This window comes from Homo sapiens, chromosome 2 (assembly GCF_000001405.40).
Source record: "Homo sapiens chromosome 2, GRCh38.p14 Primary Assembly".
Classification (NCBI taxonomy): Eukaryota; Metazoa; Chordata; class Mammalia; order Primates; family Hominidae; genus Homo; species Homo sapiens.
Genome location: NC_000002.12, coordinates 34,671,628 through 34,815,806, shown reverse-complemented (window position 1 = coordinate 34,815,806; position 144,179 = coordinate 34,671,628). Strand labels below are relative to the sequence as shown.

The 144,179-nt window shown below is 37.3% G+C and overlaps 4 long non-coding RNA genes and 1 pseudogene across 7 annotated transcripts, besides 1 other annotated feature; 3 read left to right on the top strand and 2 right to left on the bottom strand.

The window, feature by feature from the left end:
* Positions 6,251 to 6,574, top strand: RN7SL602P (RNA, 7SL, cytoplasmic 602, pseudogene; annotated as a pseudogene).
* Positions 25,572 to 26,129: an enhancer, noted in NCBI's record as "NANOG hESC enhancer chr2:35014745-35015302 (GRCh37/hg19 assembly coordinates)". NCBI's record gives its function as "activates a minimal SCP1, AML or CMV promoter by ChIP-STARR-seq in naive H9 embryonic stem cells {active_cell/tissue: H9 hESC(naive)}" and the evidence as "EXISTENCE:reporter gene assay evidence [ECO:0000049][PMID:30033119]".
* Positions 77,576 to 84,078, bottom strand: LOC124907752 (uncharacterized). 2 transcript variants are annotated; one of them, XR_007086279.1, is made up of 2 exons: positions 83,250 to 84,078; positions 77,576 to 78,486 (listed from the first exon to the last, which is right to left on the bottom strand). It is a non-coding gene; the product is annotated as an uncharacterized LOC124907752 (long non-coding RNA). The 2 variants fall into 2 exon arrangements; XR_007086280.1 differs by lacking the exon at positions 83,250 to 84,078 and adding an exon at positions 78,580 to 78,597.
* LOC105374458 (uncharacterized) lies at positions 78,340 to 112,277 on the top strand. 3 transcript variants are annotated; one of them, XR_007086277.1, is made up of 6 exons: positions 78,340 to 78,690; positions 80,700 to 80,832; positions 86,560 to 86,646; positions 109,957 to 110,063; positions 110,461 to 110,710; positions 112,193 to 112,277. It is a non-coding gene; the product is annotated as an uncharacterized LOC105374458 (long non-coding RNA). The 3 variants fall into 3 exon arrangements; XR_002959378.2 differs by having other exon boundaries at positions 78,340 to 78,726; XR_007086278.1 differs by lacking the exons at positions 109,957 to 110,063; positions 110,461 to 110,710; positions 112,193 to 112,277 and adding an exon at positions 86,969 to 87,058 and having other exon boundaries at positions 78,340 to 78,726.
* On the bottom strand, positions 93,244 to 138,250 carry LINC01320 (long intergenic non-protein coding RNA 1320). Its single transcript, NR_126404.1, has 3 exons — positions 137,880 to 138,250; positions 102,034 to 102,228; positions 93,244 to 93,808 (listed from the first exon to the last, which is right to left on the bottom strand). It is a non-coding gene; the product is annotated as a long intergenic non-protein coding RNA 1320 (long non-coding RNA).
* On the top strand, positions 115,321 to 121,941 carry LOC107985865 (uncharacterized). The gene is made up of 3 exons (XR_001739399.2): positions 115,321 to 115,531; positions 121,509 to 121,607; positions 121,701 to 121,941. It is a non-coding gene; the product is annotated as an uncharacterized LOC107985865 (long non-coding RNA).
* Positions 138,251 to 144,179: the final 5,929 nt, after the last annotated feature.

Here is a 144,179-nt window from a genome sequence, read left to right as displayed (position 1 = left end):
CTTACACTTACAGGAATGAACAAATTGCAGTCTGAAGAAACTATAAAATGTTATTAGAAAGTTAGCCCTTTGTTGTCTACAACTGTGCATTACATTCTAACAAAGACAACTACCTTTTTCATGAAAACATAGCACTCAAATGAACTGTTCCCTTTATCTGGACACACAAATCAAAGTGTATGCAAGATAAAAAGTAGATATCATTAGCCCCAAAACAAACAATGGATGTTGACCGCTCTCTCTGAGCATATCACTCTTCATGATTTCTTTGTGCAATAAGACAGGCCATGTTCTGTGGCAAAAGTCAGTAACAAAACAAGGAAGCAATATCTTCCAGGACTTCAAATACCCTGTATTCCCAATTCCACTTCTTAGTGGAAACAGACTTGCAAACATAGATCAAGTACTTTTTCACATCAGTGAGGACAAGAAGTTAAGACAGTCTTTGGAAACAATGGCATTATACCTGCGTTTAGAATCCAAAAGCTTATGTGAAATTTCCCACGAACTAGTGACACAAGAAGTCTTTATCTCTCCCTGCCACACTACCTGCCTCCTGCCATCCTGTATTCAAATTGCCAAATCCAAGGTAAATATTTACACTTTTTCATAGGAAGTGTTGGGACTTCCTTATTCTTGTTTGATGGAAAATCAATTTTCTGTGTGAAATCACTCCGGAATATTCCCTTAGCTATCATTATCCCTCTTCCTGCTTTAATTTTCTGCATAGCACTTAAAATTATCTAACATACTGTGAATTACTTCTCGCTTCTCATATATATATGTATATATATAATGTATATATATACATTTTTTCTCTGATAGAATGTAGGTTATGTAAAAGTAGTAATTGTTTTATCTTTTTTGGTTTTGTTCTTTCTTGTTCTTTGATATCCAAATTCTAAGAAAATACAGGTGCATAATAGGTACTTTAAAAATTGTTGAATGCATGAATGCATGTCTGAAAAGGCTTTCCCTGTTTACTTAGTGTGGAGAAACTAGAAGCTTGTATCAGAATATTTCTGTTCACTGATTTTAGTTTGTTATATATGTATAATTTGACTGTTCAAAAATGCCAGTTATCATTTCATAAATGTATTCAGCCATTAATTTGGTGAACACTTACTGAACACCACAGGGAAATAGTCGTTCTTTCTCAAATAATTATTCTGCTGTCTTTATAAAAGCTTTTGAAAAGAACAACTCAAAATATTATTACAAAACATATCACCTCCTCTAGTGAAGATTCAGATGCCCAGTGTGAGAAATCCAGCCTGAGTATCATCCTTAGGGAATGTTGCTTTGACAAAGGCGGTTTCTTAGGATGCTACATGAGATGCAAGTCTGCTCAGTGAGAATCTGCTTGGTCAGTCCTGTAGCCATTTGGCAAATTATAGCCACTGAGTGATAAGCATAAATGCCAGTAGGCAGCTTCCTGGAACTTTCCTTAACTGACTTCTAGAGTAAACCTTTTGTTCCCTCTTAGACCATTCTTTTTTTCTCCAGCTGCCTACAATGTGCTGCCACCTAAATATGAGGATGTGTGAACTACGCCTAAGATGACAGAAAGGTAAGGATTAAAGGAGTCTGGATGTCTGAGGACATTGTAAGCACATTTTCCATCTTAACTCTGGATTACGTATTAATAGGATTTTACAATAAAAGAGAAATAAAACTACATCTGGATGCCAGTTTTTTAATTGGCAATTTAATAACACTCATGAATAAATTATTTCTAACAAATACAGATTCAAATCTTGGCCGGGCGCTGTGGCTCACACCTGTAATCCCAGCACTTTGGTAGGCCAAGGTTGGTGGACCACGAGGTCAGGAGATCGAGACCATCCTGGCTACATGGTGAAACCCCGTCTCTACTAAAAAAAAAAAAAAAAAAAAAATTATATATATATATATATATATATATATATATATATATATATATATATATATAGCCGGGTGTGGTGCCACACACCTGTAGGCCCAGCTACTCGGGAGGCTGAGGCAGCAGAATCACTTGAACCCAGGAGGTGGAGGTTGCTGTGAGCCGAGATTGCGCCACAGCACTCTGGCCTGGGTGACAGAGTGAGACTCTGTCTCAAAAAACAAAAAAAAAAAAAAAAAAAAAATCTTAGCTCTACCATGTGTTAACTTTATGAACACGCACATATATTTATCACTGGGTCTTTAGTTTTCTCATTTTTAAAATAAAGGAATACTCAATAAACAAGTTTCTGGTGGAGATTAAATAAGGCAATTGATAAAATGCGTTTAGCATTGTGTCTGATGCAAAGCAAACATTCAATAAGTGATAGATGTCATCTTTAGTGCACACATTGCATTCCTCACAGCTTTAATGAAGGCTGAAGAAATTTTTTCAAGATTACTAATAAAGGAATATATACTATTCTTTTGCTTGTAAAGTATATGCACTGTCTCTATATCCAAGAAGACTATATACAGTTCATCACAGTGAAGGATAAATGAAAAGATTCTTCTATTTCTCACAGAAGAAATGACTGTAGCAAATTAGTAATTCTATCTGGACTTAAGTCACATGATTAAGAAAATCAATGAAGCACTGCAGTTGATGTACTTTTAAGCACATATTCTTGTCTTAAGATCCAAAATCTTTAAGATAGAGTAATGAAAGACATAAGGTTAATTGTTTATTATGACTATAATATTCCAAAACAAAATTTTAGGTTAATTATGTATATTAAAATTAGCAGGACATAGAAAATATGGCTAGAATAAAAATAGGCCAAATATTGAAAGTTAGTATGTAGGCCATGAGATTCTATCCAGGCAATAATTTGGGACAGCAGATATCTCTCTTAGTTTCTCAGCAGACAAATTGTAATGGGAAACAAGAGCAGTTAAAGTGTTCATTGTCTGTGAGAGGAAGAATATCAAGTTCCCAGAAGAAAAAAAGAGACCTATCACGAAAGAAATTTATTTTACAATTAAGAATCAAGAAAAAAATCTTACTTCCCAAGGATAAGGCTGCAAGTCATGACCAACCTCAAATGAAATTCAAAATCATTCAAAATACATTTCAAAAAGTGCTTTTGAAAGTACATTTCAAAGTCACCAAGAGTAAAGTTCAAATGTTATCATCTAAGGAAGAGAAGTATTTGAGGGGATTAATATATTAATTAGCTTTATTTATTTCATATTATATTCATAAATCATAATATCAGTTTGTGTCTCCTAAATATACTAGCTATACTTTATCAATTTAAAATTTAAAAATACATTTTTTTTTTTTTTGAGATGGAGTCTTGCTCTGTGGCCCAGGCTGGAGCGATCTGGGCTCACTGCAAGCTCCCCCTCCCAGGTTCACGCCATTCTCCTGCCTCAGCCTCCCGAGTAGCTGGGACTGCAAGCGGCCGCCACTACGCCCAGCTAATTTTTTGTATTTTTAGTAGAGATGGGATTTCACTGTGTTAGCCAGGATGGTCTCGATCTCCTGACCTCGTGATTCGCCAGCCTCAGCCTCCCAAAGTGCTGGGATTACAGGCGTAAGCCACCACGCCCGGTCTAAAAATATAAATTAAACAAAAAGAATTGCAACCCAACTTGGGTGTCTCTTTGTTCACCTAACACTGCTAATTAATCTCAATTATCTCTGGGAAAAATAATGTTTCTCCATTAACTAAGAAAAGTATTAATAAAGATGTGTACTCACAGGGATGTCTATGTGGAATCTGTATGTGTGTGCATGTGTGTGTGCATATGTGTGTTGTGTGAAAAGATGGGAAAATATAAAGATTATAGTAACATTGAATGTTAGTATATGTGCTGAGATTTCCCTTCCAATACTACTTCTGAAAACACATAAACACATACACACACACCCCTACACCAAACAAGCATACTAACTTCTATGATTATCAGCATAATTGAATTCAAGTTAGTCATTAATTTATATTTAAACAACAAAAATAAAGTCATGATCATCTCTAGAACACAGACAATGTAGTTAATAAAACTACAGGTAAGTAGCCAAACTAATCCAGGCTTCAAGATTTGACTGAATTTATATAGTAAGTATATGCCTTGAAACCAAAAGTTGGAAGTTGTATTAATTTTAAAACCCATATGGGTTCCTTACAGATTAGGAAATGTTTAAATATATATTATTAATATTCATCCATGTTTCATTAAATTTACATATAGAGAGTGACAGATTACTTCCAAAAGTTATTTTTTAACAAAGTGGTTAACAACCCTAAAGGAAACTGGACTCGGTTATTTATCTGAATTATAACAATACTTTATATTTATTTGGGCTTGTGTTTTTCTTTTGGGACTTGATAAAATTCTCAAGATAAAATGCATACGTCAATTCCTGAGTTCCTATTCACATATAAAAACTGGAAATTCGTTTGGGGAAGTGTTTTCATCACATTCAAAAGGAGACGAAACTCCTCAAGCCAGCATGAGAATAATAAATCTGCTCAGAATATTTTCCATTTACTGTCTCCTGTTAGCAGTTTTGGAAAAGCTTTCCACTGTCTTCTCCATTTGATTTTGGCACAAGAAGCCAAAACCAAAACAAAACCAACCAACCAAACAACAACAACAACAAACAATCTACTGCTTAGGGAGAAATCATAGCAACAAATTCAGAAACTTCTATTAACCTCATAAGGGAAATAAACAGAAACACACACAAAGTAAATAAGAGAAGAGAGCCATTTCCCCTAGAGACAATCATGTATGCCAGTGTCAGGTAAACCCCAAAATTCACATTCTCAATGCATTTCCAATGTAATGTGTATGAGGGACAAAGCAAACCATCTTTTAATTGTAGAATTCAAAGGGTCAACATTTGCTGACCTATTTAAACTCTGGAATTTCTCAAGAGATGATAGAGACAATGAAACTTGCAGACAATCCTGAGTCTTATGTTTTATAAGGGATATGTTGGCTCATCTTTATCTTTAAGTTGAATTACTGCCCCAGGCACACTGGTACTTCCAGCTACAAGGCTGGAAGAACTATTTTGCTCATGCATTCAAGGATCGGGTAGACATCTGAGCACAGGCAGCCAGAATTATGCTTGTATGTTGTTCTGGAGCTTTGGCCTAAAGCCACCTAGCCATTAAAAAAAAAAATGAAACAACATACATCTGTTTACTGTCCATCTCAGTTCTGCTTTTGTCAGAATGCCTGGACTGGTCAACAAATGTTTTGAATACATGATGGCATGTTCAAATCTGAGACTGCATATGTCCCGTCCATTCTAGATCAACTGTTTAGTTTAACAAAGGACTTACATGTGGCTTAGAAAAGACACTCTAAGCAGCATTCCCTGAAAGAAAGCTTGGTCTTTCCTTCTCCATGTTTGGTTGATTGCATGAGAATGTACTTAGCCCAGGGTTTAAGCATCTTATTAAGCCCACTGACCACCACAAATGTACTTAAAGCACAAATGGAGAAAGAAAAGGAGTATGGTAATCTCATAAACAGAGACCTAATTTCAAACCAAGTACAGGTTAGTTGCGGGATCTTAAACAAACGTGATTTCTCTAAATTAAATGTCCTCATCTATAAGATATTGGAAACAATACTTTCCCTATTGCTTTCACTCACCTGAAAACAAATACTCTTTAAAACTGAGTAACATATAGCCCAAGTCTATAGACATTACAGAGTGATATAGTCTGTTGTCTTAGATAAAGTAAGTACTCATTCAATATATGCCAACATAAATGAAAACCCCTGAGGTATAAAGCCTAATTTAATGTTCTACATTATGTGCTGCCTTAACATCTAGTGAAACCAGAAGAGCTTCAAATGGCCTAACAACATGTTTTCCTCCTGACTTTGCTCCCATGGATCACGTCTCTTGTCAAGCAACCTTCCTTATCATGGGACCAGCACCGTGCTTGCTTATCCCTGAGGAGCAGGTTTCAATTCCTTCCCAGCCTGCAGAGCTATTCAAACAAGCTAATCACATCCTTCCCTGGGATTCAGGGGTCACTTTGCCACAGCTTCTACTTGTCCACTGTTCCTAAATGCAATATCCATGTGGTTCTTCATGGCATGCACTGCCCTTCCCCCCAGACTGTGAGTGGATGTGATTAATAATTGCTATCTCATCTTCCTAGTGTCTAGTGTAGTGTGTGTGCCATTCTCTCATAGCCAGAGGGTGTGAATCCCTCTCTCATCAAAAGGGTAAGTTATCGAGACCATCCCGGCTAAAACGGTGAAACCCCGTCTCTACTAAAAATACAAAAAATTAGCCGGGCGTAGTGGCGGGCGCCTGTAGTCCCAGCTACTTGGGAGGCTGAGGCAGGAGAATGGCGTGAACCCGGGAGGCGGAGCTTGCAGTGAGCCGAGATCCCGCCACTGCACTCCAGCCTGGGCGACAGAGCAAGACTCCGTCTCAAAAAAAAAAAAAAAAAAAAAAAAAAAAAAGGGTAAGTTAGAGGTGATTAAAACAATGGACAATTTTTTTTTTTTTTGAGACTGAGTTTCGCTCTTGTTATCCAGGCTGGAGTGCACTGGCACAATCTCAGCTCACTGCAACCTCTGCCTCCTGGGTTCAAGCAATTCTCCTGCCTCAGCCTCCCGAGTAGCTGGGATTACAGGCATGTGCCACCACGCCCAGCTAATTTTTGTATTTTTAGTTGAGACAGGGTTTCACCATATTGGCCAGGCTGGTCTCAAACTCCTGACCTCAGGTGATCTTCCCACCTCTGCCTCCCAAAGTGCTGGGATTACAGGCGTGAGCCACCGCACCTGGCAACAATGAATAATTTTTTAATGGAGAAAAAAAAAGGAATAAAACTACGATAATGCAAGTAAAAAGCTAATTGGAGATAGAATAAAATGTTAGACTCACAGGTGGAAGAGTATAATATGATCCGTCACAATTTCTTCAAAAGTTGCCTTTTCCCCAACACTTGTCATATTCAAATGAAAAAGGAGAGAGCCCCAGTAATATTTTTCAACATACATTTGTATATAGGTTGATGAGAACAGTTTTTCAAATGTGCAATTGAAAATTGGCAATTTTATAACTTTCTAGATGAGAAGAAAATAAATAGAAGTAAGGCCTTGTGTGCATTTATTTTAAGACATATTGCATAAGATCAGCAATAACACTGGTGTCCTTTGGTGTATAAGTGTAGGCTGGAGAATGTGGGCAGAAAGCCTGGTTCTCATGAAGAAATCTCACTTCTCTGGAGGCTGACATTTAGATTTTGTATTAGTTATGTCTTCCTCGAATTGCTGTGGGGACAGGAAGCCTTCATAAATACAAACTTAATTAAATGTGAAAATGTAGTGGTAGATTTGAGATGAAGACGTGGAAAGAGCTCAAACTGCCATGTTCTTCAACGAAGCAGTTTGCTTAAATAAATGGGGAAGTCATGATAAATCCTTTGCTAAAGTTCACTCTCTATTTTAGGAAGGTGCTGCATATAATTAAAATACTTATGAAACCATTCTCTGTTTCTCTATAAGAAATAATCATAGGAGCAGCAGAATTTTCTTTACCCCGATTTCCTTAGAACCAAGTTATATATAGTAAATAACTTTTTTTGTACTTATAAAAATATGGCTTATTGTATTGATAAAAATAACTGTCCTCTGAGTTTAAAAGCCTTGCATTTGTATTCCTAATCTGCTATCATGCCATGAATTGACTATGGGCAAGTAGCAAACTCCTTAATGTACCAGAAGAAAAGGGCAAAACAATTACATCTCTATAGTTAATTGTTTTGCTGTATTTGAACATATGTATACCTATTTATTTATTTATCAATATCATCCAGCACATCTGGCACTCAAGAAGTATTACTTCTTTTCTCCTCGTATCACTAATTCCATTTTTAAAGGATTCTAAAATGAAAAATATTGAGATATTCTAGTTCCAAAGGATCACCCTATATTTCCAAATGGTGCCTTTCTCATTCTCTGAGCTCTCCTGTGATATGGAATTTTCATTCTCCTTTTATGAGGTCTGAGATCCTATTTCTATAAATAGGGCATTTCAATAAAATTGATCTGGACTATGGAGTGATAGTGCTGAATACAGGTCTGATCTTTTAACTGCTCACATCGTGTGAGTTAAGTTTCAAAGACAGCATTACCCAATTTTATTCTTTGATTGTTGATACATTATAATTTTTCAGTTTGTATAGATTTTATTGAATCAGCCCAACAGAAAGCAAGGCCTTGTGAGGAAACAGAATGTTAGCCAAGTGAGTTTTTATTGTACTCATCAATCCTGTGTGCCTGTGTGTGTTTGTTGAGGAACGGCTGTGTATGGTTTTGAAATGAAAGAAAGAATAATGAAAGCAGGCTGGAAAAGCATAAAAGACCAACATGAATCACAATGTTAGTTTGCATAGGAGAAACTCTTACTTTGAATCTTGTTTGTGAGGTTTCTTTTGATAAAATCTCCAATAATTATATCAACACTCTCAGCATTATCTATATCTGTTTGTCTTTTCTGCTATTATTACCCTGTCCCTACCACAAACCTCAAGTCATCCTTCCATCCAGTGTTTATCTTATAAACATGGTTGAAATCCATTTATTAAAAAAAAAAACAAGAATAAGAACAAAATGAACAGCCCTCCCCACTGCTTTCCAACTTAATGCCAGTTACTATTCTGTTGGAAACAGTCCTTCCACTTGCTTTTTGTCTGTTTTTAACCTGTCTGGTCATGTATAAGAAAGACCCAGATACAGTCATTCTTTTCTTCTTTTGTGTTTCATACTTTAGAGAAACCAGAATGCAACAAGATCCTCACATAAGTAGTGGTAAACTAAGTATATGACAGAGTTGGAAAAAAATGTAAAGGAAAATCAAAGTTTCATGGGGAAACAGAAATGGAAATAATCCCTCTTCTTGTTTGATTTTTCTTATTTTGTTATTGAACAACAAAAAGTTCCTTTCCAATACAATTTTTAAAAACTGACCAACGTTTCTTGAAAATAACTATAGTGGGACACGGTTTTAGTGTTCTTTGAACCATTTCACTGTATAAAGTGGGAATAAAGGTTATTATTATTTGAGGCCAGATTTAGTGTTTGATAAAGATTATTTAATCCAGTAGTATGTGTCAGGCCTCTGAGCCTAAGCTAAGCCATCATAGCCTTTGGGACTTGCACGTACACATCTAGATGGCCAGTTCTTGCCTTAACTGATGACATTCCACTACAAAAGAAATGAAAATGGCCTGTTCGTGCCTTAACTGATGACAGTATCTTGTGAAAGTCTTTCTCCTGACTCATCCTGGCTTAAAAGCTCCTTTACTGAGCACCTTGTGACCTCTACTCCTGCCCCCCAGAGAACAACCTTTCTTTGACTGTAACTTTTTTTTTACTTACCTAAATCTTATAAAATGGCCTCACTTTTATCTCTTTTTGCTGACTCTCTTTTCGGACTCAGCCTGCCTGCACCTAGGTGAAATAAATAGCTGTATTGCTTACACAAAGCCTGTTTGGTGGTCTTTTCACACGGACGTGAGTGAAATTTGGTGCCGTGACTTGGATTGGGGGACCTCCCTTAGGAGATCAATCCTCTGTCCTCTTGCTCTTTGCTCTGTGAAAAAGATCCACCTACAACCTCAGATCCTCAGACCCACCAGCCCAAGGAACATCTCTCCAATTTTAAATCCGGTAAGCGGCCTCTTCTTACTCTCTTCTCCAACCTCTCTCACTATCCCTTAACCACTTTCTCCTTTCAATCTTGGTGCCACCCTTCAATCTCTCCTTTCTCTTAATTTCAGGTCCTTTCCTTTTCTAGTAGAGACAGGAGATGCGTTTTATCCGTGGACCCAAAACTCCGGTGCTGGTCATGGACTCAGGAAGACAGTCTTCCCTTGGTGTTTAATCACACAAGGACACCTGCCTGATTATTCGCCCATGTTTCAGAGGTATCTGACGACGCGGGGATGCCTACCTTCGTTCTTCACCCTTAGCAGCAAGTACTGCTTTTCTAGGGGGCAAGAACCCCCCAACCCCTTCTCTCCATGTCTCTACCCCTTCTCTGCTTTTCTGGAAGGCAAGAACCCCCCAACCCCTTCTCCTTCATCCTTAGCGGCAAGTACCACTTTTCTAAGGGGCAAGAAGCCCCCAACCCCTTCTGTCCATGTCTCTACACCTTCTCTGCTTTTCTAGGGGCAAGAACCCCCGATCCCTTATTTCTATGCCTGAACCTCTTATCTCTACGCCCCGATCCCTTATTTCCGTGCCCCAACCACTTATTTCCGTGCCACGACCTCTTATCTCTGTGCCCTGATCCCTTATTTCCTCACCCCGACCTCTTATCTCTGTGTCCCAACCCCTTTTTCCGTGCCCCAACCTCTTATCTCTGCACCCTAAACCCTTATTTCCATGCCCTGAACCCTTTCCCCTTTTCTAGAAGGTAAGAACCCCTGAACCCCTTCCATGTCTCTACCCTTCTCTTTAAACTTGCCTCCTTCACTATAGGCAAGCTTCCACCCTCCATTCCTCCTTCTTCTCCCTTAGCCTGTGTTCTTAAGAACTTAAAACCTCTTCAACTCTCGCCTGACCTAAAATCTAAGCATCTTATTTTCTTCTGCAATGCTGCTTGACCCCAATACAAACTTGACAGTAGCTCCAAACAGCCAGAAAACGGCACTTTCAATTTTTCCATCCTACAAGATCTAAATAATTCTTGTCGTAAAATAGGCAAACAGTCTGAGTTGCCCGACGTCCAGGCATTCTTTTACACATCAGTCCCTCCCAAATCTCTGTTCCCAATGCAACCCGTCCCAAATCCTCCTTCTTTCCCTCCCTCCTGTCCCCTCAGTCCCAACCCCAAGCGTCGCTAAGTCTTTCTACTCTTCCTTTTCTACAGACCCATCTGACCTCTCCCCTCCTTGCCAGGCTGAGCTAGGTCCCAATTCTTCCTCAGCCTCTGCTCCTCCACCCTATAATCCTTTTATCACCTCCCTTCCTCACACCAGGTCCGGCTTACAGTTTTGTTCCACGACTAGCCCTCCCCCACCTGCCCAGCAATTTCCTCTTAAAAAGGTGGCTGAAGCTAAAGGCATAATCAAGGTTAATGCTCCTTTTTCTTTATCCGACCTCTCCCAAATCAGTTAGCTTTTAGGCTCTTTCAACAAATATGAAAAACCCAGCACAGTTCATGGCTCATTCGGCAGCAACTCTGAGACGCTTTACAGCCCTAGACCCTAAAAAGTCAAAAGGCCGTCTTATTCTCAATATACATTTTATTACCCAATCCGCTCCTGACATTAAATAAAACTCCAAAAATTAAATTCCGGCCCTCAAACCCCACAACAAGGCTTAATTAACCTCACCTTCAAGGTGTACAATAACAGAGTAGAGGCAACCAAGTAGCAATGTATTTCTAAGTTGCAATTCCTTACCTCCACTGTAAGACAAACCCCAGCCACATCTCCAGCACACAAGAACTCCAAATGCCCGAACCGCAGCTGCCAGAGGTTGCAGGACCCCACTGAAAATCAGACCGTTCAACTCACCTGGCAGCCACTCCCAGAGCCCCTGGAACTCTGGCCCAAGGCTCTCTGACTGAATCCTTCCCAGATCTTCTCGGCTTAGCAGCTGAAGACTGACACTGCCCGATCGCCTCAGAAGCCTACGAGACCATCACAGACACACTAGGTAACTCTCATAGTGGAAAGTAAGTCCACCCCCTTCTTAGTCAATACGTAGGCTACCCACTCCACATTACCTTCTTTTCAAAGGCCTATTTCCCTTGCCTCCATAACTGTTGTAGGTATTGACGGCCAGGCTTCTAAGCCTCTTAAAACTCCCCAGTTCTGGTGCCAACTTAGACAATACTCTTTTATGCACTCTTTTTTTTAGTTATCCCCACCTGCCCAGTTCCCTTATTAGGCCAAGACATTTTAACTAAATTATCTGCTTCCCTCACTATTCCTGGACTACAGCTGCATCTCATTGCTGCCCTTCTCCCCAACCCAAAGCCTCCTTTGCGTCTTCCTCTCATATCCCCCCAACTTAACCCACAAGTATAGGACATCTCTACTCCTTCCCTGGCAACTGATCACATGCCTATTACCATCCCATTAAAACCTCATCACCCTTACCCTGCTCATTGCCAATATCCCATCCCACAGCACGATTTAAAAGGAATAAAGCCTGTTATCACTCACCTGCTACAGCATAGGCTTCTAAAACCTATACACTCCCCTTATAATTCCCCTATTTCACCTGTCCTAAAACCAGACAAGGCTTATAGGTTAGTTCAAGATCTGCGCCTTATCAACCAAATTGTTTTGCCTATCCACCCCATGGTGCCAAACCCATATACTCTCCTATCCTCAACACCTCCCTCCACAATCCATTATTCTGTTTTAGATCTCAAACATGCTTTCTTTATTATTCATTTGCACCCTTCATCCCAGCCTCTCTTTGCTTTCACTTGGACTGACCCTGACACCCATCAGGCTCAGCAAATTACCTAGGCTGTATTGCCGCAAGTCTTCACAGACAGCCCCCATTACTTCAGTCAAGACCAAATGTCTTCCTCATCTGTTACCTATCTCGGCATAATTCTCATAAAAACACATGTGCTCTCCCTGCTGATCCTGTCTGGCTAATCTCCCAAACCCCAATCCCTTCTACAAAACAACTCCTTTCCTTTCTAGGCATGGTTAGTAAGGTCAGAGTTCTTAACAAGAGCCAGGACCGCACCCTGTAGGCTTTCTGCCCAAACAACTTGACCTTTCTGTTTTAGCCTAGGCCTCATGTCTGCGTGCAGTGGCTGCCACTGCTTTGACACTTTTAGAGGCCCTTAAAATCACAAACTATGCTCAACTCACTCTACCTTTCTCATAACTTCCAAAATCTATTTTCTTCCTCACACCTGACGCATATACTTTCTGCTCTCTGGCTCCTTCAGCTGTGCTCACTCTTTGTTGAGTCCCACAATTACCATTGTTCTTGGCCGGGACTTCAATCCGGCTTCCCACATTATTCCAGATACCACACCTGACCCTCATGAGTGCATCTCTCTGATCCACCTGACATTCACCCCATTTCCCCATATGTCCTTCTTCCCTGTTTCTCACCCTGATCACACTTGGTTTATTGATGGCAGTTCCAACTGGCCTAATTGCCACTCACCAGCAAAGGCAGGCTATGCTATAGTACTAGCCACTAGCCCGCCTCTTAAAACCTCTCATTTCCTTTCCATCGTGGAAATCTATCCTCAAAGAAATCACTTCTCAGTGTTCCATCTGCTATTCTACTACTCCTCAGGTATTATTTAGGCCCCTTCCCTTCCCTACACATCAAGCTCGAGGATTTGCCCCCACCCAGGACTGGCAAATTGGCTTTACTCAACATGCCCCAAGTCAGAAAACTAAAATACCTCTTAGTCTGGGTAGACACTTTCACTAGATGGGTAGAGGCCTTTCCTACAGGGTCTGACAAGGCCACCACGGTCATTTCTTCCCTTCTGTCAGACATAATTCCTTGGTTTGGCCTTCCCACCTCTATACAGTCTGATAACGGACCAGCCTTTATTAGTCAAATCAGCCAAGCATTTTTTTTGGCTCTTGGTATTCAGTGAAACCTTTATATCCTTTTCAGTCCTCAGTCTTCAAGAAAGGTAGAACGGACTAATGGTCTTTTAAAAACACACCTCACCAAGCTCAGCCACCAACTTAAAAAGGACCGCACAAGGCTTTCACAACTTTCCCTTCTCAGAATTCAGGCCTGTCCTTGGAATGCTACAGGGTACAATTTGAGCTCCTGTATGGATGCTCCTTTTTATTAAGCCCCAGTTTCATTCCAGACACCAGACCAACTTGGACTGTGCCCCAAAAAACTTGTTATCCCTACGGTCTTCTGTCTAGTCATACTCCTATTCACCATTCTCAACTACTCATACATGCCCTGCTCTTGTTTACTCTGCCGGTTTACACTGTTTCTCCAAGCCATCACAGCTGATAACTCCTGGTGCTATCCCCAAACTGCCACTCTTAACTCTTGAAGTAAATAAATAATCTTTGCTGGCAGGACTATGATGAATCTCCTTAAGCACTCTCTAATTAAATGTCCTAAGTCCTCCCAATTCTTAGACCTTTAACACCTGTTTTTCTCCTTCTCTTATTCCATTTAGTTTTTCAATTCATACAAAACTGTATCCAGGCCATCACCAATAATTCTACATGACAAATGTTTCTTCTAGCAGTCCCACAATATCACCCCTTACCACAAAATCTTCCTTCAGCTTAATCTCTCCCACTCTAGGTTCCCACGCCGCCCCTAATCCCGCTTGAAGCAGCCCTGAGAAATATTGCCCATTATCTCTCCATGCCATCCCCAAAAATTTTCGCCGTCCCGACACTTTACCACCACTTCGTTTTATTTTTCTTATTAATATAAGAAGACAGGAATGTCAGGCCTCTGAGCCCAAGCTAAGCCATCATATCCCCTGTGACCTGCACATACACATCCAGATGGCCGGTACCTGCCTTAACTGATGACATTCCACCACAAAAGAAATGAAAATGGCCTGTTCCTGCCTTAACTGATGACATTATCTCGTGAAATTCCTTCTCCTGGCTCATCCTGGCTCAGAAGCTCCCCTACTGAGCACCTTGTGACCCCCCACTCCTGCCCACCAGAGAACAACCCCCCTTTAACTGTAATTTTCCTTTACCTACCCAAATCTTATAAAACAGCCCCACCCCTATCGCCCTTCACTGACTCTTTTCGGACTCAGCCCGCCTGCACCCAGGTGAAATAAAGCTTTATTGCTCACACAAAACCTGTTTGGTGGTCTCTTCACACAGACGCGAGTGAAAGTATGCATGTCGTTGTTTCCATTTTTGAAAAGGTAACTGACCCCCACAAAGGTTAAACCACACCTCCAAAGTCCCATGAAGCCAAGGTATTAAACCCAGATCTTGGGATTTCAGAGCTCATGCTCTTGCTGCTACCCCATTAATGCTGCTTTATCAGATACTGAAAAGTTATTGTTCTTACCTCTGTCTAGCCCGTCAATCCTTTTGACACTGGCCTAATGACGCACTTACTGGCAAAGGTGGATGTCCCTGAGAATTTGTAAATATATTAAGCACATTTCTGCTATTGCAATATGGTTCTAAGCAGAGCAAAAAACTCATCTATTTTCACCCTGAATTGGATTCTTTCCCAACTGAAGGCTGATTATTTGAGGGCTTGAAGATTGATGTCAGGGTGTCCTCCTGAAAAAAGACTGAAGTAATTACAATTAAATATATGGTTGATGGTCTCATTCTTGCCTACATGTTTGCATCTCCACTTCCAAGATTTTCTTAAGCAGTTCCTCGGAAACATTTCAATCCCTGTTAATGCTTCTTTCAATTGAAATCTCTTCTTAAATCCTATATTGAAATGGATATATTGCACTCTACTGAGCAAAGTGGAGGATATTAAAAAATAAATAAGAATAGGACCTTCTGTTCAAAGAGTTACAATTTAGTGGAAGAGTTTCTTGTTCACAGTCACTAAACAATTTCCTTGGAATTCAGTTTCATATCATTCACATCTTATGCCTTCTTTCCAGAGCAAAACTCACCAATCTCATAAATAAATAATTTGTTATAATACATCAACCCTCTTTTGCAAGCTTACAATAATTTTTAACAAAAGCTCTCTGGAGACAATAACCCAAATGAACAATTCAAAAGAAGAAATTTCAGGGACTTCAGCACACTGTCTGTGGAAGTTTGGTGTAGATAGCTAATACCACAGCATCTTTCAAGTGGCATCCACCTATTTTTATCTACATGTATAACCAACCTTGATATGTAATATGTCATTCCCTGGCAATCAACTTACTTTAATTCAGAAAACCTGACCCACCTTCTGGATGAGACAATGGCATTATTTTAATATTCATCTTTTACTTATAACTTACCATTTTCTCTATCTTTACAAGGTGGTATTTCAGGAGGAAAGCAGTTATGTGGCCTGAATAACATTAGACTTTTCACATTATTAGTATTCAGGCTTTGGGTTAAGGAACAAAGTTGCCAGCAGACCTGAAGATGTGTTTAGAATACACTCAGTGTTAAGGGCCCTTTCAATGATTCAGCACAGTTACAATTTTTGCTTTTATTAAGCTAGAGGAATTGAAGAGGAAAGATGCCTGCTTTTTCTTTAGGGAGGAGGGAAGGTCTTAATATCTTAACCCAAAACCAAAATGATGAGAGTATGCAAATTTGCCCTTTTACAATATGAACCAAATTGTCTATCTCCACAGAAAGAAAGAAAAAATAGGGCATTCCCAAGGTCATGTTTCCCGAATGCTTTATTGTACAATGACAATTCAGTGACCTTTCTGAAATAAAGATATAATAAGATCAATCTGATTTGTTTAGTCACTGGTAATGTTATCATGGTCATACATACAAATCAATGAGGTGAAAAGAAGAAGAAAAGAAACATACTAGAGGCCAATTCAACTATTTAAAACAAACCATTGTCATGTCCATTTTAGTAAAGTTGATGTGAATATCTGAATAATCAATTTTTTCTTTTGACATTAATAATTGAAGTTTGATAACATTAATGATTGTAGTTTGATAATCTTCTGAAATGAAAATAATAAGATGGGAAAGGCAAATGTTTTCATGGCCTCTTTTGGAAGCTAATAATTTAGGAAGCACTTTGAAGATACTGGGACAGAGAATATATTGTATAAAGAGAAACCATGTGGATATTGGTGTTAATATTTTGGGAAAATTAGAAATACATATATGCTAGATTAGGACTACTTTTCAACTATTGTATATGGATATGGTTTAACTATCATTATGAGCAAGTATCAGAATAAAGAAGTTAAAAATACCTTAATAAAATATTCAGAAATAAGAATATTTGTGCCACAAACATTAACTTTAAATACTAAAATTTAGCAGTTTTTTTTCTAGTGAGACTTCAGGATTGTTTATCTTCTAGAAGGGTGTCTAGGAGTCCCTTTGGTTCAGAAATCACTTAAAACTATCACTTAACGACAGGATACATTCTGAAAAATGCATTATTGTGCTAACACCACAGAACGTACTTACACAAACATAGGTGTTATAGCCTACTACACACGTAGGCTGTCTTGTATGACCTATGGATCCTAGGTTACAAACTTGTACAGCATGTTCCTATACTGAATGTTGTAGGCGAATATAACATAATGGTATCTGTGTATCTAAACATATCTAAATATAGAAAAGGTAATGTTTTGCACTGCCATATTACCACAGCTACTAGGTAATAGAAAATTTTCAGCTCAATTATAATCTTATGGGGCTTCATTTAATATGTGGTCCATCATTGACCAAAATGACTTTATGATGTGCATGACTGAGTTGCAGAAAAGAGGGAGCATTTGCTGAAAATGTGATGTCAGAATGTTTACCTTATTATAAGAGCATAAGGGTCCATTTTGGTTTATGTATGCATGGCTCTAATTAAATATATATTTTCTACAACTAAAAATGGCCATTATTAATATTTTAATTTTATCCTTTATCCTTTGATCCTAGCTGAAATCCTATAATAAATTAATACATTTTTCATTTAACTGTAAATAACAACTATTTCCTTATCAATCAAGGTTTTAAGACAAATACAAAGAGATCTCAAATTTATGTTTTTCTTAAAGGACTGAGGAATAAAAGCTCACTCTCCATTTTGCTTTAGACTTAAGCAGCATCCTTGATCCTAGTTACCAGAAGCTGATAGGAGGTCATTACCATCCCTGAACTTTCAACAAATAGAACTGCAAGAGTTCGGAAAATGTAAGAAAGAAACCGGGGAGAAATCCAAAAGCATATCCTAGTAAAATACATTCCTGTAGTAAAAGACCTATTTTGGTTTGCACTTCAGATATCAGAAACTGGTTTAGAAATTGTTCAGCTGAATAAAATGAAAACAATCTCATTCTCTACTTCTTGTAAATGAAAGCTGCATTTGAGTGGGTGCATCTGTCATGTGCTGTGACAGGAATTTTTATAAATATGATTTATTAATTTAATTCCCAAACAACCCATATAAATGAGAATATTATTCCTAATGCTAATCTGGCTCCCAATAGCTAATAATAATAATAGCAACCATGTTAATACTTGCCACTTAAGTACTAAATCAGGTACTTAATATGTGTTTGGAATGTATAATCTCATTTAAAAATTCTTCTCAAAGCTATATATCATGGAGGTATATATTTATTACTATTTTACAGAAAACAGAGGCTCAGAAACACAGCTACTAGATAGAATAAAATGTCAGAATTCAAGCTCAGGTCTGTCTGTTGTCAACATCTGTACTTTCCTTTCTAAAGCATCCTGGTGCATAACTGTCCTGGAAAGTCAACAGAGTAGGCAAAGTCTACAAGCCTGGATGGGAATTCTGTGTGAAAAATAGAGATCAATGAGCCTGCCTGAAATCCTGCTCCCCTAGCATGATCGCTTTTCATTTTTTTACCTTGGCTTTTGATCCTCACAAAAATTCTAATTTTAATATGAATTACCTTAAAACACAAATAATTGTAACAAGCAACAGTTAGAGGTGGGAAGAGGCCGATAATTGTAATCGACAGGAAGCTAAAAGAACCCCATGAAAAGTAACCAGCAAGGGGACATTAAAAGTGAATATGGGCACCAGAAAGAAGGCCATCAGAAACATAATTGTCTACTTTGTTTTGGCTTAGTCTCGTGCTGTGTTTGTGTGTGTGTGTGTGTATGTGTGTGTGGTGTGTGTGTAGATAAAATAAGTGAAATGGAGCCCTCCAAGCATTATTTAGATAGACAAATTCACACAGCATATAAAATAAATAATTATTTATTTTGCCTCGAGATATTTCCAAGAGGCCATTTGCATGAATCTCATTTATTGGCTAATCAATCATGTCCTTCCCACTTTGCCTGGATGAGCACAGTCTGCAGCTCAGCAACTGATGTGCCACGCTGAAGACAGTGCAGGTAATAAGAAACCACCATGTGAGATTCTTTTATGGGTTGTTCATGCTACAAAGACACCAGCAGAAGTTGATTTTTCTTTCCTTTATTTTCAAGTTAACATCTTTCTTTTCTTGCCATCACATTTTTGTTGGTCTTGCCTTACAGTTCCTTGTATCTGCCAACATTTGGCTGTGCCAAGTAAATTTATTGTTCTCCCTGCTATTCATTTTATTCTCTATTTCCTTGATATTTTCAGACAAAAATTTTTTTTAATCAAAAAACGTATTTCTGGGTTTCACTTCTGTTGATTTCAAAGATAACTGCCATGCATTTTATTCTCAAACTTGCAGAACTGTATATATCAGTAATTTTAAAAGTTAGTCTCACATAAAAAGCTTTTATACATTTATTTTTCCTTGAGTAATATTGGTAGTATATATATAAAACATCAATAATCTATCTACCAACCTACAAATATGTGTATATAGTATATGTATATATAAGCACAGAATTATCTTTATATATAACACAAATGTATATATACTATATATGTATGCATATATATATAATGTGTGTATATATATACACAATTGTAAGATAGTATAATAAATAACTTAGAACTGAAAATAAACGTTTAATGAAATTTTGCTTGCAAAGCCCCACATGCGATAATACTAGGTAGAAATTTTTTTTGAGTACACATTATGTATGTCCATTTTAGAAAAGATGTGGTATGAAGTTGCAAAGAAACAACATTAAGGAAAAACACAATTTGAAGCAAAGATTTGTTGCTTTTATTGCTTTCACTTGCGTCCCTGTGAAGAGACCACCAAACAGGGTTTGTGTGCGCAATAAAGCTTTTTAATCACCTGGGTGCAGGCAGGCTGAGTCCAAAAAGAGAGTCAGTGAAGGGAGATAAGGGTAGGGCGCTTTTATAAGATTTGGGTAGGTAAAGGAAAATTACAGTCAAAGGGGGGTTGTTCTCTGGCAGGCAGGAGTGGGGCTGACAAGGTGCTCAGTAGGGGAGCTTTTGAGCCAGGATGAGCCAGGAGAAGGAATTTCACAAGATAACGTCATCACTTAAGGCAAGGACCGGCCATTTTCACTTCTTTTGTGGTGGAATGTCATAAGTTAAGGCAAGGAACAGTCCATCTGGATGAGTAGGAGCAGGTCACAGGGGATATGATGGCTTAGCTTGGGCTCAGAGGCCTGACATTCCGGTCTTATATTAATAAGAAAAATAAAACAAAATAGTGTTGAAGTGTTGGGGCGGTGAAAATTTTGGGGGTGGTATGGAGAGATAATGGGCGATGTTTCTCAGGGTTGCTTCTAGTGGGATTAGGGGTGGCGTGGGAACCTAGAGTGGGAGAGATTAAGCTGAAGGAAGATTTTGTGGTAAGGGGTGATATTGCGGGGTTGTTAGAAGGAACACTTGTCGTGTAGAATTATTGGTGATGGCCTGGATATGGTTTTGTATGAATCAATAAACTAAATGGAATAAGAGGAGAAAAACAGGTATTAAAGGACTAAGAATTGGGAGGATCTAAGACATCTAATTAGAGAGTGTCCAAGGGGCGTCAGTGTAATTACTTGCTTGGTTGGCAAGTTTTTAGACTCTATCCTTGAGTTTTTTATGTTGTTATACACCAGGCCAGATTGATTTAGGTAAAAACAACACTCTTCATTTAAGAATATACAGAGTCCTCCATTTTCAGCAGTAAGTCAAGGCCTTGGCGGTTTTGGAGGACAACTGCAGCTAAAGAGTCACCTTGGGCCTGGAGGACTGATAAAGTTTGTGATATGTCTGTGATGCTAGCAGAGAAATCATTAGAGAGGCTATGGAAGGTCCTGACAGAGGTTGAAATGCCTGCTATTCCAGTACCGAGAGCAATAGTGGAGGCAGAAAGTCTTAAACTGACAAGCAAGGGAATTAGTGGAATAACTCTTTTTTGGCGTATCGGTGTCATGAGGGGAAGAGGGAGCTCTTCAGTCCTATTTGCAAATTGAATTTTGGGAGTAAGTAAAACTAGTGTGCATGTACCTGCCTAATTAGCAGGTAGACACATGTAGGTAGAGGATCCACAGAGGAAGAAGAGACCTTGTGCGAGGCAAACCTGGAGATGCAAAGTAAAAAGATGAGAAGGAGTGCTGAAAGGGGTGTCTTGTACCTAGAGTTCCTAGGGATCCAGCTAGGGCGGCAGCCATCAGAGGGTGTAATGGGGACCGATGAGGTTACTGCTTAGAAGGGAAGGATCGATTTTCATGGTGTATGAGAAAACATAGGTGCAACCTTTCACTGTTATTTTCAGGGCTGGGTACAAGTAAACAAGAAGAGAGCTATGGAGATGAAGAGTAAAGGAACATCGAGAAGGTGAAAGGTTACCTAGGGGGATTGCAGTGGGTCTTTGATGAAAGATACATAAAGGAGCAGCCACAGGAATAATAGTTTGTGTTGTGAGAGGTCTAAATATGGGGGGAGTAGAGTGGATATAAGGAGAAAGGTTTTTTAATTAAGTGCGGAGGAGGGCGGCTGCTTGCTGATGTGAAATGTCTGGGGAGGTCTTGCTGGACCTGTCTAGAAAGTAAATGAGTTCTTCAGGAGGGTAAAGGTGAGGGCTATTAAAGGAAGTTCAGAGGTGTAGGGAGACAGGAGATGTTGTCTAGTCTGCATGTAAGGCGGGGACAGCTGTGTAAGCTCTGGAAGAAAGGGAAATGCAAAGCTAGTGGTTGTTCACTAAGGAAGGATTAGAAATGGCTAGGAGAGAATGAGTAAGGTTGATGGTGTGGTGGAGATGGCGGGGGAGAGGTAGAGGGTGGCATAAGAATGGGAATGAGAATAAGAGTGACTATAAATGTAAAGAATAGAACTTCATCAGGGTGAAAGTATTGGAAGGTCCCCTGCCAGCAAAGATCATCTATCCACTCTAAGAGGGAGTTAAGAGTTGCCAGTCCTGGGTGAGGGCAAATCCACCAGCTTTGCAGGGAAGGGAGGGGGCCTGAATAATCCCTGAGGAGTAGTAGAATAGCACATGGAACACTGAGAAGTTATTTCCTTGAGGATAGATTTCTAGGATGGAAAGGAAATGAGAAGTTCTAAGAGACGGGCTGGTGGCTTGTACTATAGCATAGCCTGCCTTTGCTGGTGTGTGGTGATTAGGCCTGGTGGAACTACTATCAATAAACCAAGTGTGTTCAGGGTGAGGAACAGGAAAGAAGGGGAAATGGGGTAAATGTCAGGTGGATCAGAGAGATACAGTCATGGGGGTCAGGTGTGGTATCCAGAATACTGTGGGAGGCCAGATTGAAGTCTGGACCAGGAACAATGGTAATCGTGGGAGACTCAACAAAGAGTGAGTACAGCTGAAGGAGCCAGGAGCAGAAAGTATAAGTGTCAGGTGTGAGGAAGAAAATAGATTTTGGAAGTTAGGAGAACTGTAGAGAGTAAGTTGAGCATAGTTTGTGATTTTTGGGGCTTCTAAAAGTATTAAAGCAGTGGCAGCCGCTGCATGCAGACATGAGGGCTAGGCTAAAATAGTAAGGTCAAGTTGTTTGGACAGAAAGGCTACAGGGCGTGGTCCTGGCTCTTGTGTAAGAATTCTGACTGCATTAACCATGCCTAGGAAGGAAAGGAGTTGCTGTTTTGTAGAAGGGATTGAGGTTTGGGAGATTAGCGGGACACAATCAGCAGGGAGAGCACGTGTGTTTTTATGAGAATTATGCCGAGATAGGTAACAGATGAGGATGAAATTTGGGCTTGACTGAAGTAATGGGAGCTGTCTGTAAAGCCTTGCGGCAGTACAGCCCAGGTAATTTGCTGAGCCTGATGGGTGTCAGGGTCAGTCCAAGTGAAAGCAAAGAGAGGCTCAGATGAAGAGTGCAAAGGAATAGTAAAGAAAGCATGTTTGAGATCCAGAATAGAATACTGGGTTGTGGAGGGAGGTATTGAGGCTAGGAGAGTATATGGGTTTGGCACCATGGGGTGGATAGGCAAAACAATTTGGATGATAAGGCGCAGAGCCTGAACTAACCTGTAAGCCTTGTCTGGTTTTAGGACATCTGAGATGGGGGAATTGTAAGGGGAGTTTATAGGTTTTAAACGGCCATGCTATAGCAGGCGAGTGATAACAGATTTTAATCCTTTTAAATTATGCTGTGGGATGGGATATTGGCATTGAGCGGGGTAAGAGTGATTAGGTTTCAGTGGGATGGTAAGGGGTGCATGATCGGTCACTAACGAGGGAGTAGAGGTGTCTTATACTTGTGGGTTAAGGTGGGGAGATACAAGGGGGAGAATATGAAGGAGGCTTTGAACTGGGGGAAAAGGCAGCAATGAGGTGTGGCTGTAGCCCAGGAATAGTCAGGGAAGCAAACAATTTAGTTAAAGTGTCTTGGCCTAACAAGGGAACTGGGCAGGTGGAGATAACTAAAAAGGAGTGCTTAAAAGAGTTTTGTCTAAGTTGGCACCAGAATTGGGGAGTTTTAAGAGGTTTAGAAGCCTGGCCATCCATACCCACAATAGTTATGGAGGCAAGGGAAACAGACCCTTGAAAAGAAGGTAATGTGGAGTGGGTAGCCTCCGTATTGATTAAGGGGACGGACTTACCTTCTGCTGTGAGAGATACCCGAAGCTTGGCGTCCGTGATGGTTTAGGGGGCTTCTGAGGCGAACTGGCAGCGTCAGTCTTCAGCCGCTAAGCCAAGAAGATCTGGGAAGGAGTCAGAGAGCCTTGGGCCAGAGTTCCAGGGGCTCTGGGAGTGGCTGCCAGGTGAGTTGAAGAGTCCGATTTTCATTGGGGTTCCGCACAGACGGGACGCAGCTTAGGAGGAATCCCAGGCTGCGGGCATTCCTTGGCCCAGTGGCCAGATTTCCAGCACTTGTAGCAAGCTCCTGGGGGAGGAGGTTCTGGAGGAATGCCTGGCCGCTATGGTTCAGGCGTTTGGAAGTTCTTGTGTGCTGGAGATGTGGCTGGGGTTTGTCTCACAGTGGAGACAAGGAATTGCAACTTTTTTCTGTTACTGTACACCTTGAAGGCGATGTTAATTAAGTCCTGTTGTGGGGTTTGAGGGTCAGAATTTAATTTTTGGAGCTTTATTTAAAGTCGGGAGCGAATTGGGTAATAAAATGTACATTGAGAATAAGACGGCCTTTTGACCTTTTAGGGTCTAGGGCTGTAAAGCATCTCAGGGTGGCTGCCAAATGAGCCATGAACTGGGCTGGGTTTTTCATATTTGAAGAAAAAGAGCCTAAACGCTAACTGATTTGGGAGAGGTCAGATAAAGAAAAAGGAGCATTAACTTTGACTATGCCTTTAGCTCCAGCCATCTTTTTAAGAGGAAATTCCTGGGTAGGTGGGGGAGGGCTAGTCACAGAACGAAACTGTAAGCCGGACCCGGTGTGAGGAGGGGAAGTGATTAAAAGATTATAGGGTGGAGGTGGGGAGGCTGAGGAAGAATTGGGACCTAGCTCAGCCTGGCAAGGAGCAGCCTGGGGAGGAGGGGAGAGGTCAGATGGGTCTGCAGAAAAGGAAGATTAGAAAAACTCAGCGACACTTGGGGTTGGGACTGAGGGGACAGGCAAGAGGGAAAGAAGGAGGATTTGGGACGAGTCGCATTGGGAACAGAGGCTAGGGAGGGACCAATGTGTAAAAGAATGCCTGGACATCAGGCACCTCAGACTGTTTGCCTATTTTACGACAAGAATTATTTAGATCTTGTAGGATGGAAAAATCGAAAGTGCCATTTTCTGGCTATTTGGAACTGCTGTTGAGTTTGTACTGGGGTCAAGCAGCATTGCAGAAGAAAATAAGGCATTTAGGTTTAGGTCAGGTGTGAGTTGAAGTGGTTTTAAGTTCTTGACAACAGAGGCTAAGGGGGAAGAGGGAGGAATGGAGGGTGGAAGGTTGCCCATAGTGAAGGAGGCAAGCCCAGTAAAAAGAGAGAGTAGAGACACGGAGAGAAGGGGTTGGGGGGTTCTTGCCCTCCAGAAAAGTGGAGAAGGGGTAGAGAAATGGAGACAAGGGGCTGGGGGGGATTCTTGCCCCCCAGAAAAGCGGTACTTGCTGCTAAGGGTGAAGGAGAAGAGGTTGGGGGGTTCTTGCCCCCCAGAAAAGCAGAGAAGGGGTAGAGACACGAAGAGAAGGGATTGGGGGCTTATTGCCCCCTAGAAAAGTGGTACTTACCACTAAGGGTGAAGGACCAAGGCAGGTGTCCCTGCGTGGTCAGACACCTCTGAAACGTGGATGAATAATCAGGCAGGCATCCCCGCGTGATTAAACACCAAGGGAAGACTGTCTTCCCGAGTCTGTGACCAGCACCGGAGTTTTGTGTCTACGGATAAAATGCGTCTCCTTCGTCTCTACCAGGAAAGGAAAGGAACTGAAATTAAGAGAAGGGAGAGATTGAAGTGTGGCACCAAAACTGAAAGAAGAAAGAGGTTGAGGGATAGTGAGAGAGTTTGAAGAAGAGAGTAAAAAGAGGTCGCTTACCGGATTTAAAATTGGTGAGATGTTCCTTGGGCTGGTTGGTCTGAGGACCAGAGGTCGTAGGTGGATCTTCCTCACGAAACAAAGAGCAGGAGGACAGGGGATTGATCTCCTAAGGGAGGTTCCCCGATCCGAGTCACGGCACCAAATTTCACTGGCATCCCTGTGAAGAGACCACCAAACAGGCTTTGTGTGAGCAATAAAGCTTTTTAATCACCTGGGTACAGGCAGGCTGAGTCCGAAATGAATCAGTGAAGGAAGATAAGGATAGGGCTGTTTTATAAGATTTGGGTAGGTAAAGGAAAATTACAGTCAAAGGGGGGTTGTTCTCTGGGGGGAGGAGCAGGGGTCACAAGGTGCTCAGTAGGGGAGCTTTTGAGGCAGGATGAGCCAGGAGAAGGAATTTCACAAGATAATGTCATCACTTAAGGCAAGGAACGGCCATTTTCACTTCTTTTGTGGTGGAATGTCATCAGTTAAGGCAAGGAACAGGCCATCTGGATGTTTAGGAGCAGGTCACAGGGGATATGATGGCTTAGCTTGGGCTCAGAGGCCTGACAATTGCCATTTGGCGTTGTTGTTTTAAACTGAGTCTCCACTAAAGTAGCTTAGATGAATGCATTAGCCAAGGTTCTTCAGAGTAGGACATATACATATAGATTTAAATATTAATATAGATATAGTTATATATGTATTTATTTATAAATAAGAATATTTTTATAAGGAATTGGCTGATGTGATTATGGAGGCCAAGAAGAAACAAGATCTGCAGTTGGCAAACTGCAGACCCAGGAGAGTTAATTGTATAATTCTTGTCTGCTTCCAAAGTCGTAAGAACGTGAAGAGCTGACGGTGTAAATTCTAGTCCATGTGTAAAAGACCAATGTCCCAGATCATTTTGTCAGGCAGATAAAGTTCCCTCTTACTCAGCCTTTTTGTTCTATTCAGTTCTTCAGTTGATTGGATAAGGGCTACACACACAGGGAAGACAATCTCTTTTACTGCTTTCATGGGTCGATCAATCCAAATGCTAATCTTATCCAAAAACACTCTCAGGGAAACACCCAGAATAATGTTTGACCAAATGTCTGGCCACTCCCTGGGTGGCCCAGTCAAATTGACACATAAAATTAACTATTACAGAAGGCAAAATATTTCCAGAGGAACTAAAGTATATAAAGAAAGAAAAAAGTAATCTGAACTGTATTATCTTGAAAGCTTGGGGGTAATAATGTCACTATCAAAGGCATTTTTTATTTTGTTCTTGTTAAAGAAACTAGCAACTATTTAAAAAAAATTTCCAAGCATTTATTGTGTAGAGGGATACTTGCGGTAGAAACATGAATATAACACAGCTCTCTCTTTCAGGGAACTCACAACCTAATATATGTGGTAAAATGTGGCTCTTGGGGCCATCTATGGCAAAGTTCCTGAAATCTGGTGAAAATGCAGATTTCTGGGTGTCACTACAGGCCTATTGAACCAGAAAGTAGGAGATATTGTGCATCTGAAAGGAAAATGAATACTTCATTTTCAGGAATCATCAGTTTTGTAGGGTTACCATATAGATCAATAACCACCATACCACATGATGGAGTTTCTGAGGTGGCAACATAGAAGTGCATGTAACTAACTTTGCTTAAACTGGCAAATTATACAAAATGTGTGCAGAAAAAGACATCTAATATCTAATTCATTGATGATCTCACCATGATTAAATCAATCATCAAAGCCTAAATGCCCCCTAGAGTATGTGGTCACAGAGTCATAAACAGTCAAAAAGAATCTCTCTTGTCTTTATCCATGTCAGTCCTGTTTTACTGTAATATCTGTACAGTTTCATTTTTTCATTTAAATCTCTAACCCATTTGGACTTGAAGTTTATTATTGTATATTGAATGGGGAAATAATATTTTTCTGCAGTACTATTTGTAATTACATAATATAACTAACTTTCTAAATGTTCAAACTAGATTTGTTGCATAAACTATAGTACATAGACACAATAAAGTAATAGGCAGCTATAAAAACTGAACCATCTATAAACTGATATGGAATGGTATCTAAAAGATACTGAGCAAAAAAAACTTTAAGTTATGTATATGTGTATATTTATATGTATACACAAACCACACATTTATGTATATACATGACTTGAATGAAATTCAGAATCAGAATGTTTCAACTTAGTGGTAAAATACAAGCATATGTTTCACTGTTGAAGTAGCTGAGACTCAGAATCAGGTAACGTCCTGACCCCAGGGTACAGATCAAGTCAGAAAAAATATCTCCCACAACCCAATACTAAAGGGCTTGGAATGAACATAAAGAATGCTAGCATGTGTCATCGGGTGCGGTGGCTCATGCCTGTAATCCCAGCACGTTGGGAGGCCAAGGCGGGTGGATCACGAGGTCAGGAGATCGAGACCATCCTGGCTAACATGGTGAAACCCTGTCTCTACTAAAAATACAAAAAATTAGCCGGGCATGGTGGCGGTCACCTGTAGTCCCAGCTACTCAGGAGGCTGAGGCAGGAGAATGGCATGAGCCCAGGAGGCAGAGCTTGCAGTGAGCTGAGATTGTGCCACTGCACTCCAGCCTCGGCGACAGAGCGAGACTCCCAAAAAAAAAAAAAAAAAAGAATGCTTCCATGTGTCCTACTGGAATGAATATTAACTACAGTGTCTTTATTGTGCTGAAACTCCAGAAGAAGGTGCTCTGCCATACAGTCCCCATTGCCTTTGCAATAAACTGACTTACTCCATAAGTTATCTCCTCCCTCCACTGTTTTCAGAGAATAAACCAGGGAAGTGATTCTGAAAGGCAGGTGGGAATGAGTCCCACAGGCTTCCTCACCTGAAAACTATGAGAAGCAGGATCACCATCACAACATTCTTCTCTGGTAAGTCATTTATTATTCTACATGTTAGGTCCAGTTATAAGATTTTGCACCTTACTTGAATTTAGAGATAAAATTGGAAATCAGAGAACTGTTGGAGTTGCTGAACCCAGCTCCCAGTTGTAAAGGAAGGTGTATTGATTACTCCCTTGGATACACACATAAAATTATTCAGAGTACATCATAAATTAGTTTCTGAAAACTCTCAAACACTCAGTGTAATGAAATTCACAAAAGGTAGAACTTGTCTCATTTTTAGTATGTAGTAAAGGGAAGAAGAATAAATGAAGCCACACAAAACATTAAGAGATAATATTAACTCATTCGCCATAGGTGTGATTATAGTAGTTTATTAGAACTTCATTCATCCCAGCATGTTAAAAATGTCTTTCTTATTGACTCTATAGTTCCATATCCAGAATTAGTTTTCTGTTAAGGTATCCAGGTGGATAAAACATATTAAACATATAGAAGATGAAGTTGGATTGTGAAGTCAATAACCATTACAATTGTGTGTGTGTGTGTGTATGTATGAGAGAGAGAAAAACATGTTATCCATGTTATTTCCTCCTTTTTCCTCAGATAATTTCAAATGTAGTGATGAATGATGAATAATTACAGCATTTGTTTCTCCATCACTCCACATACTTCCATAAGCATACAGTTTCATTACTGGGATTCTAGCTCCTTCCCTACCCAACTAAGTTTATAGAATCCTTTTCTCCAGTCTCCAGAGCAGAGCCTTTTTCACAATTTCCCTTTCCTAATTCATGGTAGGTAACATGGTTTCTGCTCTCCTGCCCTGCAGGTTGTTCTCTTACCATCAACTGAAGATTTTGTAGCCTTTATACAAACCTACTCGAATGGTCTGATCTCCAAGTGAGTCCGTTTATCATAGGATAAATAGAGGCAGTCTTTGCTTTTCAGTAAGATAGTGCAATACTATAAAAATGACTATAAAAGCAAAACATATGCCAAATGATCTCAACAATCAATGAGAAAAATTACAAATTTCCTGTTACCCTTGAAAACGTTTTCTTAATACATTAAAAACTCTCTTACTGTTGGATTATAAATCTATAGAGAAATGAAGAAAATAGAAAAATTAATATTTATTTAGCACATAGTACTTGTAGACAATAGAAACATTGAGAATTTAAGGATGTTCTTTTTTATTGTTTTTTAAGAGGATGAAACTTTAATCATTTATTTGTACTAACATACCACATTATTTTTCTCTAAAATATGTACAAAAGGAACATTTGAAACTTTATAATAAGTTTAAAGACATTTTCTGTTACACTAGTGCTTTTGGTATATATTATCTTCTGTGCTTTAGTTTTCTTTCAGAAACTATACTACACACCAAAATACTGACAACCATGAATGTACAATAAATTATAATCAGAATGTACAATAAATCATGAATGTACAATAAGTTATAATCAGAATGTACAATAAATTATAATCAGAATGAATTTTTTGATGAGGGAGGTTACACAAATCTACACGTAATAAAATTGTATAGAATTACACACACACACACACACACTCACAGAGAGAAGATGTGAGCATGTAAAACTGGTAAAATCTGAATAAGTTCTATGGATGTCACAGTTTACCAATGTCAGTTTCCTTGTTTGGACAGAGTACTATGGTTATATAAGGATATTCTTTTTAAAAATAAACTATCAAGGATAGTTTGAACAGTGTTTGCCTTCTTGTTATAAAAATTACAAAACTAAACACACATCTTTTCTATGACATAGTAAATTGCCTTGCTTCTTTCTAAGTTGGGATCAGCTTCTAACATTTTACTCATTGTGTATTCAATGTGACGAAATATCTCTGAGAGTTCTTTTACTGCAAAGATTTCAGTTCCTGTTACTTCCTCTGGGATATCTACAGTCTTCTCATCACAACTGTGTTTCTTATTTGTGTAGATAAATCTACATTCACTAATTTCCTCTGGCTATATCTAGAACAATGGCAGTATTATTTCTATAGATAGCCTTTTTGTTCTCCAAATCCATTTATATTCTATTTAGATTTCACTTTCAGCATTACTTTTTATTTATTTGTCGCACTTTTATCTTTGTTGGCCACTGCCCTCTTTTGCCCATTTTTGTAAAATGTCATGGGCGTTTATCACTGGGAGACAAGGAGACAACAAGGAAACAACACAACTACACATTTTGCTGTCTGTGAGCAAACTGAGTAACATAAAAATGTGCAATGAACAATAGCTGACAGGCTTTGAAAGAAGTGAATCCCAGGCATGATGTGCTTCTGTCCCTCACATGATATCTGATGGACTAAAGAGCTAGCAGAGATGTTGGTACTTCCTGTAACTACTAATAGTTAATATATGATGGTAAGTGAAATTTGGACCATATTGTTGAGAGACTGGTGTTATTTCACTATAACTATGATAACTGAAATACATGCATATCAAAATGTGCACAGCAAGAACTGCCTGTATAGTTTTATATATGAATATGTATGTATTTATGCATGAAAGATTTCTTTATATATGAAAAAACTAGTACAAAAATAATTTACGGCAGATGGTCCCAAAAATTAGTTTTGATCTTTAAGATTCCTTTTTCACTTCTCCTGAAAATTGCCATAACAGGCATCATTCCAATTTGAAGTTCTAGGCAATCTGGAACTTCAAAGCATATGACAGGAACTGCCTTTGCTGGCCAACTGCTCCTTGGCCACCATTAGCATCAAATAAAGATGTTTTGTGTAAACTAAGGTTAGGGCATCTCTTTTCTCCTGTAAATAATAGATGTTAGTGCCCCTTAAATGTGCAAAATTCCATTTGGCCTGTTAAATGTATTTAATCCGAAAATGGAGTTAGTGACTATCAATACACATTACACAATTGTCATTAAAATAATAAAATGCAATTATATGGCATTGAGCTGTATGTTCTTATGACAGCAATGCAACATACAATGGCAAAACACAACATACAACAGCAAAATACAACATGATAATTATAAATAGTCATCATAGTAATGATTGCTTGCTTTTCAGTAGTGCTTTCATAACTCTTTCTAATGAATTGGAGCAACTACAGAATATTGGAGAAAACTGCAAGATAGGCTGCCAAAAAGGTGAGAGGGCTCTGAGTTCATGAATACATAATTTTTAATAGTCCTGAAAGTGCTGCTGTTTGTTCATCTTCATTTCATTTTTGTCCTCTTCCTTTTGACATCTCTGAAGCACATGTGGCACAAAGCAATTATCTGTTAGCTGAGTGTCAACAATATATTCCAGTGAGCAGATCACCTGTGTCAGACAGTGGTAATATGGGCCACTCTGGGAAAGGTAAATCCAAGCCAGGAGTTTGGCAGTAAGTGAATGGTTGGAAATAAATCTAAGAGCTACCGAAATTCTGCTAAGGAATTGGCATTAGAGAGAATGATAGACAGAATATTGCTGCCACAGGCCCAAGTCATACAAACATGTTATCCATGTTATTTCCTCCTTACTGTTGGATTATAAATGTATAGAGAAATAAGATAGAAAAATTAATATTTATTTAGCACATAGTACTTTTAGACAATAGAAACATTGAGAATTTAAGGATGTTCTTTTAAAAAATAAACTATCAAGGATAGTTTGAGGCTGAAAATATTAAGTGAAGAGCTAACATCAACAAAAGTGGTCTAATGGAGAAGGCAAATGCAGGTTTTAAGAACAGGTTAATTTGTGTGTGTGTGTGTGTGTTTAATCAATAGTGGATTAAAAATGGGAGATGACTTTAGCTCCAGTAATATCTAGCAATAGGATTCAGAGACAAACCCCCAAAAATGTAATTCAAAACTACCTAAGATCTTCAGTTGTCAGCCCCTCCTGGAGGTTTGGAGTAACACTTTTGGTCTTCATTTCTTCTGGAGATTGAAAGTGATATGGCATACCCTTAAAAACACGCAAAAGCTATCTTTGAAATGCACAGAAAAACAAAGTCACCTTGCAACAGACACGAAAGTAGGTTTTACCTGAGAACAACTGACATGTAGTTTCCCATTCCCTAAAGTTGCGGATCCCTCTTAGCTTTGAAGGCGGAAAGACACCTGCTAAGGAAAATAAGCTACATCTGGGGTGGGCATTATGAGAAAATGGTAATAGCTGTGTAGTTTGCTGTAATAAAAATTGTGAGGCTGCACTCCACTTCAGGGGGAAATTGAACTGTGATAGATTCTGAAAGAAATTGCACTCTGATTGATGTGGAATATCTGTCATAGGCATGACAAGCATGAGTTGTAGCACATGTAGAGTGTATTTCTCAATCCATGGCTAACCCTGTAGTGGGGGATAGAAAGCCTGTCTCCAAATGAGCTCATTTGGATAGCTGGAGGAGCAGAAGCCAGACAGGCTTTCATAATTAATCTTGCTCAGGGGATCTCATTCTCTGCCTTTTGTTGCTTAGGTCCTTTCTCTTTCATTGTCTAGTGGAGCATTACAAGTACCTTAGCCATAAGTAGAGAACTTCAGAAATGCTTACGTCTGGGGTGAGTTAGAACCTATTCATAGGCTATACCAAGATTACAGAAACCGACTTAGCCTTGTCCTGTCGACAAAAAAGAAAAAATCTAGGCGGTTCTTACCACAAATATAAGGACAGGACATTTTCTATTGATTTTTCCTTGGACCTACCATACCAACCCTGTACCTATATCACTACCTTCTTATTATCTCTATGGTACATGTATGACTTATTTTTTACTAGTTTTTTAATGTTATTTATATAGCATAGTTATACATATGTTGGGGATACACATGATATTTTGATACATGTATACTATGTGTAATGTTCAAATCAGGGTAATTGTTATATCTATTACCTCAAAAATTGATATTTTCTTTGTGTTCAGAATATTACAATTCTTTTTTCTAGCTGTTTTGAAATGTACAATTATTCTTAACCATAATTTTCCTATAGTACTATTGAATATTAGAACCTACTATTTCTATCTAACTGTATATTTTTACACATTAACCAACTCCTCTTCACCTCCCACTGCCTTCCTATTCCAGCCTCTTCTAACCATAATTCTACTCTCTATTTCCATTAGATTCATTTTTTTAGCTTCCACATATGAGTAAGACATACAATATTTGTCTTTCTCTACCTGACTTATTTCACTTAACATAATGTCAGTTCCCATCCATGTTGCCGCAAAAGACAGGATTTCATTCCTTTTTAATGGCTGAATAATATTCCATTGTGTATATATACATTTTCTTTATTCATCCATGGGTGGACACTTAGGTTCATTTCATATCTTGGCTATTTCAAACAGCACTGCAGTAAGCATCGTTGTGCAGATACCTTTTTGAAATATTAATTTCCTTTGGTTATATCCCTAGCAGTGAATATCTGGATCTTATGGTACTTTTATTATGAGTTTTTTGAGGAAACTTCATACTGTTTTCCATAATGGCTGCAGTGCTTTACATTCCCACTACCAGGGTATGTGAATTTTAACTTTTAAGTTATCTTTCCCTGCCTGTGTTTCTGACTTACGCTATTCCATTCCTATTGTATTTGTTCCTTATTCTTGCTATAGCAAATTACCACAAACTAAGCATGGTAAAGCAACATAAATTTGTGATCTTGCTGTTGTAAAGATCACACATTTAAAATAGTTTGATATGGCTATGTTGCTTCTGGAAGTGCTAGGGAAAAAATTGTTTTCTTGTCTCTTCCAGTTTCTGGAGGCTTCTCATGTTCCTCAACTGTAGCCCTGCATCATTCTGACCCCTGCTTCTGCCATCATATATCCTGCCATCACATCACTTTCTCTGACTCTCACCTGCATTCCTCTTTTTTATACGGACCCTAGTGGTTACATTGAACTCACCCAGATAAACCAGGATAATCTCCCCATCTCTTGAAACTTGATTTAGTCACATCTTTGAAGACCCATTGGCCATGTAAGGTAACATATTGACAGATTCTGGGTATTAGGACACGGACATTTTGCAGGGCCATTGTTCAACCTAATACACCTATATGAACCATCTGTTTGATCTTGTCATTTAACATATTTTAGTCTATGTCTTGGACCTTGTAACTTGAAGTTGTTCTTACACCTGAATTTCTTGGCTCTGTAATTTGATACCTCATGTTGTCCTCACTTGAGTTTGGTTTACCAGTTTGGATTCTCTCCACCTCCATTGTTTCACTTAGGATTCTTAAATCCAACCATTCTGTTGAAAACTGGCATTTCCTTCTTTCTTGCATTAAACTTTGAGCCCTTAGATTCAGCCAATGTAGTGGCTTGGTAGGAAAACCAAGCATCCTTCTAACAGTGAAATGTAGAAATTCTTCATCAACTTGGAGCTTCTAAGTCCATGTCCTCCCCCCGTTTACAGCCCTCCACATTCCTATGGAAAGAATACGTTTTTGCCACATAATCATTAACTTAGTCCAAGCCTAGTACCCCTGGGTCCAGCATTTGCAGTAATGACCTGTCCTATGACTGAAAGCCTGTCTGTGACACTTTGGATTGGCATCTTAGACAAGCTGAATTTCTTAGATGCTTTTGTTGTCATGTAAACCAGACAACCAGGAAAAAGGAAAGGGGGAAAAAAGAACAAAAAAAAAAAAAAACAAGCAAACAAAACTCTTCCCTGTTTGAGTTTATCGTTTATATGGCTTGGCTTTGTCCCCACCCAAATCTCACCTTGAATTATATCTCCCAGAATTCCCATGTGTTTTGGGAAGGACCCAGGGAGAGGTAATTGAATCATGGGGGCTGGTCTTTCCCATACTATTCTCATGATAGTGAATAAGTCTCACGAGATCTGATGGGTGTATCAGGGGTTTCTGCTTTTGCTGCTGCTTCATTTTCTCTTGCTGCCACCATGTAAGAAGGTGCCTTTCATCTCCACCATGATTCTGAGGCCTCCCCAGCCATGTGGAACTGTAAGTCCAATTAAACCTCTTTTTCTTCCCAGTCTCAGGTATTTCTTTATCAGCAGCCTGAAAATGGACTGATACAATTGTTTTGTTGAGGTTTTCCTTACATTTTAACCCTTACCTATTCCTTTAGCACCTGCAATGCAGCAGAGAGTCACAGGAACTACAGTGAGTTCTTAGTCAATAAAGTTCCTGGCCCATAAATGATTGTTTGCTATTTGTCCCTATAGATTTCATAGGATTCATACTGGCTTGCGATTATTAATCTATTCGGTTACAGATATGGCTTCGGTTTGCACAATTTAAAGATTTAAAGAAATCCCCCTACAGATGTAATGTTTTCATTTACATTTGGATTTCCATTTCAAATATTTGTCCCATATTTTCACAAGGGGATTTCTAAACTGCAATGCAGGGACCTAAATATAGAAAAATAATTCCTTGTTCAATTGCTTGTAAAATTTGGTAAAGTACTTGTCTAGTAGGGGAAAGCATCATGAATAACACATCAAATGAGGAAAAATTTGAAGGAGGGTTTGGGTAATTAGAAAAAACCTATTCAATATAAAACTTTGTTTTACAATATAATTCGATTTGTTTAAACCACACAAAATATACCTTGAAATTTTAAATAACACTAAAGAAAGTCTTATGATTTTTAAGGGCACATGATTTTTTTTTTTTTTTTTTTTGAGATGGGGTCTTGCTCTGTCACCTAGGCTGGAGTACAGTGGAATGACCTCAGCTCACTGCAGCCTCCACCTCCTGGCTTCAAGCGGTTCTCAGCCTCCTGAGTAGCTAGGATTACAGGCACCTGCCACCATGCCCGGCTAGTTTTTGTATTTTTAGTAGAGATGGGTTTCACCATGTTGGTCAGGCTGGTCTTGAACTCCCAACCTCAAGCAATCCACCCGCCTCGGCCTCCCAAAGTGCTGGTATTACAGGCGAGAGGCACCGCACCCGGCCTGGGCCCATGAATTAAAGAGCCTGAGACATGCTGTTTTTTCTAAAATTTTGTAACTCTTCGCATAAACTTAAATGCTATTTTTCCATTTTTGTAAATGGATTTTTAAATTATTTTGTTTACCTGTATTGTCTCAGTCTTTCATGGTTTCCATGTTAGGGCATGTGGGCAGAGCTAGAAAGCCATATAAAGGAAGATAGTAAAAATAATATTGTAGAAGACATATGGAAACAGTGAAAACTTGGGACTGAGAGATTTGAGAAAGATGTAACAGCCATTGGAAGGAAGAAGTAGATTTGGGAAATCTCAAAATAGAGAATAGCATACTTAAGAGGGAAGATTTGTTCTTTTACATTTAAATGTAGAGACTTTCCCTGTTTTAAAAGTGAGTCGTTTCCTGGGTGCTGAATCAAATATACCCTAAATTCTTACGTTTCTGTTGTCCTCTGCTCCCAGACTTTCTGTACTTTGTATGATTCAAAATCATCGGGTGGCAATTAGACAATAAAAGCATTAGAAAATATTGTTTACCTAAAATACATTAAATGTGAAAACTCAATTTAATTTTGTTCTGTTTTTAAAAGTGCTATATTCAAATTAGTTTGATTAATGACAAGAAAAATTTAGGGAAAGAAAATTGATTTACTCGTATTTTATTTTATTCTATTTTCCTGTTGACCTAGATGTACAAAAATTTATATCTCTGGGGCTAATTCACTTTTCAGGAGTCTAGGTGTTGAGTATTATTTAGATAGGTAACGTTATTAAATAACAATTATAATTTTCATTTAAAAACATATTTCCAGCCGGGCACGGTGACTCACGCCTGTAATCCCAGCAATCTGGGAGGCCAAGTCAGGCAGATCACTTGATCGCAGGAGTTCGAGACCAGCCTGGCCAACACGGTGAAACCCTGTCTCTACTAAAAAAATACAAAAATTAGCCGGACATGGTGGCGTAGTCTGTAATCTCAGCTACTTGGGAGGCTGAGGAAGGAGAATTGCATGAATTCATGAGGCAGAGGTTGCAGCAAGCCCAGATCGTACCACTGAATTCCAGCCTTGGCAACATAGCGAGACTCCATCTCAAAAAAAAAAAAAATTCCAGAGTACTCATTTCATTTCTGAATGGTGTCATAAGGAATATTAAATGGAAGATCATGAAGAATGGCTATTTTGTCTAGAATTTTCATCAAATATATTAGAGATAAAATTGTTATGGTTTAGTCTATGTCAGCAATGGGGTTTCTCATCATTCTCTAGAACAGGCAGTCATCTAGAGCCAAATCATTTTCTCCATGGAAACCAACACTTTCCCACTCACCCAGAGATCTTTTCAATTCTTTTCTGAAAGTTTCACAACTGACAGGAGGTTGCAGAGCTGTGACTTTACAGAGGAGCCATTTGAAATAATTAGCCTTTCCCTTAGATAAGCCCTCTTAGAAATTTTCCACACATGGTATAGAAAGCACAGGTCGGGTGTGGTGGCTCACGCCTATAATCCCAGCACTTTGGGAGGCTGAGGTGGGCGGATCACCTGAGGTCAGGAGTTTGAGACCAGCTTGACCAACATGGAGAAACCCTGTCTCTATTAAAAATACAAAAAATTAGCCGGGTGTGGTAGTGCATGCCTGTAATCCCAGCTACTCAGGAGGCTGAGGCAGGAGAATCACTTGAGCCTGGGAGGCGGAGGTTGCAGTGAGCCAAGATCACACCATTGCATGCCAGCCTGGGCAACAAGAGCAAAACTCCATCTCAAAAAAATAAAAAAGAAAAATAAAAAAAAGAAAGCACAGGCATTTTAGATTACTTCTCCATTGGCATTTGCCTCTTTTATCACTAAAATTAATTATCCAAATGTTGGTAGAGTCTGATCTCTTAGTAGTCAGAGACTGTCAACTGCATATAGTTCATATTTAAATATTTGCTTATTAAATTGCTTTCTACAATTAAGAAGAATCTTTGGTCATTTTTAAAAAAAGACACAAACCACAATTGAAGGTTATTCTAATGGGTTTGGTTTACTAAAGTATATTGAAAAAGCATCAGAATCCCATTAAGAAAGCTTAATTTACTATAACTGATCTTAGGCATCAACAAATACACATAGTGACTACTTTTAGTTCTAGCATATAATGTTCCTTTTCATTCTATTTTTGCTGTCGTCAATGTTGTCTGTTATCTTCATGCTTTAAAATGTATAAGCCTTTATTCAAACTTAGGTATTATCTCTAATCAATTCCCAATCTAATGAATACCACGGAAAAGACCAATTGTAATGATTCCAGTGTCTATGGAATTTATAATGATTGAGTTATTGCAGCATCAAGAATAGTTCTATCACTTTGAAACAGAGTCAAAGCCACTATTTCATAAAACAGTAAGCCTTAGATAATGACATCTCCCCATCTAAGTTGACTTGAGTAGTCATACTGTATTCTTTCATTTGTTGATTAGCAAATATATAACAATTGCCAGACATATGCCAGATATATTATACTCTGGGAGGTGTCTGTGGAGGATTAGGATGAATTTGAGGATCTCCTTTCCAACCCATGAATCATTAATTTGGAATATGGAATTTAATTTGTACCAAACATCATTAATGAGTTAGTTACTTAAACCTACTTCTTCAAATTTAATAAAGTAAGGGGCTATATAATGTAATAGGTAAGAAAATGAGCTCTAAGAGGCTGTAGTTGAGATTCAAAGACCATCCCTACTCTTTACTCATTGGGTGGCCTTAGCAAGTTATTCTATGCTTCAGTTTTCTCACTGATAAAATATTTTAAAATTCTGTTGTTATGAGAGAAGATAACATTTAAAAAGCATCGAGCACAACTCCTGGCATATGGCCAGGTTTTATATATGTAAAAAGAAAGATTATGATAAAAGAAAACAAATTTTTGGCTGAGGTATTTATTGACATAATTGTTTAATTGGTTTCTTCAAACAGATGATAAAGTGATTGGGAGCTTTAGCTTTTTGTGATCCTGCCTTTATATCTCAGAACTTACTGTTTATGCCTTCAGAAGTTTATGACTTTTGAAATTAGAATTTTTATAATAAAGTGCACATGCTGTAGATAGGGATCTATATGCTCACTTGGTTTGGAAAATCTTAGGGTACCAAAGTTTACTTAGCCCATGACTTGAAAGAGATCAGAACAATCTTCCCACAAGAATAAATACAGTATTGCATTTATGTAATTGAAATAAGATTATGTCTCTTCAACATAATGGATTCAATGTACCCTAGTCATCCATCATAGAGATTTTAGCATGAGAGGATATTAAGAAAATACATGTAATTCTGAATAAACATATATGGAATTAATGTGTCTCCATGAGAGTGTGTGCCTGTGTGTGTGTATAATTCCAATATTAATAAAAATGTTATCTTCTTTGAAACCATCAGTGCTGACTCTATCCAGCCTCTCTCCACACAGTATAAAATGTGGAAAATGTAAGTATTATGGTATGGAATTGACTCTTGCTCATATGTTGCACACCTAGGTGCTATTTCTATTATGGAGAACTAGAATTATATAATTTAGTTTAATTGTGCCCCCTTTTCCCCAAAGTTCATGTGTATTTATGCCATCTGTTTGGCCTTGTTTATTTTGTTATCACAGATAAAATAGAAGTTAAAATCTGAATTAACGTGCTGATATGTTTCATGGTGATAAAATATAATTGCTTATATACATATGCAGGTATTTAGTCTATAGCCTGTGTGTGTGTGTGTGTGTGATAACTTATGACCCTGTGCACATTGTTCTGTGGTTATTTTTTGGAATATGTAATTGAGTTGGACAGAGATACAGGCTCACAGCTTATGATTTACTTAGCCCTTACATGTATTGTTCTTAGACATTAAAAATTTTTTTAGTGATACGTCAATTTTTCTGTAAGTTCACACTCAACCTTCTTACCAGTGATGCCTTCCTTATGGCTCCTCATAAGCTTAACGTGCCCCTGAGTACATTTCTTTTTCCAGATGATGTATTGTGGAGTAAATAAGCAAAAAAAAGGTGAAAAAGTTGTTTATGTCCATTGTGTTTGAGCTAGAATGGATATTGATAGAAGTCATTTTCCCCTGGCCTAAAACAAGTCTATGTCTTCTTGAGGAGAAACAAATTTATGTTACTTCTAAAATTTGATTTCCCCGTGCTTCATTTAATTGAATGCAATATCAATATAGTCTTTCAAATGGCTAAAATAATGCCAAAATATAAATCACTATTTTCTATCCAACTATCATTTTCTCACTTTTTTTATGCTACTTTGATTTGCCTATTTTTGGCTTGATATTTTAACATGCATCCATGAACATCAGAAAATTTGTGGGTAGCCACAATCATCAATATGAGATTGGACAGCCTAGAAATTAAATACAAATAGATGTTGAGATTTGATGAAGTCTACTGTAAAAGCATTGCTGAAGCTTCCCTTTAATAAATGACCTTCATTCTAAATGGCTTATATTATTTTCCATACAGTAGATAGGCAATCATCTCTTTTCTAGTTTCATTTCCTTCAAGAGACGTTTTCTCCACCATTGTTCCTTCCTGGCTTTCCTCACCTTGTATCGATAGGGTAGTATATTTCCATTGCCCTCACTGTCTTTTTCCATTCCCCTTAAAATTGAATTAAACATAGTCTGTTGTTCCAGACATGAAGTGTTGACCCAACTGGGTTATTTAAGCTAAAACAAAGCACAAGATTGTTATTATTCCAATTGAAGCTTTATATGTTACAAGTTTGTCAAAGATGGAAAGTTCTTAAAAAGGAAATAATCTTCTTCTTCTTGTGATTTTGGAAAATGCACATAGTGGAACTGATAACCATTCTTACCCCTGGCCCCTGTATTTTCAGACCATCTTGCAGCTGATAATCAATTGATTTTGATATCAACTGTATAAGAAATTTAACATACATATTTTCTCTTGTCTTAACCTTGCATTAAATGTTTTCTGCAATTGTACATATTAGAATTATTCAAAAAAACAGTATTAAAATTTTGATGATACATAGGCAATTTTAGCACAGAAAAGATGGTTTATACCTCTACACGTTACCAACGTGATTCTCTACTTCAACTTTGGCAGCCAAATTGGTTAGTAGTTTATAATTTGGTTGTAAGTGAGTTGTAACATTCTTATTAGGTTTACCTTTGCTCTTTAGGTAATTGAGAGTTGGATCAGTGTTGATTGAAACTTTGATTTTCATTCTCTTTAAACTCACTAAAGCTGGGATAGAAGGAGGTGTATATTTGCCAAAAAAGGGATAAAGAAGTGACTATTAACATGTGATAAGCAATTTGGCCACAATATTACATAGTACTTATTTTAGAAGTTTCAGAACTTAAAAAAATAAATTATAATAAAACACTATCTGCAAAGTGAATCCTGTAAGTTCAAATTTCTGTGACCTTTCACTTACTCACTGGCGTATTAGAAGACAGAACCAGCAATTGTCATTCCGGAAGTTAGAAAAAAATTGCTGTTAGATTTTATAGATAGTAACTAAATTTCATTTATTTTTATGTAATTGTAAACATAAAGTTTATTTTTAGTATAGTTTTAATATGTATCCATAATTCTAAAAATATAAAATACTTAGAATAAAAATAGAATTGAAAGTTTGACAATTCTCAGATAAAAGCTACCTAAATGTTTAATTTATTTAATACTAACCCCCTTTTAATGCGTATTTTTGCTTAATTATAACATACTTACACATTAAAGATGTTTCTGACTCCTGAATGCTTTACTTATCATAGCAAAAGCATTTCTCATGACATAAACTTAGAGAAAAGTTTATATTATTGGCTGCATTAATGCCTGGTCATTGCCTAGCTATAGTATTATTTGCTTCCTGATTTTTTATTATGTTTGCCACCATAACACTAATTTGAAGATCACTTGTGTAAACCTATTTCTTATAATATAGTCCGGGTGTTTTCCTTAGGAAAGGCTCCAAAAGCGAAATTACTCTTTCAATCGTTAGGGCCAGATCTTGTAACTTCTAATTATTCTGAGTTTAAAGCACATTAATTTGCAGACAATATATTAGAAAATATTTCATTACATTTATTTATTGTTATAAGAAACTTCAGGTCACTTTAACAATATAATATTTTGCATTATAAACTGGCTATTTGTTATCTATGGTACTTAGTCTAAGGTAATCCTTGAGGATTACAAATCAGAATGCTAGAACCTGTCTAATAACTGAGTGTTCATGAGTGAGTGAAATAAAAATTGAGTACAGGTGTTCCTAAGAGAACAATATACCTAAAGCCCAGATACTTGGACATTTAGCCTATTTTAGTCTGTGTTTGCATATCTTCCCTTCCTCTGCCCCACACACCTAAAAATGTCCAAATTCTTTAGTACAGAATTCATGCCTTACAACTTTGGTGCTTCGTCAAATTCTCTCTATAGATAGATAGATAGATACACACATATGTGTATATGTGTATACATTACATATGTGTATGCATTACCTGTGTGTATGCATTACATATATACACATATGGAATGTATACATATGTGTATACATTCCATGTGTGTGTATATATTTTCTTTCCAGAAATTTGCAATTAGATTTGTAAATTAACAAAATCATGCTAGTGAATTAATATAATATGCACAAATGAACTTTACAGATTCCAGAGGGCATTTGTAGAACTAATAATAATCATAACTCAGAAAGGACTATTGCCTCTCACCAAAAAGAAATTGTAAATGGTATCATAGCTATTTCCATAAGCTGCACAACGTAAAAGAAAAAAATAATAGATGATGCTCAGAGCACCTCTTAGAAAAGTGACAGTAGCTTTCTGTCCTCCTAATGAGGCTATATGCAACTCATTTCCTAATTCCCCTGAAGAAGTAGGCAACGTATTATCTCCTAGAGATTGTAATCCCTATGTGTGTTCTTAACTTTATTCCCCTGGGAACTTAGCTGTGTCCTGAGCTATTTAAATGAATGTCTCCTGAGAATGCATAACTCAGCACATGTTTTTCAAGAAATTATGTAATTGTAAATATCTAGCTATTCAGAGAATTAAAGACTAACTATCCTTCAAGAATATTATTATTATTTTTAGGGTTAGGTCTCATTTTGTAAGAAAAAGTGGAAATAGGTAACAGTAGAAATGGGAAGGGTATAATAAAAAGTAATCACCTCTCCCAAGAAAGATAAAATAGAAGTATTTTCTGTGTGTTTCTTGCAATTATATCTTTACTTAATATTTGTTTAACAATTAGTTTACTGGACTCAGTAATAAATGCTAGAGATTTAAAATTAATAAAGCAGAGCTCCTGCCCTCAAAGAGCTTAGGCCATAAAGGGGACAGACAAATGAATGATTGAGCACATTGAAGTGTGAATACTTCTCACATACTCTTATGTAAGAAGAATATGCAGAATCCTCTGAGAGCACAGATTAAGGGCTGTGGACATTTGGCTGTGGCTTAAGAAATATTTTTTGAAGGCTATGTTCAAGTTAATTTTTCTTTTCTTTTTTTTTTTTTTTTTTTTTTTTGAGACAGAGTCTCGCTCTGTCGCCCAAGATGGAGTTCAGTGGCGCGATCTCGGCTCACTGCAAACTCCGCCCCCCGGGGGGTTCATGCCATTCTCCTGCCTCAGCCACCCAAGTAGCTGGGACTACCGGCGCCCGCCACCATGCCCGGCTAATTTTTTGTATTTTTAGTAGAGACAGGGTTTCACCGTGTTAGCCAGGATGGTCTCGATCTCCTGACCTCGTGATCCACCCGCCTCAGCCTCCCAAAGTGCTGGGATTACAGGCGTGAGCCGCTGTGCCCGGCCAGGTCAATTTTTAATAAAAGATGAAAGACGGAAAAGATGGGGAAGAGAGAATCACATTTCAAGCAAAAGAATTGCATGTATAATGCACAGACATAAAACATGAGAAGGAAGCTGGAGCAGTGGGCAGGTTCCAGATCTTGAATGGGTATCATGAAAATTCTATGCTGAATAAAATCCTGAAGGAGCTTTAAGATTATTTTAATGGAAATGATATGATGAGATTTGCAGCAATTTGGAGCCTTTTATGCCTGTTTGGCAAAGGATATGAGGATAAGATCACAGCCAAGCAAAATAAGAGATTCCTTATTCTGTTTGAAAAAATTTCAGGAGTCTGAACTAAGTGGGTGGCAAGAATTCTAGAAAACAGAGCTGATAAGCTATCAAAGCTGTAGAATCAGCGGAATTTGATGGCCATCAGATGGGGCAAGGTAGAGGACAGTGCTGTTAAAAAAACAAAAGTGAATTTGTCTTAGGTGGCTTGCTTGGTGGCTAATGATGTCATTTAAAAAACTGACAAATGTTAAAAGGCTAAGGTTGTTTCTTTGTTATTTGTTTTAATTATTTCCATTTTAGCATGAATTATTTCATTTTGACATGAAAGCAAAGATGTCTGACAGACCACTGGAGATAGAGTTCTGGATTATACAAGAGATAGGTCTGTTTTTATTGATTAGCAAACACATAGTAGTTGAACACTGAATAAAGGTATTTTGAAGAAGTTATGACTTCAAAAGAGCAGAGGGCTGAGGACACAATTTTTTTATTAAAAACAGAAATTGAAAAAATCTATAAATGTTAAATTAAAAAGGAAAGGTAAAGGACATAAGGTAAGGGACACAAAGGTACGGGAAAAGTAAGGTCCCACAAAAACTGAAGAAAGAGAGAAATATAAAGCAAAATCTAGAGAAGAAAAACTGAAAAGATTAAAGAGTTAAGTAGTAACTTCTTTGTGATTAAGTTGATAGAATTGCCATGACCTAATCTGCAACAGTATCTTAATCTGTCTAAGGGAGTGAGGATGGAATGAGATCACTAAGAAGGGCAAGATGTTACTTTTGGATATTCTAACCTGCGTGGATAGTCTTTACAATCTTTAGAAATGATAGCCAGAGGAAAGTAGTATGTGCTGTAACAAAAAAATGGAAAAATATTCTATGTTTATGGATTGGAAGAAGCAATACAGTTAAAGTATCCACACTGTCCAAAGCAATCTAGATATTCAAATCAATCTCTCTATTAAAATATGAGTGATTATTCACAGAAATAGAAAAAATAATTCTAAAATTTACATGGGACCACAAAAAACATGGAATAGCCAAAGCCATCCTGAGCAAGAAGAATAAAACTGGAAGAATTACATTACCTGACTTCAAATTATACTACAGAGCTACACTAAACCAAACAGCATGATACGGGCATAAAAACAAACTTACAGACCAATGGATCAGAATAGAGAACCCAGACATAAATCTATACATCTACAGTGAACTCATTTTTTACAAAGGTGCCAAGAGCACACATTGGAGAAAGGACAGTCTTCAGTAAATAGGTCTGAAATAATTGGATATCCATATGCAAAATAATGACATTAGACCACTACCTCTCACCATAGACAAAAATCAAATCAAAATGGATTAAATACTCAAATCTGAGAGCCCAAGCTACGAAACCACTACAAAAAAATGTTGGGGAAGCTCTCCAGAACATTAGGCTGGGCAGAGGTTTTTTTTTTTTTAATACCCCACAAGCATAAGCAACCAAAGCAAAACTGGACAAATGGGATCACCTCAAGTTAAAAAGTTTCTGCACAGCAAAGAAAGCAATCAACAAAGTGAAGACACAACCCACAGAATGGGAGAGAAATATTTGCAAACTATCCATCTGACAAGGGATTAACCAGAATGTATAAGGAGCTCAAACAAGTCAATAAGAAAAAAACTAATATTCTGATTTAAAAATGGGCAAAAGTTCTGAATAGACATTTCTAAAAAGAAGATATACAAATGGCAATCGTGTATGAAAAGGTGCTCAACATCATTGATCATCAGAGAAATACAAACCAAAACTGATGAGGTATCAATTTATCTCAGTTAAAAGTTAAAATACCCCAGCTTATTTACAAAAGACAGGCAATAACAAATGCTGGTGAGGATGTGGAGAAAAGGGTACCTTCCTGCACTGTTCATAGAAATGCAAATTAGTGCAACCACTATTGAAAACAGTTTGGGGGTTCTTCAAGAAACTAAAATTAGAACTACCAATATGATGCAGCAACCCCACTGCTAGTTATACAGAAAGGAAATCAGAAATCTGGAAATCAAAGAAATATTTGCACTCCCATATTTACTGCATCACTATTCAGAATAGCCGAGATTTGGAAGCAACTTAATTGTTCATCAAAAGATTCATGGATAATAAAAATTTGGTACATATACACAATAGAGTACTATAGCCACAAGAAAGAATGAGATCCGATGGTCTGCAACAACATGGATGAAACTGGAGATAATTATGTTAAATGAGCCAGGCACAGAAAGACAAACTTCGCATGTTCTCACTTATTTGTGGGAGCTAAAAAATTTTAAACAATTGAAGTCATGGAGATAAAGAATAGAATGATGGTTGCCAGAGGCTGGGAAAGCTAGTGAAGATGGGAGAATAGAGATGGTTAATAGATACAAAAACATAATTAGATAGGATGAATAAAAACTAGTATTTGACAGCATAACAGGGTAACTACAGTTTATTGTACATTTTAAAATAACTAAAAGTATAATCAGATTGTTTGTAACACAAGAAAGGATAAATGCTTGAGGTGATGGATACCCCATTTACCCTGAGGTAATTATTATGCATTCTATGCCTGTATCAAAATATCTCATGTGCCCCATGAATATATACACCTACTATGTACCCAGTAAAATAAAAATAAACTGTTTAATATTTTATATATATGTTTGTGTGTGAATTTTCTGCCTGCGTGTGTACGTGCATGCACATGTGTGTATGTCTGTATATCTGTATACATAGTAGGTATATATATATATATATGCGTGTCTATATATGTGTATACGTAGTAAGTGCATATATTTATGGGATACATTAGATATATATATGCATGCACATACATACACACGCAGGCAAAAAATTCACACTTTCTTTTTTTTATTATACTTTAAGTTCTAGGGTACATGTGCACAACGTGCAGGTTTGATACATAGGTATACATGTGCCATGTTGGTTTGCCGCACCCATCAACTCATCATTTACATTAGGTATTTGTCCTAATGCTATCCCTCCCCCAGCCCCCCACCCCCCGACAGGCCCCAGTGTGTGATGTTCCCCTCCCTGTGTCTATGTGCTCTCATTGTTCAACTCCCACTTATGAGTGAGAACATGCGGTGTTTGGTTTTTTGTTCCTGTGTTAGTTTGCTGAGAATGATTGTTTACAGCTTCATCCATGTTGCTGTAAAGGACATGAACTCATCCTTTTTTATGGCTGCATAGTATTCCATGGTGTATGTGTGCCACATTTTCTTAATCCAGTCTATCATTGATGGACATTTGGGTTGGTTCCAAGTCTTTGCTATTGAAAATTCACACTTTCTATGTAAGAGAGGCTTATAGGTAGCAGTCCAATTGAAACACAAGGTTAAAGAACACTTTGGGAGTTGTATTTCTATTAATACAAGCACTTGATTTTTACTTGGAGATTGTGTTTTATCAGAAGTGGTGAATGGAGGCTTGGGAAATGAAGTTTTGAAATGTGATACTTATCCTACCTGATTGCTAGCTCTTGGTACTATATTAGATATGTGGAATCATACTACTTTATATGTTTTTCCTGCGTAAATTGTCATTGACTTTAATGAGGAACCAAAAACAGGTAATTGAATATTTCCATTTGTTACAGGTATAATTACCCATTTAAATGAAGTCTTCCTTAGAAGGTGAATACTAGCATGATACTCTTTTGAAATGTCTTACAGTGTTGCTAGTTGTAGTTTCTGTAATCAAAGCTCCAATGTGTGCGTGTGTGTGTGTATATATATATATATATATATTTAAAAGATGGACAAAGATAAATAGTAATCAATGTTTTAAAATAGTGTAGCTTAACCAGTCAGAGTGACTATTATTTAAAGAAAAATCAAAAAACAACAGATGCTGGTGACGCTACAGAGAAAAGAGAATGCTTATACCTTTAGCGGGAATGTAAATTAGTTTAGTGACTGTGGAAAAGAGTTTGGAGGTTTCTCAAACAACTTAAAACAGAACTACCATTTGGCCCAGCGATCCCATTACTGAGTACATTAAAAAATTGTTCAACTAAAATAAATCATTCAACCAAAAACACACATGCACTCATATATTCATGACGGCACTATTCAAAATATCAAAGACAGGGAATCAACCTAGGTTCCCATCAATAGTGCACTGAATAAAGAAAATGTGGCTTGTATATACCATGGAATACTACACAGCCATAAAAAATAACAAATCGGCCAGGCGCGGTGGCTCACACCTTTAATCCCAGCACTTTGGGAGGCCGAGGTGGGCAGATCACGAGGTCAGGAGTTCAAGACTAGCCTAGCCAACATGGTGAAACCCCATCTCTACTAAAAATACAAAAATTAGCTGGGTATGGTGGTGGGCGCCTGTAATCCCAGCTACTTGGGAGGCTCAGTCAGGAGAATTGTTTGAACCCAGGAGGCGAAGGTTGCAGTGAGCCAAGATTGCACCATTGCACTCCAGCCTCGGTGACAGGGCGAGACTGCATCTCAAAAAAATAAGTAAACAAAGAAAGATAACAAATCATGTCCTTTGCAGCAACTTGGATGCAGCTGAAGGCCATTATCTTAAGTGAATAAGCACAGAAGAGAAAACCAAATACTGCCTGTTATCACTTATAAGTGGGAGCTAAATATTGTATACTCATTAACATAAAGATAACAACAGTAGACACTGGGGACTACCAGGGGATGGAAGAAGGGAGAGGGGCAAGGGTTGAGAACTAACTATTGGATACTATTCTTACTACCCGGGCAACGGGATCAACCTACCCTGAACTTCAGGATCAGGCAATATAGCTGTATAACAAAACTGCATATATACCCCCTGAATCTAAAATAAAAATCAAAATTTCAGGACTCTTTCAATTAAATAATGTTATTTATTCTACTCATTCCTCAGACCCTAACATAGTTGATGATGTTGGAGGTATTTCAGAGTTGACATAGCTGGTATAATTTCTGTGAAAGTTTCAGTGAGTGATTGAAACATGAGGATCCTTTGAAAAGCCATTCTCCCTTATCTTAAAAAAAAATTTTTATATCCTCTCAAAGGAAGACTTCTCAAACATTACCATTTTATGAGTAAAGATAAGTAAAATCACTTCATCCAAGTGTAAGTAACATGCATAAGAAAATTCTCATAAAAATTTTCTAGAGCCTTTTCATTTAGTTCAATAACACTCAAAAGGCAATAGTGATAAACTTGAAAGTTGGCAGTAGTAGAATATTCCTCCATATAACACCCAGCCAATACTGAAGAAAACTGCTGCCATATTTTCTACATTATTAACCTTTACAATGAGATATATATTTTTATGCATAAATAAAAATGTTCTCCTTAATGTGAACTTAAGTTGGAAATACTAATCAAATAAATGTAAATTAAGTTACATTGGTCAAAGCTGCTTCATTTTATCCTTTGTACATTTGCCTTTAAGTTACATCCTGGAAAAATAATCTTAAGAAATGTTTTAATCTCTTGTATTGATCGTAACAATAGCATTCTATTATATAGAAACAGGTGAAAGTATTAGTTAAGGTAGACACCTTTTTCTTAGAAGCATGCTATAGAATCCGGATGCTCTGAAAACCCCTCAAAAATCTTAATCTATATCTGATTCCTTCATTAATCTTCCCATTTTCACTGTGGTTCTAGAAAACTTCATCCAAAGTAATTCCAAATGCTTTTTCTTTTTCTTTTTTTTTTTTAAGTTCTGGGATACATGTGCTGAACATGCAGATTCGTTACACAAGTATACATGTGCCATGGTGGTTTGCTGCACCTATCAACCCATCATAGGTTTTAGGCTCAGCTTGCATTAGGTATTTGTCCTGATGCTCTCCCTCCTCTTTCCCCTCACCCACCAATAGGCCCTGGTGTGTGATGTTTCCCTCCCTGTGTCCATGTGTTCTCATGGTTCAGCTCCCACTTATAAGTGAGAACATGGGGCATTTGGTTTTCTGTTCCTGTGGTAGTTTGCTGAGGATGATAGTTTCCAGCTTCATCCATGTCCCTGCAAAGGACATGAACTCATTCTTTTTTATGGCGCATAGTATTACATGGTGTATATGTGCCATGTTTTCTTTATCCAGTCTATCATTGATGGGCATTTGGGTTGGTTCCAAGTCTTTGCTATTGTAAATAGTTCTGTAATAAACATTTATATGCATATGTCCTTGTAGTGGAATGACGTATAATCCTTTGCGTATATACCCAGTAATGGGATTGCTGGGTCAAGTGGTATTTCTTGTTCTAGATCCTTGAAGAATCGCCACACTGTCTTCCACAATGGTTGAACTAATTTACACTCCCACCAACAGTGTAAAAGTGATCCTATTTCTGAGCATCCTTGCCAGCATCTGTTGTTTCTAGAATTTTTAATGATTGCCATTTTAACTGGCATGAGATGGTATCTCACTGTGGTTTTGATTTGCATTTCTCTAATGACCAGTGATGATGAGGTTTTTTTCATACGTACTTTGGCCACGTAAATGTCTTCTTATGAGGAGGGTCTGTTTATTTCCTTCACCCACTTTTTAATGGGGTTGTTTTTTTCTTGTAAATTTGTTTAAATTCCTTGTAGATTCTACAACCATATGATCTTCGACAAATTTGACAAAAACAAGCAGTGGGGAAATGATTCCCTATTTAATAAATGGTGCTGGGAAACCTGGAGAGCCTTATGCAGAAAACTGAAATTGGACCCCTTCCTTATGCCTTATACAAAAATTAACTCAAGATGAATTAAAGACTTAAACATAAAATGTAAAACCATAAAAACCCTGGAAGAAAACCTAGGCAATACCATTCAGGGCTTAGGCACGAGCAAAGACTTCATGACGAAAACACCAAAAGCAATTGCAACAAAAGCCAAAACTGACAAATCAGATCTAATTAAACTAAAGAGCTTCTGTACAGCAAAATAAACTATCATCAGAGTGGACAGGGAACCTACAGAATGGGAGCAAATTTTTGCAATTTATCCATCTGACAAAGGTCTAATATTCCAAATGCTTTTATCCATTCATTTATCTTCTATGTTAAAGCATTTACATAGAACTGGTTATGTGAGTTGACCCAATTCCCTCCGAAGAGCTGGATTTTCATAAATGATTTCAAAATGTAACCTCCCCTAAAGAAAACCTCTGTCAGGTTTATCAAGGTAGTATGGAGTACTTCTCATCATATGTAGATATAGCACATTTGTAGCTAAACTCTACGAACTCTCTCAGTTTATGTACTTACCTTGATTAAAATCTTCCCTTGTAAATAATTCATCTCCAATCTTATTTTGATAGTCTTTTGTCCCATTCATGTTTACCCGTATGGTTAAACATGTGAATTTGAGATAAGGCAGCCAGGGGATAAAATTTAGTTTTGCCATTAACGTTTTCAGAGCATATGGCTTGATTCTCTGAGGCTTAACTTATGATGTGTATTAAAGGAACAATAATAATATTTATTACAGGGTATTCTTGTAAATATTGCATAACATAAATAATGTGAAACCAATACATTAGAATAGCACATTGAAAGAATTTAATATGTGTTAACTATTCTCATTTTCAATAATTTTATTATTCTACTGTTTTTGCATCTCTTTAAGCAATGTAAAATGAAATGAGATAGAGCAAAATAAGCATAGGGTTTTAAGTTAAACAGTCCTGAATTAGTGACCTGATTCATATCTTATTTGCTGTGTGACTTTAGGTTTGTATCCTAACCTCTTTAAGTCACATATTAGTGATTCAACGACACGATGCGTATATAGCAGCTGACATGAATTGTGTCCTTATCAAATGCCTGTTGAATAAATATATGAGTTATATGAATGATGTACATTTCAGTGTTGGTCTTAACAGTTTCAAAACAGCCTTTATTAAATCATTTAGCATAGGTTTATTTCTTACATATGAACAGTATACTATGGAAGGCACTAGGATAAGTTCAAATAGGCCTGGTAAGGACCATTACCTACCTTTATGGTATGTAATATAACACTGCATGCTATTGAATTGGTTAATAATTCTCTGGAAACAGTAACATCTGTCTTTGCTCAGGCCTAAATTATAATTCATGTACATCTGAGTGTGCCTAGAAAACTGATGGGGCAGGCCTTCTCAAAATCGATTCCCATAACCCCTTATCTTTTCCTCTAGAAGCCTAACAAGACACCTGAAGCAGTGATGGGTGTGGCCACAAGAGCAAAAAGTCGAGAGTAAGATATTAAGAGAAAACATTCAAGGTCAGCAATGAGAATACTTGCAAGGCGGACTCTGAAATAAGCACTGGGGAAACGGAGATTTTGGAGCTAAGTGGCGTGGCTAAAAAGGATCCATGGGTCCAGGTTGAGGACCAGGATATGGTCACTGGGATTTTCAGTGTCAGCTGAGAAGCAACAAATCTGAATTACCTAAGAGATAATGGGTGAGGCCATCTCGGTTATGTAATCTAGACATAAATTTATTTCCCTACATCAGGGTTCAATCTTGGTAAGAAGAAAACTTAATTTAGTGTTTACATATAAGTCATTCAACCACAGTAGTCAAAACAATAATAGTTAATTCTAATGTTTACCAGATGAACTATGCCTATCTATAATCAAATTCTTATTACTTATTGGCTTCTCAGGGGTTGGTCTTTAAATTAATTTTATAAAGTCATTAGAATATGCATTATGACCAAATACACACAAAATGCATTAATAAATTATTTCTGTTTTTAGACATATGGTTTCTCCGGTGGTTTCTATTATTTTCCAAAATCATGTAGTAATAAAATTCCCCATAAATAAGAAGTAAAACAACACTTTTGATTGTACATGTGCTATTTTAAAACTCAATTATAAAAGTTAATGGTCCACAGAGCTTTTTTTTAGTTCATAAAAGGTGCTTATTTAACCCAGTCTTGGAATCCCAGACAATTACAAGGATGATATTATATTGGATTAAAATTCAATTAAACTACAAAGCTACATCTCTTCCTCCAGAAACTCTCAGAGAAACAAGAAACAACTTTGAATATAGGTTATTTCCAGATTTGATTTTAAACAATATATTTGCAATAGAATTATGTAGACAATATGATGGAAAATAGTTAATTGAAAAACAAAATTGAAATATTGTAGTGTTATTTCCAGAAACAGATAAGATGACTCACACATGCCCAAGAACTTTTCAAATGAAAGTAGATGGAAATCTCTTGCCACTTGACATTAAAATTTCAATAGAAAATGTATCTGGCTATATTCCAAGCTGAGTAATTATATTTGGTCCAGGGCATAGACATTTGATGCCTCAGAATACTTCAATCTAACTTTGGGGGGGACAAAAAACCTAGGTCCAGGACGTTCTAGCATAGTTTTGGTTCTTGGAATTGGTTATCAGGCATGAAGCTTAATAACTCCAGAGGTTCCTTTAGATATCTGGCTAATTCAGAATCAAGAGAAGGTATGGCTGAATTGTTTTCAATCACTCAATCAATTTTGGCATGTTCACTTGTTTTAATGTACAGTGTTGAAAAATAATTAATAGAATTGGGGGCTAAGATTAAGAAATGGGATTTAGAAAAAAATAAACCTCTAAGAGGATGTGCCAGAGAAAGTGAAGAAGTAATTCATCCATATCAAGCCTTGGTCACACACTCAATTACGAGAAAATGGCCAACAGTTTCTATTACATATAAAGCAGCTATCATTGTTACAGCTTGCCCTATTGCAAGGTAGACAGAGGGAGGCTAAGGAGCAAATTCTGCCTGAGTTGTTCTTCACAGAGTGGCAGCCCATTAACAAGCTCTTTTGGCATATTCAGTGAGCAAGGAAAAGGCAGGCTCCTGGGTCTTATTGTATTATTCTAAGTTCATTGCACATTCTGGAAGTATGAGAGAACAATATAATTTGTGAGGTCATGCCCTTTGCCCTCATATATGTGGGTTCTTGCAGTAAGCCTCCACTGCAGAAGATAATCTGTGTAACCCTAGAAACGCTGATGTGCTTGATCTCTTATAAGAGATCAAGCACAGTAATATAAGCATCCAGAATCAGAAACTGTTGTATTATGAAAGGCCATTGTAAAATCAGGCTGAATTTGAAGCAGAGTTTTTAAAATTAAGGACTGTTTCAATAAAAATGTAGTTTAGTTTTGAAGAGAGGTTTACACTTTATAGAACACTATATATAGATGCTATCTTATTTAACCTTCAAAATAGCCCTAATAAAAAGTAGATATTTAATTTAAAGATAAAGAAATTTAACCCCATAAAGACTGAGAGATTTTTTTTTTCTATTTATTAGAATGGAAGGGCAGAGTTAGGAGTTGACACACAGGTGTACTGAATTTCATTCCAGTTGTATGCACATGGGCATACTATATATTCCTCTTTGGAACAGTCCTCATTATGCGGTGTTATTCAATTGAATGTCTATTACTCATAAATGATTCACCATTGCAGTAAACATTGTCATGTAATTAATAAGAGTTAGAAGCCCAGGTAAAGTTATTCTAGCTTAAAGCAATTTTCTATTTTAAATTTTTGATCAAATCTGCAAGGCTATTATGGGAAGACTGAAATTCCATTTGATTTGCAGAATTCCATTTGAAACAAGAACCGTACTATTGTCATGCCAAGTGAACAGTAATAAAAAGACATATTTGATGCAATCAGACCACATCTATATATGAGGTGATTTTAGTCTCATGGCTCTCTTTTTTTTTTTTTTTTTTTAAGTATTTACTGTTACATATTTAGAGGGTACAAGTACAGGTTTCTTATATGCAAATATAGCATAGAACTGAAGTCTAGAATTTTAGGGTACCCATCACCTGAATAGTGAACATTGTAGCCAATAGGACTCTCTTTTTGAAATAAGAATAAAGTTAAGAATAATAGCAGTGAGTAACACTGAAGGCATGCTTTTATATCAGGCATTATCGTAAGCAACTTATGTATATTAATTTTTTGAAACCTTACAATAACCATATGAAGGAAAAACAATTATTTTCCCCTTTTACCATCAAACTGAGGCACAGGGCCTAGACTAGAATAACTTCTTAAGGATTGCATAGCAGGCCAGGCTGCCTCCAGGCAGGCTGGTTCCAGAATGCATGCATTTAAGGAAGATACTATACTACCTCCTACAAGAGTAGGATTATACAATGGAGGGAAACTGGAGTCACACAGAATCAAGTGGATTCCTGGCTCCGTTGCTGCCCAGCTGTGTTACCCTGAACCAGATGTTTACCTCATTTCTGCCATGGTTTATTCTCTGTAAAATGGAGATGCTGGAAAAGCCTTTTCCCTAGGATCATTAGAAGGCTCAAGAGAGACGGTGTGAGTTAAGTCTACTTTCTTGCACATTAAGTAACGAACAAATGGTAATTGTAGAGGAACAGCATAAATTGTACTTTAAAAATAATCTACCCTAAGCTCTTAATTTTAAAAGGAAGTGAAAAAACTGAATTCCAAAGGGCTAAATGGCTGATTTTATATCGTGTCAATGTCAGAATGAAGAGTAGAAGCCAGGCCTCTCAACCCTTTTAGGGTTCTTTGAACAAAAAAGCAGTAAAGAATTTTATCTCACGTGTCATTTCTCCCATTAAAAAGAAATTATTCAATCTTCTGACCTCATGATCCACCCGCTTCGGCCTCCCAAAGTGCTGGGATTACAGGCGTGAGCCACCGCGCCCGGTCAACACGGTGAAACCCCGACACTACTAAAAATACAAAAAATTAGCCTCCAAAAAATTGGCGGGCACCTGTAGTCCCAGCTACTGGGAGGCTGAGGCAGGAGAATGGCGTGAACCCGCAAGGCGGAGCTTGCAATGAGCTGAGATCGCGTCACTGCACTCCAGCCTGGGTGACAGAGCGAGACTCAGTGTCAAAAAAAAAAAATTATTATTGAAATATTTTAATCATTTTCCTCTGTTTAAGATGAGTCTACTGATGGTGACTGTCATTGGAATATCTTTTCAGTCTTGTCCATATATCATAACTATTTGCAAGTAAACTGTAAAAATGTTTCTTCTATCAAATGTCGATAATAAATTGCCTTGAAAAAAATAAGAAATAGCAAGCATAATCCCAAATTTTGTGGTTTTGAGGCAATAAATTCACAGAGGAATCATTTTTCTTGCTTCGCAGAGTTAGGATGTCTGCTTACTTATGTATTTGACAGCAGCCGTGGTTTGAAGCAAATTCAAGAACTAAGAGGTCAGGAGATCCACAAAAATATTATAAAAAATAAAAAGCCCAAGCAAATACAAAACAAACTCTGAAAGCAAGAAAACCTTCAACTTTGGCTTACTTGTCCATCAGAAAAATTCCTAAGCCAATCACGTGGAACATTTTACCAAGACAATGAGCGTACAAGCTGTCAAACTGATCGTTCTGTCTTAACTTACCGCTTTCGAATAAAGCAGTCCCTGATGCCAGAACTGCTACTAGTAAGGCAAGGATTGAAATGAACTGTATCATATTTGATAGTTTTATATGGGTACCGTAAGTAATCAAAGAGAATTCAAGTTATCTAAAGGCAGGAGTCCTACAAATCTTAAAAATATTCTCATAGTTGCCTAGAATTAACTAAAGAGATTTTTTTAAAAAAGAAGAAAAGAAAAATAACATAGTTATTAATTGAATTGAAATATGGTTCCTAAGACTATTAACAGCAAACAAGGGTAAATGTATTTGTTCATTTGATATTGTAGGGTTACTACCTTCCAGCAGTAAAATCTACAGATAGACGAAAGAAAGGTACAAAGATAAATGAAGATTAAATGTAGTGATGATCCAGCTTTATGCAAAATGACAGCTGAATTCTCCCTGCACTCAGCCTATGATGGAGGTGCTTTAAGTTATCATTCTTTCATTTTTTTAATCTGAATAATAGATGTCACTTACAAAACAAGCCTTGGCCATATAATCTTTTTCATTATTGGCCATATTAATCTTTTTCAAGCTGACTCAGTTGTAAAGTTGCAGCAGGAGAAACTCTGAACTTATAGCCTGGAAAGAAAGAAATCACAGTTTAGCAGTCTAAGATACCAACACTGTTTTGATGAGGTTTTCCTTAATAGCATATTATTTGACACTCATGGTAGTATAAAAATTGACAAGTGGAAGAAATTTAGAAAACAGCCAAAGGAGATACTTTAGATTTTACTTGGGCAAATACAAAATAGGCAAAATTCTAACAGTGAACAGACTAAAGATGCTCCATTTATTTTCCTGATTATTAAGTATCTATACATTGAGCTGAATAAAAGATAGAAGTACTTAATGAGACATACAAAAAAAAAAGAAGCTGGTGGAAAAATGTAAATCATATGTAAAAACCAGTAATAACTGTGCTCAATATGGTTCTATTTTCTATCTCAACTTTTCTTTGTTTTCATCTGTCTTGCTAGACTTTTGGTTTATCCACTGAAATGCACCAATCTCTTCTAGAAAACAGCATATTATACATTTAAAATAAGAAAACAAAAACACATATAATCAAATGAAAAAAACACGCTGTTAATATGTGTGGGTGTTTCTTAAGCTTAATGTAATTCAGAAAACTTTTACAAAACATCTATTAGCATCTACTGGTAATACTTCCACTGATGTAAGTATATATGCAGACACATGTACATAAGTGTACAGCTCAATGACTTTTTATGAAATAGACATCTCTGTAACAGTACCAATATCAAGAAAAAAGACATTACCAGCACCATGAGCAGCACTTCTGTGCTGCCTTCCAGTTTCTATCCTACCAAGAGTACTGGCTGTCCTGACTTCTATCACAGTACATCAAGTTGGCCTGTTTTCATACATTATATAGTATAATCATAACATATGTATTCTTGTGACTTCTTTGATTCAAATATTTATTTACATCATCATATTTATACCGTTCAGTATGTAAACTCATAATAATATTCATAAATTCCTTGAAAAGATACTATATAGGTAATTTGTCTATTTTAAAATTGGGTTATTTGTCTTTTTGTTTTTGGATATTTTTTTACTTCTTTGTATATTCTAGATATAATTTTCTAAAAAGCAGTAAAGAATTTTCTCATGTGTCATTTTTTCCACTAAAAATATTTACAAATATTGTCTCCCATTATGTAAGATGTCTTTTAACTCTTTTGATGGTATCCTTTGGACAAAAATTTTAAATTCAGATGGTGTTCATTTTATGTACTTTTATCTCTTTTTTGTTCTTGCTCAAGTTTTTGGAGTCATAGTTCATAGCCTTTTGCTAAATCCAAGGACACAAAGATTTACTCCCATATTTTATTCTTAAAGTTTTATAATTTTAGTTCCTACATTTATGTCTTTGATCTGTTTTGAGTTAACATGTGTATATGGTGTGATATAAGGTCCAACTTCATTCCTTTGCATATGGCTACCCAGTTGTATCAGTAATATTTGTTGAAAATACTATTTTTTTCTTTATTGAATTGTCTTGGCACAACAATCAAAAATTATTTGAATAGCTGTATGTATATGCTTATATCTGGACTCAATTTTTTCCCATTAATCTATATGTCTATTCTTCATCAAGTATTACACTGTCTTGATTACCACTGCTTTGTAGTGAAATCAATAAGTTTAAGTACTTAGAATTTATTCTTCTTTTTCAAGATTTTTTTAACAATTCTGGATTTTTTGGAATTCCATATGAAATTTAGAATCATCTTACCAATTTGTACAAAGAAGTCATTTAGAATTCTGATAGGGATTATGCTGATTTTGTAGATCAATTGGTGAGTATTGTCTCAACAATGTTAAATTTTCAAATATATGCACATAGATTATTTTCCATTTAGATCTTCTTTAATGTATTTCAACAATGCCTTGTAAACTTCAGGGTATAAATTTTGCACTTCTTTTGTTATATTTATTTCAATGTTATTTTTAAATTGCTATAGTAAATAGAATTGTTTTCTCAATTTTATGTTTAGATAGTTTCTTGTAAGTATGAAAATACAATTGATTTTTTATAATAATTTTGTATTCTGATACCATGCTGAACCTATTTATTAGTTTAATAGCTATTTACTGGATCTTTTAGGATTTTCTATATACCAAGTTATGTTATCTTCAAATAGAACTTTTTTCTTTCTCTCCAATGCAGATACTTTTTATTTACTTCTCTTGTCTATTTGCTTAAGCTAAAACCTCCTGTACAAATAGAAACATCAAGAGTGCACATTCTTGTCTTGTTCTTGATCTTAGGAGGAAAGTATCCAATCTCTCACCATTAAATACAATGTTAGCTGTGGAATGTTAGCTGTAGGCACCTTTTATGAGACTGAGGATGTTTCCCTCTGTTCCTAATTTATTCAGTGTGTATTATCATGAAAGGGTTGTAGATTTGTTAAATTCTCTATTTAGATGATCATGTGAATGTTGTCTTTTATTCTATAGAGATAATGTATTAATTGATTTTCAAATATTAAACCAATATTACATTCCTGGAATAAATAATAATTGGTCATGATGTATATTTATTATATGTTGCTGGTTTGGGTTTGTAGTATTTTGTTGAGTATTTTTACATCTATATTCATAAAATGTATCAGTCTATAGTATTCTTATATTGTGATATCTTTGTCTGGTTTTCATATCAAGGTAACACTGTCCCCATAAAATGAGTTAGGAAGTGCCTCCACTCATATATTTTGCAGGAGTTTGTGAAGAATCATTATTAATTTATAATTAATTGAGAATCAATAATTTATGAAATAGAGTTTGGGAACTATTGTTTTTGACAAGCTTCTCTCTAGATAGAATAAAAATACCAGCTTTTTTTTTTTTTTATCTTGGGTTCCCTTTTGATTTTTTTAAACAGTTTTAGAAAGTAGTTTTGAAGACTACAACTAGAATTACTTTTTGTTTTCAAGTTCAATTTTCTGGTGCCTGAAGATATAGAATGCTGAAGTATGCTAGAAATAATTCACTGATTGAGACTCAAGATAATAACTAGGTATGAACTCTGAAGTTATTATATATCTTGATTTTATTAGGTTGTTATTTTGCTGTGTGTGTGTGTGTGTGTGTGTGTGTGTGTGTGTGTATGTGTATGTGTTTTAAGGACACAAACCAAGGTTGTAATGAATGGGTCAGAATGTCCTCTAGAAAGAGATACGCAGAAACACACCAGTAAAACAAGTTGGACTTATTGGGCATTACAGGGAAGGAAAACATACATCATAGGGGATTATGGGCTGTGTCGGTAAGAGGGTATGAGAAAGGACTTACTACAAGGTCCTTTCAAGATTCTGCCTTTTGTTAGGTGATTTGGGGGAGGGTTCAAACAAGTAAGGCTTTTGTCTGCATTGAATGTTATCAGGAACTGCACATAATTTTAAGAGCCATAATTTTTAAATCTTATTGGAAGAAGAGAAGATGAGAGCAACTTTAAAGCTGTAATTCGTAAATAGATACCAGTCACTCATTTTAGTTGGAAAGGAAGGATGTTTGATATTTTAGGGTTTGTACAGTAATGTGGTTTTTCTCTTTACTTAGTCAACATCATGAATTGTTGTTGGTTTTTGTCCCACTGCATCATGTCACGGAGTGACCTTGTCTGAAACAGAGCTTCTCTGAAATTTTTCCTGTTTAACAGAGGTACATCATGGACTACTGAAGGTGCTGGCACAGCTCTTAAAAATACCAAGAAAGACCTAACTGTAAAGGTCAAGCAAGTGGATTTTATCAGATGATTTTCTCTTTCTCGTGGATGAACCATATAAAAAATGGCACATTTGATATAAAATCTATAGATAGAGGGTAATTAAAATGGAGAAAAGGACCATGATACTGTAATTAAACTTCAAATGTTACATTCTATACATCAAAACAAAGAAATTCTATGTGACTGTTTTTCCCTTGCAATTGTCCAAAATAAAAGATATTTAAAGCACCATAGAATCTAGCAGGAGAGGTTGGGAAAAAAATGTAAATAAAACTCTGACTAAATCTCGTGTTTGCACAAACAATCAATACTATAAAAAATGGGGTCTAATGATTACAACCCCACATGACAAATAATTTGTCATTGAAAAAGCAGTAGCTTTCTAATAATGTGACAAATATTATTTCCAAATCTCAAGGTCAGCAGTAAAGTTTGAGGACCTCTATTTATATTCAAATCTTTCACTAGGTTCTACACTATCAATTTACCAAGTTCCCTGTTAACCTCAGAGATTTAAAGGACACTCTTTGGAGTAAATCAGCTGTGTGTCCTTCAGAGCAGTGAATTCAACTTAAATGCACACACATGGGAAGATCCATTTTTATAACAGGGCCAGTGTTTTAAAATTTGCATGTTCCTTTACTCACAAAAATCACTTTTTTAAAGGTATTTTATGATTTCTATTCATATTATACTATTAAAATAACCTGGCATTGGCATCACTGATTAACTGGAAATATAATACGTTCATTGAGGCTCCTTGTGCTGTTTCTGAATTTTATTATATCTGTAAAAATTGTCAGTAAATTTTTAAATTTGTTTTATCTATTATTTTGACTTATTAATGTAAACCAGTGTTATTAAGGCTTTTAGATTTATTTGGCATACAAAAAAATATATGTTATCTAATGCAACTTTAACCAGAGCAAAAAGGACCAGATTATTCTGACATCATTTCAAAAACATGGGTCTGCCGCATGAAACACATTGATCAATAACCTGTGTGTAGAATTCCTCCATCTAGTGGACCTGAACAGCCAAGCCTAAAGTGAGGATAACTGGGGCAAAATATATTGTGAAGTTCTTGGTGAGCAGGATTCATATGAAAAAGGATGAAGCTCAGAGGGAAGCAAATTACTCATTCTCTTCTCCATGTTAAATTTGATTTCTGAAATGAAAAAAAACCAAGTATCTAAGACCCACCTCAGAATACTAAAACAGAGATGATCCTAAAAGTGAGTCTGGGTAGAGGATTTTTTTTTTTTTTTTTTTTTTTTTTTTTTGACAGAGTCTCGCTCTGTTGCCCAGGCTGGAGTACAGTGGCGTGATCTCGGCTCACTGCAAGCTCCACCTCCCGGGTTCATGCCATTCTCCTGCCTCAGCCTCCCGAGTAGCTGGAACACAGGCGCCGGCCACCATGCCCAGCTAATTTTTTTTGTGTGTGTGTATTTTTTAGTAGAGACTGGATTTCACCGTGTTAGCCAGGATGGTTTCGATCTCCTGACCTCGTGATCCGCCCGCCTCGGCCTCCCAAAGTGCTGGGATTACACGCGTGAGCCACCGCCTCCGGCCTGGGTAGATTTTTTGCACCAATTAAAGCTCCCATCCTTTCAGATTTAGACCTCAAATTACAATCTTATTCACACACATGAGCTTAGGTAGGTAAGGTAAATGTGTGGCTTTATATAAAGATGATATGAAGTGGTAAGGCTGTTGTGAACATTCTCTCTCTCTAATGAAATTCACCTTCACAAGTTTCTTAAATTCTGGACTAGACAAATTATATGGATATAATTCAACTCATGGAAGATTAGTTTGCCACCCATGTTTAGACAAACCACTGGACGCTAAAATGCACTATGAAAAACTGTGATTACAAATGTATGAAGTTTGGCATAGGTACAGCAATTTGAAAGTTAACTACGCTTACTTCAATTGTGTTCACACTGATTTATAGGCTTCCCTTTGTCAGTCCCTGAACACTTTCCAAGATACTTTTCTACCTAGCTTAAGCTATTAAACCTTGAGCCTGCCTTTTCAACACTGGACTAGAGGAACACTCCAAAAAGAAATCCAAGAGCACTTCTGTTAAATTTTGCTTTTAAATGTAATCTGCTGGGAGAAATTTGAATGTTTTAGATAAAACTTATGATCTAATGTTTTACAGGAACACTGAACTTCAATTTTTAGGATGAGATTATATCTCTGAGTATTCTATTCTGCTCCATAGAATATATAATATGTATTATACCATATATATGATATATATGGCAACATATTTGAACTAATGTTATTGAGCCAATATCACACAGTATGTATAACTATATTTTGTTATATTTCTTCTATTTTAGCAAATACCTCTGCTTTACTCCTAATTATTTAAGATCAGTTTATTCATGAATTGTGCTTCCATAGAAGTTGTAGATTTTTAAGCTTATCTAAATATAAAATTTGAAATAGAACAACTGATTCATTTATAATAGTAAACCATCCCTTCTTAAAACATGAAATGTCTCTTAAAAATTAAGATCTTCTTTTATACCCTTAATTTTATAGCTTTTCCTCCATAGGGTATGCATGATAAGCTAAGTTACTATATGAGTTAAAGTTTTAGGTGCTGGTGTGATGGTTTCCTACTTTCTAGGTGGTGTCAAGCTCTGAGATTCTTACCTGACATGCAAGCTAATAAGTTAGCCTATCACAGTTTCATGGATGCTGGCAGAAGACACATGACTCTTGGTTCAGAGAAACAGGACAATTCATTACACACAGTGATAACATTAGCCAGAATATCCGTTTTTTGCACTCATTCTCTGAAGTCCAGTTTCTATGAGGAAATGTGAAGAAGGCTAGATGATGCCTGCACATGCAGTGGGGGAGGAGGGGGGCTTTTAGGAGCTAAAACCTCGGCTTAGAGAGTTCAAACATTTTATAATGGAAAACTGACAAACCTTTTCTTACTCTGGACACCAACATCCTCAACAAATGTATGAAAGTGCTGTCGGCAATCATATCCCTTCAGATGGTAATTGTTTAGAAAAAGTGTAGAGAAATGCTGTTGCCTTTTACAGACATATCTTGTGTCCAGCGCCAGGCAACTCACAGGGCTCTCATTTATTCTTTTTTGTTTCTATGTTTATTCTATTGTTCTGTTTTCCTTAGGTAGATAAATATCTTCATATAATGAGATCTATATATTTCCATTTCTAATCCTTGCACTTCTTAATTATTGTTCTTTCTGTTCTTTCTGTTTCTATTGTTCTTTCTGTTACCATTAGGCAGGACTTCCAATACTATGCTAAATATGTCTTTGTTCCCAATAGTAAAAGAAGTATGTCTAAAATTTCCTTGTCAAGTATACTGTTTACTATTGGTTTTGGTGCACAATTTTTATCAAGTTAAGGAAGTTTTCTGCTAGTCTTCATTTACTGAGTGTTTTTTTAGAGATAACTAAAAAATATTTTTATAGAGATAACAAAAAATATTGTTTTCTTTTAATGGGTTGACTGTCATTGAAACATTTTTCTTATACTGAATCATTCTTATATTTACATCCAATCTTATGATTATAAGACAAAACTTGAAATTTGGTAAGCTTATGTATTATTTTAAGATTTAATGCCAGCCGGGCACAGTGGCTCACACCTGTAATCCCAGCACTTTGGGAAGCCGAGGCAAGTGGATCACCTGAGGTTGGGAGTTTGAGACCAGCTTTACCAATAGGGAGAAACCCCATCTCTACTAAAAATACAAAAATTCGCAGGGCATGGTGACACATGCCTGTAATCCCAGCTACTTGGAAGGCTGAGGCAGAAGAACTGCTTGAACCCGCGAGGCGGAGGTTGCAGTGAGCCGAGATTGTGCCACTACACTCTAGCATGGGCAGCAAGAGCAAAACTCCATCTCAAAAAAAAAAAAAAAAGAAGAAAAAGATTTAATGCTACATGTGTATATTTTAATATCTAATGATATATATTCAAATATTTAATGCTACACATACATTCCTAAGCATGTGTGTGTATATTCCTATGTAAAATAAGCCTATACTTTTCTTATATTGTCATTATCTTTATGGTAATCAAAAACACACTAGCTTCATAAAATGAACTAGGCATCTTTGTCTTTTATTGCATTTTGTCAGACAACTTGTATAAAATAGGTATTTATTTATTATTATACTTTAAGTTTTAGGGTATATGTGCACAATGTGCAGGTTTATTACATATGTATACATGTGCCATGTTGGTGTGCTGCACTCATTAACTCGTCATTTAGCATTAGGTTTATCTCCTAATGCTATCCCTCCCCCCTCCCCCCACCCCACAACAGTCCCTGGTGTGTGATATTCCCCTTCCTGTGTCCATGTGTTGTCATTGTTCAATTCCCACCCATGAGTGAGAACATGCGGTGTTTGGTTTTTTGTCCTTGAGATAGTTTGCTGAGAATGATGGTTTCCAGCTTCATCCATGTCCCTACAAAGGACATGAACTCATCATTTTTTATGGCTGCATAGTATTCCATGGTGTAAATGTGCCACATTTTCTTAATCCAGTCTATCATTGTTGGACATTTGGGTTGGTTCCAAGTCTTTGCTATTGTGAATAGTGCTGCAATAAACATACGTGTGCATGTGTCTTTATAGCAGCATGATTTATAGTCCTTTGGGTATATACCCAGTAATGGGATGGCTGGGTCAAATGGTATTTCTAGTTCTAGATCCCTAAGAAATCGCCACACTGACTTCCACAATGATTGAACTAGTTTACAGTCCCACCAACAGTGTAAAAGTTTCATATTTCTCCACATCCTCTCCAGCACCTGTTGTTTCCTGACTTTTTAATGATCACCATTCTAACTGGTGTGAGATGGTATCTCATTGTGGTTTTGATTTGCATTTCTCTGATGGCCAGTGATGATGAGCATTTTTTCATGTGTTTTTTGGCTGTATAAATGTCTTCTTTTGAGAAGTGTCTGTTCATATCCTTTGCCCACTTTTTGATGGGGTTGTTTGTTTTTTTCTTGTAAATTTGTTTGAGTTCATTGTAGATTCTGGATATTAGCCCTTTGTCAGGCTGAGTAGATGCAAAAATTTTCTCCCATTCTGTAGGTTGCCTGTTCACTCTGATGGTGGTTTCTTTTGCTGTGCAGAAGCTCTTTAGTTTAATTAGATCCCATTTGTCAATTTTGTCTTTTGTTGCCATTGCTTTTGGTGTTTTAGACATGAAGTCCTTGCCCATGCCTATGTCCTGAATGGTATTGCCTAGGTTTTCTTCTAGGGTTTTTATGGTTTTAGGTCTAACATGTAAGTCTTTAATCCATCTTGAATTAATTTTTGTATAAGGTGTAAGGAAGGGATCCAGTTTCAGCTTTCTACATATGGCTAGCCAGTTTTCCCAGCACCATTTATTAAATAGGGAATCCTTTCCCCATTTCTTCTTTTTGTCAGGTCTGTCAAGGATGTGGTGGCTTATTCCTGTAATAGCAGCATTTTGCGAGGCCAAGGCAGAAGGATAATTTGAGGCCAGGAGTTACCAGCCTGGGCAGCATCCTCTTTTTAAAATGAGAGATAAGAAATGATGCCCCAAGTTTCTCTTTGGGACAATAGGCATACAACATAGAAACCAATAGACTGAAATTCCAGTCCCCATGGGGCTTTTGCCACGGTGGAACTTTTGAGATAATCAATCTCATCTATTGAATCTGTAAGTATTGTTTTTGTATGTTTGTTTAGGCTGGATGTGGTGGCTCATTCCTGTAATAGCAGCATTTCGCAAGGCCAAGGCAGAAGGATAATTGGAGGCCAGGAGTTACCAGCCTGGGCAGCATAGCAAGACTCTGAATCTACAAATAATAGTAATAATAATAATAAATTAGCCAGATGTGGTGGTGCACTCCTTTGGTCCCAGCTACTTGGGAAGCTGAAGTGGGAAGATTGCTTGAGCCTAGGAATTTGAGGCTGCAGTGAGCAATGATCACACCACTGCATTCCAGCCTGGATGACAGCAAGACCCTGTGTCTAAATAAATAAAAAGTTTGTTTAGATTAAATACTGCTTAAAACAGTAAAATATTATTCTTTTCTCTAGAAAGCTTCAGGGAGTTTTTTATTCAAAAATTAATCATGCTTCTAATAAACTGTCATACAAAAAAATAATTAAACAAGCACACATGATGGAACCAATAGGTAAAGCATCCACTTAACTAACTCATTAATATTATGGAACTTATTGTAACTATTTTCTTTTTCTTTACTATTATTTTAGGTTCAGGGGTACATGTGCATGTCCTTATATAGGTAAATTGCATGTTGCAGCAGTTTTGTGTAGGGATCATTTGTCACCCCGGTAATCAGTACCTGATACATAGTTTTTGATCATCACCCTCATCCCACCCTTCACCCTCAAGTAGGCCTTGATGTGTGTTGTTCCCTTGTGTTCATATGTACTCATTGTTTAGCTCCCACTTACAAGTAAGAACATACAGTATTTGTGTTTCTGTCCCTGTATTAGTTGGTGTACAATAACAGCCTCCAGCTTCATCCATGTTCCCACAAAGGACATGATCTCATTTTTTATGGCTGCATAGTATTCCATGGTATATATGTACCACATTATTTTATTTGTCCATTGTACTATTGATAGGCATTTAGGTTAATTCCGTGATTTTGTTATTGTGAACAGTGCTGTGATGAATGTACACATATATGTGACTTTACGGTAGAATAATTTATATTTCTCTATAATGGGATTGCTGGGTCATATGGTAATTCTGTTTTAGTTTTTTGAGAAATCCTTAAACTGCTTTCCAAAGTGACTGAACTAATTTACATTTCAATCAGCAGTGTATAAGCATTCCCTTTTTTGCACAACCTCTCCAGCATCTGTTAATTTTTTACATTTTAGTAATAGCCATTGTGACTAGTGTGAGATGGTATCTCCTTGTGGTTTTGATTTGCATTTCTCTAACGATTGGTGATGTTGAGCTTTTCATATGCTTGTTGGCCACTTCTATGTCTTCTTTTGAAAAGTGTCTGTTCATGTGCTTGGTCACTTTTTAAGGGGGTTGTTTTCGCTTGTAGATTTAAGTTCCTTATAGATCCTGTATATTAGACGTTTGTTAGATGCATAGCTTGAAAATATTTTTTCCCATTCTGTAGGTTGTCTGTTTACTCTCTTAATAGTTACTTTTATGGTGCAGAAGCTCTTTAATTAGGTCCCATTTGTCAATTTTTTTTGTTTTTGTTGCAGTTGCTTTTGGCATTTTCATCATGAAATGTTTGCCAGGTCTTATGTCCAGAATGTCCTAGGTTATCATCCAGGGTTTTTATAGTTTAGGCTTTACATTTAGGTCTTAAATCCATCTTGAGTTGATTTTTGTATATGATGTAAGAAACAATTATAATTTTGGTCTTTTTATCATTGATTTACCACTATCTTATTAATTTTGAGTTTTAGACTTGTAAGAATAAAGATGAGGCCAAAGTAAAAAAAAAATTAAAAAGTAATGAGTCATCAACAATTGTGACATCATAGACTAATTAATATGGCATATTACTTTTAGTATGTTTATAACAAGCTAAGGTACAAATATTCTATTATTGTGGGGAAAACATTGTTTTGAGCTTTGTTTGGTTTTGGCTTAGTTTTGATCCTCAAAGCAAGACTGACTCTATTGATTGAATTAATTGAATCATTGTTAACAGGTGGTGTTTATGTTGTCTATTTATGGAAAGAAAATGATGTATTCTACTTAAGAGAAAATAATCCAATAGGTTTCTGATTCAATTGCTTAGATATTTTTGACAAGTCTTCCTGGAAATCTGATTTTTATTCTATACTAAATTTTGAAGGAATTTCAAGTCTCATTAGTGGTAAGTCCCAAGAACTTAAACTAAGTGAAGAGCTTTTGATTTAGGATTCCCAATGTTCATGCTAGTTTTGTACTACAATCTTGTACAGATTCATCTGCCTGTTTTTTAATGGAAGATTTCTGGTATATTTTTTCCTTAACTTTTTCTGTACATCTATTTCTTTGTAGTTCATTGAAATGGTTGACAATGATTTCTCCTACCACCGTTACAAAAGACTAGGAAGTAATATGAACATAGATTATATGAAAAGCTACTATATATCAAATTGTCACTTAAAGATCAACTGTAAAATGGGATCTAGAGAAACGGTGCAATTTTAAACCTAGAATCAATACCAGAAATTCATTGGATCAGGATTTGAAAACTAGTTGACATGTTTTGTAAGTTCTGCAATTTAATACACAGCAGAGAAATTTGAATGATTAAGGACTCAGATACCACCACTTTCTAGACTCAATAACGAGACATTAACAAACAAGGTCAAGCTGAGGTTTGGTGATAGTTTTCTGGTAGCCCAAAATAGATTATTTTACCATTCTGTGCAGAAATGGATAATTCTAATTGGGAAGAGGGTGTGGAAGTGAGACACTGTAGAAAACATGACAAACTGCCAAAAGACTTCTCCTCTCCCCCTTATATTCATCTGGTTCCTATTGGAGATATTATGATTTTATATAATCATATTACTTTAGCTAAAATTGATAGACCCAAGGGACTAGACCTAATTTTTCCCTAGAATAATAGTTTTTTCTTTAGGATTGTGGACTCAGAAGTTCAAAAGATCCAAAGTTGTCTCAGGTGATAGAACCTGGCTATCAGATCTGTAAGTTCGGGGCTATTAGAGGCTATGTGGAGAAAGTAGGTCTGTATTGACAGAGCAATAATGCCAACAGGCATGGTAGAAAAGACTTTCCTCCCTGGGAGCAGTTCTCTTGGCAAAAGGAGCATAGATCAACTTCGGCTCTTAGAGAATAGAAGTGATACTGTTCCTCTGCTAGTACCCAAAATTACCAATAAAAAAAGCTACTAATGAGTCATATCCTTTTCCATTAAGCCAACAGGAGTGCCTCTGAATATACCTTTAGTTTAATAAAAATAAAATATTATCCCTTTCCTCCACTATCTCCTCCACCAAAGGTTTTTGAACACTTCAGGATAAGCTAATGTATAAGAATAAATGTAGAAGGTCTCAGATGGTCCTTCTCTTTTTGTTGAAGCAATATTGCTATTACTGGAATTAGAGTCATCAGGGAGCTAGTGCTGATTTGGAGTTAAAAATCATCATCCTGTACTGGGTAATCAGTGGGTATCGGATGAAGTCATGGACCTGAACTGTTTCGCTGGCTGCAAGTGCTGTCAGCAAAAGAAATACAGGACAGCTTAGTTACAAATTGCACTTTATATAATAAACAGATAAAGAAAATTCTTATAAGGAGACTTCAGAAATGGCTGGCTTTTCCCAATACAGTTCTCAATGACACTTAGAAGCCATGTTGACAATCAAAAGGATGGCATAGAAATGAACCCAATGCTTGATTAAGGTTTGAAATTAAAGTGTATCAAATCTAGTGAGTACTTTGATTAAAAAAGTATGATAATAATAAGAAGGGACAGTTGGGATGACTTTCATAGATTAAAATCCAGGAAACAAACGATTGGTAGGAAGAAAAACAACTTCTTACCAGGCAATTTTATCCCCATATAGGGAACTGCATTTGGCACTTCCATCTAAATTCCCACTGTATTTAAGGAAGGAAAAGTAAAAAAAGGGACAAAAATGTTTCCTGGGATTAAACTTCTTTCTCACTTAATTTAGGTTTTCAAGATTTATCTGTATCAAATCTGTTCCAAATCCAACCGAACTATAAAAATGCTAACCTAAAACTCTGTCATAATTATCCAGTGATAAAAAAATTTATTTTCTAATGTGTATCAAAATAATTGACAAATTTGTATATAAATAAAATAATAGTAAATGATATAAATTCCTGACAGGCCTGATGTTTAAAGCAGTAATAGTTCTCTCTGTCCAAAAAAAATCTTGTCATGCAGTTGAATATTTTTAATACAAATAATAAAAGCTACTATTGATTGAGGACTTACTATACATCAGGTACTTTCTCTATCCAGTGTTTAGTGGACGTTATTTAATTCCCACGAATTTATAAAGAATTTTTATTCCCATTTTAAATAGGAAAGAGAACATGAAGTTAAAAAATACCATTTGCTTTTTCAATATGCATTTCTTGTGTGATTGTTTCATACACACTCTGTGGTGGGTGCTATTGATTAAATAACAAATAAGGAACAGGCCTTAACATTAAAGAATGTGTGCCCAGAGTCACATAGCATATGTCACTTGTAGGAATTAAACCTGTTTGTCTATAACATGTATTCTTGATCTTTGTGAATGTTACAGCATCCTTCTCCCACTCCCCCTACTAAAAACAAAATTAAAACACAATATGCTATATATAATATGCTATATAAAATCAGATCTAACTGTAAATGAAGTTGTCTCATTTTGCAATACCAACATGTGGGATTCTTTAGTTTCAACGGAATGAAAGGTCAGGAGTAAGGCCAATAAATTGAAAACCTTCTTTCTGATTAATAAGCAATGTGAACTAGGACCTCTGATCGTATAGGAACAAATAGAAGCATTAGATCACCTGTTGTCTGCATACTCCAAAACATCTTTCTCATAAGTTATAATACCTGGTGTTTGCAATTCAAAAGACATAATGATCTTGTAGACCTTTTCCAATTACAGATTTCATTTTTAGCCCCTGAATCTTATTTTATTTTTTTTCCCAGCTGACTCTTTTTTTTTTTTCCCCAGCTGACTTTTTATTTCCCAGCTGACTCTTCTCCATCTCCAAACTCGCTGTAAGGTGCTATGTCATCTAAAAGTCTATATCCTTTATGAAGTGAATTTTCTTTGAGGTCTCTTGTTAATTTTCTTCCCTTAACCAAAACCCTATTTATTAAAAGTGCTCCAACAGTGGAAAAGCTTTCCTGAAAGATCTTGAAGAGGATAATTTTCATATAGATAAAACTGCTAAAGAAAAACAAAAACAGAAGCCTAATTCGGTCGCCTCTTTGATTAGATTAGCATAGTCTACTTAGTTGTAATCTATTTAACTGCTTGCAAAGCTGTTATAAACCCAAACACCATAAAATGAAACAAAAATTTACATAATTGTAAATTGTAAACGTCTTTAATGGGGGCTATACCAAAAACGTCAAAGCACAGCTAATATTTTAAAACGTACTAGTTTTCATTTATTGAAAGCTTTAGTCTGTGCCAATGTTCTATCTTATATATTATTTGATTCAATCTTTAAAAAAATCATAGGAGATGAGTATTATTATTATCTTTATTTCATAAGTGAGGCAAATGAGTTGAAAGAAAGGTATAATAGATAACTTGCCTAATTCTCAAGAAGTTATGCAATTATATTTAGTCTGCACAAATATTCATGTGATAATAATGTTTTGAATAAAGATAATATGGTAAGCTCTGTGACTCAGTATATGACCATAAAAATAAAGTCTTTTGGGGTCATTTCTGAATGCCCATCTGCTTTGATTACTTTGGCTGAAATCACTGCCAGACTCTGATAGACTAGCTCACCACGGTATTTCCTTTTCCAGTTCAGAAAATGCACTAATTTTAATTAACCTACTCTTTCAGTCACCTATTTCCTAATTTATTCATGCTATAAATATGATTTATTCTACAAGTTAGGTATTTCAGAAAGCATTGCCTTGATTATTAAATGTAATACTACTAAGTCTGTCTCCTGCATATTATGATTTTTAATTGATTGCACATTATTTTTTAAATTTTATTTCATCAAAAATAAAATCATTCCTTTTGAATATATAAAATCAGCTCACAACTAGTTATCTCTGCCTGCAAGTGCTTTTCATCTATGGCATTAGCTAGTTACCTAAGTGGCTCTGGATCACTTGATACATTCCATTTTAAAACTTTAATCATGTTTTTAGACAATATCCTAAAATACGGATATTTCCAACAAATTTTATTTTCTAGATTTAGGAAATGCTGTGACAGTGTTCTTTAACATACTACCCATATCAAAAGAGATAAGATTTTTATGCATGGCTTTTCTTTTCTACAGACAATAGCTTTTTAAATAATAATCTGGAAATTTACCCTGCTGACTGCCTTAGTCATAAGGTATATTATTGGCATAATATATTTTTCAGAAGAGGCATTCAATTAGTTTTTAGATTAAAAAAATGTTAAGGGAAATAATAAATGACCATGCCAATCCTTTCTATTTTCAAATAGCTGTATTGTGATTTGGGACAGTTCTGTGGACTCATAGTTAAAAGTTCCCATTTCTTTCTTTCTAGCTACACCTACATGCACACACACATACAAACATTCATATGCAAACACACATATAAACACACACAAATACAACAATATATATTCAGAGATAGCTCTTTCCCACTCTATGTATGCATGTGTGTATACAAGCATATATGCATACACATGAAAAACTAAAACTGAATTTGATAGAAGCATGAATATACATTATTGAACAAAGGAGACAGGATGGTGGAATTAAAAGGGTTTCATCTCAGTGCTTTCCTAAGTATAAAATGCATATATTTATAATTTTTACTTATCGCAGGGTAAACATAAAACTGATTCATTAAAACATGATCTTTTTTAAGAATTCAAAGGACATAGAATGTTGTGAAATCTAGTATTTTTACTTAAGTGCCTTTTTTCTTTCTAATTCCACCTCCCAATCTCTTATTTTATAAACCAGTTGATACTTAAGTGGTTACTCGGCAGATGATATATCACTTACACATTTTCTATGTAGTAAACATTCATGTGTATATATATATATAATTTTATATTATATAAAATATAATTTTATATTATATAAAAATATTTTTATATAATATATATTATATTATATAAAAATATATATATTATATATATATATATATATATATAAATTCATCCAACTACTTTGTTGGAATGATTCCTATGGATTGAAACTGCCAGGGCAAAGAATATGCAAAATCTATATTTTGACTAAATTTCTCATGACAGGAGTAAATTTTCCCAGTATTTGAGAATTCCTCATTTCCTACAGCCATACAAACATTAGGTATCAATATTTGTAAGCATTGATAATATAATTTATAATGAAATTGCCTTTTATCTATTAACATTAGGCTATATCATCTTTACATAACCTTATAAGTCATTTGTGCTATTTCATTTTCCTCTTTTTCTTTTTCATTTCCCTTGTAAAGTTAATCTCTTTGTTACTAAGAGCTCATTTATGATTAAGGATGTTAACATTTTGTCAAGCATTTTAAATATTATGTTTCTCCCATTATTTTACTGTGGTGTTTTATTTTTTGGCTGTACAGAAATTATATATTGAAATATAATCGTGTTCTGTTCTTTAAAAACATGAATATACTTCAAATGGTAATCGATGGATTAAAGTCTTGCATTTTAAATATTATAAGCCACATTCAATGATTTGTTTGATTAATCAGACAATGTTCTTTGGCTTTATCACTTCTCTTTCTCTCGCTCTGCACAGCATATTTGTTCTGCATTTGCACTGCCTCTTAAGATATCAGTTGTAAAGTTACATTCCAACTCTACAGGCACACAGAATGAGAGAAGTAGAGCCTACACAACTGCAATGACTGTAATTTTATAATTTTGGCTGTCATGATCCTGTCTTGAAACCATAATTAATGCAATAGATTTGTTAGTTTCTCTCAGGGGTAAAAAGAAAGATCTAATTGAAACCTTGTAAAGCAGCTTCATAAGTGAAATGGAAAGGGTATTTGCCTTTTATCTCCCAGCCCCACCTTGACATAGTCACAGATTATTAATGTTTCATAAAAATGTTGTAAATCTTTATGTTAGTATCACTACAACTGGTGAATTTAGGTCAGTAACGACAACTGCATCTTTAATTGCTAATGTTTAATAGCATTTCATTTCTGGAATCGCAAGCTATAGATTCTGAAAATGACTCTACAGTTGGTCATAGCCATTTTATAATTCTCAAGAAGTTTTGCACCAGCATATATAAATTTAAGACAAAAGAAATATTTCATATTCTAATAAAGTAGCAAGTTGATTCATAAAAAATAGCAGTGACATCTAGATAAAATAATAAGCACACTCCTCCTTCTCCCACACTGACTGGTATCACCCTTTGAACACTGTGAATACGGCATGTTGAAATCTTAGTTTTAGATACGAAAAATACTATCTTCTCCTTTTCCTCTTCCTCCTTTTCCTCTTCTTCCTCATTTCCTTGTTCCTCCTCTTCTCCTGATGCTGCTGCAAAATAGGACAACCTGAATTCTGAGCTATGCTTATATTGTCTAATTGAAAAAGTATTACCTGTTATCGGCTGACTTATGGCACTGATTTAAATCTCTCATCATCAAATAATTCCATGAAGTTACTCTAGGATGTATTTACTCAACAAATATTTACTGAACACCTACTATGTGCCTAACTTTAATATTCATGATGACTAGGCTTAGTATATGAGACAGACTTAGCTTTTCTCTTTATGGAGCTTATCTTCATAATCACAGTTTAAAAAAAAGTTGACTGATAAGTATTTGGTTATTAACTTATAGCTTAACCTCAAAGGGACTAAGTGTCCAGTGCCAGTATATCAAGTGACTATTAAGGATATTATTGGTGCTACTAATTATAAATTGGGAATTATCAACCTATCAAATAATGAAGTTGTATAGGCACAATATAAATCCACCATATGATAGCAATGACAAAAATTAGGCCTACAGCCTAATCAGAATTCAGAGACATGAATTCAGAGATGACAAGTAAGTTACAAAAAGAGGTGACCAAGACTCCAAGTACCAAATTCTGTTGTTCCAGTATCTCATCCTCAGCTCACAGCTATGACTTCATATGGAATTCCTTATGTCCAGCCTGTGGACGTAAATCTGGCCCAGATTTATGAAGAGGCTAGTTACTATAAACCAATGTATTGATACCAGCCAAAAATAGAAATGGCTTCAGAAAACAGCATTGAGGGAAAATCTTACTAATGGACAGAATTTTGAACAAAGCTTTAGGTTATCACTTTGACGTAGAAGAAGACGCTTGCACTGAGGGTATTAATAAATTTTGGGGCAGAGATGAAAGACCTAGTTTCTTCGTCAAGAACCAGCTGGGTGCGGTGGCTCATGCCTGTAATCCCAGCACTTTGGGAGGCCGAGGTGGACAGATCACAAGGTCAGGAGATCGGGACCATCCTGGCCAACATGGTGAAACCCCGTCTCTACTAAAAATACAAAAAAATTAGCTGGGCGTGGTGGCACATGCCCGTAGTCCCAGCTACTTGGGAGGCTGAGGTAGGAGAATCACTTGAACCCAGGAGGCAGAGGTTGCTGTGAACTGAGATTGCACCACTGCACTCCAGCCTTATGAGAGAATGAGACTCAGTCAAAAAGAAAAAAAAAAACAGTACAGAGTAAGACTGGAAGAGCAGACATTTGAAGAAAAGTATGCAGATTTTACTATGAGAAAGTAAATAAAATGTGAGGATTTTTGTGTCTCATGGCGGTGCCCACCAACATTCATCACAGAGAAAGCACAGACAACTAGGTTAGAAAGACTCATCTAACAGTGGCTAGCCACCCTTTGACTTCAGCCACTCCAGTGCTTGCATATAATCCCACAATTGTAGTTGCCAGCATTGGAGAAAGTCAGGCCACAAGTGGGACCTTCACTATGGGCTCCTTCTCACTAAGCGGCCAGTGCTGCTACTGAATGTGTGACCAGTCAGAAATTTAGACCAACACTGACCCCTTGATATGACACTGGTTATTAATTTATTGTCTGTAAACTCCTAGTTCACCTTTCTTTGACCTGATCTGTGATACTGGCCCTTAATCCCGTGAACATTTCTCCTTTGCCAGCTGGTGCAATGTTAAGCTTTGTCAACAGGGGGCAATGGAAGGACATTGAAAGGTTATAGTAAGAGGAAGGGGCTTCTCTCCTTGGTACTGGTGTACTTTTGTTTTCCTGTGATGTAGCTACTAGGAAATTAGTGTGCCAGAGACCTAGTGGCAAACACTCTGTAGTAATTTTTTGACCACCCCACACGACTTTTCTACCCAACAATCCAAGCCCACATGTTCCAGCAAACTTCTTCCCCACTGATCTTTTGCATATTTTTGGGGTAGCAACACTCTTTCTAATAAGATCTGATTCTCAGGCTGGGGGATGGTGTCTCTTCTAAGTTCTTATTCCTTCCTTGTTCTTGCTCTCTCAGTCTTACATGTACAACACTCTTTCACTCCTGTTAGTAGTTAATAATACCTTACATTAATTTTTCTTGTTTAAATTGTTGCTATGATTTCTATGTCCTGACTGGATCCAGATTAATACGCATGCCATCCCCTCAAGGAAACCAACCAGGTACTTTTTGGCTAATTGACTACAACTAGCTGCCTTCCATGGTGGCAGAACAATGATTCATCTTTACTGAGATTCTTGCATTTTCTAGATGAAGGTTGTGTTTCTATTTTTCAGTGTCTTGGACAATAACACTCTCTGAAGGCAGTCAGAGAAAAAATACACATGACAAGTTAGGCAAGGAAGACTTTATTCAACACTATTGCAATAGATGAAAGAGATTGGACTCAACTCTAGTAAAACAAAAGACAGGAGAGTTTTTAAGCACTGTGGTGAGCTGGTGGAAAGTACTAGACATTTTAGTGGGAAAGTGGGTCAGTATGATCAGCCCCTCTGTGTTTGCTAATTGGTGATTAGTTTACTGAAGTTAGGTTCCAACCCTCCCACAGAGACTAGGAGATTGGAGCACTATCTTCTTTGATGATTGTATTTCAAAAGGATGACTCCCAGGACCTCAAAGTCCTGGACTGTAAACCTTGCAAGAGGCTGGAGAAAATTTACATCTGTTTTCCAATGTAAATTTTCTAAGAAAAGAAAGGTGAGGAGTCTGTGGTCAGGAAAAAACCTAACTGTCAAAAGTTTAGTCAAGTTTTGATCAGGGTTCACAGAATAACTGATTTATTGTCATTGGATCCCATACCATGTCACCTTGGATCAAAGAGCTCCTTTTACAGAAAAGGAAGTGAGCACGGGATCCTCCAGTCCCCCCATATCCCTCATCACTTAGAAGCTGCTAGACTAATAGAATATTAAAATGGCCTCTTAAATGTATAGCAGAATACCAGCTTGTAGTTGATGCCATTCGTTGAGTTCTGTGATTCAAGATGTGGAGTCTAGTTGAAGCCATGGCCATTACATGATTTTATAGGCCTGATAAATAGAATAAATAGATCTTGGAAACAGTGGTTCTTCTCATCACACTTCCAGGGATCCACATAAGGAATTTGTACTTCCTGTAACTATAACTTTAAGCTCTGCTGGAGGGGGTCCTGGTATCCAGGGGGAATTCCAATAAATAGATGACATAGTAAAAGTTCCACAAAACCTAATTGTTGGACTGCTGCCTAATTATCTGACGCTTCTCCTGCCAAAAGACCAGCAAGCAAAACAAACAAAGTTACTATATTAGCAAGAATAATAGAACTTGATTATCATCAAGAGCTAGGAATGCTACTACCTGATGGGGTTAAGAAGAATTATGTCTAAACTTTAAGATAGTCCTTGGGGAATCTCCTGGTGTTACTGTCATGCGCGTCCATGTGAAGAGAGTCCACCAAACAGGCTTTGTGTGAGCAACAAGGCTGTTTATTTCACCTGGGCGCAGGTGGGCTGAGTCCAAAAAAGGAGTCAGCAAAGGGTGGTGGGATTATCATTAGTTCTTATAGATTTGGGATAGGCGTACAAAGTACATTCTCAAGGGTGGGGAAAATATTACAAAGTACCTTCTTAAGGGCAGGGGAGAATATATCGTATCAGTTAGGGTGGGGCAGGAACAAATCACAATGGTGGAATGTCATCAGTTAAGGCTATTTTCACTTCTTTTGTGGATCTTCAGTTGCTTCAGGCCATCTGGATGTATACGTGCATGTCACAGGGGATACGATGGCTTAGCTTAGACTCAGAGGCCTGACAGTTACCATGTTGAGTGATATCTGTTAATGGGTAATTATAGAAAGCATGGCCTTACAAGGGCATGCTATTCTTTCTTTCTTAAGTTACCATGTTGAGTGATATCTGTTAATGGGTAATTATAGCAAGGATGGCCTTATAAGGATATGCTATCCAGTGGCACAGACTTCTGAATGATTAAATTCTATATTTATCTACTGGATAGGCAACCCATAACAGTGAGAGGGCTGGTTGAGAATGAAGGGAATGTAAAATTGGAGAAAGAGGTGGAGAAATACTAAATATAAATTTCAGCTTCAGAATCAATGAAGCAGTGCTGACTATAGTCCCACCTCTTCTATTGTGTTTTTTTCAGTGAAACACTGACCAACTGCCACATGAAGAAACAGTGATAGATTAAACTTAATACCAGACAAGCGGGGATCTGGTTAGGGCAAGGAGTAAACTGTAGCAGAAGCTCTTGGTGCCCCATCCATATCTCTACAGCCCTTATCATTTAAGTGCATAATAATTAGTAATTACTTTGGAGGGCAGGTACAGATAAAAAGGCATAATGAGGGCTTTTGGTGGGTTGAAAATGTTCTCTTTTTAGATCCAGGTATTGGTTGCACAGGGGTGTTCAGTTTGTGAAAATTTAATAAACTTATGTGCATGTGTGTGTCTGTACAAAATTAAGGAAAGCAGAATGGAGTTAAAATCAGAAATATTGTTCTAGAAGTTATCAGGTTTAACCAGGTTTTACAAACAGCCAATTTTGTTATTTAAATAATCAAAATATTTCCTTTAACATTTATCATGATTTCAACTGAAATACTTTATTACAGCCAGGAAACTGATTTCTATTGTATCATTATTTCTTAGGTAGTTCTGTTGTATTTAAAACTCTAATGTCCATACAATAGCGTCAGAATGCTTTTTTTTAAAACTCAGTTAAAATGCATGCCAGGCTTGACAGGTTATGATTCAAAACATTAAATGTATCCTTCAAATTAATTTCTGTGATATTACTTTGAAATGCTTTAAAACTGGCTTTCGACTTTTTAATTTCATTACATAAATCAAAACAGTCAATATTTCTTGGATACTTACATTCTCATTATATCCCCTTTCTTCTTCCTTCTTCTTTGGACTATTTTTTTTAATTCAGAAAAAAAAAAATCTTATCTTTATACCTTAACATCAGATGGTAAACCATTTTATTTAATATTCAGCCTGGTTAGAGATTTGAATGGCTATAATAGTTGGGGAGAGGTGGTAATAGTAGAGACTGGAAGATGCCTTTTTTCAGTTTAATATCAAGGTCATGTTGTTATTATCAAACTTGGTTGCATAAGGCAATTTTTTATGTTCATAAACTCTATTTTGATAAATCGATCCACTCATTCAACATTTATAGAAACAAAACTATTACAACCAAATAGGTGGATCCTGCTCTCAGAGAACTCATTGTCTAGCTACATTTTGGGATAGTGTGTCCTGAACCCCATTAGGGTGTAGCATAAGCTTGACAAAGGTAATCTAACCAGCCTTATTTTTCTATTCTCGGTCAATATTCTGTCTCTATACACAGACTAAAGATAAGTATGGAATGAGAGTTCCTACATATAGGTTATATGGTAAAATTTGTGGAATATGCAAAGAGATAAATGAGATGTATTTGCTTTACAGCATTCACCAGGGCTTAGAAGACCCTGTGGCACCTGAAAGTGAATGTGCAATTGGATTGGAGTTATGCTGCAACAATTAGCTGCTCAATTGTGTGTTTATTACATATACCAAGATCACTTAAATAACACTACAGGTAAGACTTGAAGATTTAACCTAAACTATATTCTCTCACAACAATTTGTGAACTGACTAGTTAAGGAAGAATAGAAGTGAAAGCTGCTGAGAATTGGAAACAATGATTTCATTCTTCCCTTTCAATCTTCTAGTTAAGTGTTTCTCATTTGCTGGTGAATACCCCAGTGTGAATGCTTCCAGGAGAATTACTTTCTGACTGCCAAACTGAGTCATTATTTTGAATAGCTTTACCTTGCTAAAATGTTTTAATTTACATCTAGAATGTTCCTACTACTGAAGTTGCCCCAAGGCTAGTCAGAAGAGGGCTGTAAGAGTTTCAGAATTTAAGTATTTCTCAAAAACATCACAAACCGAAACCTGAGAACTATAGAAAATATGTAATGCCTTTTTAGGCAAAATTCATCCCAAAGAATTTTTACAGGATTGAAATTCACCAGATAATTGTTTCTTTTTCAACAATGAATAAAACAGATGAAACAGCTAAAGAATAATCTTAAAATTAAACTCTAACTAAGCTATATGACTCTTCTTTCTTATTTAGTGTATTCTCCCCGAATTTAATGTCAAAACACTAAAAAAATTATTGTAGAATTATTGACCCAATTTGTCCTATCAAGATAATTTGTTGACTCTTTAGTAACTAAATTGGCTCAACCATACCAAAAACATGTTAGTTTCTCTGTCATTATGAAACCTAAAACCATTGAATTAGCCCACAGAGTCTTATTCAGCATAGACTTGCCTAAAGCCCATATTGATTAACAGCTACATTACATGTAAACAGTTTTGCCCTGTGGATAGTGAGTTACTCTAAGGAGGACTGTGATATTTTATCAAAAGTTAAGAGCATACAAAAGACTATTTGCAATATATGCCCAGTGGTTCTCAACTGATACAACTTTACACCTCCAGTGCTCTCACTCATGGACATTTGACAATATCTGGAGACATTTTAGGTTGTTGCAACTGGTTAGCATCTAGTGGATAGAAGCCAGGAATCTTGCTAAATATCCTACAGTATAAGGACAGTCCCCCACAACAAAGAATTATCTAGTTCAAAAGGCAATAATGCCAAGGTTTAAAAAACCCTGTTATATACCTCTTGTTGAAGATGTTTTATTTGGATTATAAACATACAAGTAATAATTTATATATTTGCTCCTATGCTTTCAACTTTTAGGTGACATATTTTATTTAAGCAAATGCAGAATATTTAATGAGCTTGAATAAAATTGTTTCTTAAAATGGAGAATATTTATTAAACCACTTAAGTTCAAAAAGGCAATTAAAAAACACAAGGTTTAGGCAAATAGAAATGAGTGATATTTATATCCGAAGCTTTCTTGGAAAAGCGACCAGGCATAAGCTAACTGGAAGGATATTGAGAAGATTAATTTGATATGCTTTGTGAAATAGTTTCTTAACTCCTCTTGGAAAAGCTGCCCCCATGTAAGGAGATATAAAGGTGATGATCTCCAGCACTATTCCCTAGAAGCAGAGAGTGTAGCTTAGGTGAAAGCAAATGCTTGACTTCCACTTTCTTCATTTCAACAAATAAATTAAGGATCTACTGGAAAAACAATCTAAAGACTTGATAGAATTAAAAGAAAAAAAAACAAAGAAAAAACAGAAGGGGAACGAAAGGAAGGAAGGAAGGGAGGGAGGGAAGGAGGGAGGGAGGGAGGGAAAGAAGAGAAAGAAAATTTTTTTTAAAAAAAGGAAAGGAAAGGAAAAAAGTGAGAGAAACAAGGAAGTCCCAACCGTTAATGTTAAGTCTCTGTTAGTGAGAGACAGGACTAGCTGGATTTCCTAGGTCGACTAAGAATCCCTAAGCCTAGCTGGGAAGGTGATCGCATCAACCTTTAAACACGGGGCTTGCAACTGAGCTCACACCTGACCAATCAGAGAGCTCACCAAATGCTAATTAGGCAAAAACAGGAGGTAAAGAAATAGCCAATCATCTATTGCCTGAGAGCACAGCGGTAGGGACAATGATCAGGATATAAACCCAGGCATTCGAGCCAGCAACGGCAACCCCATTTGGGTCCCCTCCTTGTATGGGAGCTCTGTTTTCACCCTGTTTCACTCTATTAAATCTTGCAACTGCAAGATTTAATACTCTACTGGTACGTGTTTGTTACAGCTCGAACTGAGCTTTCGCTGGCAGTGCACCACTGCTGTTTTGACGCCGTGGCAGACACTCTGCTGACTTCCATCCCTCTGGATCCAGCAGGGTGCCCACTGTGCTCCTAATCCAGCGAGGCGCCCATTGCTGCTCCACATCAAGTTAAAGGCTTGCCATTGTTCCTGCAGGCCTAAGTGCCTGGGTTCGTCCTAATCGAGTTGAACACTAGTCACTGGGGTCCATGGTTCCCTTCCGCGACCCACGACTTCTAATAGAGTTATAACACTCACCACATGGCGCAAGATTCCATTCCTTGGAATCCATGAGACCAAGAACCCCAGGTCAGAGAATACGACTCTTGCCACCATCTTGGAAGTGGCCCACCACCATCTTGGGAGCTCTGGAAGCAAGGACCCCCGGTAACATTAGGGACAGTACTTGAGAAATCTACCTTATGGCTGTGGTTCTGTGTTGTATTCTGTACTTGCTTCTCTCTACCTTATGACTTAAATGAACTAACCTTGAAAGCAGATGAGTCTTTTGTATAAAAGACTAGAAAATGGATTGGAAGAGAAAGTTGTAAATAAATTCCTAATTGTAAAAAGGCAGTTAGTTACCTTTTTACAGTAATCCAAAAATGACTGTGAATTACAAGCATTTTGAATTTGGAGAAAGCTCATTTTATAATTTAAGGTAAGCAATATAGCTCTATATTTTAAATGTAATTTTAATAGTATAGATAAATCCTATATAATTATTCCATTAACCTCGGTAAATATTTTGACTTTATCCTGCAACTCAGTAGCTGAATAAAAATATACCCTCAGGACCTCATTTACTTGCTATACCTGTCTCATTTACAAGCCAATTAATTTATATTTTCAGCATTACAATTACAAGCCTCCATTAATGCCCCCACATAATTACAGTAATAGCTTTCTAAATTCAAATTATTCTGAAACTCTAAAATTCTGTAATTTGATATAAACCAGGAAGTACATGTTAATAAAACATATGACATGAGCCCAAATAGGTACTATTATATATTTTTATAATCCAAATGGAACAACTTAATTGTTATCAAAAAACTATACAATTAGTATTCTATATTTGGTTTCTCAAAAAAAAAAAAATGATACTCAAATGTGTATGTTCTACTTTCTGGATCACTGCCTTGCCCATAGTAAAAGTTCAATGAGCATGTTCTATTCTAATGAGGCAAATTGCTATCTGTTCTCAAAATCAGACTTGTCTTCTTCCTGGGCACATGGCTGTATTACACGTAGCCATATAATGGAGATCTACTTACTGGAATGTGAGGAAAAGAGAAATGTGCATTTCCAGTCCTGGCCTGTGAAAACCTCCCCAGGCGTGCTCCTCCTTGTTTGTTTCCCTTTCAGTTGGAAGGAATGGAGATGATCCCTGGGTAACTAGATCCTCTAATCTCTTCCTGCAGGACTGACTGTGAACACCTACTTGGGTCTAATACATTGAGTGAGGAATGAACTTGTTAGAGTGCAAGTCATGAAGAGTGAGAGCTTTTCTGCTTTTATCTGTAAAAGCAGCCAGTATTATCCTAGCACATTCTGACAATACAGAGAAATCATGAAAATAAGCTTTTTGGGAAATATATGTGTGTATGCTCACACATACATATATATACATGCACATATAATGAAACACACTCATAAGCATACACATATGTTTTGATAACTTTCTTCAACAGATATTCTCCCTTTTTTTTTTTTGTTTGAGACAGACTCTCACTCCGTCGCCCAGGCTGGATTGCAGTGGCACAATCTCGGCTCACTGCAAGCTCTGCCTCCCACGTTCACGCCATTCTCCTGCCTCAGCCTCCCAGTAGCTGGGACTACAGGCGCCTGCCACCACGCCCGGCTAATTTTTTTTGTATTTTTAGTAGAGGCGGGTTTCACCCTGTTAGCCAGGATGGTCTCGATCTCCTGATCTTGTGATCCGCCTGCCTCGGCCTCCCAAAGTGCTGGGATTATAGGCGTGAGCCACCGCGCCTGGCCAACAGATATTCTTTTTATGGAATTTTTTATTACTCACTGTGAGAAGTTTAACAAATCTCAAATCTAAAATCAACGAGCTAAGGCTTAAAATCCTTTTTCACCTTTTTCTCCTTTCCATCATGAGTTCTCAAAAACTCTTGTTCACATAAATCTTGGACTGACATAGGAAGCAAAGATTCCTATTAAATCATTACACTGTTCTTTCTGCTCTGATTTTCCTTCATTCCTAATGACTCAAATTCTAGCAATTCCACTTGGTTTCACGTTTTATTTCGACTTTATCATTGCAGTCCTTGACTTTTCTGCCATTAGTATTCAAGAATCATAAAACTTTTACCACAAAAGTACTAAGCATTTGACTTGTTCTAAATATTACATAAACCTGGACTACATTCATTTTGAATGTTCTCTTTTGATTAGATCAATAGGCAATATTTCAGACTACTAACCTGATATTCACTTTTATACAGCCTTTTTTTTTTTACATTTGAAGCAACTGAACTGAACACAGTGATTGTGTCTTTCTTTTATTGTCTCAGAACTGTTAACCCAAGTAGTGTGTATAAAAATATAGGTAAGAATTTAAAAATTATATGCATCTGGTGACATTTCTCTTCATGATGTGAACATTGCTGCATGTTCTTTTCCACTATGATAGCTTTTACAAGGTACACCATGTCATTGGCCTTTTCTTTCAGTGAGAAGCTTGCCTTGTTCACAAAAGGCTGACAGCTCCACTCCAACTAGTGAGATTTTAAAGGAGCTTGTGACAGCGTGGCTAAGCCAGGCTTCACAATGGGTCGTCTTTGCAGTGTTAACATGAAAAGTCAGAGAGTGAAAGGAAGATTGAATAGAGTCCCAGATAAAAGGAAAATAAAGACCTAAGGACCTGTCACATAACACTTATTTTCTGAGTAAAAGTAACTAAGATATAATAAAGAATAATAGCTTTGAAGTCAGAAAGACCTAGATTCACATATTTTACCCTCTGTCAGTTTCAGTATCTTCACCTTAAAAAGGGGGGGGATACAAATATCAGCATAATAGAGCTATTAGGAAGATAAAGTGAAAAAATATGTGTAAACAGTTCAATTCTGCATCTGTCTCCCAGAAGGACTAACATTTATAGAAACTTCTTATGTGCCAAGCACTGCTCTAGACACAGGCAAAAATCCCTGCCCTATAGGACATTCATTCTAGTGGGAGAAATTGAGATCAATTCAAAAGACAATTAAAATGTATAGTATATTAGATGATGAGAGTGGGAAGGGGATAAAAAATGCAAGGAAGAGGGACAGGAAGGATCATATGTAGAATAATAGATAGGATGGCTCGAAGAATCAGCACAATTTCATGAAAAGGTGACATTCCAGTAAAGTGAATGAGTGAGCCAGGTAGACTCTTGAGGACAAGCATTCTAAAGATAAGAAAAAGCAAATGCATAAAAACTAAGGCAGACGCAAATGGCTCATCCCTGGAACAATGAGGAAGCACTAGCTCATGCACAGTGAGGGAAGGTAAAATTAGTGTAAAATGAATGTCAGAAATATCATATATGACCCTGTAGGTCTTCCTCAATGGTGATTTTTATTCTGATGGAGAAGACATGCCTGAAGTGTATTGAGCAGAAGAGTGACAAGATCTGACTAACCTGGTAAGATTACTCTGGCTGTTGTTTTGAGAATACTTGGAGCGGAGATAAGTAGTGAAGCTGATATATCAACTTATAAGCTTTTTACTAATCCAGGTAAGAGATGAAGGTAGCTTGATCTGCAGTGGTGGCAGTACAGATGAGAAGAAGTGGTTAAATTTTGTATATAACTTGAAGACAAAGTGGGCAAGATGATCTGAGTGATTGGACTGGGAGTGTGAGAGGCAGAAAGGGGTCAATGATGACTCCAAGGTTTTATATGAACAATTGGAAAAATATTACGTTCTTTTTGTCTTTTTCTCCTTTTCCTTTTTCTTTCTTATAGTTTGAGGCTTATCGTTTGACAACAACAAATGATCAGTTTATCTTCTAGAAAGTAGATTGTCAACAATTTATAAATGAAGAGTCTGCTAGTCAGTGATAAGCAAAGGACTCTGTGTGGGAACTGGAGGGAAGAAAGACCCTCAATCATGTTCTAAGGCCAGTATTTAAGAAATATTCATAAATATGTTTTAAAAAATTTTCCAGGAGTCAAATGATACAATGTTAATGGAAGGAATTCATTCTTTGTCTGCTCAAAAATCCATTTGACAATACTTCTGTCTATATTCAGGCTCCAGTTTTTGTAGGTTAAATTGTAACAACATTTGTTGGCATACTCATTCTCCAAACACCATTCTTAGTACTCTATTGGGTGTAGTAGATCGCCCAGGGTCTCCAGCTTGCAGGCAGACCACTGTGGGACTTCTTAGCCTCCAGAACTGGTATAAGCCAGTTTCCCTAATTCATCTTCTCTCAAATATCTATCCATCTCTCTGTATATATCCTACTGTTTCTATCTTTCTGAAGAACCCTAATGCTTGTTCCTTGTGTATTAATATGTATTAGTATGTATTATTACTCATACATGCTCCAGGTTTAGTATGTTTTTTTATTTAAAAAAATTCATAAGATTGAAGGCTGCATTATTGATTTGCCATCTTTCTTCTTTTTAAAAATAGGCCTGTAAAATCTCCTTCTGAGCACTGCTTCAGCTGCATTCTATAAATTTTTGTATAATTTGTTTTCATTTTCATTTATAATTTCATTGAAAACAAAAACAAAACACATCATATAGTATAACCATTCCAACTCTCTTTTGGGCATTTTATGAATGGTACATCTTTTTTAATCCTTACTTATTTGTGTCTTTGAAAGTAAATTTTGTTTCATTTATCCAACATCTAGTTGGATCATATGTTTTTTAAACTAATCTTCCAATCTCTGCCTTTTGATTGAAATGTTTAGTTCATTCATTTTAAGTCTCATTACTGGTTAGGTAGGATTTATTTATGCCAAATTGGTACGTGTATATTTTATTTCTTTTTTTCTGTTTTCTTCCATTACTTCTTTCTTTTGTTTTAAATAGACATATTCTAGTATATCATTTTTATTTCCATGTTGTTTTCTTTACTTCCTATTTTTGGATTATTTCATAGTGATTGCCCTGGGAATTACATTTGCAACTTAACTTAAAACAATCTACTTCATATAACATCAACTTAGTTTCAACAGTATACAATTTTTTCCTCATTAACTCTATAACTTTCTTCCTTCCATGTGTTATTATTACAATACAAATTATATCTGTATACATTATAAACCCATCCCTAAATAAAATCTAAATAAGTACTTATTTATAGTAAAGTGAACTTCAGGAGAGGTTTTGACCTCCGAAGCCATGGGGAATGTAATGAACTCTCCGAAACTAATTTGGTCTAGTATGTCCCAAAGACGACAACGGATTTTTAGTTTGACTCAAAGTACATTAAAAATCACCACATAACCTAAAAGTTATCATCAAGGTCCAGAAAATTCCACTGGACGTTAGGAAAAGGGAATGTTAAATTGAAACCATGCAAGAAAATTTCCACCGTTTGACCCACTCACAAGTGGGCAATTCTTTCTCTGAAACAAAACAGACTTGTAGTAAACCCCATAAGCCATCCATACAATAAATGTTTACTATGTGTCTACTTATTGGCTACTGGGAAGTAAGAATGCAGTTTCTCTTCTCAAAGAAGTCGCAAGCAAGTGTAGAAAATGTTGAGAAAAAAAAAAATCAAGTTCTTAAGTATAACAAATGTAGGTGATGTGAAAAGGATAGCACAGGACACAATGTGTACAAAGAATAGTCCCCTAACTCCCTGAGCTCGGTGAGGGCAGGCAGGGATCACTGCTAATAAGAAGTAACACAGAAGCCAAATCTTTAAGGATAAACAAGAAAAGGAAAAAAGCAGAAAAATGCATTATTGTCAAAAAGCAGTCCTACATTCAAGGAGTCATGAGATAAAATGAAGTGCCTGGGGGAAACTTTGAGAAGCTTAGTTTGAATGAACAGAGGAGAATTGGGACTTCTTAAAGAGCGATAACACTGGAAATGTGTGGAAGAGTCCAAACCACACACTATCCAAGGACAATCCACTGTCTGACATACTCAACTTTTTAACTGTGTTTTTCTCTCACAATCCACAAGTGGAAATACAAACAATAAAAACAAGGTTGAAACTGAATAATAATAGAATATTTTAAAGCACAGTCTTTTTACTTTGTTTCTTAATTTAGTTCATGATTTTATTCTGGAGTATTGCATTTTCCTTTTGCTGACATTTAAGCAAACAAATGTAAGAAAACTCCAGTAAGTATTAGTGAAATTTACGTAAATTAGTGATCAAAGCCCAATGAAATACAGAAAGTTGAGGCTCAGGGGACTAAAATAGGGGCCAGTAAAGTCACATCGAAGGTATTTTGTTTGAGTCTGTGAAAGACAAAGTCAACAGAGACTCTCACTTCACAGCCCCTCTGCTCTTCCAATGTTACACTCCATATTATACATTAGATGAATTTTTTGTAGCATTTTGCAGTTTCTGTATCTGATAGGTACAGAATTTCATAAATAATTGAAGTCCACTCAAATATTACTACTTGTGAATGCATTTTTAACTATTTCCATTTTAGAAATGGACAAATATGCCTCCTGGTGGCAAACTGCAGGTGCATTTCAATTGTAGCTTGCACTTTACAGACATGACAAGGGTAAAGCCAATGTCAAAATTGTCCCTGAAGCATCAACTCTTCAATAACTTTCCCATAATAATGTGAACAGAAGGTTAGAACTCAAGGAAGATGCTACACTTGACATGAGGAAAATCAGACGCCACAACCATGAAGCTATGACCATTTTTGCAAACCAACTAAAGAAACATTATAAAGTATCTACCAATAAAAAGCCTGAAAATTGGCCAGGCGCAGTGGCTCACGCCTGTAATCCCAGCACTTTGGGAGGCTGAGGCGGGCAGATTACGAGGTCAGGAGATCGAGACCATCCTGGCTAACACGGTGAAACCCCGTCTCTACTAAAAAAAAAAAAAAAAAAAAATATGCCGGGCATGGTATGCACCTGTAGTCCCAGTTACTTGGGAGGCTGAGGCAGGAGAATGGCGTGAACCTGGGAGGTGGAGCTTGTAGTGAGCCGAGATCGTGCCACTGCACTCCAGCCTGGGCGACAGAGCAAGACTCCATCTCAAAAAAAAAGCATGAAAATTGTTAGGATTCCTAAGAAGACTTTGGAGATATTCAGTAGTTACTTACAAAATTTGGGATAGAGTGCCTTTGGTTTAAGATCCTTGTTTTTCTTTTAAGAGACTCAAAATTGCACTATAACGTGGATTCTTCTAAATCTGCACAATAATTTGAGAAATACTGACAACATTCTTGGTATGACTAAAAAGTGACAGAGTAAGGAAATCGTTTTACTTGGCTAATAAAACTGGAATATAAAGAATAAGCTCCTACAATTATTCCTCCATTATATGTTCTTAAATTATGTTTTTTGAAACCTGCTTCCTATTTCTGTCTTTAATTCATGTAGTTGATCCCATTATACTCAAAATTGCAATATAAACACAAGATACATGAAGGGACATCTCTGAACCTGGTCACACCAAAGGATGAAGAGTTTGAAAATGTATTTTCTTAGCAAAAAGTTAGGTAATGTCTATTGCAAGATTATAGTCTTTCTGAAATGAATCTTAAATGACTGTCAGAATGTATTTTGGAAATATGCTTGTGCTAGTCCGTTCTCACACTGCTATGAAGAAATATCCAAGACTGGGTAATTTATACAGAAAAGACGTTTAATTGACTCACAGTTCCACATGGCTAGGAAGCCTCAGGAAACTCACAATCATGGCAAAGGCATCTCTCCAGAGGCCATCAGGAGAGACAATGAGTAACAGCAGCGGAAATGACAGACGCTTATAAAACCATCATATGTTGTGAGAACTCACTCACTATCATGAGAACAGCATGAGGGAAACCGTTCCCATGATTCAGTTACCTCCACCTGGTCCCGCCCTTGACACGTGGGGATTATGGGAACTGATTCAAGATGAGATTTGGTTGAGGACACAGCCAAACCATATCAGTGCTCAATGCCTCTACTTTAGATAACAATTAGAATAAGTTAATCCATTCTGTATACTCCAATCCAACTCCTGCCATAGCTCTGGAAAGATTTAAACATAATGAAGAATACGTTTTAACTAATATAAATAATTCTCCTTATTAATCTTTAAATAAATATATGCTGTCAGCTGGATTCAGTGGCCGTTTGCTGTTTGTGAAAGCCAGAGATTAATAATTGCCTGCTAGAAAGAATAGATTTATTCTCTGGCCTTACTGGCAGAATAAAAATGTTAAAAGCTAAATGTTGAATTCATTGCTAACGATTAATTCCCCTGTATAATCCATGTGTTGTGGGCATGTTGTGAGGGCAAACGGTCAGCATTCATATTAATCTGAAATATCAGCTGTGTAAGTAACGTTAGCACTTGGCTCAAAATATCCCCAATATATACAAGGGATGGAGTAGAAGACAGAAGTGCATGATGGAGACAGGAACAACCCTCTAATTTAGCCACTTCTGCTATAATGTATAAGGAAAGTAAATGGTTTTGGATGGATTCTATTTAATCCCATACCTGTCAAAATTATTACCTGTCAGTTCTATACACACTACCTAACACTTGAAATGTGATGATTTTTATAGAAAAACAATGAGTATCACAGGATTTAATATAAAAATTATGTGACCAAAACAATCAAGATTTAATAAAAACTTAAGAAGGCTGGCTTGTAGCAGCATGTGTTAAATCATTTTGGAGTCATATGACTCTCTGAAACACATACAGTTAATTTATTACGAACAAAGCTGATGAAAGAGTCATCACTATAGGCCTTCCATACAATCTCCTGTACTCTGTTAGTAATACAATTTTAAGGTGCTGCTATACTAGAGAACAGGAATAGACCAGAACATGTATAGCTGTCTGTATTCTCTTTCTGTTTTTAAAATCTCCAGTGAAGGAATTACTGTTTAGAACAAAATTTTGCAAACTATGGCTCAAGGACCAAAGCTTTCCCACTGGCTGTTTTTGAAAATAGCTTTTTTTGAACACAGCCACACTAATTCATTTTATGTTTCATCTATAACTGCTTTTCCACTACAAATGTGGAGCTGAGTAGTTGCAGCAGAGACTTCATGGCCCAAAAAACCTAATATATTTATTATCTGGCCTATTTTGGAAAAAGTTTGTTGGCTGTAGTCTAGAACTTGTAGATAACATTGGATTTTACCTACCCTCCATCACTGCATCCACTGATAGTAATCAAGACCCAAGGAAGTTGAGGCCATAAACTTCAGTGAAGCATCTCTAAACTAGAAACTTCTGTGAGAGTCTCTCTAAGATAAAAACATTTCGTCTCTGCATTATTGATTGCCTACCATGGTTCTCATATCACATGATGTACCAGAATTAGAAGAGACAAGCATAGACTTGTATCATAGACTTATATGCTTGTAAAGAGGAGGTATATTCAACACATAATTACATAAATATTTACTCATTTTTAAAGTGGCATTTTGAAATGATTCAGTGCACAATAACCTTGTCTGGGTTGGGTTAAGGGGTAGTGACAGGAATGAAAATGATACCTGAAGAATGAGTAGACCAGAGTGGGAGTATGTCAAACAGGTCAGCATATGCAAGGACCTTAGTTAGGGAGAAGTTTGATAACTTCCAAGAAGAAAAGCCATATGATACACAGTCAAACCAAAAAGAAAAAGATGTATTAAAATAATATCTATAGAGATCTAAAATATTATCTCTAGAAATGTACCCACATCGTGAGATCCCCAGAGTTTTTAGCCTCTAAGAAAGAGTTTTACTGTAAAATCTCACTATGCATTCTTTTCTTTCTTTCTTTCTCTCTCTTTCTCTCTTTTTCTTTCTTTTTTTTTTTCTTTTTTTTTTTTTTTTTTTTTTTGACAGGGTCTCATTCTCATTCTGTTGCCCAAGGTCAAGTGCAGTGGCACCATCAGGGCTCACTGCAGCCTTGGCCTTCCTGGGCTCAGGTGATCCTTCTGCCTCAGCCTCCCAAGTAGAGTAGCTGGGACTTGGGACTACAGGCATGCACACCACACCCAGACAATTTTTGTATTTTTTTTTTTTTTTTTTGGTAGAGATTGGGGTCTTGCCATGTTACCCCGGCTGGTCTCGAACTCCTGTGGTCAAACAATCTGCCCACCTCGGCCTCCCAAACTGCTGGGATTACAGGCATGAGCCACCACTCCCAGCCACTATGCATTCAGAAAGATGAGAAATCGTGAAGTCATGACCACTCACCTCTAATACCAACCTGACAACGTCTCTAAGATAATTTATAAAGCGGTGTTGAAGTAAAGGGAATGGGCTTTGAGTGTCTGCTGGTAACATTGACCCACATGCTCTTGCAGTTGCTGCTTGGCAGAGATCTCTCTCTTTGCGGATTTAAAGTTAACAGAAGACCTTTGGGGACTGTGGAGAGGGAACTGGGCCTAAAATACCCCACTAAACTGCTTGATGAAAACTGGAGACTAATCTTACAAAAAGGAATCTTCCTGCCCAGTCCAGTTTCCAACCTCTAAGAAAAGTTGCAGAAATAAAAATATTCGCCATTGTACCTTGAACCAGTTGTCATTTTAGCACCCAACAGTTTTCCCCTTTCTACCTTCCGCAGATTAGTTACATGAAAAAGCTTGTTGAAATAGTTCAAAGGATGAGTTCATGAATCCAATCCCAGAAACCTGTGAGGAACAAAGGAATAAGAACTGTAGTAGTAATTCAAGCAACATGTCTTTAATCTTATCTGAACTGTCAGGTTAGGCAAGCTTATTTGCTGTACTTGGAAAGAGAGCTTCCAAAAGTGATTGCCTTCTTCAGGTATAATTCTCTCTTCACATTTGTTTAAAAGATAATGTTAAGTGAAATAAAACAGGTACAGAAAGACAAGTACCACATAATTTCACTTGCATGTGGAATCTAGAAAAGTTGATCTCATGGAGGTAGAGAGTAGAATGTTGGTTAACAGGGTCTGGGGCAGTGGTGATGGAGGGGGTAAGAAAGATGTTGGTCCAAAGACACAACATTTTTGTTAGCCAAAAGGAATAAATTCAAAAGATCTATTCTACAACAGAGTGACTACAGTTAATAACAATATATTATATTCCTGAAAAATGCTAAGATATTAGTAAGTGTTCTCACCACAAAAATGACAACTGTGATGTATTGGCTTTGTTTGGCCATTCTGCAAGGTATATGTGTTTCAGAATGTCATGTTTTATATGACAAATATATATAATTGTATCAATCTCTTTAAAAAAACAAATTTAATTTAAAAATACAGAAATATCCTAATTCAGATACATTTTATTTTCATATTGAATTCTCACAATTTTGGACTTTAATTACAGCTACTTTGAAAGAACTTGTCTATGTTATAACTGCATCATACCAATCTGGTTTAACTGTCATGTAGCAAAGTTGAAAGTTGTTTTTTTGGTCGCCAGGGACCTCCAAGTTGAAGATGACATGAGCTAAGCATGCCCAGATGAACCATGTGCAGAACCTAAGTGCTAGGACTGAGAAGCAGGGACTGAATTAAGAAAAAGTACAAGGCAAGAAGGTCAGGATCCAGTCAGATCATGCATTCTGGCATCACCTCATTGCAAGATCCAGTCAGATCATACTTCATTACACTATCCTCATAAACCCAACACATCCCCCAGCTTGGGTAGATGGATTTGAGCATTCCCTAGTCTTCTTTTCAGCTGCCTCACAATAAACCTTCCTCACTGCAAAATTCCAGTCTTTGTCTTTCTGTTGTTTGGGCAAATGGACCCAGTTTAGTTTGGTTACAATGTCATCTGATTTTATTCAACTATCCTGCATAATTCCTTTCATTATTTCCTTTGTCCTCCTTTTCCTCTTTGTCCCCATTTTCCCAAGTAACACTCTGTATTCTAGGAGTTACCATAGAAATATGTGAAAAGATGATATCTATTTTTTATCTTGCTGTACAGTTGAGAAAGGACTGCTGAATTCTGTTGGCTTCTCTTACAAGTTCTAAGAGAAAGTGGTCAGCCCTAGACTATGGAATGCTCTAGGTACATAAAAGGCAGCACTAGGAAATTCCAAATGCATGCCTTCCAGGGGCTCCTGAGACCCACTGGCAACTGTGTGGAAAAAATAGTGTTGTATGGCAGTGTTAAAATATATATATATATATATATATATATATATATATATATATATAAGAGATCATGGCGGACAGGAGGCAGGACTAGATTGCATCTCCTGACAGAGCACTGAATGGGGGCTCACATTGCAAATTTTAGCTCCAGATCGACTGCAAGAACAAACCAGCAACCCCAAGAGGAGCCACAGACCCTCTGAAGGAAGCGGATTGCTCCTGCACGACCCTGGAGACCCCCCAAAAGATGCGAGTGCCCCAACTGCAGAAGTGGGAAAGGAGACCCTCCTCTCCCAAACACACACACCCACTGGAGAAGCTGAAAGTCTGTTTGCAGGCAAAGTTTCTGACTTTACCTGGAGCTGAATCAATTTGGAGAGCCCAGCGAAACACAGGGATACAGGAAGCAGCAGAAAGGCCCTGGGAGCTCGCTGGGTCCCCTCGCAGGACATTCCTGCCTAGCACCACAGGGATCCAATGGGAGAGGAGCAGGGGGTAAAACTACAAGGGAGAAAGAAATCTGTAGCAGAACTTTGTAACAATTTGAATGCTGTTAGAAGCCTACTGGACAGAACTTGCGGGAGGGCACAAATCCAGTGTGCAGACTCCACAGATGAGAGAAGAACCAAGCCCTTTTCTTTCGCAGCTGGGAGGTGGAGAGCCTGGGACAGGGTTTCAAGTCCATATCGCTCTCTACCTGGAAACAGTCTGGGGGCCATTAAGGGTGGGGGGCATGGTGGAAGTGAGACCGGTCCTTCAGTTTGCGTGGGAGCTGGGTGAGGCCTGTGACTGCCAGCTTTCCCCTACTTCCCTGACAACCTGCATGACTCAGCAGAGGCAGCCATAATCCTAGGTACAAACTCTAGTGATCTGGGAATCTTACCCCCACCCCCGACAGCAGCTGCATCAAGACCTGCCCAAGGAGAGTCTGAGCTCAGACATGCCTAGACCCACCCCCACCTGATGGACCTTCCCTACTCACCCTGGTAGCAGAAGACAAAATGCATATAATCTTGGGAGTTTTAGGGCCCCACCCACCACCGGTTCCTCCCCATACTACCATGGCTGATGCTCTCTGGAAAGCACCACCTCCTGGCACGAGGCCAACCAGCACAAAAATAGAGCATTAAACCACCAAAGCTATGAACCCCCACGGAGTCCATTGCACACACCCCGCCCCCTGCCGGCCGCACCACCTCCACCAAAACAGATAGCTAGTATCAACGGCTAAGAGACCCATAGACTGTTCAAATCACAGGACTCTGTGCAGACAACCCCCAGTACCAGACTGAAGCCAGGTAGACTCACTGAGTGGGTAGATCTGGAAGAGAGACAATAATCACTGCAGTTTGGCTCACAGGAAGCCACATCCATAGGAAAAGGGGGAGAATACTACATCAAGGGAACACCTGTGGGACAAAAGAATCTGAACAACAGCCTTCAGCCCTAGACCTTCCCTGTGACAGAGCCTGCCCAAATGAGAAGGAACCATAAAACCAACCCTGGTAATATAACAAAATGAGGCTCTTCAACACCCCAAAACATCACACTAGTTCACCAGCAATGGATCCAAACCAAGAAGAAATCCCTGATTTACCCAAAAAAGAATTCAGGAGTTTAGTTATTAAACTAATCAGGGAGGGAGCAGAGAAAGGCAAAACCCAATGCATGGAAATGCAAAATATGTTACAAGAACTGAAGGGGGAAATAAGAAACTAGATGGCTTAAAAACAAATAAAAAATTCAGGAAACTTCACACACACTTTTACAAATGCAAAATGCTCTGGAAAGTCTCAGCAATAGAACTGAAGAAAGAATTTCAGGGTTCGAAGACAAGGTCTTTGAATTAACCCAATCCAACTAAGACAAAGAAAAAAAGAACAAGAAAGTATGAACAAAGCCTCCAAGAAGTCTGGGATTATGTTAAACAACCAAAACAAAGAATAATCAGTGTTCCTGAGGAAGAAGAGACTTCTAAAAGCTTGGAAAACATATTTGGGGGAACAATCAAGGAAAACTTCCCCAGCCTTGCTAGAGACCTAGACATCCAAATACAAGAAGCACAAAGAACACCTTGGAAATTCATCACAAAAAGATGAATTGGGACATTGTTATCAGGTTAGGGACAATAGGGACATTATCATCAGGAAAGAATCTTAAGAGCTGTGAGACAGAAGCAGCAGGTAACCTATAAAGGAAAACCTTTCAGATTAACAGTAGATTTCTCAGCAGAAACCCTACAAGCTGTAAGGGAATGGGGCCCTAGCTTCAGCCTCCTCAAACAAAACAATTATCAGCCAAGAATTTTGTATCTAGTGAACCTAAGCATCATATATGAAGGAAAGATACAGTCTTTTTCAAACAAACAAATGCTAACAAAATTTGCCATTACCAAGCCACCACTATGAGAACTGCTAAAAGGAGCTCTAAATCTTGAAACAAATCCTGGAAACACATCAAAATAGAACCTCTTTAAAGCATAAATTACACAGGATCTGTAAGACAAAAATACAAGTTAAAAAGCAAAAACAAAAAACAAAAAAACCAAAGTACACAGGCAGCAAAGAGCACAATGATTTCAAAGGTACCTCATACTTCAATATAACGTTGAATGTAAATGGCCTAAGTGGTCTACTTAAAAGATACAGAACAGCAGAATGGGTAAGAACTCACCAACCAAATATCTGCTGCCTGCAGGAGACCCATGTAGCACATCAGGACTCACATAAACTTAAAGAGGTGGAAAGAGGCATTTCATGCAAATGGACACCAAATGGGGGCAGAGGTAGCTATTCTTATATCAGTCAAAACAAGCTTTAAAGCAACAGAATTTAAAAGAGACAAAGAGGGACATTATATAATGGTAAAAGACCTTTTCCAAGAGGAAAATATCACAATCCTAAACATATATTCACCTAACACTGGAGGTCCCAAATTTATAAAACAATTACTAATAGACCTAAGAAATGACATAGCAACACAATAATAGTGGGGGACTTCAATACTGCACTCACAGCCCTAGACAGGTCATCAAGACAGAAAGTCAACAAAGAAACAATGGATTTAAACTATACCTTGGAATGAATGGACTTAACAGATAAATATAGAACATTTTATCCAACAACTGCAGAATACACAATCTATTCAACAGCATATGAAACTTTCTCCAAGATAGATCATATAACAGGCCATACAACGAGGCTCAATAAATTTAAGATAATTGAAATTATATCAAGCACTCTCTCAGACCGCAGTGGAATAAAACTGGAAAGCAACTGCAAAAGGAAATTTCAAAACCATGCAAAATATGGAAATTAAACAACCTGCTCCTAAATGAACATTGGGTCAAAAATAAAATCAAGATGAAAATTAAAACATTCTTCCAGCTGAATGACAATAATGACACAACCTATCAAAACCTCTGGGATGCAGCAAAGGCGGTGCTAACAGGAAAGTTCATGGCCCTAAATGCCTACATCAAAAAGACTGTAAGAGCACAAACGGACATTCTGAGGTCACACCTCAAGGAACTAGAGAAACAAAAACAAACCAATCCAAACCTAGCAGAAGAAAGGAAGTAACCAAGATCAGAGGAAAACTAAATGAAATTGAAACGAAAACAAATGCAAAAGATAAATGAAACAAAATGCTGGTTCTTTGAAACGATAAATAAAATTGATAGACCATTGGCAAGATTAACCAAGAAAAGAAGAGAGAAAATCCAAATAACCTCACTAAGAAACAAAACAGGAGATATTACCACTGAAACAACTGAAATACAAAAGATCATTCAAGGCTAATATGAACACCTTTACACACATAAAATGGAAAACCTAGAAGAGATGGATAAATTATTGGAAAAATACAACCAACCTAGCTTATATCAGGAAGAACTAGATAACCTGAACAGACCATTAACAAGCAGCAAGATTGAAACAGTAATTAAAAAATTACCAACAAAAAAGGCCAGGACTAGACTGAATCACAGCACAATTCTACCATACATTCAAAGAAAAACTGCTACCAATCCTTTTGACACTATTCCACAAGATAGGGAAAAAAGGAATTAACTCTATGAGGCCAGCATCACCCTAATACCAAAAGCAGGAATGGACATAATCAAAAAAGAAAACTACAGACCGATATCTTTGATGAACATAGATGCTAAAATCCTTAACAAAATACTAGCTAACAGAATCCAACAACATACCAAAAAGATAATCCACCATGATCAAGTGGGTTTCATACCAGGGATGCATGGATGGTTTAACATATGCAAGTCAATAAATGTGATATACTACATAAAGAAAACTAAAAACAAAAATCACATGATCATTTTAGTAGATGCAGAAAAAGCATTCAACAAATTCCAGCATCTCTTTATGATTAAAACTCTCAGCAAAATCAAAATACAAGGGACGTACGTTAATGTAATTAAAAGGCACCTATGACATACCCACAGCCAACATAATACTGAATGGGGAAAAGTTGAAAGCATCCCCTTTGGGAACTGGGACAAGACAAGGATGCCTACTTTCACCACTCCTCTTCAACATAGAACTGGAAGTCCTAACCAGAGCAATCAGACAAGAGAAAGAAATCAAGGGCATCCAAATTGGTAAAGACGAAGTCAAACTGTCACTATTTGATGATATGATTTTTTACCTTGAAAACCCTAAGGACTCCTCCAGAAAGCTCCTAGAACTGATAAAAGAATTCAGCAGAGTTCCCATATACAAGATTAATGTACACAAATCAGTAGCTTTTCTGTACACCAACAGCGACCAAGCAGAGAATCAAGAACTCCACCACTTTTACAATAGCTGCAAAAAAATAAAATTAAAAAATTAAAAAATTTAGGAATATACCTAACCAATGAGTTGAAAGACCTCTGTAAGGAAAACTATACAACACTGCTGAAAGAAATCGTAGATGACATGAACAAACAGAAACACATCTCATGCTCATGGATGGGTAGAATCAATATTGTGAAAATATACAAATGGCCAACAAACATATGAAAAAATGCTCAACATCACTAATGATCAGGCAAATGCAAATCAAAACCACAGTGCAATACCACTTCACTCCTGCAAGAATGGCCATAATCAAAAAATCAATAAAACAGTAGATGTTGGCATGGATGTGGTGAACAGGGAACACTACTACACTGCTGGTGGGAATGTAAACTAGTACAGCCGCTATGGAAAACAGTGTGGATTTCTAAAAGAACTAAAAGTATAACTACAATTTGATCCAGCAATCCCACTACTGGGTATCTAAACCAAAGGAAAAAATGTCATTATTCAAAAAAGATATTTACACACACATGTTTATAGTAGCACAATCCACAATTGCAAAATCATGGATCCAACCCAAATGCCCATCAATCAATGAGTGGATAAACTGTGGCATATATATGATGGAATACTATGCAGCCATAAAAAGGAATGAATTAACAGCATTTGCAATGACCTGGATGAGATTGGAGACTATTATTCTAAGTGAAGTAACTCAGGAATGGAAAACCAAATATCGTATGTTCTCATTGATATGTGGGAGCTAAGCTATGAGGATGCAAAGGCATAAGAATGATGCAATGGACTTTGGGGACTTGGGGGGAAGAATGGAAGGAAGGCAAAGGATAGAAGACTACAAATATGGTGCAGTGTATACTGCTCGGGTGATGGGTGCACCAAAATCTCACAAATCACCACTGAAGAACTTACTCATGTAACCAAGTACTGCCTGTACCCCAATAACTTATGGAAAAATAAAAAAAAACATATATATACACACACACATATATTTGTGACATTCATTAAAAATGGTAAGGAAGACTATTCAATGGGGGGCTACTACAGTGGAGTTTTTTAGCTGTGAGGAGAGATTGGGCTTAACTTTGCATATAAAGAGGAAAAGTAGAAGTGTATAGCCAAGGAGAAATGTTGGAGAGGGTGAGGGTCAGTAGATGGAAAATTACTAGCAGGAAACATCAAAGCTAGGGGAATACTTGCTAGACCTACTCAAAATGAATCTTGCTGAAGCAAGGCCAATGTTAAGAGATATTGAAGGTGGGGAATGAGGAATTTTATTAGATAGCGAGGCTAGGGGATTTACACTAAAGTGATCCAGCAAGAGTCTTGCTAAAACTGGACTAAACAGGCCAAGGACAGAGCTCGAAGCAGGCCCTCCTCAAAAAGGGATCTCAGAGGAGCTTGTCTCAAGTTTGGTCATAGAAAAGAAGTTTTTTTCAGCAGTTTTCATGAAATATTTTCTAGAGGCATGAAGGAACCAAGCATTACAGATATGGAGGGACCTGAAGGGCATATCTTCTTGTGTCTTTCTTACTGGTTCCTGAAACTGGTTTCCTGGCTTGAACAAAAGGAGAAGGGTAATACAGTAATTAGCGAAGTCTGCTTCAGCAGACACTGAATACATGAAACTGCACACATGCTCACATATGGCGGCCTACACATGTGCATACCTACACACAATGTTTAACATCTACTGTACTGAATGGAGAGAGCAGCATATGAAAAGGGACTCAGCTCTGGTTGTCTATATACAAACTGATGAGGTCACACAGCAAAAGTATACACAATCAAGTACATTTTCTGTGATTCTTAATCCTCTGCTCTAAGGCTATTTGTGAAGGCAACCCTTTTACAAGCAATAGCCACAAATCTCATATTTGCTTTGTTCAAATTCAGGCCACTTGTTTTTTCTTCTTCTTTAATTGCTAGAACCTGGAGAAGCAATTGTATTATTAATACTTGCATGAATAAACTGATGACTAGTTGGCCTTGGAGAACATCTTGAGTATTATCCTCTGCAATCTGTACAACTGCCCCAGACGCACTTTAGGAGTTATGCATCGGAGATGACAGGTAACATGCCACCACATCACAGAACACAAATGTCTTGGGTCCACTCCTTGGATTCACTCTGGAGACTGATGTCGGCTTGTCAATTCTGCAGCAAAATCAACAAGAGGAATATGGACTGAAATTCTCCTTAGGCCATCACATGATGAAATCAATTTTTTTTCAGAATCATAAAATGTATTCTCATTGAAACAAGTGATTTAAATTAAACATCTTAAAGAAATGACTGAAATTAGTCTTGTTACTTTAATCTGTGGCAAGACCATAGGGGGAATTGCAAATTCCCATGGTTTTGAACAAATGCCTAAAAGGCAAGACTTTTCCAATTGTAGATCTTTTTGTTAGTTAAATCAAAACTTACCAGGGGGGAAATTGTACTAATATAGTGGAGATGAATCAAAGTTATACAAACTGTATAAGCAGGAGAACACAATGAAAGACAGTGAGCAAGAGACTTATTTTGATGGATTCTTAGAGATGACAGGTCTAAACAATAAACAATGAAGCTCGGTTTTAGACTTTGGAGAATATAGTATGATTTATGAATTCACAGGTAAAAGCGGGAACACTATCACCACCCTAGAAGAAAATCTATAATAGTATTTGAGGAGTCTCTTCTAAAGGCTGTGGAAGTAGATAGACACACACAGGTGTGACATAGCCACTGAAATTATTTCTAGAACAAGATAAACTATAAATCAATGATTAGGCCCAACTTATCAAATAAGTAAGTGTGCTATCTTCTTAGAAGAATGAGTCAACCTTTTCTTTCTTTTTGGTTTTTGTTTTTGTTTTTTTTTTGAGATGGAGTCTCGCCCTGTGGCCCAGGCTGGAGTGCAGTGGCACTGTCTCGGCTCACTGCAAGCTCCGCCTCCCGGGTTCACGCCATTCTCTTGCCTCAGCCTCCCGAGTAGCTGGGACTACAGGCGCCCACCACCATGCCCGGTTAATTTTTTGTATTTTTAGTAGAGACGGGGTTTCACCATGTTAGCCAGGATGGTCTGGATCTCCTGACCTCATGATCCACCAGCCTCGGCCTTCCAAAGTGCTGGGATTACAGGCGTGAGCCAACGCACCTGGCCTGAGTCAACCTTTTCTAATCTGTCAAAATATATTCTAACTACTAATTTTCTTAACAAGAAGCACAAGAATAATTAACAAAGTTAATTAATGTTAAAAATCCAAACTGATTTACTGAGTGCCTACACAATACTAGATAATTGTTTGGATTTCTAAGTCATAAACAAAAGTTACTGCATTTATTCCCAGGAAACTTACAATATAGAAAAGAGACCTGCATTCAGTAAAGCAAAACAATTGAACATGTCTTCTATTGTAATGGAATAAGAACAGGCACGGCATAGTGGATGGAACTTCTGGATCTTGCTGAGGGGCTATCAGGGAGGGCTTCCCAGAGGAGTGAGTGCAAACATCATGGGGGGCTTGGGAAAAGAAGTAAATAGAGATTCACAAGTGATATTATCGTGCAAGTATATTTCCAACTGCGTTATGCGAATAAAGGACCCAGATGATGATTTTCTAGAACAAGTTGAAAACTAATTTTGAGGTCATAATATCCTTCTATTTGAAGTCAAATATTGTGGAAAAATGAAATATTCATTATATTCAGAAATGAATGAAATCGATAAAATTCAAGCAACACTGCTCAAAGACAGATCTCCCTCTTTCTCTCTCTGTCTCTCTATATATGCACACACACATATGTATACACACATACATATATATAATAGTAGACATTAAAGATACAAAATATAAAGAAAGTAGTGACTAATTTTGAAGTTTTAACCAAATATGAGACCTCTTTAATGTCAATAAAATATAAAATGTGTATGTGATTAAAATTTTCTAAAAATAAGTATATGATCAAATTATCTCAAGAAAAAAATAGAAACCCTGAATTGATTAATAGGCATTAAACTAAATAGGTAGTACAAGTTTTTCCTTTTTCCTAGTCTTCAATGACACCATGTACAGATACTACTACAAGCAAGTTTTAGCAAACTTCCCTAGTTTACCTTTGACTTTCACAAATTTTTCCAGAGAATAGAAACGGAGCGGAAGTTATCCCACTTGTTTTAGATTTATATAATTAAAATGACAGACTAGCCAAGGACAGTTCAAAACAAATAGATTATTTCACTTAATAAACATAGTACCAAATCCTTAGATAGATTAAATTGTATTTGTAAATTGACTTCAACATTGTATAATAATTTATGTATTAGGAATGAAAAAGTTATCTACATTATTCATTAAGAGTGAAAAATACATATGATCATCTTTAAAGAGACAGAAAAATCTTCAAATAGATTCTGCTCACAATCATTAAAAATAAAAAAAGGAAACTTTGGAAATTAGTAATAGAAAAAAATTCTTAAAGTTATTTGCCAAAATCCTACAGCAGACAACATACTTAATGGTGAGTATTTCGAAGATTTTCCATCAATAACAGGAATAGAGGAAATATATCTGCTGTTATTGCTGTTCTTGTGCCTTCAAATTTTGCTTTTCCAATATTTATTCATCTCTTCTGAAACTCCTACTACACATAGGCTGCCACTTAGCATTATATCGTCATTTACTTTAATCCTCATTTTTCACTCTTTCCTTCTCTTTAATTATGTTTATACTATAGAAAAGTTTAGATCTATCTTCAGGCACAATTATTCTTTTTTATGGTTTATTAGTCTCTTTTTTAAGGTCTCTATTGAATGATTCCCCTATATATTATTTATTGTCTTATTTGTAGAATATTTATTTGTTTTCAAAATTATTCCTATTTTTTAATCCATAATATGCTGTTTCTGTCTTTTAGAGTCTATTCACCCTTATAATCAGTTAGCCATTTCACTTGTAATTCAGATCATTCTATTGTCTCAAGGACAAGTCTTCAAATATTCTCATGTGTTTCATGTACTGACTTTCCATTGGGGTGGTTTCTTTCCCTCATTCTTTCCCTGATTTCTTTCCCATGTCTATATGTTAGGAGTGGCTTTTGAATCAGCTCAGACCTCCATATTGAGCAGATAATATATGCTAGATTGTTTGAAACCACTTTCAAAATGACCAGCCAAAATTCAGTTACAGCTCTTTGGCTAGACTCTGAAAGGACATAGCCAGAAGTGTACTCACCCTCACCCTCATAAATGTCAAGCTTCCGAAAACCCTCTTTTTCACGGGCTGCATTCACAGTCCTGTAAAATTTTTTAAAAAATGAGGTGTTTTATGTGGTTTTCTTAAAAAAAAAAAAAAAAAAGACCCCTTCTCTCCAATTGTATAAGTTTCAGGTCCTAGAAAATCTGGGACTTCCCTCTGGGTATGACTTTTGAGAAATTAGAGATTCAAAAAAATTCTAAATATGCAATCAGTGATTAGCAACTACAGAACTATTAAACTGCCCACTATAACTGAAAATCTCAAATTCACAAAACATTTTTAAGATGGAAAGAAATATATAATCACAAATGAATATTAAAAGATGGCATGATTAAGAGAGAATTAGGAAAAGTATCAAATAATGAGTTGAAGTCTCAAGAACGTGCCAACAGAGTATATATGTATATATGCATTACATATATATGTACACACATACATATATATATACACACACATATATATATATGTTGTAGTCCATTTCACATTGCTGATAAGATATACCTGAGACTGGGTGATTTATAAAGAAAAAGAGGTTTGATGGACTCACAGTTCCACGTGGCTGGAGAGGCCTCAAAATCATGGTGGAAGCCAAAAGCCACCTCTTACATGGCAACAAGCAAGAGAGAATGAAGACCAAGTGAAAGGAGTTTCCCCTTATATAACCATCAGATCTTGTGAGACTTTTTCACTACCATGAGAACAGTATGGGGGAAACTGCCCTTATGATTCAATTATCCCCCACTAGGTCCCCCCCACAACACATGGAAATTATGGGAGGTATAATTCAAGATGAGATTTGGGTGGGGACACAGCCAAACCATATCTATATCTGTATCTGTCTAATCATCTATCTGTCTATACATATATATACACATATATATTTGTTAAAATTATGTCCATGATACAAAAAAGAAATAGAAAGTCAACAACCTAAAGGGAAAATACTCCAACTGAAATCCTATTTTAGTTCATTCTTCTAGAGTCAGAAAAATAATCTTTATTATAGAAATGTATTTGAGACCTCAAACAATAAAATTAAGATTTCCAGTGAGCGTGTCAGGAAGAAGCACATAAAAAGATACTGAAGAGACTGCAAATGTAGTATCATAGTCTGAACAATTTTAAAAATGGGGGAGAAAGAATGAGCTCAGAAATGGAAGATTAAGCAAATGTTCTGATTTTTCAAAATGAGTAGAGAAAAGATGTCATTTGAGAAAATTACAGTCAGGGGAGGAGAGACTATTCTAGCAAAACTCTAAATAATCAAAGAACATGAATGGATTTTCTTAAGTATATGGAAATTTTTATAATATAGTTGAACTCAACTACAGTAGATAATGACAAACTTGACTCATTCATCTATTGGATGAAATGGCTAAGAGGCTCTTAGGTAGCAGTAGATACACTGTATTAACACCAAGACACAGGATATCATGCGAATTTCTATACAAGATAAAAAACAAGATGCTTTGAAGCAGTTTTCTTATTCAGTTCTGTTGAAACCTGGGTAAGCTGCTGCTGGAATGCCATGTAGCTCTGTTTAAGGTTTTTAACTGATATCTGGGGTATTTGGGTGTATTTTTTTTCCCAAATTTAAAAGCATTAAAGCAGATTTTTCAAACTTGTAAGTGAAGCAGCTGGAGGAAAAGCTAATTTAGTAGGCAACAAAATCAACATTCATTTATTTAGGTCAAAACAAGAGACCAAATTAGAAACGATCATAAAAGCCTTCTCTTTGATGTCCAAGAATTTAGTGTAGAACATTGGTTATATACAGCATTTGTCAAAATACAGGTTTCACATAAGTCAAGAAAAGAATGTTGCCACTGGCCCCAAACTAATATTTGAGAAAATGCCCTAACCACAGGGAATGAAGTCTCTTTGTTGTTGCAATGGGCAGACCACACCTGTGAAGTGGATTTAAATTTTTGTGGTCCACATTAATAAGGACAGTGAAGAATTGAGGAAGAGTCATACAAAGGGTGTATTAGTCCATTTTCACACTGCTATGAAGAACTGCTCAAGTCTGGGTAATTTACAAAGGAAAGAGGTTTAACTGACTCACAGTTAAGCATGGCTGAGGAGGCCTCAGGAAACTTACAATCATGGCAGAAGGCAAAGGGGAAGAAAGGCACATTCTTCACAAGGTGGCAGGAATGAGAAGTGCCAAGCAAAGTGGGAAAAGCCTCTTATAAAACCATCAGATGTCATGAGAACTCACTCACTATCACGAGAATAGCATGGGGGAAACTGCCCCCATGATCCTATTACCTCTCCCTGGTCTCTCCCTTGACACATAGGGATTATGGGGATTATAATCCAAGATGAGATTTGGGTGGGGACACAAAGCCTAACAATATCCTGGGGCAAAGAAAAGAATGAATATTCTTTTTTCTTTTCTTTTGGTCAGATGCGGATGCTACACACAATATCTAAAAATTATTTGAGTGAGTTATTTCATCCAAAAAGAAGCAGCAGCAATGTAATAGAATATTAAAACATTTTTAAAAATCAGGTTGATCAGCAATCAGAAAACTTCCATGCTGCTTCCTTTCTGTCTGAATAACTTGCCATTCTTCACAGACCATGGCAAAAAGCAAGCACTGTGTAGAACTCTCCAGCAATCCCAAGAATGTGCTCTGCCAACTCTTATTTTCTAAACAGTTTGTGTGGACTTCTGTATTATAGTTTTTATTGCATGTGTATTGGCATTATGCGTTTATGGCTGTATTCCTCTTTAGAGTTGAGAGCAGAGACTGTATTTTATTCAAATTTACATGGAATCAAATTTTGGCTTAACTGAGCCAGACCTTTTAAGCAATTAGAGCTCTTCAACAATGGAATGGCATGTGGTATTTTGACAGGAAGGACTCAGGTGTAAATGTTAAGGTAAAAATTCATCCTTCCAGTGGCTATTAAGAGGACTTTTTCAGCAGGTTGGATTGGGAAAGAGGTGTATATGAACAAAATGAAAGAACATAAAGGGTTTTCTTTTAATTCTAAAATTCAGTGGTTTCCTTTCCACATCTCTCCCTTCTGCCCTTCTCTTCTACAGCATTTTTGGCACCCTATTCCCTTTCCCCACCAACAAAATAGTCCATCTAGGCTGCTATAATAAAATGCCATAAACAAGGTAGCTTATAAACAATAGAAATTTTTTTCTTATGCTTCTAGAGGATGAGAAGTCCAAGATGAAGGTGGTGGCTGATTCTTTGTCTGCTAAGGGCCTACTTGCTTGTTCATAAATGGTGCCTTCTTGCTGTGTTCTCACATGGCTAAAGGGACTAGAAGTCTATTGTAGCCTCTTATATAAGGACACTAATTTCATTCATGAGGGCTCTGCCAAGAACCTAATCACCTAATCACCTCCAAAACACCATACCTCCTAATACCATCATCTTGGGGATTAGGATTTAAATATCTGAACTATTTAAACATATTTAAATATGTTTTAGGATTTCAACATAATTTTAAACATTTAAACATATAATAAAGATGGTCCTGATATAGGATTCTTTAGTATTAAGATCCTCACTGGTAACCAAAGGTTACTTCATCTACTTCAATAAAACCACATTATGGGGACACCTCTTCTAAGAGGCTCAACTACTTCCAACAAATGGAACATAGAGGTAAAAAGGGCTCTGAATATTGATTTAAAAGACACTTGTCTGAAGTTTATCCTAACTTACTCATTACATGAGCTTTGATAACTCACTTAGTTTCTCTGAATCTAATGGAGTTATTGAAAACCTCAAATAGTATCATTATTGTGAGAAAATCTGTATGGTTTTTTATAAATATAAGTAGTACTATCAGTATTATCTTCATAGTAATTCTGCCTTCAATGTCCTCAGTGTATGGTGGGTCATTGTTTGGACAGGAATATGTTCAGGATATAGTGGCTACATGTAATACTGGCTTCTTTCCCTTTATTTGCCTATAAGATCATTGCACTCTCCCAGCAGAACGTAATATCATTTAGCTCACAGACTCTAAAGATACTTAACTTTTGGTATCATAGGAAATTACACATTTCTATTAAAGATCACTTTAATCACTCTACCTTTCATTCAGTGAATTGTGACACACCACTCTGAAGAAGCCTGGCTGTATATATAATCCCTGTTTGTCTTGTCAAAATGGGCACATGTACTCAAACACTAGAGATTTTGTACTTGTGTCTCTGGGGATCATCCAGACCCTTGAAGTCTTACTGTACTTTTTAAAAGGTGCCTCTACTCATTGCATCATTTGTAGGACCCAGTGCAAAATAAAGGCATGGAGTCTTTCGTTTAAAAATATAAAAATTTCAAGATGGTGACATTACAGCATTAAACTAAGCACGAGGCCTTTCTGGGCATGGGGCCCTGTGTAACTGCATAGGTTAAAACCCATGAAGCCACCCTGCCAAGTGTCCAGGCAACAGTGAAGGTAAAATTGCTGTAAACCACTATAACAGGAGAATGAGCCTTACTACCAACTGTGTAAACATTTGAATTAATGCACAGAGAAATTTCTGAATAGCCACAAGCCTTAAAGGAGCTTCAAATACAATACAAACTACATTTGGAACTAAGAAAAATTCTGCTTTAACTCTTTCAGAGCAAAATTGAAAATCTACGGTTCTGTCTTTCAGCTGCAGAACTAAACACCAAAAAAGCTTGAGTTTCTACTAAATCGCTCTTGTGTTTCACTAGAGGTGGTTTCAGTTCAGCAACAAGGTGACCTCACAGCAGGATATTGGTAAATATTTGTAAATGCTTTTGAGATTAAAAAAATTCTTCTGTTAATATGTTACTGATTATCGTAAAATTGACTCTGCTAGAGACTCTGTTAATCATTTTTTATCTTAATGGCAATAAAAGAAACGGGAAGGAGGATGAGGAAAAGGAGGAGAAAGGAGGAAGAGAAGGAGGAGAAAAAGGAGGAAGAGAAGGAGGAGGAAGGAAAAGGGGAAGGAGAAATTTCCAGGGGGAGACTTCAGTACTTGGACTACATTCATTACTTTTTATCACTGATGCTAAATGCTAGAATCTGTGAACCAAATTTTTTACTTTGTCATGGGTAATTCTATCTCAACTAAAAGCTGGAGGTTTTCAAGGTGTGTTTTAATTCACAGCAATTTTATTTTCATTAACAGAACCACTGCTGCTGTTTTATGAACTTCTCAAGAGATGAGAATTCTGAAAGAAGGCCTTGATTTTCTCATATTTTATAATAATATTCACTAATTCAATCATTCATCTGTTTTATTCTTCAATAATAATAAATACGGTTTAATTCAAAGATAAATTTAAAGAAGAGAAGAAAAATGTTGGTTCCTGAAATGCAGACATTTAGGCAATCTTCAAAACATTTGCTTGAATAAACATTCAGACTTTAATTTAGTGGTAAGGATAATTGCTTAAAATTATTTTTCTCAAATGTTGTCTTTATCTTGGTTGTTATTCCATATTATATATTAAAATTAGAATATCTATTATATATTCTGTGTTACTTACCAACGCTGGACTTAGCCACACCTCATTCCTTACTTAACAGACATACTATACACACATACTCACATATTCCACCTTAAAGAGGATTTAATAGGCCAGGCGCGGTGGCTCACGCCTGTAATCCCAGCACTTTGGGAGGCCGAGGCGGGCGGATCACGAGGTCAGGAAATCGAGACCGTCCTGGCTAACACAGTGAAACCCCGTCTCTACTAAAAAACTCCGTCTCTACTAAAAATACAAAAAATTAGCCGGGCGTGGTTGCAGGCGCCTGTAGTCCCAGCTACTCGGGAGGCTGAGGCAGGAGAATGGCCTGAGCCTGGGAGGCGGAGCTTGCAGTGAGCCAAGATTACACCACTGCACTCCAGCCTGGGCGACAGAGCCAGACTCTGTCTCAAAAAAAAAAGATTTAATAGAGATTGAAGAATTATAGTGTTATTACTTTATGAAAGAGCTACCTCTTGGTGCCATTGCCTCTGCCATTGGTTTGTTTGGAATACAATTTCAAATAACTTTTAGGTTTTCGTTTTGAAATGAAACGATTTTCAAAACAGGTACTTACAGAAGTTCCTCATTTTATTTAAAAGCCATAAAAACTATACCTTCAATACACAGTGCTTCTAGCCTCTGAAAATAATATTTTATGTGACATGTGACTTAACCTTATTTATCTAACAAAACTTTATTGAGGAAACACCACAGGAAAATACTATGCTAAGAAGTTTTTATATAAATACTAAATGGGAAGTTTTAGGTAAATATAAGCCCTTTTCCTTTAGAGCAAACAAAATTTGTTATGTTCTAATATCATAACTTTTGGCATATTTAAATGAGCTGAAAGTTTAACAGTAATGTTGTGAAACATGTAAAAATTAATTGACATCTTTCAAAATATTAACATGCATAAGAAATATGTTAAATAAATTTTAACAAAGTAAACAAAGCCTCACGATAATAATTCTTTATATTTTAAGAAAAGCGATTATTTTCTTCTAGTGTCAATGCAGATTATTTTACTTGATTTTTGGTTACAGGTCAATTTTTCCTTCTAAAATTCAGCAAATAGTGAATGAGTAGCATCTACGCAAATATTAGAAAATGCTTAGTGACATCTACTGTAGATGACTGGAGACATCTGTGAACTTAGACAAATTTCTGCTTGCCTTCTAACACTTCAGGTTTAAAAGGGATAGCGTTGACTGGGAAGCTTCTCACTTTCATTTCTGAAATAAAACATTAAGACTTCTTTGAAACTAAAATAATTTCTGCTAACCAGTTGCAAAGTACAACTGTGTTCCAAAATATTTTGGAACTTTATTTATTGTTTGCATGTTCAGAAATTAATTATGTATGCATACATTTATGTATTCATTACAGGCTTTGTTGCTGCCCAGTCTTTTGAAAGATATTTGAAAATTCAGGATACATGTTTACAGAAGAGACAAACTTGACTTCATTATCTAGAGCCAGAACACATAGTATCTGTATATCCACGGTGATTGGGACTAATGCCAAGATTTGAAATAATACCTCAGACAGTTCAGCTTCAGAGAGAGAATAGCTTTTGAAAAATCTAAAATCTACCTTAGGAACGTACATTTCTCTAAGCAAAGTGAGTATGTAAACAAAATGTTTTATTATCAGGGATTTCTCCCTTTCCCCTTCAATGTTCCCTTTCTCTTTCACCAGGCTCCCAGGCTCTTGACACTCCTGGTTCCTCCCAGTCCCCTTGTGATTCCTTTAATATCTATGCCTATTTCTGAGATATCCCTTCCTCACTCTGCCCCCTGCATACCCGTCAGTTGCCTTGTAATGTCCCTTTCCCTGAAAGCCTCGTTATTTACCTACATTTAAAATATAGATTATATTAGGCTTATACCCTAACCATTCCACATGAGATCTACACTGTAATTGAGGCTTCTAAAAAGTGATGTGGTATGGAGGACCATGATCAGATCAGTGGAGGCCTTTGGGAGACGGGGGAGCTTTGGAAATCACATCAGTGAAAGGTGTGGACAAAAACGGCCTTTTGTTGTTCCACATCATTTTTTAATCGTATTTTTTAAAGAAAAAAATGAAAAGATTCCCTCAAGTAAGTATATTATTCTGGTTTCCTCAGACCATCTCACTAACATGTTTCATTCACTATTCCAGTATTTCACTCGCGTTGGTGAGAAGAGACCACCAAACAGGCTTTGTGTGAGCAATAAAGCTTTTTAATCACCTGGGTGCAGGCGAGCTGAGTCTGAAAAGTGAGTCAGCGAAGGGAGATAGGGGTGGGGCCGATTTATAGGATTTGGGTAGGTAAAGGAAAATTACAGTCAAAGGGGGATGTTCTCTGGTGGGGAGGGGTGGGGTCACAAGGTTCTCAGTGGGGGAGCTTTTGAGCCAGGATGAGCCAGGAAAAGGAATTTCACAGTTTGCCAGTCCTGGGCGGGGGCAAATCCTCGAGCTTGATGTGTAGGAAAGGGAGGGGGCCTGAGCAATCCTTGAGGGGTAGTAGAATAGCAGATGGAACATTGAGAAGTGATTTCTTTGAGGATAGATTTCCACGATGGAAAGGAAATGAGAGGTTCTAAGAGGCAGGCTAGTGGCTTGTACTATAGCATAGCCTGCCTTTGCTAGTGTGTGGTGATTAGGCCTGGTGGAACTGCCATCAGTAAACCAAGTGTGATCAGGGTGAGGAACAGGAAAGAAGGAAATATGGGGAAATGGGGTGAATGTCAGGTGGATCAGAGAGATACAGTCATGAGGTTCAGGTGTGGTATCAGGAATAATGTGGGAGGCCGGATTGAAGTCTGGGCCAGGAACAATGGTAATTGTGGGAGACTCAACAAAGAGTGAGTACAGCTGAAGGAGCCGGGGAGCAGAAAGTATATGCGTCAGGTGTGAGGAAGAAAATAGATTTTGGAAGTTAGGAGAACTGTAGAGAGTAAGTTGAGCATAGTTTGTGATTTTTGGGGCTTCTAAAAGTATTAAAGCAGTGGCAGCCGCTGCATGCAGACATGAGGGCTAGGCTAAAATAGTAAGGTCAAGTTGTTTGGACAGAAAGGCTACAGGGCGTGGTCCTGGCTCTTGTGTAAGAATTCTGACTGCATTAACCATGCCTAGGAAGGAAAGGAGTTGCTGTTTTGTAGAAGGGATTGAGGTTTGGGAGATTAGCGGGACACAATCAGCAGGGAGAGCACGTGTGTTTTTATGAGAATTATGCCGAGATAGGTAACAGATGAGGATGAAATTTGGGCTTGACTGAAGTAATGGGAGCTGTCTGTGAAGCCTTGCGGCAGTACAGCCCAGGTAATTTGCTGAGCCTGATGGGTGTCAGGGTCAGTCCAAGTGAAAGTGAAGAGAGGCTGGGATGAAGGGTGCAAAGGAATAGTAAAGAAAGCATGTTTGAGATCTAGAGCAGAATAATGGGTTGTGGAGGGAGGTATTGAGGATAGGAGAGTACATGGGTTTGGCACCACCATGGGGTGGATAGGCAAAACAATTCGGTTGATAAGGCGCAGATCCTGAACTAACCTGTAAGGCTTGTCTGGCTTTAGGACAGGTAAAAAGGGGGAATTGTAAGGAGAGTTTATATGCTTTAAAAGACCATGCTGTAGCAGGAGAGTGATAACAGTGTCAGGCCTCTGAGCCCAAGCTAAGCCATCATATCCCCTGTGACCTGCACGTACACATCCAGATGGTCGGTTCCTGCCTTAAATGATGACATTCCACCACAAAAGAAGTGAAAATGGACTGTTCCTGCCTTAAGCGATGACATTATCTTGTGAAATTCCTTCTCCTGGCTCATCGTGGCTCAGAAGCTCCCCTACTGAGCACCTTGTGACCCCCACTCCTGCCTGGCAGAGAACAACCCTCCTTTCACTATAATTTTCCTTTACCTACCCAAATCTTATAAAAACGGCCCCACCCCTATCTCCCTTCACTGACTCTCTTTTTGGACTCATCCTGCCTGCACCCAGGTGAAATTAACAGCCTTGTTGATCACAGAAAGCCTGTTTGGTGGTCTCTTCACATGGCCACGAGTGAAATTTGGTGCCGTGACTCGGATCGGGGAACCTCCCTTAGGAGATCAATCCCCTGTCCTCCTGCTCTTTGTTCCATGAGAAAGATCCACGTACGACCTCTGGTCCTCAGACCAAACAGCCCAAGGAACATCTCACCAATTTTAAATCCGGTAAGCAGCCTCTTTTTACTCTCTTCTCCAACCTCTCTTGCTATCCCTCAACCTCTTTCTCCTTTCAATCTTGGCGCCACACTTCAATCTCTCCTTTCTCTTAATTTCAGTTCCTTTCCTTTTCTGGTAGAGATGAAGGAGATGCGTTTCATCCGTGGACCCAAAACTCTGATGCCAGTCACAGACTCAGGAAGACATTCTTCCCTTGGTGTTTAATCACGCGGGGACGCCTGCCTGATTACTCACCCACGTTTCAGAGGTGTCTGACCACATGGGGATGCCTGCCTTGGTCCTTCAACCTTAGCAGCAAGTACCACTTTTCTGGGGGTGTGTGGGACCCCATGGAAAATCAGACTGTTCAACTCACCTGGCAGCCACTGACAGAGCCCCTGGAAATCTGGCCCAAGACTCTCTAACTGACTCCTTCCCAGATCTTCTCAGTTTAGAGTCTGAAGACTGACACTGCCCGATCACCTTGGAAGCCCCCTAAACCATCTTGGATGCTGAGCTTCGGGTAACTCTCACAGTGGTGGGTAAGTCCATCCCCTTCTTAATCTCTATGGAGGCTAACCACTCCACATTACATTCTTTTCAAGGGCCTGTTTCCCTTGCCTTCATAACTGTTGTGGGTATTGATGGCCAGGCTTCTAAACCTCTTAAAACTCCCCAACTCTGGTGCCAACTTAGCCAATACTCTTTTAAGCACTCCTTTTTAGTTATCCCCACCTGCCCAGTTCCCTTATTAGGCCAAGACACTTTAACTAAGTTATCTGCTTCCCTGACTATTCCTGAGCCACAACCACACCTCGTTGCCACCTTTTCCCCCAGTTCAAAGCCTCCTTCACATCCTCACCTTGTATCTCCCCACCTTAACCCACAAGTATAAGACACCTCTACTCCCTCCTTGGTGACCGATCATGCACCCCTTACCATCCCATTAAAACCTAATCACTCTTATCCCGCTCAATGCCAATATCCCATCCCACAGCATGCCTTAAAAGGATTAAAGCCTGTTATCACTCGCCTGCTACAGCATGGCCTTTTAAAGCCTATAAACTCCCCTTACAATTCCCCCATTTTACCTGTCCTAAAACCAGACAAGGCTTACAGGTTAGTTCAGGATCTGCGCCTTATCAACCAAATTGTTTTGCCTACCCACCCCATGGTGCCAAACCCATATACTCTCCTAGCCTCAATACCTCCCTCCACAACCCATTATTCTGTTCTGGATCTCAAACATGCTTTCTTTACTATTCCTTTGCACCCTTCATCCCAGCCTCTCTTTGCTTTCACTTGGACTGTCCCTGACACCCATCAGGCTCAGCAAATTAGCTGCAAGTCTTCACAGACAGCTCCTATTACTTCAGTCAAGCCCAAATTTCCTCTTCATCTGTTATCTATCTTGGCATAATTCTCATAAAAACACGTGCTCTCCCTGCTGATCATGTCGGACTAATCTCCCAAAATCCAATCCCTTCTACAAAACAACTCCTTTCCTTCCTAGGCATGGTTAGTGCGGTCAGAATTGTTACACAAGAGCTGGGACCGCACCCTGTAGCCCTTCTGTCCAAACAACTGGACCTTACTGTTTTAGCCTAGCCCTCATGTCTGCATAGAGTGGCTGCCGCTGCTTTAATACTTTTAGAGGCCCAAAAAATCACGAACTATGCTCAACTCACTCTCTACAGTTCTCCTAACTTCCAAAATCTATTTTCTTCTTCACACCTGACACATATACTTTCTGCTCCCCGGCTCCTTCAGCTGTACTCACTCTTTGTTGAGTCTCCCACAATTACCATTGTTCCTGGCCCGGACTTCAATCCAGCCTCCCACAATATTCCGGGTACCACACCTGACTCCCATGACGGTATCTCTCTGATCCACCTGACATTCACCCCATTTCCCCATATTTCCTTCTTTCCTGTTCCTCACCCTGAACACGCTTGGTTTATTGATCGCAGTTCCACCAGGCCTAATCGCCACACACCAGCAAAGGCAGGCTATGCTATAGTACAAGCCACCAGCCCACCTCTCAGAACCTCTCATTTCCTTTCCATCATGGAAATCTATCCTCAAGGAAATAACTTCTCAGTGTTCCATCTGCTATTCTACTACTCCTCAGGGATTATTCGGACCTGCTCCCTTTCCTACACATTAAGCTTGAGGATTTGCCCATGCCCAGGACTGGCAACTCTTAATTCCCTCTTAGAGTGGATAGATGATCTTTGCTGGCAGGGGACCCTCCAATAATTTCATCCTGATGAAGTTCTATTCTTTACTTTTAGAGTCACTCTTATTCTCATTCCCATTCTTTAGCCACCCTCTACTTCTCCCCAGCCATCTCCACCACACTATCAACCTTACTCATTCTCTCCTAGCCATTTCTAATCTCTCCTTAGCGAACAACTGCTGGCTTTGCATTTCCCTTTCTTCCAGTGCCTACACAGCTGTCTCCACCTTAAACACAGACTGGGCAATATCTCCTGTCTCCTTACACCTCTGAACTTCCTTTAACAGCCCTCACCTTTACCCTCCTGAAGAACTTATTTACTTTCTAGACAGGTCCAGCAAGACCTCCCCAGACATTTCACATCAGCAAGCTGCCACCCTATTCCACACTTACTTCAAAAACCTTTCTCCTTATATCAACTCTACTCCCCCCATATTTGGACCTCTCACAACACAAATTACTATTCCTGTGGCCGCTCCTTTATGTATCTCTAGGCAAAGACCCACTGCAATCCCCCTAGGTAACTTTCACCTGCTCGACGTTCCTTTACTGTTCATCTCCAAAGCCCTCTTCTTGTTTACTTATACCCAGCCCTGAAAATAACAGTGAAAGGTTGCTCGTAGGTACTCAACGTTTTTTCACACACCATGAAAATTGAATCTCCCCCTCTTCGCAGTTACCTCATCAGTCCCCATTACAACCTCTGACGGCTGCCGCCCTAGCTGGATCCCTAGGAGTCTAGGTACAGGACACTCCTTTGCAGCACTCCTTCTCATCTTTTTACTTTGCATCTCCAGTTTTGCCTCGCACAAGGTCTCTTCTTCCTCTGTGGATCCTCTACATACTTCTGTATACCTGCTAATTGGACAGGCACATGCACACTAGTTTTCCTTACTCCCAAAATTCAATTTGCAAATAGGACTGAAGAGCTCCTTCTTCCCCTCATGACACCAACACGACAAAAAAGTTATTCCACTAATTCCCTTGCTTGTCAGTTTAAGACTTTCTGCCTCCACTATTGCTCTTGGTACTGGAATAGCAGGCATTTCAACCTCTTTCACGACCTTCCGTAGCCTCTCTAATGACTTCTCTCCTAGCATCACAGACATATCACAAACTTTTTCAGTCCTCCAGGCCCAAGTTGACTCTTTAGCTGCAGTTGTCCTCCAAAACCGCTGAGGCCTTGACTTACTCACTGCTGGAAATGGAGGACTCTGTGTATTCTTAAATGAAGAGTGTTGTTTTTACCTAAATCAATCTGGCCTGGTGTGTGACAACATAAAAAACTCAAGGATAGAGTCTAAAAACTTGCCAGCCAAGCAAGTAATTACACTGAAGCCCCTTGGACACTCTCTAATTAGATGTCCTAGGTCCTCCCAATTCTTAGTCCTTTAATACCTGTTTTTCTCCTTCTCTTACTCCGTTTAGCTTTTCGATTCATACAAAACTGTATCCAGGCCATCATCAATAATTCTACACAACAAATGTTTCTTCTAACAACCCCACAATATCCCCCCTTACCACAAAATCTTCCTTCTGCTTAATCCCTCCCACTCTAGGTTCCCGTGCCACCCCTAATCCCTCTTGAAGCAGCCCTGAGAAACATCGCCCATTATTTCTCCATACCACCCCAAAAAATTTTTGCCATCCCAACACTTTACCACTATGTCATTTTATTTTTCTTCTTATTATAAGAAGACAAACAGGCTTTAATCTTTTTAAGGCATGCTGCGGGATGGGATATTGACATTGAGTGGGGTATGAGTGATTAGGTTTTAATGGGATGGTAAGGGGTACATGATCAGTCGCCAAGGAGGGAGTAGAGGTATCTTATACTTCTGGGTTAAGGTGGGGAGATGCAAGGGCAGGATGTGAAGGCGGCTTTGAACTGGGGGAAAAGGCGGCAACGAGGTGTGGCTGTAGCCTAGGAATAGTCAGGGAAGCAGATAATTAGTTAAAATGTCTTGACCTAATAAGGGAACTGGGCAGGTGGGGATAACTAAAAAGGAGTGCATAAAAGAATGCTGTGCAAGTTGGCACCACAGTTGGGGAGTTTTAAGAGGTTTAGAAGCCTGGCCGTCAATACCGACAACAGTTATGGAGGCAAAGGAAACAAGCCCTTGAAAAGAAGGTAATGTGGAGTGGGTAGCCTCAGTATTGATTAAGAAGGGGACGGACTTACCTTCTACTGTGAGAGTTACTTAAAGCATCTGTGATGGTCTAAGAAGATTCTGAGGCGATCAGGCAGCGTCAGTCTTCAGCCACTAAGCGAAGAAGATCTGGGAAAGAGCCAGAGAGCCTTGGGCCAGAGTTCCAGGGGCTCTGGGAGTGGCTGCCGGGTGAGTTTGATAGTCCAATTTCCAGTGGGGTCCCGCACAGATGGGACACGGCTTAGGAGGAATCCTGGGCTGCCGGCATTCCTTGGCCCGGTGGTCAGATTTCTGGCACTTGTAGCAAGCTCTTGGGGGAGGCAGGCCTGGAGGAACGCCTGGCCACTGTGGTTTAGGTGTTTGGAAGAAGTCCTTGTGTGCTGGAGATGTGGTTGAGGTTTCTCTCACAGTGGAGGTAAGGAATTGCAACTCAGAAATATGTTGCTACTTGGCTGCCTCTATTCTGTTATTGTACACCTTGAAGGTGAGGTTAGTTAAGTCCTGTTGTGGGGTTTGAGGGCTGGAATTTAATTTTTCTAGCTTTATTTAATGTTGGGTGCAGATTGGGTAATAAAATAAAATGTATATTGAGAATAAGACGGCCTTTTGACCTTTCAGGGTCTAGGGCTGTAAAGCGTCTCAGGGTTGCTGCCAAAGGGGCCGTGAACTGGGCTGGGTTTTTCATATTTGATGAAAGAGTCTAAACGCTAACTGATTTGGGAGAGGTTGGATAAAGAAAAAGGAGCATCAACCTTGACTATGCCTTTGGCTGCAGCCACTTTTTAAGAGGACATTGCTGGGCAGGTGCAGGAAGAAAACTGTAAGCCGGACCGGGTGTGAGGAGGGGAGGTGATAAAAGGATTATAGGGTGGAGGAGCGGAGGCTGAGGAAGAGTTGGGACCTAGCTTGACCTGGTGATGAGGGGAGAGGTCAGATGGGTCTGTAGAAAAGGAAGATTAGAAAGACTCAGCAACACTTGGGGTTGGGACTGAGGGGACAGGCGAGAGGGAAAGAAGGAGGATTTGGGACAAATCGCATTGGGGACAGAGACTAGGGAGGGACCGAGGTGTCAAAGAATGCCTGGACATCAGGCACCTCAGACTGTTTGCCTATTTTACGATAAGAATTATTTAGATATTGTAGGATGTAGAAATTGAAAGTGCCATTTTCTGGCTATTTGGAACCACTGTCAAATTTGTATTGGGGTCAAGCGGCATTGCGGAAGAAAATAAGGCATTTAGGTTTTAGGTCAGGTGTGAATTGAAGAGGTTTTAGGTTTTTAAGAACACAGGCTAAGGGAGAAGAAGGGGGAATGGAGGGCAGAAGCTTGCCCATAGTGAAGGAGGCAAGCCCAGAGAAAAGAGAGTAGAGACACGGAGAGAAGGGGTTGGGGGGTTCTTGCCCTCCAGAAAAGTGCAGAAGGGGTAGAGACACGAAGAGAAGGGGTCAGGGGATTCTTGCCCTCCAGAAAAGTAGAGAAGGGGTAGAGATACAGAGAGAAGGGGTCAGACACAATTGGCAGGGAGGCACCAAATTTCACTTGCGTCCGTGTGAAGAGACCACCAAACAGGCTTTGTGTGAGCAATAAAGCTTTTTAATCACCTGGGTGCAGGCGGGCTGAGTCCGAAAAGAGAGTCAGCGAAGGGAGATAGGGATGGAGCTGTTTTATAGGGTTTGGGTAAGTAAAGGAAAATTACAGTTAAAGGGGGATGTTCTCAGGCGGGCAGGGTTGGGGGTCACAAGGTACTCAGTCGGGGAGGTTTTGAGCCAGGATGAGTCAGGAAAAGGAATTTCACAAGGTAATGTCATCAGTTAAGGCAGGAACTGGCCATCTGGATGTGTACATGCAGTTCACAGGGGATATGATGGCTCCACACAGGGATGAGAGTTGCTGCTGCCCAGTCCAGAGCCACAGAGCCAAGGAGGGCCTGGCCTGCCCCATGGCCCATTACAGAAGAGTTCTTCTTGTTGGCAGAGACTGGGATGAAATTCCTTACCATGAAGGACTGTATTTTTTTTTTAACTTAAATATTCATTGAGCAGCTTCTATATGCAAATTATGAATATGGAGATTCATATCATATATTGTCACTGCTTCAAAAAGCTCACAATCTCTTTTCTTCCGCACAGATTTCTGCATCCTCTCAGTCATGATGATAAAGGATTTACTACCTCAGTCATGTCACCACTCTTGAATATCATTCCCATGGCATGGTGCAGTAGGAACTGGTATGTACTAAAGATATCACCAAACATCATTTGTGTTTCTACCAGAAACCTCCAAAGTGACTAATTTGAGTTTTACCTAATCGATCTTCACAGGTTGACTTTTAAAACTAAGTTATAATAATCTTAAAGCGATTGGAAATTGAGAAGAATGTAATGGAAAATATATTTATATGGCTTGGTTAGCCAAAATTCCCTCATAAAGCACCAACCTGCAGGATCCCTTAGCAATTTACTGAAGATGAAAAATAAGCAGAACAACTTTTTATAGGTCTGTAGTCACTAGAGATTAATTACAAACACTAGGTGTATTTTAACCTAATTCTTGGTTCCTGAAAAGCACTGCAGATGACAGCAACAAAAGATAATACCTGCTTTTACCACGGGGGAAAAAAATGGATAACTGCGAGAGGTGATGGATATGTTAATTTGTTCCACAATAGTAACCATGTTAACTAAATACATGTATCTGATAACATCATGTTGTAGATCTTAAAATACACACAATAAAATTTATTTTTAAGTTAATCAGATTCCCACCTTATTTCTTCTTAAATATCCTTGGTGGGAAAAAAATGAGATGGTAAACAAATTGTTGAGCAATTCCTAAACATTCCTCATTAATTATATATCTAGTGGAGGGGTTCATTTTGTTTTGAAATTAGTATTGCATTGAAGTAGTGTTTTTAGATATTCTCATAATACAGTTTACCTCACCCATAGGCCTGTCTGGTGTGATTTATAAGAGACCAAGAAAACTTCAGCCTAAAAACACTTCCCATGCTGATGCCTGAAGTTGCTGAGTTAGGAATTGATTTATCTTGCTTCATTTAGTTCATTGCCCATTCTCAACTCGTTTTATTTTAAAATCAAAATGTGTTTTCAAACATGATCCACTTAACTGACAGCCTGAATTCAATCCGTGTAGGTTACTAAGTAATATTTTAAATCCTTTTTCATTCCTTTTACCTCAAAGTAACGGACCTGAGGAGATGACAGCCCATGAGCTAACCATCCCCTGATTATTACATGATTGCATGTAATGACACTTTAGGAAAGGAGTGGCCCTGAAAGTCTTTTAAGGACAATTTTCTTAGAGTTTACAAAGTGGGAATATTCCATGAAAGCCTTTATTTGCTCTGTGTTTATTTATCTTATATATCTACCTATTACTATTCTTAGGATGAATGAATTGTATCCAATGTTCAAAATATCTTTTTGCCTGGGCCGCGTGCGGTGGCTCACGCCTGTAGTCCCAGCACTTTCGGAGGCCGAGGCGGGCAGATCACGAGGTCAGGAGATCAAGACCATCCTGGGACCAACCCAGGAGGTGGAGCTGGCAGTGAGCTGAGATCGCAACACTGCACTCCAGCCTGGGTGACAGAGCGAGACTCCGTCTCAAAAAAAAAAAAAAAAATATTTTTGCCATTAATGGGCACCTAGGTTGATTTCATGTCTTTGCCATTGTGAATAGCACCGTGATGAACATACAACTGCATGTGTCTTCTTGGTAGAATGATTTATTTTATTTTGGGTAAATACCCGGTAAAGAGATTGCTTGGTTGAATGGTAGCTCTGTTCTAAGTTATTCAAGAAATCTCTGAGACTGCTTTTCACAGTGGTTGGACTAATTTACATTCCCATCAACATTGTATAAGCATTCCCTTTTCTCTGAAGCCTCACCAGCACCTGTTCTTTTTTGCCTTTTTAATAACAGCCATTCTGGGCCTGGCGCGGTGGCTCACGCCTGTAATCCCAGCACTTTGGGAGGCCAAGGTGGGTGGATTGCCTGAGATCAGGAGCTCCAGACCAGTCTGGCCAACACGGTGAAACCCCATCTCTACTAAAAATACAAAAAAATTAGCCGGACGTGGTGGCATGAGCCTGTAATCCCAGCTACTCGGGAGGCTGAGGCAGGGGAATTGCTTGAACCAGGGAGGTGGAGGTTGCAGTGAGTGGAGATCCTGCAACTGCACTACAGCCTGGGCAACAGAGCCAGACTCCATCTCAAAAAAAATAAATAAATAAGCTAAAAAAAAAATAGCCATTCTGACTAGTGCGAGATGGTATCTCATTGTGGTTTTGGTTTGAATTTCTCTGATGATTAGTGATGCTGAGCATTTTTCATATGTTTTTTGGTCATCTGTATGTCTTCTTTTGAGAAGCATCTGTTTATGTCCTTTGCTCATTTTTAATGAGGTTATTTGTTTTATTTGCTTGTTGATTTAAGTTCGCTTAGATTGGATAAAGAATATTCGGTAAATATACACTATGGGATACTATGCAGCCATAAAAAAGAATTAAATAATGTCCTCTGCAGCAACAAGGATGAAGACAGAGGTCATAATCCTAAGCAAATTAACTCACAAATAGAAAATCTAATACTGCATATTCCCACTTATAAGTGGGAGCTAAACATTGAGCACACGTAGACATAAATATGGGGACAGTATACACTGTGGACTACTAGATGGTGGAGAAAGGAGGGTGGGTGGGTTAAAAAAAATTACCTATAGAATACTATGCTTACTACCTGGGTGAAGGGATCCATACTCCAGACCTCAGCACAACACAGTATTCCCATGTAACAAAATTGCATGTGTTCTCTAGATCTAAAATGAAAGTTGAAATGAAATTTTAAAAGTTAAGGCAAAAAATATTTTTCCATTCCTTTCCTTTTTTCTTTTTAGCTTTCCCTTTTTCCTTCTTTGTCTATGTATTGTGGAATAATATAAATAAGTATTTTTTAATTTATTGAATAAAATCATCTATTAGTATTGCAAATATCATATTTTGGACCATTTTATATCTCTTAAATGCAAGTTACTTTTTACCTATGTGATTATTTGCATTGTTGTACTATTACTGCTAAGAAAAAGGCCTTCATAGCATACTCACAAACATTTTGTCAATACTCCACCCACAGGATTCTTCTACTTTTGTATATATTAAAAGTTCAAAAATCTATACACCTTCCAGAGAGAGAGCCTCCCTCATCTACTTAATTTAACTGATAGGATTTTGCTATCATTTGAATGTTTGTTCCCTCCAAAACTCATGTTGAAACTTAATCCCCAAAGTAGCAGAATTGAGACATAGGGTATGTAAGAGGTGTTTGGGTCATGAGGTCAGAGCCCTCATGAATGGCCTAATCCATTTATGGATAAATGGATTAGTAGAGTAATGAGTTATCACAGGAGTGGGACTGGTGGTTTTATTAGAAGAGGAAGAGACACCTAAGCCAGCAGGCTCAACCCCCTTACCATGAGATACCCTGTATAGCCTAGGGACTCTTCAGAGAGTTCTCTCAGTAAGAAGGCCCATAAAATGTGGTTCTTTGACCGTGGACTTCCCAACCTCTATAACTGTAAGAAATATTTTTTTCTTTATAAATTCTCCAGTTTCAAGTATCCATTATAAGCAACAGAAAAGGAACTGAGAGATTTGTTGATGATATTCAGATGTTATGTTTCTACAGATTTATTTGTGGATGACTGACATAAAATTAATGGTCAGCATGTATTTAAAGGTACAATTTGATAAGTTTTGACCTATATATATATATATATATAAACCTCTGAAAATATCATGATAGTTAAAATAATAACCATATCCACATCCACTACTCGCCAAAGTTGTCTTGTGCCCTTTTGAATCCCTCCCTTCTGCCAACCCCACTTCCTGCTCCCAGTTATCCACTAATATGCTTTCTGTAGGTGTATATTTGTTTGTTTTTTCTAGACCATTATAAGATGGAATCATATAGTATGCACTCTTTTTTGATGGGGGTGGATCGGACTTTTTCTCAGCTTAGTTGTTTTAAATTTCACTCATGTTGCTGCATGTGTCAATCATTCTGTCCTTTTTATTGCTAGTGGTCCATTATAAATTAATGTCACAACTTATACATTCATTCGTCAATGAAGATTTGACTTTTCTCTCCACAGTATTTTAACATTTTGGCAAATATTCATTGGTCTGCTACCAAGTCATTGTTTCAGATGTATAAACTGCTTCAAAAATGTCTCAGTAAGGTAAAATATTCCCTTTGTCATGTTGTGTAAACATAATCTTTCCAAAAATAGTGTAGACAAAAAATAAATTTCCATCAGAATTTTTCTTCAAAATATAGAGGATGTCTATAAATATGTTTTTACAACAAACCTGTATATTTGAAATTATCAAATGAACCATATAAGACGGCTGTTTATACGACTGGGTTTCTTTCAAACATTACTAGGGTGAGAATTGATAAGTCAGATGATGTTCTGGAAAAAGTAGGTGTGAAATATAGCAAGGATTGATACAATAGCTCAACAGGGACAGTAGGTGTGAAATATAGAAAGGATTGATATAACAAAAGCTCAACAGGGACAGTGCTCTCACCCTTTAAGTCCTGTTAGGTATTATTATTAAAGACAATTACTGTGGAAACCCAGCTTTTATTTTAATAGCCTAATTTGTTTCACTTGGATCTTAAGATCAGCAGAACAAAGCCTATATGACAGTGGCTGAACAGGCCATAAAAGACCCCATCTTGACCATAATCTGAGTCTGATGCATCCTGTTTCTGCCAAACCCTCCTTCTCCCTTACCTAGATAGGCCAGGTCAAGCAAGGCCAAGATCAGGGCAAATAATCTAGCAATGAATTGGCGTATCTCTTGACTCTGAGCCTGGAGAAATTGCAACAGATGAGCCTATTCATCAGAAGTGTAATCTGTCACCTCTACTTTTCATGGAATCAAAAACTGTGTGTGTGTGTGTGTATGTGTGTGTGCTTTGTTTGTTTTACTCTTCACAAGAATGCCATAGAAGAAACCAACAACTGTGTATCTTGAGAGCTGAAGGATAAGGTGGTAAATATATTCTAGTGAGATGAAACACATAGCCATACCCTTCTCTAAAACATGATCTGATAGCAGAGGAGAGCTATTCAATCTAAAGAAGGAAGGGTCTCTGAAACACACTCTCCCTTTCTTTCCAGTAACACTTTTCCTTTAGGTAGTCCCAGAAGAGGTGCTTTGGATAAAGAAAGACTAATTACTTTTACTGATGTGAATGACATACTATTTATGTCTAGCATATCCTAACAAGTATTCATATTGATTCAATATGTATAAACTCTCTCTTTGGTCCTATTACCTTCCAGATGTTTTTCTGATGATGTGTATTTAGTTTTATGTTTCTAGTCTGTAGCTTACATAGCATGGTTACCTGCTTACAACTTAAGGAAAAAAGGTAAAAGAATATTGGCAGTCTGACAATATAACAGCATACCAACAAAATGTTCCCCAAGAGATCAACAGTTCAAATGCTGGTTTCTGACAAGTTTTCTGACTTAAAAAGAAAACCAACTCATATATTTTACTGAGGAAATACGTATTGTTTCCCCAGCAATCTGAGTGCAGTAAAAATCACACACGTGGGTAATTAGGCATTAATCTCAGTAATGGAACAGCCCCACCTACCCTCGACCCTATCAGCATACAACGAGACTGGTTATTTTTTAGTGAGACACTTTTTTTGTTTCTTTTCTTGCTTTCCATTTTGTCAAATTGAAGAAAATGGTGTTTTCTTGATTGGATCTACACTGTGGGGATGCCCTGATCCGCAGTCATGGGAATAGTTGAAGACACAAAGAAACCCAGGCACAAAATATTGCTATTTTCACAGAAAATATCCTGTGGAGAAATGACATTGATTATTCCTGGGTACATTTTAAGAAGGCTTAAAGATGTTCCTGAAACATCGTTCCTTTTCACTTTGTCTCACACATGAATAGAAGTGAAAGATGCTTTCATACAGCAAACCCTATGTGAGCAACAAAAATAATTGAATAAAAGTGGTTCAATAAAGATCACTACCTATATTGCTATAGTGCAACAAATACCTAATTAATGCCTACTATGTGCAAAATACTTAATATAATTAATATATAATTCCTGATAGCCTGAATTTTACTTTCCAGTAGAGAGGCAGGCATACACTTATATAACTATAATGAAAGGGGAACTATGAAAGACACCATAACAAAATCAAAATCATTCTGTTGACTGTCAAATGCTAGATCCCCAAATATCACCCAAATCACCTTCATCAAAATAACATATTTATAAGCAAAGCTGATTTTTCCACAATTGAGAGAGAACACTGCATCCACAGAGCTTTGGTAATGTCTTAAATTGGAAAAGACAAGATTAGAAATTATTAAGAATTGAAAGTTTGGCTTAGATGGGGGGACTTCCAATGGAAATTGGAGAGTGGGGGAAAAGATATGTGCTTAATTCAGATTGGGTAAGAATCATAATAATAATGGCTTAAGACAGGTGAAAAAAAGCAAGGAAAAAATTTTGAGGCAAGGAATTAATAGGAACTCAAGGTGAAAATTTTCTGCTGATGCTTTCCATTGAACAATTGGCGTTTTTGGGAAAGTTCCTGCAATGAGCAATTAAGCTACTTGCCTGGGAAAGGATATCCTAGAATAGTAGTCATGCTAATAAATGGCATAATAAAGTCATCCTAATATATAGTCCAGGCACTGGCAAACTGTGTCCAGGGGCTGAGTTCAGAAGCAACGAAAGCTTCTCACATTTTTCAACCTTTTCCAAGGTGGTTTTTTTTTTTTTTTTTTTTTTTAAGCAGAATATGTAACAGAGATTTTAGGTGGCCTACAAAGCCTACAATATTTACTTTCCGGTCCTTTACAGAAAATCTTTTGCTAAATACTGATATAGACAGTAAATTGGGTGACTGTGAGCACTCAGCCAGCAAGCATTTGATAGGTGTAGACAGTTCAGCTTCTCAGTACCCAAATAAGAGAGAGAGGAGACAGTCATTCCTACAGATAATGGTTGGTGAGAAATTTGGGTCTGTACAAAGGCAAACATGAGGAATGTAAAGATTTTTATCTTTTTTTGCAACCACTATATCAAGAAGCATATATTCATATCCTGATTTTTTTGTTTTTTTTTTTTTTTTTTTTTTTTGAGATGGCTTCTCGCTCTTTCACCAGGCTGGAATGCAGTGGCGCAATCTCGGCTCACTGCATGCCCCACTTCCCGGGTTCACGCCATTATCCTGCCTCAGCCTCCCAAGTAGCTGGGACTACAGGTGCCCGCCACCACGCCCATCTAATTTTTTTTGTATTTTTAGTAGAGACGGGGTTTCACCGTATTAGCTAGGATGGTCTTGATCTCCTGACCTCGTGATCCGCCCGCCTTGGCCTCCCAAAGTGCTGGGATTACAGGTGTGAGCCACCGCGCCCAGCTGGAACCCATTTTCGAAGACAACAAGTAATAGGAACAGAACAACTAAAGATATGAATTCCCGTAGAAAACCATTCATACATATGACACAGTTGGCAACGTCTATTTTTTTTTCCTTTTTATTGTTGAAAGACTGAATGCAAAGCAAACATTTTCCTTCATGGAATCTTTCTATGGCATTTTCTTCTCATGAATAAATATAAAACAAACTAGAATTTAATAGCCAAGTAGCCTGTTTGGAATCTATTAAAAGGATTAGACCCACTTGATACAATACAAATTGCTAATTAATGAAGTGATGCAAGTAAATCCTTAACAACATAAGCATAAAAAATTATTTTTTTGGCTTGAGTAGTAGATAACACATGAGTTTTTCATAGGTTCCAGTAAGACTATATATTATATATTCTTATTTCAAAATCATTCTGTTCTTTGAAGCTCTCCCAAAGTGAATACACTTGGCTGAGAACATTTCCATCCACAATTCACTTCTAGACCACACCAACATCACACTAATCCTAGGACTTTGAATTAATCTGTCAGAATATTCAAGTGCCATGTATGACTATTATAAACAGATAAAGCTAATATCCAGAAAAAGCTGAATATCATTTTTTAACATCTGTGATGGTTAATTTTATTCATTAACTTGACTGGACTAAGGGTGTCCAGATAATAGCTAAAACATTATTTCTAGGTGTGTCTGTGACAGTGTTTGTACAACAGATTAGCATTTGATTCAGTACACTGAGTAAAGAAAATCTGCCTTCACCAATGTGGTCAGGCATCATCCAATTCACTGCGCCCTAATAGAACAAAAAAGGGAGAGGAAGGGCAAATTCTCTCTTCTCGAGCTGGAACATGTATCTTTTTTTGTTCTCAAACATCCGAGACTCTGTTTCTCAGACTGGGAGTCATATCATCAGCTTCCCTGGCTCTCAGGCCTTCAGACTGAGATTGAATTACACCACCCACTCTCGTTCTCCAGCTCACTGATGGCAGACCATGGGCTTTCTCAGCCTCCATAATTTCTTGAGACAATACCCATAAAAAATCTCCTCTTGTATATTTATATATTGGTTCTCTTTTTCTAGAGAACACTAATACAAGATCCAATGATAAAGGTAATTGCTCCAGATGCTAGAAGCAAAATTTAAATAGAAGAAATGTGAGTTTTTCCATCAATGTTAAGAGGAAAACAGAAAGAGAGAGAGAGCCTTTAGTCATGTAGAATTAAGAGACTTAACCAAGTCTTTGGAATTAGAGTGTTCAGCACCACTAGAATGGAAATTTGAGACTCACATTTCTCATTTAAATAATTCTCTTGGAGACTTAGAATGTAGAATTTACACAAAAGATACCATCCAGTTTATTTCCATAAAAGATCTGAGTATCCTGTTTGAGGAAAATATTAGAGAAGACACAGACATTCTTACAATGACTAGGTCTATATGTTATAGACCATTAAGAGTTTAATTTGTTTTGTACTATTTGAAATGTAGCACCATGCTAGAATATTATTTTACTTATCAGATAGAGGGAAAGTAAAATAAAAAAGTCTTTATTTGATTGACTATTGGTTATAAATATCTGATAAATGAGATCAATTCGTAAATTGTTCATGTAACTGAGCCAGTTATCTTTGGGAATAACTCTTTTTTTCTGTGATAATTACAACTGGGGGAAAGAGAATAGTAATGAAAGACAACCCTAGTATGTGTGTTCTTTATATTTACTTATGGATGATCTTTAAAAAGCTCACTTATATGTTCCCCTAAATTTTGATTTATGATCTTTGTACAATGATTTGAGGACTACATGATGTTATAGATTAATTCAAATACTTTAGAGAGAGAAGAAAATGAGACTCAGAAAGGTCAAGTGTGTTTTTCAGATTCCTACATTAGGTCTCTTGGGCCTCTATTTCTCTCCTTTCTACCAAATCCTAACCACGATAAATGGTACAGGCTGAGCATCCAAAATCCAAAAATCTGAAATCCAAAATGCTCCAAAATATGAACATTTTTGACCCTCAAATAAAATGTTCGTTGGAGCCTCTCAGATTTCAGATTTTCAGATTTGGAATGCTCAACTGGTAAATGTAATGCAAATATCCCAGAATTAAAAAAAAATCAAAAATCCCAAATACTTCTGGTCCTAAGCCTTTTGAATAAGGGATACTCAGTCTGTATTTCTACTGTGTCATACTTCAGTAATTGGCCCAATAAGTTCAATAACGACCTTGCAATATTAGTGTCTTTACCTCAGCCAGAAATGAGTGGAAGGAACGTTATATGCAAACAGAAAAGGACACAGTTATTTTAATGTCCCTTCCTACCCTATCATTAGCCCTCTCTATCTTATCCCATTTATTGAGTTCATTAACCCTTAAAGAAACATACGAAACTTTAATGCCTGCACTTTTCTTAGTTTATGTATTATACTTCTATATCTCCATTTACATCGTGGTCCTGAATGCCATATTAATTATCTGGTTTACTCTTTCACCAGCCTCTTCAATTTCAAGTAAACTTCTGTACTTCTACTACACCCATTGAACCAACCAGAGGCAATTAGCATCCATTTTGAAGCAGCCAAAAATGTTGGTTCCTTCAAAATGGATGTTAAGTGACTTTGGAGAAAAATAGTATTATTCTATTATGTGGCTGGGTGACAATTTAGTGCTAGAAAGGCATTCAAGCTGCTGGACAATTATTTAATGTGTCTTTGGTAACCTCTTTCTTACACCCTTCAGTGACTGTCCCAATACTAATCACTGTCCTCATGCTGTCCCACAACCCAGCTCCTGCTCTCCCATTTGCAATAGAAAAATCTCATCACTCAAAGTACCAAATAGCACAGTATTGTAGCACTGTATTGCCGCCCTATCTTGCTTATCTTTCCTCACCATCTGATTGTAAATCATTTAGGAAGTAGCATTTCTTCTTTATCTTTGTATCTTCAATGGCTAGTATACAGGAAGATCCAGCATACATAGATGGGTATTGTTCATTGTTCTCTTTCTTTGCTCATTCTCTTCTTGCTGGAATTCCTTCCACCCTATCCTGTCTCTGTCTTCTTGCCATCCTTCCCACTTATTGCAGAATTACTTCTGAATTTGTTTGGTAATGTATTACACATCTATCTCCTCTCAGAAGGCTTCCTTGAATATTCTTACTCTGGGCTACCTGTGCTGACTATGCTCACAAAATGCCTTTCAATAACTCTGTTATCATTATTATATTGCCTCTATAATACATAGTTAAAAAAATCATGTAGCACAGAAAGTTACGAAATGAAAACTAAAATTTTCTCTTTCTCCAGTTCCTTGAAAGATAATGTCAGGATTAAATGGTTGACCTTTTCTCAAACCATGCCAATTACTCAAAATCATGGAGCAGTTGTTTGCTTTAAATTTGGATTACAACTTTCAATAACCTTTTTGTCTTATTGCGGATTTCAAGGGTTCAATTGCCTTTTTTTTGCTTGCTTATATAAGAAGCATATGTCTTTGGCTTAACTCTAAAATCATTCAAGTTCTCAACCAAAACATTTGTCAAAATGAAGCATCTGACTTCATGTTTCAATTAAAGCTAGTTATTCTCTAATGATGCACTAGAGTTCTCAATATGGCATTCCAAATTAAGTGCATTTTAAAAGTCTGTATATAGTTTTTTTAATTTTGTTTTCATTTTACTTTGGAGTATAACCTTACTCAGATTATGGATGGCTTGGCAAGAATATACAATTTTCTCTTTGTCTCACGGCCTCATTTTCTAATGCCAATCTGATTCCCGTTCACTTATCCATAAACTGGCATTTTTTTCCCCAATCACCTTTAAGACCATCTTTGTATCTTTAATGTTCTGAAATTTCATGAATGTGTTTAGAAATAGGACTTTTTCCATCATTCTAGGAACTTGTCAGGTTCTCCCAATTTGATATTTGTTGTTAAATGTTGTGAAATAATGTCAATTAGTTTTTTGACTAGTTTCTTGTCTCTATTTTTTCTGATCTTTCCAAAGTTCGCATTAGTCACATGATGGAATTCTAGCCTCTCTATCTCGATGTTTCTCTTTGATGTTTCTCTCAGAGTTTTCTCATTTTTTTTGACTTTTTTGCTCTATCTTTTGAGACTTTTTTTCTTTTATTTTCTAACACTTTTTTAATGGTTTTCTTTCCAGTAACATTTTCTAATTCTCTGATAATTTTTTAAAACATAAGCTTGATCTTGTTTTATTTACTGCAGAATGTTCTGGAATCTCTAAGGAAACTCAAAATACAATTTTCTGTTCCTTGAGTTCTGTTTTTTGGGGCATCTTTTTTTTTCTATTTGTTATCATTATGCTTCTCTACATTTGTTCTTCACTTCTTGAAAATTTCTGGTGCTATTTTGTTCTCAATTCATATCTGTGAATGAATATGTGTTAAATATTAGTTATTGACCTTGATCTCCTATGACTTTGTATAGGTGTCTTTGTTGCTCTGTGGAGAAAAACGTACTGAGTTTTATTTTATTTATTTATTTATTTATTTTTTTATTTTTATTTTTATTTTTTACATTTCTTTGAAAATTTTTCTTTTATTTTTCTTTTTTTTTTTTAATTATACTTTAAGTTTTAGGGTACATGTGCACATTGTGCAGGTTAGTTACATATGTATACATGTGCCATGCTGGTGCGCTGCACCCACTAACTGGAGATGGAGTTTCGCTCTTGTTGCCCAGACTGGAGTGCAGTGGCAGTGATCTCGGCTCAGTGCAACCTCTGTCTTCCAGTTTCAAGTGATTCTCCTGCCTCAGCCTTCCGAGTAGCTGGGATTACAGGTGCCCCACCACCACGCCTGGCTAATTTTTGTATTTTTAGTAGAGACGGGGTTTCACCATGTTGGCCAGGTTGGTCTTGAACTCCTGACCTCTTTATCTGTCTGCCTCAGCTTCCCAAAGTGCTGGGATTACAGGCGCAAGCCACTGCACCTGGCCAAAACTTACTGAGTTTTATATCAGAGTTAGAGGTATGTCAAGTGGAAGACTTCATTCTCACTTGCATGTGTGGAAAGAATACAGGTCTCCTACAACCACCAAACCTCCTGTCTTGTGCCAAGATAAGATGTTGACTCTGAGTCCTTGCCCACCGTAAATAAATTTTTCAACTTCTTTAAACAGCACATCTCTAGTCTTCATCTTGGTGTTAGATGCTCTAAAGGTGGAGGATGAAAGCATGTGGTAATCTGCTTTTGATATTATGAATAAAAGCATAAATGAATGACTCTGTTTTGTAGCCTACTCCTGGTCTCTGATCTTGAAGGCCCACTAAGGCTCTGGTGGGTGGGGGAAGAACAGTTTTTATTTCTACTAGAGTTTCCTCCTCTTTACATTTCTACTTTGCTACTAGAATCATCTGCTATTCTTTATACTCCAAATATTCATGCATGTTTGAAAGTCTTTAAGCCACTCATGAAACTTCTCTCATTATGAGAGCAGTAATTAATTCACATCTTTTTATACAACTTAGGTGTCATTTCACAAAATCTGGAGTGAGAAGTGAAAGAAATATATGGACTTAGCCACCTTGAACAGTAGTACAACCAACACACATTCTTAGCAATATCCATTTATCAAAGTTGCAGTTAGTAAGAGTTGGGACTCTTACTGATGAAGATTAGATATTTGCTGCCTTACTTATGATGCATGGTTAACGAGCTCTGTAATTTCCTACTTGAAATGCATTCACCTTTTTGTCAACAGTAAACAGGTTGTGGCAATAGGAATACCTATATATGTAAATGTTCATGTAAATGTCTTTCTGCACTAAATAGTTGAAAATCCGTAAGTATATAAATCACGTCTTAATCTTTAACTTGATAGCAGCTGCTCCCCAAATGTTTGTTCAACTGACCTGTAAAAATTACTATTTAGTTTTTACAGAAAAGAGGAACAGGCCTAGGTCCAATGAATGAAAGTTACAGAAAGACATATAAGGGTAGATTATCTAACAATTAAGCACTTCAGCAATGAAACAATCCATCTCAGAGACAGTGAGTTCTTGGTCAACAGAATGTTCAAGTAGAGATTTGAAGACCACCTGTAAGGCAACATCTTTCATTGGTAGAAAGGTTTGTTCAAAGAAACTATAGCTATATTTTAACTCTGAGATTTTAATGTCCATTCAACTGTTGCCCGCAGCTGAGAAAAAGCTATGCCACAAAATGCAAGCAAAACAATTGAGTCAAGTAGCTAGCCAATGTGCATACTTCTCAGGCTGCAAAAGCCATCTGGTTATCAAAATCTCTTCTCTGGTGTCTCACAGGAGATGCAGCTTCTCCATGGTAAATATACTTTATAATGAGTACAATCTTATCTGTCCACTAAAGTTTTGCTTGCTTTAAATATAGTTTCTTTTAATATTATCCTAATTTATTCAACACTGTTGCTAATTTTCCAAGCCAGAGAGAATAAATTTGAAATATAACAATTATTAATAAAGTGATGTTAATTATAAGCAAAAATGATTACAATTTCTTGAGCAGTAGCATTTCTTTCATTACAAAGGGGTTCAAAGCAGCTTAGAAGAATTACAAACTGTATGTCTGATCTTCAGTTTCATAGATCTCTTCATTCATTCATCTACTTTTATACAGGTCTTGTATAACGATAAGATAACTTTCTAAGCCTAAGAAGTGGAAAATTATATTGTGTTAATTATTATAATACTAAAAATATCTCTACAGTGTCTTCTCTGTACTAGTGTTGATTAGTGTTCATAAACTTAAGTACCTACAGGGTGCTAGCAGCTAAAGTGAATGAGTGTTTTAGGTTGCTATTAAAAAATAAACTTTTTTTTTTTTTGGTGAAGTAGACTATCCTTTGCAACAGCCTAGTTTCATTTTTATTCATAACCCAGCCCAAACAAATGGTTTCGGTGTTTTGTCTTTCCAACAACCTAGTGGGGGGATTGGGGAGAGATGGGATATTTAATGGGTACAAAAATAGAAAGGGGCCGGGCGCAGTGGCCTGGTTCACACCTGTAATCCCAGCACTTTGGGAGGCCGAGGCGGGCGGATCGCAAGGTCAGGAGATCAAGACCATCCTGGCTAACACGGTGAATCCCTGTCTCCACTAAAAATACAAAAAATTAGCTGGGCGTGGTGGCAGGTGCCTGTAGTCCCAGCTACTCGGGAGGCTGAGGCAGGAGAATGGTGTGAACCTGGGAGGCGGAGCTTGCAGTGCGCTGAGATTGCACCACTGCACTCCAGCCTGGGCAGCAGAGCGAGACTTCATCTCAAATAAATAAATAAATAAATAAATAAAAATTAAAAAATTGGATAAATAAGGCTTACTGTTGCATAGCACAACGGGGTGATTATAGTCAGTAATAACATGTACATTTTAAAGTAACTTAAAGAATATAATTTGATGGTTTGCAATTCAATGGATACATGCTTGAGGGGACAGATACCCAGATACCCCCTCATTCATGATGTACTTATTTCACATTACATGCCTGTAATTTTTTAAAATAAGTATTTGTTTCCTCTTTAGTACTATTCTAGGTAAACGCAACAGTCTAAGCTTGCTCATTCAAACTGTATCATAGTGGGGAATAGTGGGTCAGTGGTAGATTGGAGAGTAGAAGCCTTGTGTGTGTTACTGTTATTTTAAAATTCATTGTAAAATATTGCAGATATACTAGAAGATATAAACTATACCGAAGTAAATATCTATGTACCCATCATTCAGTTTTAGAAGTAAAACATTGCAAAGGCTGTTGGAGATTCCTGAATACCTAACCTTTTCTTCTTATGCACCCTACCTACCTGTTCTCAGACATATTCATTATATTGATTTGCTTCTTAGTAGTTTCATGCACTTCTGCAAGTAATTATTATATAATTGTGTATCTTTAAAATCAAATATAATTGCTTTTCATATGTTAAAATTAACGTACATGATGTACTATATGTATTCATTTATCAATGGTTTTTCCATTCAAAAGTATGTCTGCAAGATTCATCCATATTGATACCAGTAACAGATCCATTTCTATTTGTTGCTGTATAATATTCCATTGTATGAACATATCAACACTTATTTACCGATATAATTACATTTATTGTTTATTCTTTGTGTATATTGATGAAGATAGACTTTACTACTCTGAGTTCATACAGATATTCCTGTATTCATTTTTAATTTGCTAGAATTTATTTTTGTATGTAGTTTAGAGGAAGAATCTAATTTCATTTTTTTCATAAGGCTAACTAAAACAAAATGCCATTTATGAGTTAATATTTTGCTCATTGATGTGTGATACCAGCACTTATATGTGTCAGGTTTCCCTTGCTCTACTTGCCTATGCCTGTGTCAATATCACAGTATTTTAGCTATAATAAAGATATAGTAGATCTTAATAGCTGGTATGGCATACATACCCATACCTACCCATCTCATTTATCAAAAATAATTTGATTCTTCATTACTTATTTCTCTTCTACATATATTTTAGAATAAATATAATTTTTGGCAAAATATTATGTTATTGGCAGTGCATTAACTTTATGAATACATTTAGAAACAACATCTTTACTAGATTTAGCACTTTCAGTCTATGAACATGGAAAATTTACTTCTTTATGCCATTTAAAACATGATTATAAAACTTTTTATTTTCTTTTAGTGATTTTGGAAAGATTATGTTGCTGTTGTGTATGATCCCTTTTATCTAAGCATCCATATTTACTGGAATAAAGTATCAAAATATTTAGTAATTTTATTTAGATAAGTATCCTGTCCATATTTTCTTGTTTAGAACAAAAGTGCCAATGCAGGCACGTCGTGGGTGATCAGGCCACACTTCCACTCAGATGGAGTGGGGCAAGTTCCAAAGACTAGTCTTACCAAGTCAAGTCAAGTCAAAACCAGAACAAAAGTGCCAATACAGGCACACCGTGGGTGATCAGGCCACGCTTCCACTCAGATGGAGTAGGGCAAGTTCCAAAGACGAGTCTTACCAAGTTTCAGATGTCCGGACTCCAAGTGCCAGTTCCTTCCCGGTGTTCAGCCACTGTGTTAATCCTCCACAGGGGCCTGCTACGTGCTGTTCTGGTGAGGCGTTCCACCCAGGCAATTTTCTACCCAGGAGTGCTCTTTGGATCACGTCACTCAGGCTGGCCAGAGTCCCCTGCAGGGATGCTCCACAGGGCAGGCCTAAGCTGCCTAAGGGGCTACCTCGGCCATCCCTCAGTTACCTCGATTCCCGGTCAGGGGACCAAGAAATGTAGAAGGACGAGCCGCAGACAAAACCTCTCAGACACCAAGTTGTAGAAGGAAGGGCTTTATTCAGCTGGGAGGATCGGCAAGCTGCTGCCTTAAAATCCGAGCACCCCAAGTGCACAATTTCTGTCCCTTTTAAGAGCTCACAACACTAAGGATTTCACATGAAAGGGTTGTGATTGATTTCAGCAAGCAAGGAATACGTGACAGGGGCTGCATGCACCAGTGGTCAGAGAGAAACAGAACAGGGCAGGGAGTTTCACAGTGTTCTTCTATACAATGTCCGGAATCTACGAATAACATTGGTTTCTAGGTTATGAGTTGATTTTTAACTACTGGGTTTAGGCCAGGCAGGCCCAGGCCTGGTTTTGGGCCTGGCACTGGGCTGCCTGTCTTTGATTTCACTTCCTTGTTTTTTTCTTAAAACAGGTACTGAGTATAATACAATATGAGAGGATCTCTCTCTTCTCTCACTATGGTATTTTTTTTAAAATGTGTACTCTTTACTTGCAGGGTACAGGTTTCATATATGTGCATTAAAGCAGACTTTTGTTATGTTGTTCTAATGTTCTCTTTTTTTTTCATTTTTGTCTATTTGATTTATCACTTACAAAAACACGCATGCTAAAAACTTCCAGTCTGACAGGGGATTTGTGAGTTTTATCCTATGATTTTTATCCAATTTGCTTTATATATTTTTTCTTTTTTAAAAAATTATTTCTAATTTTTATGGGTACATAGTGGGTGCATATATTTATGGGGTACATGAGTTATATTAAGGATACAAGCATACAGCGAGTAATAATCACATCAGGGAAAGTGGAGTATACATCACTTCAAACATTTATCATTTATCTGTGTTACAAACTTTCTAATTATACCCTCAATTATGTAAAAATGTGCAAAAGATTAATTTTTCCTGTAGTCACCCTGTAGTGCTATCAAATACTAGATCATGTTCATTCTATGTTTTTGTACCCATTAACTATCCCCACTTGCCCACCCACCTCAATCCCTACTACCCTTCCTAGCCTCTGAGAAACATCATTCTACTGTCTCCATGAGTTCAATTTTTCATCTGTAACTCCCCCAAATGATTGAGAATATGCAATGTTTGTCTTTCTGTGCCCGGCTTATCTCACTTAACATAATGACCTCAGGTACCATCCATGTTGCTGCAAATGACAGGATCTCATTCTTTTTTATGGCTGAGTTTTACTCCATTGTGTATATGTACCACATTTTCTTTATCCATTCTTCTGTTAACAGACACTTAGGTTACTTAAAATGTCTAGAATAGCCAATTTTGGCTATTCTGAATAGTGCTGCAATAAACACAGGAGTGCAGATATCTCTTTGATCAACTGATTTCCTTTCTTTTGGTTATATAACTAGCAGTGGGATTGTTGAACCATATGGTAGCTCTAGTTTTAGTTTTGGAGGAACCTCAAAAGTGTTCTCAATAGTGGTAGTACTAATTTGCATTCCCACCAACACTGGAGAAATGTACCCTTTTATCCACATCCTCACCAGTATTTTTTATTGCCTGTCTTTTCAATAAGAGCCATTTTAATTGGGGTAAGATAATATCTCTCGTAATTTTGAGTTACATTTGTATGATGACCAGTAATGTTGAGCACTTTTTCAGATACCTGTTTGCTATTTGTATATCTTATTTTGAGAAATGTCTATTTCAATTTTTACCCACTTAAAAATCAGATTATTAGATTTTTTTCCTATTGAATTATTTGAGTTCCTTATATATTCTGGCTATTAATCTCTTGTCAGAGGAATAGTTTGCAAATATGTTCCCCTATTCCGTGGGTTGTCTCTTCACTTTGTTGATTGTTTCCTTTGTTGTGCAGAAAGGTTTTAACTTCATGTAATAGCATTTGTTGGCTGGGCACTGTGACTCACTCCTGTAATCCCAGCACTTTGGGAGGCCAAGGCGGGTGGATCACCTGAGGTCAGGAGCTTGAGACCAGCCTGGCCAACATGGTGAGACCCCATCTCTACTAAAAATACAAAAATTAGCTGGGCGTGATGGTGGGTGCCTGTAATCCTAGCTACTCAGGAGGCTGAGAGAATCGCTTGAACCCAAGAGGCAGAGGTTGCAGTGAGCCGAGATCGTGTCATTGTACTCCAGCCTGGGTGACAAGAGCGAAACTTCATGCCCTACCAAAAAAAAAAAAAAAAAAAAAAAAAAAAGCATTAGTTAATTTTTGCTTTGGTTGCCTGTGCTTGTGGTGTAATATTCAAGAAACCTTTGCCAACTGCAGTGTTTTGATGAGTTTCTTCAATTACTTCTTTTAGAAGTTTCATAGGCTGAATTATTAGATTTAAGTCTTTAATCCATTTTGTTGTGATTTTTGTCTATGGCAAGCAACAGAAGTGCAGTGTCATTCTTCTGCATATGGATACCCAGTTTCCCCAGCACCAACTATTGAGGACTGTGTTTTCTCCAATGTATGTTCTTGGCACCATTGTCGAAAATAAGTTCACTGTAGATGGGTAGATTTATTTCTGTATTGTCTATTCAGTTCCATTGGTCTGTGTGTCTGTTTATGCCAGTACCATGCTGTTTGGTTTAGCTCTGTAGTATAATTTGAAGTGAGATAATATGATTTCTCCAGTTTTGTTCTTTTTGCTCAGGATTGCTTTGCCTATTCTGGGTCTTTTGTGGTTCCATATAAATTTTAAGATTATTTTTTCTGTTTCTGTGAAGAATGCCATTGATATTGTGATAGGGATTTGATTTCATATCCTGCATTGAATCTGTAGATTGATTTGGGTAGTATGGGAATTTTAACAATATTGATTCTTCCAATCCACAAACGTGGAATATCCTTTCAGTTTGTGGTGTTCTCTTCAATTCCTTGCATCAATGTTTCATAGTTTTCATCGTAGAGGTTTATAACTTTTTTGGTTGAAGTTTATTTTTACATATTTATTGTATTCACAACTACTGTAAATAGGCTTACTTGATTTCTTTTCCAGATTGTTCACTGTTGTCATACAGATATGTTACTGAATTTTTATATTGATATTGTATCGTGCAACTTTACTAAATTTATTTGTTCTGATAGTTTTCTGGTGGAGTCTTTAGGTTTTTCCAAATATATGATCATATCATCTGCAAAAAAAAGGATAATTTCACTTCTTCCTTTCCAATTTGGATCCCTTTTTTTTCTTTCTCTTGTCTAGATAGGACTTACAGTACTATGTTGAGTAACAGTGAAGAAAGTAGGCATCTATGTCTTTTTCCAGATCTTAAAAGAAAGGCTTTCAGTTTTTTGCCATTTAGAATGATACTATCTGTGAGTCTGATGTATACAGCTTTTACTGTGTTGAGATATGCTCCTTCTAAATCCATTTTTGAAGGTTATCATCATGAAGTGTTATTGAATTTTACCAAATGTTTTTTCAGCATCAACTGTAATGATCACATGGTTTTTGTCCTTCATTCTGTTGATGTGATGTATCATATTGAGAGATTTGCATGCATTGAACCATCCTTATATCCCTGGGATAAATCCCACTTTGTCATGATGGATGATCTTTTAAAGGTGTTGTTGAATTCAGTTTCCTAGTATTTTCTTGGCAATTTTTGCATTAGTATTCATCAGAGATACTGGTTTTTAGTTTTCTTGTTTCAGTGTGTCATTATCTCACTTTTGTATCAGAGTAATACTAGCCTCATAGAATGAGTTTAGAAGGATTCCCTCCTCTATCTTTTGGAAAAGTTTGGGTAGGATTGATATTGGTTCTTTAAATATTTGGTAAAATTCAGCAGGGAAGCCATAGGGTCCCAGGCTTTTCTTTGCTGGGAGACATTTTTCTTTTTTTGAGACAGAGTCTCACCCTGTTGCCTAGGCTAGAGTGCAGTGGCATGATCTTGGCTCACTGCAGCCTCTGCCTCCACCTCCTGGGTTCAAGTGATTCTCCTGCCTCAGCCTCCTGAGTAGCTGGGATTACAGGTGTGAGCCACCAGGACTTGTTAATTTTTTAATTTTTTATTTCTGTTTTTAATTTTTTTGAGACCAAGTCTCACTCTGTGGCCTAGGCTGGAGGGCAGTGGTACAACCTCAGCTCACTGTAACTTCCGCCCCCTGGGTTTTAAGCGATTCTCCTGCCTCAGCCTCCCAAATTTTTTTATTTTTAGTAGAGACAGGGTTTCGCCATTTGGGCCAGGCTGGTCTTAAACTCCTGGCCTCAAATGATCCACCTACCTCGACCTCCGAAAGTTCTGGGATTACAGCCATGAGCCACTGAGTCCTGCTGCTGGCATACTTTTTATTGTCTTTGACCTTATTACCTTTTATTAGTCAATTCAGGTTCTTTGATTCTTCATGATTCAATCTTGTTGAGTTTTATGTATCTAGGAATTTATCCATTTCTTATAGGTTTTCCAGTATCAGTTGCAATGTCTTCTTTTTTCATCTCTGATCTTACGTGGGTTTTTCTTTTTCTCTTAGTCAAGTTAAAGATCTTTTTTATTTTGAATTGTTTTCTTCATTCAATTTTATTTATTTCTGCTCGATCTTTATTATTTCTTTTCTTCTACTAATTTTGGGTTTGTTTCGCTCTTGCTTTTCTAGTTTTTTAAGATTAAACTTTAGGTTATTTATTTGAAATTTTTCTACTTGTTTGATATAGGTGATTATTGCTATAAACTTTCCTCTTAGTACTGCCTTTGCAGTATTTCATAATTTTTGGTATGTTGGGTTTCCATTTTCATTTGTTTCAATATTATTTTTAAATTTCCTTCTTAATTTCTTCATTGACCCACTGGTCATTCAGGAGAATGTTGTTTAATTTCCATATGTTTGTGTAGTTTCCAAAGTTCCTCTTGATATTGATTCCTAGTTCTATTTCATTGTGGTCAGATAATATACTTGATACAATTTCTATTTTTTTGAATTTTTAAGACTTGTTTTGTGGCCTAACATACTGTCTGTCCTTGAGAATGTTCCATGCACTGAGGAAAGGAATGTGTATTTTGCAGCCATTGGATGAAATCTTCTGTAAATATCTATGAAGTCCATTTGGTCTGTGCTGCAGATTAAGTCCAGTGTCTTAAATATGACATGCCACTCTCTCCTGGCAGGTAAAATTTCCACTAAAAAGTCTGCTGCCAGGTGTATTGGAGCTCTTTTGCATGTATGGAAGCTCACTTGCTCCTTTGTTTCTTTTCTCTTGCTGCTTTTAGGGTCCTTTCTTTATTCTTGCCCTTTGGGAGTTTGATTATTAAATGTCTTGAGGTAGTCTTACTGGGGTTAAATCTGGTTGGTTTTCTATGACCTTCTTGTACTTGAGTATTGGTATTTTCCTCTAGGTTTCAAAAGTTCTCTCTTACTATCTTATTGAATTAAATTTCTACCCTAGTCTCATTCTGTATGACTTCTTTACAGCCAATAACTCTTAGATTTGACTTGCTGAGGCAATTTTCTAGGTCTTGTAGGCATGTTTTATTTTTTTAAACTGTTTCTTAAATTTTCTCCTCTCTAACTATATATTTTCAAATAGCCTGTCTTCAAGCTCATTAATTCTTCTGTTTGGTCAGTTCTGCTGTTGAGAGGCTCTGATGCATTCTCCAGCTCTAGAATTTCTTCTTGGTTTTGTTAAACTATTAAAAACTCCATTAAATTTATCTAATAAGTTTCGGCATTATTTCTCGCTGTTATCTTGAATTTCATTGAGTTCCCTCAAAACTGCTATTTTGAACTCTCTATCTGAAAGGTTACATGTCTCTGTCACCCTGGGATTGTTCTCTTGTGCCTAATTTAGTTCATTTGATGAGGTCATGTTTTCCTGGATGATCTTACGGATGTTCGTTGATGTGTGGGCATTGAAAGTTTGGGTATTTATTGCATTCTTCTCAGTCTGAGCTTATTTGTACCCATCCTTCCCGTGAAGGTTTCCTAAGTATTAAAAGAGAATTGAGGGTTGTAATCTAAGTCTTTGGTCACTGCCGTAGTATCTGTATTAGAAGGCACTGAAGCCCGGTAATGCTATGACTGTTGCAGACTTGTAGAGGT